The 121,896-nt window shown below is 45.3% G+C and overlaps 7 protein-coding genes across 19 annotated transcripts in view; 4 read left to right on the top strand and 3 right to left on the bottom strand.

Annotated features, from left to right (window-relative positions):
* The window catches only part of gnptab (N-acetylglucosamine-1-phosphate transferase subunits alpha and beta), a 16,035-nt gene extending 9,151 nt beyond the window's left edge, over positions 1-6,884 (top strand). The window contains exons 12-21 of the mRNA XM_036520411.1: positions 606-815; positions 1,035-2,137; positions 2,435-2,634; positions 2,808-3,027; positions 3,521-3,634; positions 3,899-3,984; positions 4,239-4,337; positions 4,472-4,639; positions 4,822-4,912; positions 5,634-6,884. Coding sequence (XP_036376304.1) covers positions 606-815; positions 1,035-2,137; positions 2,435-2,634; positions 2,808-3,027; positions 3,521-3,634; positions 3,899-3,984; positions 4,239-4,337; positions 4,472-4,639; positions 4,822-4,912; positions 5,634-5,705 — 2,363 coding nt within the window. The 3' untranslated portion in view covers positions 5,706-6,884. The remainder of the gene's footprint in view (positions 1-605; positions 816-1,034; positions 2,138-2,434; positions 2,635-2,807; positions 3,028-3,520; positions 3,635-3,898; positions 3,985-4,238; positions 4,338-4,471; positions 4,640-4,821; positions 4,913-5,633) is intronic.
* Positions 6,885-7,476: 592 nt separating this feature from the next.
* Positions 7,477-16,198, bottom strand: chpt1 (choline phosphotransferase 1). 2 transcript variants are annotated; one of them, XM_036520487.1, is made up of 8 exons: positions 15,740-16,198; positions 12,795-12,942; positions 12,479-12,620; positions 11,689-11,773; positions 10,919-11,050; positions 10,595-10,753; positions 9,943-10,068; positions 7,477-9,656 (listed from the first exon to the last, which is right to left on the bottom strand). In XM_036520487.1, the coding sequence occupies exons 1-8, from the start codon at positions 15,977-15,979 to the stop codon at positions 9,540-9,542; spliced, it is 1,149 nt and encodes a 382-aa protein (XP_036376380.1). In that variant the 5' UTR covers positions 15,980-16,198; the 3' UTR covers positions 7,477-9,539. The 2 variants fall into 2 exon arrangements, with proteins under 2 accessions (XP_036376380.1, XP_036376379.1); XM_036520486.1 differs by having other exon boundaries at positions 10,910-11,050.
* An 824-nt stretch (positions 16,199-17,022) lies between these two features.
* Positions 17,023-52,617, bottom strand: mybpc1 (myosin binding protein C1). Of its 6 annotated transcripts, XM_036520234.1 has the most exons (34): positions 52,503-52,617; positions 46,922-46,948; positions 45,824-45,874; positions 42,343-42,411; positions 40,971-41,018; positions 39,255-39,296; positions 37,846-38,001; positions 37,393-37,541; positions 36,883-37,000; positions 36,746-36,797; positions 35,800-35,856; positions 35,039-35,047; positions 32,827-32,993; positions 32,244-32,376; positions 30,841-30,849; positions 29,976-30,100; positions 29,683-29,788; positions 29,363-29,529; positions 29,066-29,231; positions 28,824-28,930; positions 28,503-28,639; positions 27,955-28,114; positions 27,682-27,786; positions 27,138-27,326; positions 26,189-26,323; positions 25,457-25,624; positions 25,200-25,288; positions 24,642-24,837; positions 24,328-24,467; positions 23,700-23,859; positions 22,705-22,841; positions 22,051-22,237; positions 19,540-19,575; positions 17,023-17,958 (listed from the first exon to the last, which is right to left on the bottom strand). In XM_036520234.1, exons 1-33 carry the CDS (start codon positions 52,522-52,524, stop codon positions 19,559-19,561), a joined length of 3,600 nt encoding a protein of 1,199 aa, XP_036376127.1. In that variant the 5' UTR covers positions 52,525-52,617; the 3' UTR covers positions 17,023-17,958; positions 19,540-19,558. The 6 variants fall into 6 exon arrangements, with proteins under 6 accessions (XP_036376127.1, XP_036376125.1, XP_036376128.1 ...); XM_036520232.1 differs by lacking the exons at positions 17,023-17,958; positions 19,540-19,575 and having other exon boundaries at positions 22,013-22,237; XM_036520235.1 differs by lacking the exons at positions 17,023-17,958; positions 19,540-19,575; positions 45,824-45,874 and having other exon boundaries at positions 22,013-22,237.
* Positions 52,618-56,907: 4,290 nt separating this feature from the next.
* LOC118772010 (ADP-ribosylation factor-like protein 1) lies at positions 56,908-61,025 on the top strand. Its single transcript, XM_036520238.1, has 6 exons — positions 56,908-57,143; positions 57,984-58,121; positions 58,740-58,821; positions 59,216-59,327; positions 59,613-59,791; positions 60,032-61,025. Exons 1-6 carry the CDS (start codon positions 57,140-57,142, stop codon positions 60,060-60,062), a joined length of 546 nt encoding a protein of 181 aa, XP_036376131.1. The 5' UTR covers positions 56,908-57,139; the 3' UTR covers positions 60,063-61,025.
* Positions 61,026-61,931: 906 nt separating this feature from the next.
* Positions 61,932-67,486, top strand: si:ch211-59o9.10 (uncharacterized protein LOC561841 homolog). Of its 2 annotated transcripts, none has more exons than XM_036520434.1 (11): positions 61,932-61,994; positions 62,598-62,814; positions 63,378-63,450; positions 63,714-64,236; positions 64,332-64,480; positions 64,573-64,668; positions 65,111-65,228; positions 65,487-65,605; positions 65,698-65,819; positions 65,992-66,091; positions 66,986-67,486. In XM_036520434.1, the coding sequence occupies exons 2-11, from the start codon at positions 62,633-62,635 to the stop codon at positions 67,052-67,054; spliced, it is 1,551 nt and encodes a 516-aa protein (XP_036376327.1). In that variant the 5' UTR covers positions 61,932-61,994; positions 62,598-62,632; the 3' UTR covers positions 67,055-67,486. The 2 variants fall into 2 exon arrangements, with proteins under 2 accessions (XP_036376327.1, XP_036376328.1); XM_036520435.1 differs by having other exon boundaries at positions 61,943-62,006.
* Positions 67,487-68,529: 1,043 nt separating this feature from the next.
* LOC118771697 (inositol 1,4,5-triphosphate receptor associated 2-like) lies at positions 68,530-70,178 on the bottom strand. Its single transcript, XM_036519705.1, has 5 exons — positions 70,107-70,178; positions 69,843-69,901; positions 69,409-69,504; positions 69,113-69,238; positions 68,530-68,770 (listed from the first exon to the last, which is right to left on the bottom strand). Exons 2-5 carry the CDS (start codon positions 69,860-69,862, stop codon positions 68,530-68,532), a joined length of 483 nt encoding a protein of 160 aa, XP_036375598.1. The 5' UTR covers positions 69,863-69,901; positions 70,107-70,178.
* A 7,213-nt stretch (positions 70,179-77,391) lies between these two features.
* Positions 77,392-121,438, top strand: LOC118771989 (transcription factor SOX-5-like). 6 transcript variants are annotated; one of them, XM_036520205.1, is made up of 16 exons: positions 77,392-77,575; positions 77,672-77,807; positions 79,685-79,797; positions 98,386-98,560; positions 103,849-104,065; positions 111,229-111,380; positions 111,637-111,705; positions 113,939-114,065; positions 115,729-115,811; positions 116,376-116,498; positions 116,874-116,961; positions 117,446-117,603; positions 119,431-119,515; positions 119,647-119,820; positions 120,125-120,341; positions 120,906-121,438. In XM_036520205.1, the coding sequence occupies exons 4-16, from the start codon at positions 98,387-98,389 to the stop codon at positions 121,210-121,212; spliced, it is 1,974 nt and encodes a 657-aa protein (XP_036376098.1). In that variant the 5' UTR covers positions 77,392-77,575; positions 77,672-77,807; positions 79,685-79,797; position 98,386; the 3' UTR covers positions 121,213-121,438. The 6 variants fall into 6 exon arrangements, with proteins under 6 accessions (XP_036376098.1, XP_036376097.1, XP_036376093.1 ...); XM_036520203.1 differs by lacking the exons at positions 77,392-77,575; positions 77,672-77,807; positions 79,685-79,797 and adding exons at positions 85,352-85,403; positions 86,057-86,135; positions 89,267-89,320; XM_036520204.1 differs by lacking the exon at positions 79,685-79,797.
* Positions 121,439-121,896: the final 458 nt, after the last annotated feature.

The raw sequence follows: 121,896 nt of genomic DNA on the forward strand, positions 1-121,896 counted from the left end.
TTCTGCTGAACCACCCCCTTTCACACCCCCCCTCTACACCAACTACCCCCTCTCACCCACCCCTTCTACCCAAACCACCCCCTTTCACAACCCCCCCCCCCCCCCCCCCCCCCCGTTTTCTTGAACTACCCCCTTTCACACCCCCCCTTACACTAACTACCCCCTCTCACCACCCCCTTCTACCCAAACCACCCCATTGACACCCACCTTCTAAGTTAACTATCCCCCCCCAAACCCCTCCCTTCTGCCCGAAGCACCCCCTTTCCCATCCCATTCTACCTAAACTGTCCCCTCTTATCCACCCCTATCCTACTCCAACTATCCTCTCTCAGACACCCCTTTTTCTTAGACTACCCCCTCTCACCCATCTCTTCTACCCGTACCACCCTCTCTCACCCGCCTCACACTTGTAATGAACAGTTAAAAGATTGGCGTAGTGTCAAGGTGACCATCTCTGAAATTGGTATAGTATGTTGGTTGATTGGTAGAGCGTATAGGTAGATTGGTGTATCTTGTTGGTATATATGTACTGTGATGGTAGATTGGGATGTTATGGTAGTAGATGTTCTGTTTTTTATTCATTCTCCATCCTCTTCCTCCTGCAGGAGCAGCAGGGGGCAGCCGATTTGGGGCGGTAGGCGGAGCAGGAGTCGCTGGAGGGGGCGTCGGCCAGCCCTGGCAGTTTGGGGCTGGTGGCATAGGGGGCGTGTCCTACTGCAACCAGGGTTGTGCCAACTCCTGGCTGGCAGACAAGTTCTGCGACCAGGCCTGCAACGTGCTGTCCTGCGGGTTCGACGTGGGGGATTGTGGGAAAGGTGAGACAGCAAGTTTGCTTTTTCACCAACATAGAATGTTGGGCTATGAAAAAAAGTATTGTAATATTGGACAGTTTTTCTAAAATTTTTTAATCATTGTAGCACATGGGATTGTGGGATAGGTACAAGATCAAGGGGCCTTGCTGTGACCTCTTGCATGGGGTTTCAGAATCACATGAAGGTGCTTGTTGCTGATTGGTCGTCCCGTGTATCCATCAGATCATTTTGGCCAGCTGTACAAGGTGACCCTGCAGAGGAACCAGACCCATTACTCTCTCCCCCGCGGGGAGACCCGGCCCTACTTCAGCTTCGCGGGGATCGCCCGCAGGGTGTCGGACGCCCAGGTCGGCGACAGCCCCGTGGTTCGCCACACGTCAGTGGCCAACAAGTGGAAGAGCATCCACCTGCTGCTGCACTCCGGCATGAACGCCACGCAGGTGCGCTACAACCTTACCTTCCAGGGCGACGACGACCGCGAGTTCAGCATGGGCCTCACCGTCAACGTGGACACTCGCGAGGTCGTCCGCGCCAATGCCACCCAGGACGGCGCCTCGAGGGAGGCCGAGGGGGACGCCAGGCCCTCTGAGGCGACCCCGGAGCCCGAGGTCTCCTTCAGGGACGTCCCCGAGGAGAAGCGGGGCCCGCGGGTCCAGAAAAGGCCCCCGGGAGCGGTGGAGGCGGCTGTGAAGGTGCCCGCGCTCAACGTCTCTCTGCTCCCGGCCCAAGTTCAGAGCGAGCTGCAGCGGCTGGAGCAGAAGCTACTGGCGGGTGACATCACCCTCAAGGGCTACAACCTCACCAAGGCCACACTGCTGGAGCCATACGACACGCCAGAACTGCGTGAGAAGCACAGAGAGGCCCCAGGGCTGCCCCCTGCTGGTACTAAACAGCACTCCCTCTCCCACAAGCCTTACAAAGACCTGGGAGCAGAGGAGACTGGGAAAGGGGAAGCCCAGCAACAACAGGCATCCCTCAAACCAGGAGGGGTGGGGGGTGGAGAGGTGGGAAAGGTTACACCCTCTCCTGTTCAGGTTCAAATCAACGATTGGCCAGTGAAGGACATGGGGCCAATCCCTGGGCCCGGCAAGCTCGCCACCAAGAGTCCCTTCCCGCCCAAACTGCTGAGCGCGCTGGTAGGGGGCAGCTCCAAAACCAGGGATGGAGAGGGAGGGCCCAAGGAGGCTAACGCCCCCCAGGAGGCGGGCGCCGGGCAGAGGGCGGGGAGCCGGGGCCTCCTCAGCTGGAGCCTCCAACACTACACCTCCTTTGACCGTGGCTTCCTCCCCTGGGAAAGGAGAAAGTACTTCCATGACCTCCTGGAGGTGAGAAGCTCAGAGTGTGTGTGTCTTTGCGTGGCCGTTTGAGAGAGAAGGAGTGAGAAGGGAAGGTTTATCACTGGCTGCTCTTATCTTAGATTAGATTAGATTTAGACTAGATTAATACTTTAATGTCTGTTTGCATAGAAATTTGTTTTGCACCCCCAAGAAAAAGCTTGACAAGCAAGAAAAAGGCTGTTATCATGACCCAGTCCTCTACTTTCTTATGATCTAAGCATGCCTGCATTGTCAGCATGGTGTGGGACACAGTGCTCAGTCTGTGTGCCCTAATGTATTCCACAGGAAGAGGAACGGCTGGAGAGGGAGCTATCGTACCGGTCCAACAGCGCCGCCGCTGGCCGGAGGCTGCACGACACTTTCGCCGACTCCCTGCGCTACGTCAACAAGCTACTGAACGGGCAGTTCGGTTTCACCTCACGCAAAGTCCCCGCCCACATGCCCCACATGATCGACCGGCTCGTTATGCAGGAACTGCAGGACATGTAAGGAGCGCCCCCTAAAAGCTAGCCTTCTACATGTTAATGTAGCATTTTGTTATGTTGCTGTAGTCTAGATGTTTTCCCCATCTTTACCAAGTCCCTCTCAGAAGCACAATCCTTCACCAATTGTGTTTTGATTGATAATCCTCTTATCATTCCCTCTCTCTGTCCCCCAGGTTTCCTGCAGAGTTTGATAAGACATCCTCCCATAAGGTGCGCCACTCAGAGGACATGCAGTTTGCCTTCTCCTACTTCTACTACCTGATGAGCGCCGTCCAGCAGCTCGACGTCTCCCAGGTGTTCGACGAGATTGACACCGACCGCTCAGGGGTTCTGTCCGACCGCGAGATCCGAACGCTGGCCACACGCATCCACGAGCTGCCCCTCAGTCTGCAGGTTCGGGTCCAGAGTCCGGGTGCTGTCCGGATTGGGGAGTGGGGTGGTCCTACTTAGTTTAACTTATCCAAGTTTCAGCTCAGTCAGAACTGATATGGCTGTGACCTGGTGCCCAGTGAGGCTTAACATATCTGAGAATGACACCAGTAAGGGTAAATACATCTGAGATACAGTGCCCAAAGAGTATTAATGCTTCTGTGACTCAGTGGCCAGAGTGCCGTGATGAGTCTGAGACCAGTGAGGTTACATTGCATTATTGTCATTTAGCAGACCCTCTTATCCAGAGCAACTTACTTACAGTATGTTACAATTTTTTTTATTGTTACCCATTTATACAGCTTGATATTTACTGAGGCAATTCTAAATTAAGAACCTTGCCCAAGGGTACAGCAGCAGTGCCCCAGTGGGGATTTGAACCAGCAACCTTTTGGTTTCAGTCCTGCTCCCACTATGCTACACTGCTGCCAGGTTTAACCGGCTCTGCTTCTCACAGGATCTGACAGGCCTGGAGCAGATGCTGATAAACTGCTCAAAGACTCTGCCCAGCAACGTCACCCACCTGCACGCGGTCAGCCCCACCCAGGAGGCCTACTACGACCCCAGCATGGTGAGCCTTGGCCCAGTCTCTCTCAGCAACATGGGGGTCACTGCGGTTCTGCACTGGTTAAATGTCCATATTCCATTCAACATTATAGATTTATGTGACTCCCCATTCTGGCCAGATCTCTAGTGCCAACATTATTGGTGTAAGATAAAGACCTGCATCACAGGTCAGTTTCCATCTCACTGCTGAAGTGGAGGAGAGATTAAATGCATTGTTTCCTCTGGTTGTTGGACGTATATAACAGCTGGCTGTTTTCTTTGTCCTCAGCCACCCGTCACGAAAGGACTGGTCATCAACTGCAAGCCCATCACGGAGCGCATCCACAAGGCCTTCAGAGACCAGAACAAATACAAGTGCGTGCCTCGCTGCACCTGTCGCTGCACGGAGGGGCCAGAGGGGCACTAAAGCTCTCTCCTCTCAGGGTTTTTCCTTTGTTTTCATAACTGCTGTGCTTTGTGTAACAGTCTTGTGAGCTTGGTAATTAGCAGCTGTTTGCTGCTCTGTCCTTCTTTGGACTTGGTCCATGTGCGCTCTCCCCTGACGCATTCATGGTTTAGCATTTTAGCGGCAGCTGACGGCCAACACAAACAGTGTCTTCCATCTGCAGATTTGAAATTATGGGGGAGGAGGAGATCGCTTTTAAGATGGTGCGGACCAACGTGTCACACGTGGTGGGGCAGCTGGATGACATCAGGAAGAACCCCAGGTAGGCAGGGTCCTCAGTGTGCTGCAGGTGTCCAGCCTGGTGCCTGCTTTCCAGCAGAGACAGGAAGTCATCACAATTGCATATCACGCCCCTTTCTTCTCTCTGATCTTGTGACCATATCGTGTCCCTCGCAGGAAGTTCATCTGCCTGAATGACAACATCGACCACAGCCACAAGGACGCGCCCACGGTGAAGGCGGTGCTGAGGGACTTCTACGAGTCCATGTTCCCCGTCCCATCTCAGTTTGAGCTGCCCAGAGAGTACCGCAACCGCTTCCTCCACATGGGGGAGCTGCAGGAATGGTACGGTCCTGCTCGGGAGTGGAGGATTATGGGTACAGAGCACACACAGACAGACGTAAATACAGACATCTGCTGTGTGTGCAAGTAACTGCGTGTGTTTGTAAGCGGGTGTGTATGGTGTGTGTGTGTTTCAGACTTGTTTATAACTAATTTTCCATCCTTGCATGCATGTGTGTTTACAGGCGTGTGTACAGAGACAAGCTGAAGTTCTGGACTCACTGTGTGCTGGTGACACTGGTGGTCTTCACCATCATCTCCTTCTTTGCAGAACAGGTACATCTACTTGTTTCATACCTACAGTAAAGTACCAAAAAATTGGTATTCATGTCAAAATGTTTTATTTCCACATAACAGCAACAATCAACATGAGCTGTTAGGCAAGACTTAAAGAGGCAATGCATCATTTATATCTATAGTAGGCTGTATTTACATCAAAGGTAAATGGGATTTACACCTGTGGTGATGCAGGATGTACTCTGTTGTAAAGCGGGATTAATATCTGTGGTAAACTGTATTTATATCTGTGGCGAACCTGTTTTCTATCTATGGTAAAGCAGAGTTTCTACCTGTGCTGTTATTGTCGGCCCCGAGAATGCAGACAGGACGTGAGGGACTGCAGCGATGCGGGGTATTAGCAGGAACGCGAGCGCTGATGGGGATGGCTGTCACATTCCCGCCATAGGCCAAATCTCAGACATGGCTCAGTGTGGCCCCTGGAGATGCAGGGGGCTCATGTTTATTGGAGGCGCAGCCTTGGTGTTTCAGCCTGCAGAGGGGCTAAGGTTTCTCGCCTGCCGCCTGGGGAAAGGTTAATGGCAGGAATGACCTTTAGGAGCGCCCGTTCTCCTCGGCTGCTCTGTCGGGCAGGGAGGGGCCTGTAGGTCTGATGCCTGCCCTCTGATGCTGACTGGGGGTGTGGCTATTTGTGACAAGCCCCTCCTCCTCTCCTTATGATGCTTTGGTCATGTGACCCGTCTTTCTGTCCTTCTCTCAGCTGATCCTGCTGAAGCGCAGACTGTTCCCCAGGCGGAGGGTCAGCAAGGAGGCCAACCCTCAGCGAGTCTGAAGGGGAGGGGGCCGCATCCTCCTCTTCCTCTCTCCTCCTTCCATCTCCCGCTCCTCCTCCCCCTCCTTCTGGGTGAGTCTGGGTGCAGAACAGAGTGGGAGGCAGGAAAGAGGAGGAAGAGCAGGAAGAAATCTCCTCAAAGGAACTTGGGACATGCTTTGGGAGAGAGAAAAGAAACGTATCACCCGTTGGGATTGAGTTGGCGCCAGGATGACTCCAGTGTGGGTATGAGGCTGGAAACTGGACCCCCCCAAAATCAGGGGGGGCTCACTCTCTCACACTCCCCTGTCCAGCCTGCACAATCTGAGCCTGAGTAACAGTGTTTCTCCAGTGGTGCCTCTGATGTAGGACCTTTGGGCGCTCGGAAACACCATCTCCTTATGCTCCACTAGGGGGCGCTCTCTGTGACGCGCCATTCATCACCTGCCGCAGCAGGAACTCCACCATGTGGGATTTTAAATGCGGGGGCCAGTAAACCAAGGGAAGATGATGTGGTTTCAGTGTGTATGCAAGCATGTCTGTGTGTACGTGTGTGTGTACATACGTGTGTGTGTGTGTCTGTGTGTATGTGCGTGTGATCTGGGCCAGGGTTAATAAAGAAATATGAAACCTGAATGTGCGAGGTGGGGCGAGAGGGAATATTTTGCTCGTTGCGCTTAATTTTTACTCAAGTGCCTTGTTGTGATGTTTAGTGCAAGTCCCCTGGTACAGGGTGGGGAGTCATGTCTGCTTTTCCATGTGGGCCTTGTAAACGTGTCCAGTTAATATAGCACACATGACCTGAATGGAACCAGATTGCCAATGACGGGGACGTGGGAAGGATTTTTACATTTTGGTTGTTTCATACATCAATGCCCACCGTTTTTGGATGACTGTGTCTTTATGCCTGTGTGGGATTTTTGCACTGTTAATGTATGTGTAAACATGTCAGAACTTTGAAGCATGTAACTAGCAATTTGATTGTACGGATCAATCACAGTAGTGAGGAATCACTCAGCGAATACATCCGAACTATTTGAATGCCATGAAACATTGAAGTTGAATGCCATGAAATCCATGATTAATGTATGTCAAATGAATTTTCTGTTACAGTTCCTCTCGCTCCTACAGTAGGGCTGCCAATTTTGCTCTCTCCTGTAAATTGAAATCAATGTATTTTACTGAAGTCAGTATAAAGAAAAGCAGAAGACTTGTGTTCATGTTCTGGTTCTTTGTGTTAGAATACATCCATCTCTATTGCTGTGCACGGCCGTGCGTCGATTCTCATGCCACAAACTGACACTGATCTGTTTAATCTCTTCACACATTATGGCTTGGGCTGGGATTGTGATGGGCTTTGCTGATCCTGGATCAGTGGTCACAGGCAGATTGCATCCAGGGCAAGTGCTCTGGGATTTTCACTAAAACAATCCATTGGATATTTACACCAACACAGAGCTGATAAAGACATTTGGATTTAGTAGTAGTTATAGCAGAATATATCAGTAGAAATGTATCACTATTTAACCATGGCAGTAGAAGCCAAATCAACTTATAGCCAAACTCTCACTTCAGAGAGAGTACATATTTATCCACCCACCCAAAGTGACGGATTACATTACATCAGATATTTGTTGAAGTCACTCTTATTCACAGTGATGTACATAGTTTAGAGAGCTATTGAGTGTTAGCAGTATTTCTACAAAGCTATAAAAATGGCACTGGTTTTCTAAAGGAGCGCTTTTCATTTGAGGAGGATGAGATTCAGTAATCACCTCAGACATTTGTGCGGTCACTGAAAGCACTTCTGTGAAGACAGCTTTGCTTTCATATTCATTTCAGTTTATTCAAAGAACAACAGAGCATTGATCATCAAATAAAATTACTATTATTGAGAAAAATCAAAACACCAAAGTCTAGCCCTTGATTTGACAAGTCATAAACAACCCCCCTGCCAGCCCACATTCCTTATAATACACAAAGTCCCTTTTCCCACCCTGCTATGGTCTGAAGACAACAGATCCTCAGGAAGCAGGTTCGAGCTGTTCCTCTTTTAGGCACTAATCACATAGTGGTCCTCTAAAAGCCTGAGGCCTTTCACACGATCATGAAGAACTGTTCACAGCTGCACACCAATTATCACAAAGCTTTGAGAATCAAGTACTGCTGTACTCACATATACTTTGTACATAACGTGTTTATATGGACTGAAGCTTCCTTGCAGTGAAAAACCACATCCTGAGAGTTAGAAATGTACATTATTTGTAATGTCTTGGAATGGCACTCAAAAGAGAAGGTGGTGGCACGCTTTGCTCTCCGGTTGCTTCACACACCCACATTCATGGATAAAATAAAAGCACATTAAAGTTGAAGACATTAAGGCTGTCACCTAACTTCTGTCCAATCACAGACCTGTTTTATAGACCTCTGAGAGGAGGCTCGTCAAAGCAGGGGGAGTCTCTGTGTTAATGCATCATCAACCAGTGGTAAGGACTCTCAAATGAGACTGGACCCGTCTGCCTGCTTGCAAGCACGTGGCTTAACAGTGGGAAAAGGGGTGGAGCTTTGGTCATTCACATACTTGGACCTGGGAGAGCTGGTTTGGGATGTCAGTAGTCTGAAACAATAACTGGTCTCTGGTTAACACTGAGATATGGTCCCCTTTGCACCTGTTGCCCGTGACAAATTATACAGAACATACCATTCCATTTAGATCCTGCCATTCTACATTTAGAACAAAACATTGCACATTAGGACTTTCATTGTAAAAATAATCTGAGGTTGAGGGTTTTATTTTATGTTTGTATTTCCTTTTAATCATGGCCTGGCTAATTTTTTTAAACCTGTAAATTAAGAGCTGGGATAAATTCATAAATAATTCCATAAATAAATATGATCACTGGACAGTGGGAACTGCTGTGGAATTTCCAGGCAAATATCCGGCGATGTTATCTTTCTGACTGTGATCAGATAGTATATGAACATGTTGATTTCCATTTTTTTAAATAAAAGACATACTTTACTAAAGGCAGTCTTAGTATTGTGAGTCCAAAGTTCAAAAAACAAAGAGGTGACAGTGGGTGTTTCTTATCTGAATGATACTAGCCCACGTGAAACACCAGAAGATGAGTCCATCTCTCAATCTCTACAAATTCACACTCATTTTTATGCAATGGAAATCAACATAAAATATTTTAAGAAAAAATTCTAAGTTAAAGGGCACAGCTTGGACAAATATTTGACACCATGTAAGAGTAACTCTTCAATTTTGATTCAGTTTGTTATTTTAGTTATTTTTCTCCTTTTTAGTGAGCTGGTGATTGGATATCATTAATATACTCACAAAAACACAGACTTAGTTATGCACTTTTTCAGAGGAATATATGTGTCTTTGAACATGGACTGGGAAACCCCGGCTCAGACCTACTGGGGCTTACGAAACAAGACGCCACCAGTGATGCTGTTTTGACTGTTGTAGATGGTGCTTATAGTTCATAATTTGTATGATTCACTCGTTCATTCAGAACCGGTTACAGACTGAGCTTGGCCCAACTACAATGCATATAACTTGTAAGCATTAAAAGGATAAAACCTCCAAAACACAAAGCACTTCCATCATTATATCCAGTCCCTCATCTGCAGTTTCTGTCAAGTAATAAATCCAGTAATAAACCCCACAATGTGTGCTCTCTACTAGTTTGGCTCAGTTGTGGTGAATGGTCTGATCTAATTGTAGGCGTTTACAGTGTCAAGGCTGGTAAGGCTCTGGTATGAGGTGTCCTCCAGAGCTCCAGCCAGTAGCTGGGTAGTACCTTCACCGGACCCTGCCCCAGTCTCCTCCAACTCTGCGGGCAATCAGTCGCGGTGGGAGTGGACCTGCGGAGTGATGCTGAACACCTGAATCTTTAAGTGGGCGGCGATCTGCAGACACACACCCGTGCAGTAGCGAGTCAGGTCCACCAGGGAGAGGATCTGGGCAGGGCCAAGAGGAATGAGAATAAACAGAGGGGAAAAGGGAAAGGATTACAAAACATCTGTGATAATCTGCTGGTGAAGAGGATTGCGGTACTTCAGTGATAATCGACAGGAGAAGAGGATGATGGGACCTCGGCTATACTGTGAAAATGAAGAGGATTGTGGGGTTTCAGTGATAATCTGCAGGTGAAGAGAACTGTGGGACTTCAGTGATAATCTGTAGAAGAGGATTGATTATGGGATCTCAGTGATAATCTGCAGGTGATGGTTCACAAGGACTCACCAGTGCAATCCAAAGAACAAAGTGCTCATCTATGAAGCTATTGAAGTACTGGTTGAGGAAGAGGAGGCCAGGCCCGATGAAGGCTGTGTCCTGGAGATGGAGCTCGCTCTTGGTCATGTGAGCCACCTGGACAGAACATCACGAGTATCATCATGAGCGGCAGGTTTAGGAGAGGGTACTGGCCCTTTCTGTCCTGCCAGAACCTTTTCTATACCACTTAATCTAGACTGAGGTGGTTTATTTAACCATTTAACAGAACTATATTTTGTAAATCTACAATTCACAATTTCATTTTTGTTCACATGTAACTGACTGGCAAGTATACAAAGTAATGATGCAGCCTCAACCTCTGATGCTAAAATGCCATTACCAAACCCCTCTGAAGGAGAGGTAGTCTGGTAGAGCCCTTTGATGTAGACAGACCGTGAGAGGCGCATATAGTAGGGTCAGTGAAAAATATAACCATATTTTTGTAACAGTTAAACATTTATTGTAAAGCTACAATGCATAGTTTGATTTGAATTCACATGAAACTGACTTGGAGGTGTACAGAATAATGTTTATTATCTCAGTAATGCATCAATAAGTGAAGGAGAGAAAGACCAAGACAAAGGGAGAGAGTGAGAGACAGTGGCAGAAAGGGAGCGCTCACGATCAGTTTGATGGCGATCTTGGCGAAGACAAAGCCGAAGGTGAGGATGTAGAGACAGGGGTGTAGCTCAAACAGCTGGCTGGAGGACTTCTTAAAGATGATGAAGGCCAGAGTGAGGACCAGGCCAATGTGCACCCCTGGGGACAGCACGCTAGTGTCCTGCAAGAAAAAAACATTGTAATGCACTATTATCATTAATTAGGAAGCAGTTTCGCTAAAATACTTTTTTAAGATTGTTTCATACAAAAGCTCAGCACTCCCACATGGTAAGTGAATCACTTCCTGGACCCCTTGCTCTGTGATGAGGAAGCTTACTGCACTCACAGCCACAGTGGAGCCGTTCTTGCCCACACCCCCTTTAAGGATGACCTGGAAGTAGTTGAAACAAGACAACAGGAAGCCGCCGATAATCCCCAGTATAGGGAAGGTGTGCAGCTTCACTCCCAGTACAGGCAGCTGTAGAGAAACGCAAAGCCAATGTTACAATGATGTTATACAGATGTAAAAACAATGACAATACTCCTATCTCCAACGGTACCGTTGGCATGATGAGCATGATGGGAAAAAAAGCCAATGGGGAGATTGCCAGCAGGAGGGATGAAGGCCCCCCTATGTAAGTTTTGTCATGCTCATGGGTGTTGTTCATCTGTTGCCATGACAATAGTTACCCATAATTACCTTCTTGTCTTGCCATATGCAGTTAAGTCAAGCTTCCATAGGCAGCACAGAGCAAAAAATGAAACAAAAGTGCTGTTTAAAGAGCAGCAGAAGAGCACTGGGTGAGTGTTACTTTAGTGCTGACATTAAGCTGATACTGCATTAAAACTCAGCTAACATTTAAATGAGACTGACTGAATGACAGTTATTGACATGGAAAATGATACTTTTTAAATTTACATTAATAAAAGGGAGGTAGATTTCTACCACTATGCAACTTGCTTTAAAAAGCTAAACAAAGCTTTAGGCGTGTATCAGTGTGTTTGCATATGTATGTGGTATGGGTGTAAGTGTGCATGTGTTGTGTGCTGTATGTGTGTGTGTGTGTGTGTGTGTGTGTGTGTGTGTGTGTGTGTGTGCATGTGTTGGGGTCATACCCTGGTCTCCCACATGCCCACACCTCCAACAGCAGTCATGAAGTAAATGATAATGATGGCGATTTGGACCTCTGTCACATCCACCCTAGAAGAACAGAACCAAGCTTCACGTCAGAACCCAGCCAGGAGAGCAGGTCCAGTCAACAAGAGAAAGGCCCAAAGAACAGTGGTGAAATGGTAGTAGCCCAAGCAACTTTCATTACTTCTTATTTCAACTGCTAATTATAGAACAGTCATCACATGGAAAAAATGTACATTAGAAAACACAGGCAGTGATTTGGATTACAGATACCCTACTCTTCCTACTGCTCTGAAATGTCTGTGAGCCACTCCCCCGTCTCACTCCCCTCCTCAACTTACTGACCACTCCCCCTCATCTTATTGGCTATGGGTACAGCTGTAGCCTAACCAAAGTTAATCTCACGCATTGAGAGCAGACATGTCACCATGACAACATAAAAAACCACCAAGACATTCCTGTTAATCACTGCGGATGAGACAAGTAAAACACATTAAAGACCAAGGAAGGCATGAACTTAACAAGGCTTTGCCTATGTTTACAAGATGCCTTTGAAGAGGGGTCACTGTCAACCCTGTGGAAAAGGACCACAGACAGGCGCTCAAAGAGGAAATCCTGACAGGGCTCTCCTTAACACCTATCAACCTATACGCGGATAAGGCTGTAGTCACAGACATACAGACTCAGAAATGAAGCTCAGTCTTTCAGACAGCAGCTGCTGGAAATGGCGTTAGCAGCTCTGGAGAGAGGACTGGCGACAGCATTACTTACGCCCCAAAGCGTACCATGCCAGACACATAGGCCTGCCAGTGCACGAGGAAGAACATGAACATGCCCACGAAGCCGCAGAAGAACAGCCAGTTAGGGTACGGCCCCATTCCGCAGGACGCGCACGTTCCCACGGCGATGAACACTGCAGGTGGGAACACGGGAGACAGCATGTCACAGGGCCACCCTGGCCTTTTCCATATATCGGAGCATATTTTTCAAAGGAAAGACCCTTTGAGCTGCGGGTTTGGATTCAAAAGTCCCAGCAGGAAGTGACAGATGGACGTTTCTGACTTCCTGTCAGTGAAGGGGGAGGCACCTGTGGAGACAGCATCGCAGCCGTGGTCGAAGAGCTCGCCGAGTGCTGAGCCGCTGTTGGTCCTCCGCGCCTGTTTCCCATCAATGGCATCCAGAGACTGGTAGATGAAGAGGCCCAGGCCACTGAGGGCAAAGATCCACCCCGGAGCCTGAGACATAGAGAGAGAGGCCATTTCTGAGACTGCCCATACAGCCCAGCCTAATAAACAAACAGTGTTTTTCATTGCCTCCAGGTGCCGTTAGTTCATCTTTTATACCTGTACCTATCTCACGGTGCTAGGCAACCCATCCAGCGTCGCCATGCAACTAAAAACTGGTCACCTTTTCGGCAGCAAGTTGGAGAAATTGGCAAAATTTTTTATATCCTGAATTGCTTGGTCTGTAATATTAGAAAACTGTAAGTAAAGTCAAGACTCCATTGTGATTAAATTAAAAACTGTTCTGTTTACTTAGTGCTGTGTTGGTCCCATGTACCATAAACACGCCTACTTCTGGTCCGAATCATATCTGAAACTGGTCAGATCCCCAGTGCTTACAATGGGCAAGTCCTTCTTTGAGGCTAACAGAGGCTAGCGCCTTAAAGGCCTTTTCCAGGTCTACAGATCCATTTCCCACAGTTTATTTCTACCAGTCACCCAAAGTGCTAGCTTAGCTTGATGAATCAAGAAGTTTAGTTGGCAGACTAGTCCCCTTTTAGAAAACAAATATTTTGAAGACAGAGAGAGCAATAGCGACAGCCAAAGGGAGAAACAGAGAGGCACTGGACCAACGTAGCATTGATCATGGTCACGCTGACCTCACACACAAAACTGACCATATTTTTTTTTTTTACAGGAAGGCAAACACAGGCTATTTTGTTGTGCAACAGGGCCTTCATTCCTGCAGTTTCACTCTAATCCCTTGGTGAGCACATGGCTCTAAAACTGCTGATGTGTGCCTCAGCCAAGGGGCTTCTTAGCTCATAACCCACAGCTGACAGGCCTGCGGCAGCAGAGGCATTTCTACATGGCAGGCGGTTACAGCAGCTGTGGGACTGTGGTTACACTACCGAATGCCATGAAGAAGACAAAGATGGCAGTGCTGATTAAATCTAGTCTTTCTTTTATTTGTCATTTGTAATTGGCTGATTTGCTAAAAAAAAAAAAAATACAGCCTGAGAGATATACACAGAACTACCTCACGTTCGGAAATATACACAGACCCATCTCAAGCGGTCTCGGATGTACACTTACGCACAAGCTCGAGCACGCTCACTCTCACATTCACACACATGTTCAAGCTCACACACGCTCATGTAGGCTGACAATATGCTGACATGTACATCAGTCATACAAATGTACCCTGTGGCGAGAACAGCCAGACAAATGACAACGGCAGAATGACACACCTTTCGGACATTACTGTCCAGCAGCCCTGTTGGGGTGTGCACACAGTGTGGCATTAGTGGTACGTGTAAGCGTGTACTCAGAACTATACATTACAAGGACCTTGCTGATTGGTCTACCTCCCATTTATAGGACCCGTAATCCCAGCTCAGAGCGCATATGACTTTGAGAACGCGGTCAGCTGGGTGGATCTGACAGGTGTATGTTCAACACACAGATTCCGCTCAGGAGTCTGGCTGTGTGTGTGTGTGTGTGTGTGTGTGTGTGTGTGTGGGAGGGGGCATCCATATTACAGTGGGTATTAATGCATGAACTCTTATCTAAGGCACCTTCTCCACCATTTAAATTTCACCCATCTGTAAGACCTGGTGAGGTACCCATGATGCCACAGAGCTGCCCACATCCTTCTCTATATTATGGATAATGTGAAGCTGGCCATGTCTCTCTATGTCTCTTTATGACGGTTGAAGCTGATAACGTCTCAGGAAAAGCAGAGCTGGCGTCTGCAATCAGCACAGCCCGCTAACCACGGTGGTCAGAGGTCACAGGATTTGATGTCGATACTGCCGCTGAAGCAAACGGGAGATGCCGCGGTGAACGCCCGCTGTACTATCTGAAGCAACAGGTTTGGAACCGTGGACTTTGTGTCGGTCGGTCCCCTTTCACCTGTTTTTTTTTTTTTTTTTTTTTTTTTTTTTAGCAAAACACGCACACAGAGTGTCAAATGGCAGGTGGAGTAGGTAGCTGTCCTAGACCATTGTAGCGCAACATGTGACACAGCTTATCTGGCCATCTATCTTCCTATGCATAGTTTGTGTTGAGTGTCTCGGTTTCAGAGAAAACCTTTCGCAACAAATTTAGGCTCAGAAGCTACAGATGACATGTGGCTAAAAGGTCAACACGATTAGCTGGGACAACACTGACAAGTTAGCTAAGTCAACATTCTTCAGTGTCCTTAATAAATCATATTAAAGAAGACGCAGCTTTCGTGTTCGTGGCTAGCTAGCTATTTTGGTAATATGTGATAAATTTTGAAGACAGGAAAACAGGCCTCGAGCTGCGGGGAGATTACATGATTGGCAGTGCATTTCTAGGAAACTACATCTCAGTGTGTTAATCACTCCTGCCTCTAATTACACAGCACAGAGCAACAAGTTAAATCATTAACAGTGAAGTACAAGTTCATTAGCAGTAACATACACTGAGGAAAATACCGGCCTCAAAGAAACAGCTAGTTGAGATATAACAGTTGTACTGCATGTAGTTTATGTCATGTAGTTTTAATAGCCCGCTTAGTAAGACTAACCGAAACCACATTCAAAAACACGATTGAAAGTCACACTAACCACAGTAGTAGACACATGTTGTAGGTTCTCCAAACACAAATATTACCCGAACCATTATAAGCAGTAACGAGCAACTTAACAGTTACCGCGATAGCTGATCTAGCTACATGAAATGGTCCGGTCCGGCTCAAAATAGAACGAGAATGACAATCCTAGCCTGTCTAACATTCTACAAAGAAAGTTTAGTCGGCGATCAAGGTCGCGCTTGGACTTACCTCCTCTGTTGCCGAGGGACAGTACCAGACTAGGATGACTGTCGTGACAATATTAATAACCAGTCCAGTAATGGTAAGGGTGTTGGGTGCGACCCAGGTCGGGATTTGCTGTACCAACCAGTTCCAATATATCTGACACGGCGGTTCGAATAAGGAGCGACCGGCGACGCTATATTTGTGCTCCTCCAGGCGCTTCAGCTGCTGCGCTGACAGCGGCTCCGGCCACAAGCTGTGCGGCATTGTTAGCTGCTGCTGCTGGTGTGTAGCGTGCTAGCGACTGCAGTGCAAGTCAGCGAAGGCTCCGCCACGCTTCGGGATCTCCACGCGTCCTCCCGGTGAAGGGTCATGCATGTAGCCGTGCGAAGGAAGTCATCTTCCAGCGCAAAACCCGAGAGTTTTCCCACGCTCTTTCGGTTCTGAATCGGGGCTGTGTTTAAACTTGGGCAGGAAGCAGGGTCCCGGAAGACAATGAAGCCGGGAAATTGAAATGGGAATATCTGACACTGGGTGCTTGTATCCACACACAAGCAAGCTATACCTAGTTCGATTCAAATAAAAGACAGTAGCTTTGTCCAATCTGCAGTAAAGCAGAAAGCTGAATGTAGGTTATTTTTCCACAAAGTCGCTCTCTCTATTTTCTCATTATCTAGGTAAAATCAGTTACTGAAAGTGACATCAAGTAGAAAAACCGGGTAAAAACACGCCTGGTAATATCTACATTTAGCAGACGCTGTTATTCATAGTGATTCAGATGTATATCCCATCCACGTGCAATCATATGGGCCGTATTCAGTAAGCAAAAGGATGCTGTGATAAGCACCAGGCTGATGATCCTTGATGTGTGCAGAAGTAAAAATCTGAGGAATATTCTGATGGGTCACCATTCCCAACAACCTAAGTATTTGTGTTGCTGTTATTGATACACCCCTAAATCACTTTCAGTGTGCAATCAAGGATTTTTTTTTCCCTTGATAGGCCAGCTCAGGTAGTTATGCCTCTCCTGTTTAATGTTTCCCCAGGCGAGTGGACCCTGAGATGTCCTTATCTGTGAAACTCTCTGATAGCAGTTCCTTTTAGAGAGCTGCCAAGTTCTCTATTGTTTATTGGTCTGTTGTCATGCCACAGAAGAGAATCTCGTCGTCAGTCCCAAAGTTTTAATCAGCTTTAGCTTCCTTGTGTGCGGATAGCCACATCTGGCCACAAAGTTTTACTGTTACAGGTGATACAAAAGTGTTTTGTTGGTGAATTCCACTGATAACAACAATCCACAATGACACATGATCTTTTATAAGATACACATGATATTTTATTAATTAAATGATGAATTGCACAGGGACCCTGAAGATAAGCACACACTTCAATGCCTAAGATGACCTGCTTGTATTATTAAGTCTTAACCCATAAGGGAGACTCGCTTGAAAGAAAATTCACTGAAAGAGAAACCACAAAAAACGCAATGAGTACACACAAAAAGAACATGTGTATACACATAGGTGTATACAGGGAGAACTGCCAAGACAAGAGTCATGCAATAGGAAACAATATGAGAAATAAGAAAAAGAAAAAAGCAACACATTCCCGTTTGTAAGCATTCAGATTTCAGTGCCAAGCATATAAATCTCTTAGAACAGCAATATGAAAATAAAATCAGCAAAATGTCACTGATGACATCTTTCATTAATTACATTTTAAAGGAGTGAATACACTAAAATGTGTCCATTGTTATTCCTGTGATAGAGCCTAGCCTTGAAATCCGCTCTTGAGAAGCTTGAATAAATATTTAATGGATACATTCTTTAAAATATGAGTCTGATTTCTACCTTATTCCACCCTAACATGTCTGTCTCTACACACAAAGCTACTTGCCAAAGTCCACTAACATGCGTCAGAACTGAAATCACTTAATTTCCCACCATATGTGTGCAGGGGATGCAAAAACCAATGATGAACAAACTCTTCTATTGTAACTATGGTAACTAGCTCCATGTCTGCACACAACATGTCTTCTCCATGCCTTGCCTAAGCCCCTCCCCCTTTCCCCACCGGTTCTACGAGAGAGATGGAAACGCAGTGGTGATGTGTTTCTGGAAAGTCCAGCTGTATCAGTGGTCAGTGCAGTCACTTCCTCTCTGGCTCAGGGCTCTTGGTCTCATTCATGTATTTGTCAATCAGATGTAAAGGCACTCCCCGCTTCATTAGCTCAGAAAAGGTAAAGCCCCCTAGGGAGGAGAGGAGACACACAGTAAATCTGTAGGCAGAGGGAATAAAGCCATGGTAAGCTAATGGTCAGAGGTAGAAAATACTTGGTCAGCCTGCGGTCAGGGAGAGATATGCTGTCAGTCTACAGTCAGAGAGAGGAAAGAGGATATGATGCCGCATAGAGAGAGAAGAGATTCAGTAAGTCTGTGGTGTGAGAAAGGAGTAATAGTCAGGTCAAAGAGAGAGGAAACATGTTCAGTTTGTAGTCAGAGGGAGGAGAGGGACAGGATCAGTCTGGACAAAGCTGGGGAGTAAGACTTTTGTTTCTCATCTTTCTTAAAGGGCCAACAGAAGACGGATTAAATAGACAGCCACCTGGGTCAAGGTGAGGGCAATGTGTTCTATGTGTACTGTAAACTGTGGGGTTTGTGTGACACAGCTTTGATTTGCTGTTGAAATTCATAAATTTTGGGAGTTCCTCACAGCCACACAGATTTAAAAAAATCAACTTCTGAGATATGAATCAGTCAATATAATCTAATTCCTAAATTATTAATTTAACAGAAAAATCTGGAACGACTTTAGTGCCAGATTTGCAAAGTTTATGGAGAGCCTATTTGGTTTGTGGATATTTTCTTCAGTTTTGTTTGTGTCTGTAAAATGCAATTAATAAAATTTGCTTTAAGATAGCAGCACCTGTAAAACAATGTGTTATTGCCAACACTTTCAAAGCAGCTGAATAGACATGGCCAGCTGATGCCCATAGCGTATCAGCTTCTGTTATACTAGAGTGTGAAATCTGTGATTGTTTATTCAGGTCTTAGGATAGGGGGTTTATCACGTTTGATGTGATAATGTTTATATAAGACAGAGAATGCCGACAGCAGAGAGACACAGGCGGTTATTGGCACATTTAGCTACAGTTGCAGTTGGCCACCACCTCCCAGCATGGCCACACCTTTTACACCAGGTAGAACACATGCCCATAGCCTGCACAACCATTCTCACAAACATTCACATGCAACACGGCATGATCTATGGGCACAAGTGAAGCTGTAATAATTTATCTTGTTTTAGATCAGTGCTGAGCAGTCCCAGTCTTGGAGGGTCGAAGTCCTGCAGGATGTTGGGTTACCTTTCAATCAGCAACTGATTCACCCCTACATCACCTGGTGAGCTGACATGTTGTGTAAATTATGATTTCCATTGAACCACCTTAGGGTATTATACATCAAGCCTACAAGTGGAATCTTGACAGACCCCCACATCGTCAGGACAAACTAGTAGTTCCACTGTTATATTGACTGGTCAGGCCTTCTGCCATTGAGAATATTCAGCTTGATGTACGAGAGCCCAAAGTGGTGACACAGAACATCTCTCAGCAGAGGCTATGGCCCCTCAGAACTGAATCTGCCCACAGCTGCTGTGAATTGTCAACCCCAAGTCTTCGCTGATTTGATTTCCCTATTCCCCTTTATAAACCCCCACCTGTCCATCTGACACTGCGGGGCCGTTTTCCTCCATGGCAACAGTGGATGTCATGTGATAAGAGCAGAATGAATGTCATAAGCTTCATATGCCATAACCATATGAAAGCTTACCTTGGATGATAACATACACTCACAATTCCTGGGGGACTGGGGGGAGAGAAGAGAAGAGGGGTTAACACATTTTACAGGAACCAGTCACACCTGTTTAAGGGGAACCACAATGAATGTTAAATCCATTTTCAGGGCGGAATAAGTATTCTGAGGGACCTCACTTAAGTAGTGATGATCATACCTGACATGAAGGAGTTTGTTCCACATGTTCCCGGATACATATCATACTGAACAGATCTACACATGTTCAATGTGATTAATGTCCTTGTAAGGATACTGATTTCAAATTTTATACGTGTACAATGTATTAATGCATCTAAGGGAATGCGGTGAATTGTAGGAGGTGGGGTGTGCTGAAAGCAATGGTGCATTGTGGGAGTGTGTTTAAAAAATAGTGATGGATTATGGGAGGGATGGTGTGTTTAAGGAGCACTGGTGCTATCCCATACAGAAATGAAATATATTGTAATTTTGATATATTGAGAAATATGTTGCTCAGCCCAAGAATATATTGCAAGTAAAATTAAAATATAAGAAAGCAAATTAGAAATATATTGCAATATACCAAAATGGCAATAATTTTCATATTTTAAATATATTGATGGAGCTGAAAAATATATTCTCTCAAATATATTCTCAATACATACTGTTTTTTGTATGGGTTGTGGGAGTGTGAGTGTGAGACTGAGTGGTCTGTTTAGGGAGCAGTGGTGCACTGTGGGAGTAAAAATGCGTTGAAAGAACAGCAGTGCATTGTGGGAGTGGGGGGTCTGTTTAAGGAGCAGTGGTGCACTGTGGGACTGACAGTGTTGAAAGAACAGCAGTGCATTGTGGGAGTGGGGGTCTGTTTACGGAGCAGTGGTGTGCTGTGGGACTGACAGTGTTGAAAGAACAGCAGTGCATTGTGGGAGTGGGGGTCTGCTTAAGGAGCAGTGATGCATTGTGGTAGTGTGTTGAAGAGACTGTGGTTGGGTATGGTATGAGGAGGAATGTGGTGGTTAGCGCAAACAGCAGTCATGTGACTATGAAGGACTTAGAGGGAGTATTTATGAATCACTTTGTCTGTATGGATGAGTTTGTATGAATGGTTAATGGTCAGTGCTGACAAAATGGTCAAAATGTTAAAAAGATGGAGAAAGTCTCGTCTAACAAAAGGACAGGCCACTTCATAAGATTTCCATAAAAACATAGTACACACAGCAACAAAGACACCTAAACCAATTGCACATTAAATAGGTAGTTGCAAGATGTCTGTCATCACAGACAGAGAAAGAAAAGCGAACATAAGAGGAGACAGTTAAAAAAAAACAAATAGATATTCATAAAAAAGAAAAACATTAAAGAGAATAAAATAAACAGCAGCTGCAGTGCTCAGTCTGTGGACAGGAGGAGACCCCTGTCACCGCCACGTCTGTCTGCTCTTGCAGCTGATGGAGGAAATTGCCAGCACTTCTTGCCTTCCAAATAACCCAATCAAGAATAAGTATTTCAGCTGAAATATATACAACAGTACCAGTTTTTATTTCTGTATTCTCATCGTCTTTGACAATTGTCTTGTTATAATGTGGTTCATACAAACAGTAACTCAGCTGCTTTATGAAAAGAGTTCTGGTTGTGCATCCACTGTGTTTTGCACAAAGCAGGCTAACTTGCTGACCTCTGTGGTGTCAAGAGGGTATGGTTTTAAATAACTCATATCATTGGAAATAGTGTTTGCCACAGTATTAAACAACAATGGATAACACTGTGCCTTATGAAGCACATAGACTGTTGTGTTTTTTTATTATTACGACACACGCAGATACTTAAATGCACACAATTTGCTGGAGAAATATTCAATAATTTCAGGTAATTCTCAGATTTCAGCTTTATGACTTTGTAATACTATACCTACAAATTGTATATAGAGAAATATTTAGAAAGCTAATCTCATTGTAGCATGTAATAATAATTTTCGCTTAACAGCCCCTCCTGGTGAACTAAACCTGCTGATCAGAGTTAGCTCACCAAAAGGTGCTGTTGAGGTCAAAGCAGGCCAAGATTTTCTCAGGTGGCCCTGAAGGAATGCAGTGTAAAGCCAGCTGGGCCCAGGGCAGAGGATCATGAGGAGGAGCCAGGAGTATCCCAGTGTGTCCTTATTACTTAATCTCATAGGCAGCATGTCAGTGTGCAGTATACAAATCTCAGAGAGAGTACCAAAGCAAGACCTGTGGCAGTGCGGTGTTGTGGTCAGGAGCTTGGCTGGTAACTCAAATGTTGCCAGTTCAATTCCTCAGTGGAGCACTGCTGTTATACCCTTGGGCCAGGTGCTTAACATGAATTGCTTCAGTAAACTATCCAGCTATATAAATGAATAACATGTGTCATTGTAAGCTTTTCAAGTTGCTCTGGATAAGAGCATCTGAATAACAAAAAATGTAACAAATAAAAAAAAAAAATGGAGCTGAGAACACTGTGATTCAGGACCACCAGGTCACTGGCCACGCTGACTCAGTTGACCCCGACACTGACCTTTGACCTCGAGCTTACAGTCCACCTGCGCCTCCCCCAGGTCATTGATGGCCTTGCAGGTGTAGGTGCCCCCGTCGAAGGGGCTGGGCTTGCGGATCTCCAGGGTGCACACCCCTTGGCTGCAGAACATGCGGTAGCGCGGGTCATTGATGATAGTCATCTTGTTCTTCATCCACATCACCTTGGGCTGAAACCAGGGACAAACCAACAAGCAAAACACAGTGAGTTTCTGCCTCACAAGGGACAGGGCAGTGATGTGGCACAGTGGTAAGGAGCAGGACTCGTAACCAAAAGGTTGCCGATTAGATTCCCTGCTGTTGTACCCTTGGGCCAGGTACTTAACCCAGAATTGCCTCAGTAAATATCCAGCATAAATGTATTAATGGGTAATGTATAAATGTATAAATGGGTAACGTAAAAAACTGTAACCTGTGTAAGACACTCTAGATAAGAGCGTCTGCTAAATGCCAATAATATAATGTAAAGTTAGGCTTGTTTATACCAGGCTTTAAGCTTACAGAAAGAAGAAAGTAGTTCTGTGTTTAGGAGCTTTTCATATAGAGAATAAAAATTCCATTTATGGCCGCTATCATTGTTTAGCCTGTCAAACGTGATGTAGGAAGGTGTCCTGTGGGTGTGGGGGGAGGGGCGTACCTTGGGGTTGGCGCGGACGCTGCAGTTGAGTGTGGCGTTGTAGCCAGCGATGGCCAGAATGTTGATGAGGGGCTGGGTGAAGTGAGGCGCCTCTGCGAAGTCGTACTCTGTGTACTCCGGGACCTTCAGATTCATGCCTGAGGCATGAGTGAGAGAGAGAGGGAGGGGCCGAAAGAACGAAAGGGAGGGGCCAAGATAGAGGGAGGAGAGAAATGAGAGACACAAGGACAAATCAGAGAAATGTTTCAGGATAATTTTTAAATGCATCCATCCATTTCCAGATATCCTAGCTTGGTGGGAGATGTATAAGCACAACACCACATTTGTCTAAACAGGGTGCACTCCTCCAAGTTATTTGTTGGTTTATAAAAACTAGAATACAAATTTATCCTTAATTTACTTCATTGTGTAAGCAGGCTCTTTACCCTTACGTTTTTTGTAGTTAAATGTGGCAGTGTGGCATAATGGTAAGGAGCAGGGCTTAACCCACAATTACCTCAATAAATATCCAACTGTATATAAACTGTAACATATGTAAATCACTCTGGATAAGACTGTGAAATGACAATAATGTAATGGAAGAACTAGTAGTTATCTTTCTCCATTTTCTGTTTTTTGTCTTTTTGTGCTGTCGATAACTTAAGTAGTGAATAATTTCCACCCGACATTGTCAAAGTCTTACTCCATAAAGCAATGAATACACTTAACCCCCTGTACATATGATAACAGGTTCTACATAGCCTGTGTGACCCCGCGAAACACCACATCCTGCTCCTCCCAATCTTTACAAACGTTTCTATCTCAGGATGTGGGGGGTGAGGGGAGAGATCATTTATTTAGAACAAGATTTCTTTATTTGATATTCCTCTATATCCCTGGCACTTGACTGTCTCTCATAGCCTTTCTCTTATTTGGTTTATTTATGCTGCAGTAGAATTTCTGAGCCCTCAGACCCTGTCCCCAGCCCCAACACCCCTGAGCAAAGTGGAACATACCGTCTTTGGCGATGAGCGCACTATCTTTGGTGGGTGTGGCGGTCTCGCTCAGACCGCACATGTTCTCTGAGTAGATGCGGAAATAATACTCGTTCCCCACCACCAGGTCATTGAGGGTGATGCAGGTGCGGTGGTAGTGTTCTATAACAGTGAACCACTCCTGTTACAGAGAGAGAGAGAGATACAGAGACATGTGTCCCACTCCTGTTACAAAGAGAGAGAGCGATACATATGAACCATTCCAGTTGCAGAGAAGGTGAGGGAGACATGTGAACCACTCCTGCTACAGAGAGAGATTCATGTGTGCCACTCCTGTTACAGAGAGAGAAACACACATGTGCCACTCTTATTAGAGAGGTAGAGAGAGATGTACCGCTGCTGTTACAGAGAGAGAAACACACACGTGCCACTCTTATCACAGGGGAAGAGAGAGATGTGTACCGCTGCTGTTACAGAGAGAGAAACACACACGTGCCACTCCTATTACAGAGGAAGAGAGAGATGTGTACCGCTGCTGTTACAGAGAAACAGATGCAGAGTGTAGAAAACAGACATCCCAATGTATTGTAGTGAATTATCATACTGAGAGAATGGGCAGCTATGCACACACATTCAAACAAGCACAAACCATAGTTTTCTTGTCTGCCTTCTGGATGGTGTAGCCTGTTATTGCAGCGTTGCCACTGTCCTTCGGGGGGGTCCATTCCAGCGTTACATTTTCACCCCACACTTCTTCGATCTTTACACTCTTCGGTGGTCCAGGGAGGTCTGCAGGGGGGTTGAAAAATCAGCCCCAGATCAGACACAACAGGGCCATATGACTCCTATGTCTACTTCTGTACTTAGGAATAAAATGGCCATGAGTAGACATGAGTATGAGTTAGGTCAAATTTCGGTACAGTCGACCGACACCCACAATCTCTATGTCCAGTATCGACTCACCCACAATCTGTATGTCCAAGATGGCGGTGTCCACGTAGTTCTCCACCTGCACGGTCAGCTCGTACTTGCCGGAGTGCTTCCTCTCGGCCTTGCGGATGAAGATGATGCTGTCACAGTCACTGTTACGGATGTTCACCTGGCTGGGGTCAATGGTCTGCCCATCCTTCAGCCAGCTCACCTTGGGTCTGGGTTTTCCCTGGAGGCCAGACACAAAGAGCAAACGGCCTTTAAAGCAGTATCAGAGCTGAAACCCTCTGGTAACATGAGCGCCTCTGAATCTTTCTATGATTCTTTCCAGATCTCTCTGTGATCTTCTGTGCATCTCTTCTTGTGCCTTGTGTCAGGCACTGAAAACGTTGGTCACTTAGTTGTGACATATGTCTCTTCACCTGTCATTACATTACGTTACCTTACATTATATTCATTTAGCAGACATCCTTATCCAGAGCAACTTCCAGCACAACAGAAGATAAGTGTATCCATTGAGGTTGAATGAGCAACGATGCCAGACCAGGCTAATCTGTGATCTTCATCAGTAATGTAAAGCTTTAGCTTTACCTGGAAGGGCACCACAAGGTTAACGGTCTCTCCGACCTTGCGAGTGTACGTCTGCTTCAGGTGCCTCGGCAGGCGGATCTTAGGAGGCTCTGTGGAAAAGAAGCAATGATGAGGGCTTGCACAGATTTGGACACAAAGATAAGGAAGGCACTGGGTATACATTTGTGCAAGAAAGTTGAACTGGACCAGTTCTTTCGTGAATGCGACTCAGTGACATTGAGTAGTTTTGACCTGGAAGTACTTCTGACATAGCTTACCGACGACCTCTTTGACCAGGATGGAGTGCTGGAGAGCCCTGGATGGGCTCTCCCCCGCAGCATTGATGGCCTTCACCCGCACTAAGATCTTTGACTCAGGAGTCAAGCCTGTGATGGTGTACTTGGTTTTCTCAATTAGCTCCTTGTTGGCTGCAGTCCAGTCATCAGCTGCAGGCAAAACCACACCAAGGGTTATTACCCATAAGCCTATCTGTTCCGCATTTAACCCTATTACGTTTAAAATTATCTGTGCCCTTTTTATCCCGTTTTCCCATAATCCTGTCTGTCCTCTATTTATGCCTAACACCCATAAGCCTATCTGTCCCTCACTCAGTCCTATTAAACATAAACCTATCCATTCTATACTTATGGGTTAAAGTGTCATTTTCGTGTTTCTCATGTTTATAGCTATTACCCATAATCCTATTTGGCCTGTTCTTGTGTCTGAGACCCATAATCCTGTCTGGTTTGCACCCATGTTAGCAGCCAGGGTTATAATCTATAATCCTATAACTTCCTCCCGGACCTCAGATATGGATTTGTAAAATGTTATTAAACTGTTTGAATCTGCCAAGAAGTAGAGGAGTCTGCAGACTGTGAGAGTATGACAGTATTTCTTCACAAGAAATCTACAAACACGGCAAGAGGTTGATGATCACTAATGCCTTATTGAGTGCAAGTATCCTGAGTCATGAGACTGGCCAATCAGAGGTGGAGTGTCAGCTCTCATACTTCCTTCGATGCAGTATTCCACCATGTAGCCATCCAGCCCTGCAGCACCGATGGTGTCTGGGGGGCGCCACTTAATCGTCACCGTGTTGTCAGTGACATCATCCACCACCAGCATGGTAGGCTCACTGGTCACCGCTGAGGGCAAACAAAGGACAGTGTTACCACGGAAACACCCATACCAATCAGAATCTAATGATGTCTCTGTGCAGAATCACCATGGTAAGTCTACTTAAGAATACGACTCTCATGTGGTGTTTAACATGAGGATGATTTCCAGTCTCCTAAAAATGCATAAAAGGTTTTTAGTGTGCTGTGCTGTGGTGTAGTCATGGGCACTTCACTGCATGTGAACTGAGAACTAAGATGCTCGTTTGATGTCAATAAGCCTGGCTCTTTACTTTGATTCTCACAGTCTGGCATGCAGCTTACATCTATTAAGGCCCCTGGTGAGGGTGGCTGTTAGTGCACGACGGGCGACTGATCTCCTAAACCCCTAATCCTCGGGCGATTGGGCAGCCATTTTACAGACATGTTTCAAATCCCCCCCCCTACCCGCATGCCCAACAGTGCACAAAGCCAGAGTCAAAATGCTCTGCGTGCCACGGCCTGGACAGCAGCTGCTGTAGAGCCCCATCCCCCCACCACCACCACCACACAGAAACTCTGACATCACAGGGCAAAGGACAAAGGTCATGCTTCACTTTCACAAGTGGAGTAAAACAGAATTCTTCAGGGTAGTGATGGTGCAGTGATAAGATCAGGATGGGCAAGGGAAAGTGGGCCATCGGGTGCAAGCTGGCATATACTCAGGGACAGTCAGAATATACACAGGGGCCAGTAGTTATACACCTGGGGCAGGAAGCTTATATCCAGTGACAAGTGGTAATATTCAGTTACAGTAGGTATATAACCAGGGTTAATAGGTACACATCCAGGGGGTAGTAGTTACCCAGTGGCACAAAGGATTTGGAGGGCTCGCTGGGTCGGGACACGCCGATGGCATTCACTGCGAACACTCGAACCTCGTAGGGGACACCCTCAATCATCTTTTTGGGCTCAAAGGTGGTCTCCTTGCAAAGGTCAAAGTTTAGCCTCATCCACCTGGAGCTCTGCTTCTTCTTTCTTTCAATGAAGTATCCTGCAATGCAGTCATGACACACACGTGTGCAGTTGTAACACATGTGCACACACGCTTATGAGACACACATGTGGTTATTATATATATATATATATATATATATATATATATACACAAGTTATAACATACACATGGTTTTAATGTACATGCACACACACTTACCCACACATACAATACAAAGATGTATTGAAAGTTGATGTATAGAAAGTTAAAATATACATACACACATTCAGAGAGCAGTAATATTCACACAAGTTACTCAAGTAACACATACACACCCATACGTGCATCCACCCACACATATAGATACTGTAATGCACACAAACATCCTGCCCCTCACACACACATGGTTTACCTAAGATGGGTGAGGCCCCATCGTAGTAGGGAGGATCCCAGGTCATAGTACACCAGTCTCCTCCAACCACACCAATGATGGGGGGTTCAGGGGGGTCAGGGATGTCTGAGAGAGAGGAGAGTCTGTCTGAGTCTTGAATCCACAGCTCTGATCTCAGTACAGTCTAAGGCTTATACCCACAACTCTGATTGTTTTACACTTGGACTCATAACCCTGATCTGAATACAGTCTAAATTCCATACTGATTACCCGGACTTCAGTATAGTGTCATACCTACAACCTTGACTTTGACAGTAGCCTTGTCCTCTCCTGCCTCATTCTGCAGTACAATGTTGTAGTTCCCAGTGTCCTCCCTCTCTGCAACATCGATGGTGAGGCTGGTGTGGTCAGAAAACGTCTCTGCTCGAACCCGGCTCCCAGTGTCCAGGATCACCTTCGGAGGACGCAAACGCACTTTTATTCAAGTGCATGGACACATGCTTGTCCCCCCAGCTAATAGTGACAGTATTCCTCTTCCTTGGCTCTTTCTTTAATGCCTCCCAAATGACCCATTACATTACATTCATGTAGCAGAAGCTCTTATCCAGATCAGCTTCCAGCACAAAAGAACAGAAGTGTGTCCATTCAAGCTAAATGAGCAACAGTGTCAGACCAGACTAACAACACTTCCAGACCAGTGAGTGTGAGCATAACACTATTCAAGCCCTACCACAAGTTAACTTGTGCAACCTAACTAGACAAGGGAAGCCAAGTTTACTACTATACATTAGTCACTAGATCCCTCATAATCTCTTCTTCTACCTGTCCGCAGCCAGACTCACCCTCTCCCCCTTCATCCACACCACTCTGGGGGCCGGCTCCCCACTGGTGGGGATCTCCAGGCGCAGTTTGTTTCCTGCCACGATGGTCACGGTGTTGTCAGGGAAGTTCAGGCTGTCCAGGTGCACCTTTGGGGGGTCTGCAGGAACACAAACGAACATGGTGAACATGAACAAGATTAATCTGAAATCTCACCTTCTGAAGAGGAAATGTTCTTCTGTCAAGTTCATCCTGTCTGTGGGCTTAGCTAATTCATGGGTGCTGTTGTGTCAGTGCTGCATAGTCAGACCAGTTGCGTCAGTGCTCTGGGGTCAAGGTTGTACCTATGATGTGGATTTTGGCAGAGAGGCTTTGGGAGTACCCCTCGGGCACAAAGGTGTAATCCCCTGCATCGTGGAGACTTGCACTTTCGATCTCTAGCCTGTGGTTCCTGTAACATCAAAAAGAGAAGGGGTGTGTTGAGGAAGACAGCAGAGGCAGACCAGGCTTCCACAGAGAGTGAATCATAGCCATACCGGGGACAAGGTGTGGGCCCCAGGTGAGCAGGGCCTCAGCGGGAACTCACCTGGCCCTGTGGTGGATGGTAATGCGCTCATTGGGTTGTATCAGCTGACCATTCCGGTACCAGCGGCCAGGAACGTTCCCAGGGGAAATCTCACAGTGTAGCTTCAGTGGCTGCCCCAGGAGGACTGTCTGGTCTACCAGGTCCTGATAAATTTTCAGAGGCTTCACTGAAGGGGAGGAGGAGGACAGAAAGACATGATGGTCAAACTGTAGCTGGTCTGAGCAGAAGAGGGCAATGTCGGGGGGGGGGGGGGGGGGGGGGTGTTTAGAGATGTAAAAAAAAAAGGGAGACACTTACAGTCAATCTGCACATGGGCCTCAGACGTGCCACCACTGGCCATCAAAGAGTAGGTGCCTGTGTCGTCTTTTGTGGCATCATCAATGACCAGCCAGTGCTTGGTCCCCTCACTTTTGATGCGGTAACGTGAGCGGACTCCAGTAGGGACCTCCACACCATTCTTTAGCCTGAGAGTCAAGACAAAATGGCTGTGCTCTCAGAACCATACAGACAGACAGGAACAAAATGGCCACACTCTCAGAAACCTCAGAGACCAGACCGCTCTCTCAGATGAGCATACACAATAGTGCACAGCAGAGGGAAAAAAGAACAAAGTGTACCATTTGACTTGAGCTCCTTCTTCAGACACTTCACATTCCAACTCAATTCGTTCATTAACTGTCGTCTTCACATCTGCTAGTCCTTTGGTTATAGTCACTGGTAACTCTGTGGGAAGAGTGGACAGTGATGTCAGCAGAGTGATGGAGAGAGGAATGACATCATCAGGATGAGACGGATGGCAACAACTAATCCCAATTAGACAAGAGGCAGCACCTTTACACAGTTTACATTGATTACATGAGACTCAATGCTTTTCACGAACAGTTAACATGGTTAGGACGAAATGTAGTACCTTTCACAAACAACTCGGTGGAGCACTTCTCGTTACCAGCACAGACGGAGTAGGCAGCATCGTCCTGCAAGGAGCAGTTGTTGATGACCATGATCCGCTGGGTGCCTTTGTGCTCAAAGATGTACCTGCGAAGTGAACCCATCTATCAAACCCCTGTGCTGCCTTGGTTAACTTACATCAAAGTTTAGGGTTAGATAGCTGAAGATAAGAGATGAGACCTCTGAGACACCTTGACTCTACGCACTGAGTCAAACAGTATTTCCTAAGATGTGGGCTTGGATTGGTGAAAATCGAAGAGATGAATTTAGACTGGTGAGATTTTTAGGAGTGGAGTTTGACAAGTGAAATACTAAAAGGTGAATTTGGTGAAATTAAACAAGGTAGGGTTTGATTGATGACAGATTGTATCCTTGTACCCAAACAGACTTTGTTTTACAAGAACCCCACTCTTCACTTACCTCAGAACTTTGTAAGAAATGGTCACCTAATCACAGTCCAGAACCCTCTAACATCTATCTCAGCTGCTGTTGAGAAGTCTGACCCCAACCCACCCACAACACAGGAAAACATAAAACAGTACTGTAAAGTTCATAGCAACACTCACAGCATGTACACACAGATTCCCAGAAAGCACAGTGCTCTCAAAGGAGGCCAGTGTGACATGTGTTGAGGGTTTCAGCCACAATAAGCATGTTACTGACTGAAAAGGCAGGACTTCTGCTACAGTTAAGAGGTTACTGACCCCAGTCATGACACAAGTCTCTCTCTTTAGAGCAACGGCAGACCTGGTGCCAGAGCTGTACCCTATATTACCAGTAGTGATCTACACAGGAAATGAAGAAGCAGAGCAGGCTAATGGACTTACTTCCGTTGACTTGGGGTTGGTGGTGGAGCCAGGACAGGGACGCGGCACGGTTGAGGTTTCACCACAGCAATACATAACAGACACATAGGACACAGGGACAGAGCAACATCATGCCTGGAGTGGACTGCAAGAGCCGTTACCACAGAACAACAGAGAAAGCACATAGGAGCTGTAGGAAGAGGGAATTCTGGGATATATATCCCACTAGGGACCAGGGACCAGAAAACTGCAGTAACCTCCCAGATGGCTTTAACCTCATTTCACTCCAAACAACCTCTGAGGGTAAGCATTACAGCACCCCACTCTGTCAGCCAATCAGTGGACTCTGTGCCCACTCTTCCCCTCTATCTGCTAAACAATAAATTATAGTTCTCAATGCTCCACACTGTCAGCAAATCAGAGATACTTCACAGGAATGGGCTGACACTTCAGTAGAGGACTTTAGACTTTATTAGCCATACCTGGCTCCAACAACTGAGGCTGACAGAAGCAAAAGATGGACTTTACTATAAAACAGCAACAAACTGATGGAATGATTGAGATGATAATCATAGAAATAATTTATGAATTATTTATTTGCCCTGCATATTACTATGGGAGGACATTTGATCACCAAATATTACTTGTTGTTTAACCTCTCTTTTTGTTGTAAAACACACCTAGTTACTTGCCCTTAAAAAGGTCATCACTACCACTGTTACTCTGTTATTGTCACTATTAGTCAGTAAGTACTATTATTACTCAGTGATAGTAATAATAATAATTATGATGATAAATTCTTTTACTTTCTCACTCTAGGTTCCAATTCCAAATTCCAAGGAATTGATTTCTTTAGTTTCAATACATCAGTATTAATATACATGAAAAAAATATCATGGCTAAAAACAAAGAATGTACAAAATACAGTAGCTAAAAAGGAACTGGACATTTTTATGAAATGGTCTCTGTTTCATTTATAAAAATAAATGGGGGTTCTTACAGATATATGTTCAGCTTTCAGATATAAGCGGTATCTGAGATCTAAACTCACAGATTAAACTCGGTTGTTTCTGGAGTAAATGCACAAATTCGTAGGTTGTATTGTGAATGTCCACATTTGTGGGATGAGTATGTGTAAAAAGCGCAGTGTCCTGCACTGATCTACGTTGCAGAGCTAGGCTGAATGTGAAAGGGTAAAGGCCTGTGAGGGAGGCACCGCCATTTTCCTGCACAGAGAAGGCTGTTTCCACTGTAAAACATGAAAAACACCAGATTCCTCACAGAGAGGATCAAACCACGAATGAAAGCTTTTATGGGGAGAACCCTTAAAAGCAGTTTTCATCTGTGACAAGCTGGAGGATGGAAACAAAGACAGAAACGAATAAATGATGAGCAGGTGAATTAGAGGGCGGAGCCCGGCCTACTTGGGGGAGGGACGGATCTCCTGGCCGTTCTTGTACCACTTCAACTCCACAGTGGGGTCGGCCAGGTCTACCACAAGCCTGATCTTCCCTCCTTTGTCCACCTGGTATGCTGGCTCTAGCTTCTTAGCAAAAGCTTCAGAAAACACAGAGGATGTTGATCAGGAATGCTGAAGCCTGATCTCAGGATTGGCAGCAGTGTGGTGTAGTGCTAAGGAGCATGACTCACAGCATCACTGCAGTGCCTTTGGGTAAGGTACTTAATCTAACTGCCTCAGTAAATATTTAGCTGTATAACTGGATAATATGAAAATGATATGCTAAGTAAGTTCCTCTCGCTAAGAGCCTCTGCTAAGCAAATTTTAAAGATTCTGCTTTTACATCAGTTGACCTCATCATATATTATTATCATACATCCAGCTGAACATGTCTCTCTGCAGTAACCTTGAAATTCTCTGGAGAAAAGATGAGGCTGATAAACATGAATGAAACATGCAAGGAATATCCAAGTACACTTTCATTAGTTTTTCAAGAGAGGAACCCCAGCTACCCTTTAATGTTGACTATTCACAGTTTACTCATATACCTTCACTCTTCTTCTCCTCCTTCTTGGTCTTCTTCAGCCTCTTCAGCAGGCCCCTCAGATCAGTGATCCCGTACATGAAGGCGATCTTCTCGTACTCGTCCGGGCGGGCGTTCTTCAGGATCTCCCACACGTCGACCTCCGGGGCGGCCTCCTCCTGCTTCGGCTCCCTGGGCACCCGAAACCAGGGGCGGGGCGTTAGGGCGGGGCTCATGATGGTGGGCTCATGACATGTTCTGAGGAACTGCACTGTGAACGGGTTTGGCGCACATCACTGTGGGGCCAAGAACAGGGAACAGATTCCCACACTGTCCCTTGTACTGGCGCTTTAACGGGAGTGGGTTTCTATAAGGACGCTCTTTCTGGAGTTCCTCAGGACGTGTCACACAAAGGGATGGGGGTCACCTGCGCTTTACCTGTCCTCACATGTGAGCATGTAACCTTAATAGATGAAGCGTTACAGGACAGAGGAAGACCATGGAGTTTGTTCGCACTGTGTTGTCGAGTCCCCCATTCTTCTCTAAATGCGATCATGTTCACACACAGTACAGTCACAAATGGGAGCAACAACCATAGCTGTCGTCCCCACCCAAAGCAAGCAGTAAAACAGGTGTTAGTATGGTTTAGTAAGCTAATGAACATTTGCTGTAGGTAATGTGTCTGTCACTAGAAAGCATAGTTAGATGTGTAGGTGATATGAAAAAGACCTATTTTTATAGGTGAAAAGGTATTAGTCGTAAGCTTCAGTTGCTAGCCAAGTGGCAACAAAACATCAGGTTTTTCCCTAACAGACAAGATCAAGATATTGCTTGTTAGCAACAATTTTAGCAATAAAGATGTAACATGCTGTCTGCAATATCTTAGTTACATCAAAAACTGTTTTTGTATGAGTAAATCCATCATGAGTAAGGGTGTAAAGCTTGCAGACACCATGTTTAAACTGTCCATTTTGTTTACCCTTACTCTTGCATTAGGACAACTGTTGCATTGTGTTAGTACACCTCTTCAGTGTTTGAAATGAAAGTGACCTCTGCTCTTTGGGCATGTCAGGAGTGAGGGCCTTTCTCCCAGAGTACATGTGCATGCAAACAAAAAAAAGTCAACAACAATGAACACTGAGTGTGAAAGAACTCTCAAGGTCATGGGATCCTTCAGTTAGGATCCTTCATGGTCATAATATCCTTCAGGTCGGTCATTTTTTTTTTGCTGTGGTTTGGAGTAGAGATTTAGGATTAACCCACTCTGTGGTGTTTTTAATGAGGGAATACTGGAGTCTTGCATGAGGTGCCAAATCAAAAAAAGCAGAAGCATTTCTATTGTGGCTACAGCAATTGATACATTAATTAGGTACATTAGTCATCTAAAGAGTGCAAGTGCGGGTGTGCAGACACACACAGATACAGTGGACAGACACTGGACTCTGAGGCAGGATGTGCTGATCTAGGGTCAGTACAGGTGGGTCTATAGGAGGGATGTGTCTTCTGTTCCTGCTTTCTGTTCCTCTGCTATTTGTCCATCCCTTTGCGTTCTCTGAATGTTTCCCTTTGTATTCTCTCATGCCGGGAGAAATACAATGGGGGCCCATGGGTGCAAGTGCAGAGTTAACGGTCTGTTAGTCAGTGGTATGGAAATCACTCAGTGTGCCCATTTCTTTCTGACATGTTTCCAGGTCTGAAAGCATTTAGGCAAGTGACATGAAATACTTCATCACTTTAATTTCATTGTTCTTCCATACTGGTTTATTTGGTTCAAACAAGCATTAACGAGGTTGGTTTTAGGGAACACTTAAATAAATGCATGTTCTCATAGGGTTTTTTTTTCACAATTCAAATATAATGAAAATGTAGCGGTAACACTATTTTATGGCACAGTTTATAAATGGTTTATTAACAGACTACAAAGGATACTAAAATAGAACTGGTTGTTGCATTAGATTAGTCATTTGAATCATTAAGGCAAACAACCCAGGGGAAAGGCATAAACCCAATCCCCCTGCTAACAGACTCAGAAGGCAAAGTCCTTTGTCATTATGAGTGGCAGTTAATAGAGCATTTATAAATGTTGCCTTTTAATGAAGTGTTACCGGACTACAGTAGGCCAACACTCTTGTTTGGTTCATTTCCTGTAGCTGCAGTCAGTGCTGGAGAGACTACAGGACTATGTTACTTACCCACAGTACCGTCTAATCTTTTAATTACCTATTCCCTTTACTAACCTGTTCATTCTGAATGCAAAAAAAGAAGAGACAAGCGCAAATAAATGTGTCATTTTACTAAAGAAACTGGAATCACTGAGCCAGATTCAGACCAACCACAAAGCTTGTCCTTAATTTTACAACCACAATATAAAGCAAATTTTCCTTCTGCTTGTATTTGTGTCAGTAGCAGACAGGTAACATTTGCTTAATTGTGCTTTTGAAAATAAAGAACAAAATGTATTGTGGTTGGATTAAATCTGAGCAGATGCGCCTGTCTATTGTTCTTATGGTAGAAATCCAATAACGGCTGCTGTTTAATTTTAATCACCAAAATTAAAAGCAAATAGAATAAAAAAGTGAAAATACATTTTAAAATCAGTTTGTAATATAAAAAAGTAAACTTTGAGCTACCCTCAGGAAAATGTGATCCATTGAATAATGCATTGAAAATTAAACTCACAGAAAGGGCATAAAAACTTGTGTACTATAAAACACTGAAATACTGCAAAAGGGCACATACACCTGAAATATATTGCATTTCATTTCAATGTACTATAAAATACACATACAAGAAATAATACTTTAAAAATGTTTTTTTTTCAAAATTGTGCACCATATGAATCACTGGAAAACATAACAAATTGGGAAGAACAAAAGATTCAATCATGAGTTGCAAAAGAGAGGGCAAAAGCAAGAAGTGACTGGCAAAAGCAGGCCAGGTCTGCAGTGTATAAAAGATACAAAAAGTCTCCCTCCGTTAAGGGAATCGTTGTTCTCACCTACGTTTAAGAAGACCACTAAAGTCAAGCTCTCCTGCATCGTCTTGGCCTTCATTGCTGTCGTTAAGAAGAAATTAATAGAAATTAATAAGTGCAAATACAGAAACAGGCACCACAGGAACAGTGCTAAAAGAACAACGCAAATCTAAAGCACTGACTACAATCTATGCATTAGGCCCAGGCTAACGCATGATTGGGGCTTACACAAGAACCCTTCGCCTTGCTCTCCTGACGACAGGCTCTGAACGAACAGCTTTGTGTAAGGGGCATCAGGAGCAATCCTAGCCAACATGTAACGTTCCTGCGGCGCTTGGACAACGTTGCGAGAGGACCTCGAGAGGACAACGTTACGGCCACACCGCAAAGAGCGTTGCGTAAGGGCTGGGAGGTTTGCGTTGCTTTCAGACACATTGTTGGTGAGGAGGTTCTGGATGCAAGTGTTGGCCTTGCGAATGTTTCAACACCTTGGGTTTGGATGGTTTGTTAATATCCCTTATGAAAGTTTAACAGTGTAAATTTGCACACAGTAATGACACAGCTTTGACGAACCATGCCCACGCACTCTCCTCTGCATTCTGCAGTCTTTGCATTCTCAACCACAAGATTACGTCTTTACTGTGGGTGTGTCGTGATTTATCAGAGTAGACTTTTATAAGGGACCTTATTGCAGGCACAGTAAATATTTTGTACCGCATAATATACACATTTAATGAAGCCTTCATACATGTTTATCATGTAAGATGGCACCCTGGTTTGGAGATTGCCCCAGTAACATATCTGCAGAATTCTTTCTGGTTGCTTTAAAGTAACAAGACAGATATACTAAACAAAGCTACATCTACACGAGAAGGAATACCTGAAAGTAATGTGATTCTGTGGACGTCAGATTCTTGGCTGTTTTGAGATGAGAGAAGGGTGCGGATTGTGGTTCAGTGTGCTCCCTTACCTCCTTTTGAAAGCTGATCGAATGTCAACCGTTGAAGAGACTTCCGGCACATCTGAAAGCGAGTGGATTGCGAAATGTATCATCTCATTTTTTTAAATGTCATAATTACACAGCTCTGCGAACAAAGCACAACATACCCTTCACTTCTAAATCAAAGGAGCAGCTGTCAAATTTGTCCTTGTAGGTGACCTCGCATCTGTAGTTCCCAGCATAGTTCTCTTTGGCCTTGATTATGTGCATCTCAAATGTATGAACCTGGAGGTAATACACAGAAATACCAGGGCAGGAGGGGACTATCATTTCACACAAAAAGACACCCAGTTCAAGACATTACATTTTTGTCATTTAGCAGACACGCTTATCCTGACCTACTTGCATAGGTTACAGTTTTACATGTTACCTGTTTATACATCTTAATATTTGGTGAGGCTATTCTGGATTAAGTACCTTACCCAAGGGCACAGCAGCAGTGCCACAGCGGGGAATCAAACCTGTAACCTTTTGGTTATGAGCCCTGCTCCTTACTGCTATACCACATTACTGCCCACAAAATCAAATGGAGGTTTAATGTTGTAGTTTCAGCATTCAGGGTAATAGATACAGTCAGGGAATGGGGTGAATTGTTTGAGGCTTCATGCAGGCCTTGCCTTGGTAATGCGGTCGAAGCTCTCCTTCAGCTGTAGGTGCTTCCCAGTCTTGCTGGCCAGATCCATCCACTTCCCCTTGAACCATTTGATGGTGGGTTTGCGCAGCAGGTCCTTGGCCTCAACCTTGGCGATGAAGGTGATGTCTCCCCCTTGCGAACACAAACAATCACCATTGAAATGGATTCCACAACTGACAGAAACATGACTCCCTTCTCCCACATCTGACGCATACACTCAGGTCTTGTTGCTGTAAAACTGACAGCAGTGTCCCTTTGCAAAGACGGTCCTGAAGCAAGGGTTGGTGGACCAAAGGGGCCCTCTGGTCCTCTCATATCTACTCTTCAACCCAAAGAACTACCTGTCTCTTTTAGGAGGACACTAAACACACCATCCCGCTGTAGAGACAAAGGTCATGTAGAGACAAAGATCCCCACCCCAGAGGCGGAGACTCACCCACAGTGATGGAGCCGCCTTGGGGTTTCTCAATGAGGAGGGTTGAGAGCTGGGCATTGTTATCCTGCTGCTGTTGCTGCTGCTGCTGCTGCTGCTGTTGCTGCTGCTGCTGTTTGTCTACTTCTTCTGGAGGCTGTCCTTCTCCCAGAGACCACACTGCTCATTCAAGACACACACACACACACGCGCCATCAATCACAGGACACACTGCGCATTCAGGTTCACCATAAGTGAGGGGACATACTGCTCACTGAACACACACACACGCTCACGCACACACACACACACGTACACACACACACACATACACACTCACACGCAGACACACACGCACGCATGCGCACACACACACACACACACACACACACACACACACATTTGGCAACATAAAAAGCAAAGATCAAAACAAACCAATAGGAACAGAAATCATATTAGCAACGCCATGTAGACCAGACACTGCACAGAGATATCGCAAATGTAAGCTTGAGGGGCTAAAATACTTTTCTACCAAATTTCCAATTTTCAAAATGCTTTTATATAAAGATATATGCACTCCCTCCCAAAAATGTTTATAGATACTCTTGTTTTCCCTGTGCTCCAGTCTCCTCCCTGGGGTCAGACCGTCTTGTTTATGATGCGAGATTGCTGGGCAGCCAACAGCAAGAACTGGCTGCATTCTGAGAAGCAGGTTTTCCCTCTCTCACACTCCACTTCTCTCAGCAAGAGTCTTCCAGGCCACTCCTCATGCTCTCAGTGCCAGTAATCCAGGTGGCTCTTTTCTCCGTCTCTCTTACCAGGAGTCTTCCCTGCCACCCCTCTCTTAGAACTCCTTTCTTTATATCTCTGTGTGATTTTTCCTGGCCCCTTCTCTCTTTATTTCTTTCAGCATGAGTCTTCCCAGCCACATCTCTTTCTCTCTTGGCGTGAATCTTCCAGGGAAAGCTGTCTGAGGGCCACCAACGTCCCCGGTGGTTTGTGTTGTGTTTTCACTGTTCACTTATTTGCTTATCCAACTTGAAGCACAGCAGTGGCCTCTATTCAATGAAACTACAATGCACCTTATCATTAATTTATAATGAATCACATACTTAAATGTGTTGCTAAAAATTAAGGATAAAGTGCATTGCAATCAGATTCAATTGAGGTCAAGGTCAGACATTTCCAAAAACCTCATAGCCTTACTGCAAGCAACAGAAAGCAGCAGACACAGACCGGACTATGACGTTTTTGGAAGATGTTCTTTTTTGCTGAGATTAACAGCCCTGCCATGATGAATTATTCCCATTTAAGAAGTTTCTAATGGCCCAGTCATGCTGGAAGGATGAAAAGAGGGTGTCTGGAGCAGAGTGGAGGTGGACATCACCAGCACTCCCATAAGAATAGTCATGGTCATTACATTGAGGTATTACCTGAGTCTTTTCTCCCCTTGGCTGAGTTGGAGGTGCTATCGTCTAAACAGAGACAGAGACAAATTTACAGCACATTATGTGAAATGGTACTGTAAAGTCCATAGCAACACGCATCGCACGCACCCATGCAAGCGTGTGACCAGCATCTGAGCGCAGATGTCTGTGCACAAGCTCCGCCTTGTGGAATCTGACATTGAGCAGCCGTCATAGCTTTGCATCTAAACACAGGCGTAGCCCTTGCAGACGAACAGACTTTTATCTGTTTATGATGACCAGTTTGAATTTTGCGGTATTGTTAATGTATCAAATGATTATTATTTGAATGTTTTTCACTTAGTAATATAGATATTCCTTTAAATACTGTACTAAAATTCTGTCTGAATGCTTTGGGGTGGAATATAAAACAAGACATAGCTTTTCTCCAACATATGAAAATGTAATTGATGGATGTTGTTCAGGATGACAAAGGGTAATATTCCCACCTTAGTGTATATTAACATATAAATGTTATAATATAATACATAAATGGAGGGCCAGGGATACCTAGGAAGGAAACACTGTTTTCTTTTTTATTGTGTTAATACCAACACATTTCCATTGAAAAATTCCATTACTCTGAAGTGTGACTTCAGAATTCACATGGAAAAGATTTGGAATGAGCTTTCTGGCAGTGTTATATTTGTTCTTTTACCCCACAGCAGTAACAACCACATTACAATCCACACTCCCACTTCTGTGAGAGCTAGGGCTGTTGGGTTCTCCTGAGGAGGTTGGCTGCTCAATGGACAGTTTCCTGACTGAACGGATCTCTTTTGTGAAAGAAAAGGGTGTGTGAATGAAGAGGTAAAAATTTACCTTTATTATCCCCTGTGGAGTGTTTAGAATGAAGTATAAATAATAAATAATGCTGTATAAAATTATGAAATGGCCAAATAAAATTAAAAAAATGGCCAGGCAGTGTAAAAAGACTTTTGGATGAAAAATTATGGGTACACCTGGGTACACTTTTCAGTCTCCTATTGACATGGGAAAACCATGTAAATCTTTTATATCTCTCAAAACTCATTATTTTAGAATGTGGTTACAGCACTGATAGTCAAATACCAACTACCAAATAATTGGAACCATGAAGCTGACCCAGGACTGTATAAAAAACCCATGCATCACATTTATACACTGTACATGTCATATCTGATGTGTGTCACATACTTGTATATACATACTAGATGTATAATTATCATATTATATAACAACTGTCCCTTTATATGAATTTGACACAATATAAAGGTTTTATGTGCATGAATGAATAAACATTGATTGCACACAGAAAGCAAACACATAAATGGATGCATGTATGTGTACTGTATTCATACACATACATTTAAAAGCCAATCACAGCGTCCTCTGCCTTCCTCTGTGTGTTCTCAGGGAAGAAAAAATGATAAAAGTTTTGAGGACCACCCAAAATCACCATCCGTCATTCCAGGAAGTTCCATTAATTGCCGATGAGACTCTTGACAGTTGAAAACCCTCTGAGAATTTTGAACTGTACGCCATTGTAACCGTCGCCCTCTCAGCCGACGTTACAGTGGCCGAGCATTGCCTTTCTCAAAACACTGATGCATGGTGGTTTCCGTGGCGACGGTGTCTGGGAGCGGGGGGGGGGGGGGGGTGGGGGGGTTAGATGGAGGTGGTTGGGTTGCCACGGTAACCAACCTGTTGGAAGATGCGGTGACGGGGTTCTGGCAGCGTCATCATCTTTATCTGCAATAAAGGCATGATTGACACACAGGCTGACCAGCCGCAGAGCACCACTCCATCAGTGACAAAACAATGGCAATGAAAACAAGGCATGATGGCAAAAAAAACAACAAAAAAAAATTACACGCATGTATGTGACATGGAAGCAAGACGTGCATGATCGCAAGCCTGCACGTGATGCAGTGGCATGTACATGTAACAGCACACGTATGTGGCACGGAGACATGACGGGTAAGACGACCCTGCGGGCGACTGGCAACAGTGGGACATGGACCTGCAGGCTGTTCACAGTGTGATGAAGCCATGGATGAACATCATACATCATGCCATCCACACAGGGCACAACAATGCCCCTCAGCGCTGTGCTTCCTGGAGCAGAGACCGGAGGTGATCATATCAGGATCAGCCGCAGCACTTTACTGAGCAGAGCATTCTGGGAATGTCTGTGTCCAGTCAGCACTGCTGACAAGGAATAGTAGATGAGGAATAACTCAAGCCTGTGTAGGTTCACAATGGTAATATATAGTTTTAATCAGTCTCATCTGAACATTTTAATTTAAATTGAGTTATTACAGCTGAATTACATTATCATGACTCGATAAATCTTTAACTAACATTCAAGATTAATAATGCCATGATTGAATTCAATTCAACAATAACTAGGAGTTTTTTGATAGGAAGTTAGCTAGCTTATTTCAGTGTTGGAGAACCCACTCCTGTAGATGTGGAATAACTTAGGCCTGTAGATGAGGAATAACTCAGGCCTGTAGATGAGGAATAACTCAGGGCTATAGATAGAGATATAGAAAGAGAATAACAGCAGCAGGTCAGTGTGGTTACATTACCACCCGCCTGCCTTAGCTGCAGGTCAGGTCAATCTGAGGTGAGTCTGAGGCAAATGGTCATATTGGGTGGCATTAGAAAAACACACAAACAGGTGGGCTGAGAGGAGCCAGGCTAATGTTTCAACACTCTGTGACATCAGTGCTGCTGAGAAGCTTACTAGGGTGACAACAGGGCTGATCTATTGTTTGTCTGCTCTACACAGAGAGGGGCATTGTACTTGTACATACACACGCACGCATAGACAAAGACACACACCCTCCCTCTCTCACATACACAAACACACACACACACACACACACACACACACATACGCATACACATTCTCTCACTCGCTCTCCCTCTCTCTTTCTCTCTCTCTCACACACAGACACATGTAGACACATATAGACAAAGACACACATTGTCTCTCTCTCTCATTGTCACACACACACACACACACACACACCAGTGCCAGACACAAAGGTTACACCCGATATCAGACCTTCCGGGGATGGGGTGACCACCACAATGATGGCCTCAGCTTTCTCCTTCTCAGAAGTCACGGGCTGCTCTGTTCGGGACAAGGCTCACACACGTTACACACACCTTACGCACACTTTCCGCACACATTGCACACAACATTATACCCGAGTTACACACGTGGCCTACATGAGCAGAATAACCCATCTCATACTTCAGGCCCAAACCCACCTGTCATGTTCCCATTTAAATCTGAATGAAGACAAAGGGGTACTCGAGAGGCAGGGTAGTCTCATTGTCCATGTATAAAATGGACATTTGTTTCAACATCTGAGCATTTTAAAAAATAAAAAAAAAAACTCAAAAGAAACAAACAAAAGGTAAAGAGGATGCCTTTTCGAAATGATCGCTTGGTTTGAAATACCAGTGCACAGCCTGTGAAAGGGAGTCTACCTTCTTCAATTAATCATATGTTATTTTCTGTGACATTGTCGTCTCGCACACTTACCTCTGACTGCCACACTCTAAATCTGAAGTACACAGATACGAATGAGGTCATGTGATCATGGAGCTGGATGGCTGATACAGAATTAAATTTTAGGGGAAGCGTTAAAAAGCACTGATAGCATATTCTTGCATTGCTCAGGAGGCCAAGCGGAAGCTTACACTAGGCTCTGCGCAAATGGGCATTAGAAGCACTGTAATGATTACGCCAGGAATTGAGATGAGGATGTAACAGTTAGATTATCATTCGACAGAAGTCTCTCAGTTCAGCAGTCCATATTTACAAGCTTGGTCTGATCTATAGTCTCTCGTTTCATCACTCTGGCTGAATCCCCATATCGTCTTACTCTTCTATAGGACGACAGTGGATTATCAGAGTATGTTTGTTCTGACCCCTACTGGCCAATAATGGAATTAGAAATATAATTAAGGTGATTCTGCTATACCTAAGCAGGGCTGGAGATCTGGTATCCCTCAGAAGGGTTTGTCCAGAACATGGAGAGGTGAGGTATCTTTTTTCTAGAACATCTCTCAAAGATAAATCAAACCATTGAATGGTGCTACAGGGATCTTATAAGGCTTTGAAAGGTGCTTTGAACTGAACTGAAGAGGCTTTTGATGAATGTGAATAGATAGCTTTCTTTGAGAATATTACCAGCCACCACAGTGGAACTGGCCTCTACTTACCAGACTGAGCAGGTGGGCTCTCGTTCTCCTTCAGATCAGTGTCTATAGACTCCTTCGGATCAGTGTCTATAGACTCCTTGGGATCAGTGTCTATAGACTCCTTCAGATCAGTGGCTACAGACTCCTTCAGATCAGTGTCTATAGACTCCTTTGGATCGTTGTCTATAGGCTCCTTCAGATCAGTGGCTACAGACACCTTCGGATCAGTGTCTATAGACTCCTTCAGATCAGTGGCTACAGACTCCTTGGGATCAGTGGCTACAGACTCCTTGGGATCAGTGTCTATAGACTCCTTTGGATCGTTGTCTATAGACTCCTTCAGATCAGTGGCTACAGACTCCTTGGGATCAGTGGCTACAGACTCCTTCGGATCAGTGTCTATAGACTCCTTTGATTCAGTGTCTATAGACTCCTTGGGATCAGTGGCTACGGATTCCTTCGGATCAGTGTCTATAGACTCCTTTGGGTCAGCTTCTACAGGCTCTTTCAGGTCAGCATCTACAGGCTCTGCATAGTCAGCATAACAGCCAAGCTAAAGCAAAGCAGGCCTCAAACACAGCAACGTCTCTACAGACTTCTCAATCACAGTATGAGGTGCTGGGTGTAGATATAGAGTAACTAGAGGGGGCCCACTAAATGCAGTGCCAGAATTTCCCACAGTACCTGCCCACCAGCTGGGGTCAATTTCCTTTCAAATCAGTAAATTCAAATCAGTTCATTGAAATTCAGTTCATTAATTGAATCCTGGTCATCATTTTCTGTGAAGATATTTCAATTATTTAATTGAACTTGAGTTCATTTCCTGACTGATTTAAAATGGATTCCTCTGCCCACACTATTCAATCCCAAATCATTTTACCTAAGCCTAATCCCAACCATTAAGTTATACACATTAAGTTTTTTCTATACCAGTGTTGTTACACTGTAACTAACAATTACAGTTAAAACTGAAATTGATTCAAGGGCAGTTCATGACGACAGAATTAATACTTATCTGTTGGGCAGTCATATTTAGTAGATTCACATTTCAATCATTGCAGGAACTGAAACTGTAATTTTGTTGCTGTAGCACTGCCACTGTACATTAATGGCAGAAGCTGTTCCAGTCCAAGAAAATCAGGTAGCTGTTCCTCCAGTGTGTTCAATCAGATGTTCATGAGTGTAACACATTTCATTCAGACCACTGAGGCCCATCTAGCAATTCTATATCTATGCTGCTGGGAACCCGCTGAGATGCAGTTTACTGTCCTACTTGATGGATACTCTTTAATGTAATTTTTCATTTCAAAACATAAAATAAGTGCAGTTCCTTTTCAATAAATACATACTTCCTCTTCTCTGCTGTTCATGAAGTACAGGTTACTGCTTAATACCCCATGGCACCTCATACTGCACACAGACCAGCGCCCAGGCCCGGCACCATGAGGGTGCTTTGGGGTGCATTGCACCCCCAGATGGACCTCAGTGCACCCCCAGTTGTCTCCTTATATCCCAATGCCTACATAGCACTTACGACTTTTTGTGCCCCCTGTGGATTGCAGTGGCACCCCTCTGTATTTTCTCCTGGCACCGGGCCTGCCAGTACCAATCAAAAGTTTGGACACACCTGATCAAGATAATGGGAAACAATAGGAAACATGCATTGATCTTTATCTAAATACTTATGCTTAAATGCTTGAAATTCGTTTCTCAAACAAATATAAATAGTGAAGTTGATGCCTATATATGAATTTCTTTCAAAAAAAATTGTAATTTTAAAAAATATTTTTTGGCTGTTTTGAAGAATCTAAAACATGATAGTTTTGATTTGTTTATAACAGTTTTTTTGGTCACTGCATAATTCCACTTGTGTTATTTCACAATTTTGATGTCTTTACTAATATTCAAAAATGTGGAAAATAGGAACAGTAAAGAAAGAAAAGTGTGCCCAAACTCTTGACGGGTACTGTGCACAGTAACTGTTAGGGACAGTCTAAAGATGTGAGGGTGAGTGACAGATTCGCAGCGAGGCAGCGACATGACCGTGAAAACGCGTGCAGTGCGTGTGCGGCTGTCGCCGTGGTGACACATCCATGTGGTGTGGAAACAGCGCCGTGAGAACAGTGACAAAGAGTGACAAACCGTGTGACCTGTAAACGAGCTCAGGAGTGGGCACATGCACGCGTGACGTGGGGGCGGACTCTGGCGGTGCGTTAGGAAGTGACAGGGCCGGGGGAGGAAAGGGGGAGAGAGGGGAGAGAAACGGGGGCGGGGGGGGAGGAAGTGTGCGGGGGAAACGGGGGGGAGAGGGACTGCAGAGCATGCTCGCTCACCTGGAGGAGGGGAGGCCTCGGGTGGAGGTGGAGCCTCGCTAAGCACGCTCTCTGAGCACACAAACAGCGAGGTCACACAGGCGCCGTAGCTTGGCTAGCGTGCAGTCACACAGACACACGCTCGCGCGTAACGGGGCAGGTGTGCTGCGCGCTTCCAAACACAGCTCTCACGGTCCACGCAATGAGAAATACCATCAGCTCGCAGAGCTAGTGACGCATTCACGCTCCTGAACTCCACTACATGGGGAAGCACGTGTGCTCACAAACACACACACACACACACAGACCATGGGCTGCTGGAATTCAATCGTTCAATCATTCGGTTCACCTGATGTGTGAAACGTATCGATTGAGATGCTGCAGCCAAGGTAAACTTTCCTCTCAGTGAATACCCAACAGGATGTTAGTGTCCTTGTCACATGGGAAAAAGGGTCAAATGGCTGAAAAGGCCATGATCATCTGACTGCCAGAGCCACAGCACAGTGTGGTCTCAGTTCCCACTGAGAGAACTTGACACCTTTCTGACTATTGCAATAACGTTCTTTCAATATCTACACCAGTACTACTATTTCAATAATCACGTTTCAACATTTACACCAATACAACTACTGCAATAACCGTGTCATCATGCTGACAAGTGATGGGACTGCTCCAGAGGGAGCTGGGTGTGGAGCAGCACGTGGCAGTTCCCACGCACACATCAGGTGATCAGCAGCTCTTCTTTTTAGCTGCTCCCTAAGACATCAGAATATGGGGAGAAAGTGGCTGCCACTTCCTAAAGTCACTTTCTAAGGCATTCACTCATTCATTTCCTAAAGCGCTCACTCTCTAAAACACAGACATTATTAAAGCACTCACTCGTTCACTCCCAAAACCACTCACTCACTCCCTGGGGCACTCACTCACCCCCTAAAGTGTTTACTCACTGACTCCCGAACTCACTCACTCACTCCCTAAAACACTCACTAAAACACTGATAGCTTCCTAAAGCACTCCTTCATTCACTCCTTAAAGCACTCTCTCACTCACACTTTTTCCCTCTTTGCCATATCCTGTGTAAAGTATATAAACAGAGGATTGTGGGCCATCATCACTCACCTTCTGGTGGTGCATTGGGTGCTTCATCTAGAAGAAGAAAAAAAGAAGGAGAAAGAATTTTTTACTGTCTGTCCATGAAATATCATTCATTTGAAACCCACAAATGACTCTCGATTCATCACAGAAAGTCTAAAGCAGTTACAATAGCATCAGCAGCAGCAGCAGGTGCTGTTATACTGAACAGGACTCATTTGGGCATGTGGTTTGAGTGATCCGGGTTCCTTTACTTGATGGAACATGTTCACTCAGGAGAAGACAGACTCTCTGCTAAGAGCCAATACATGACAGACACACAGAGCTACAGTGATCATTTATATTTACATTTTGTCAGTTTGCAGATGCTCTTATCCAGAACATCTTACAAGATCAATATATTTAATGTTATGTTCACATTTTGACATTGGAAAGAATGTCAGTGTTTTGTGTTCTTTATTCTACACTCAGCTTTATTCTTCACAGCTTGTGGAGAAACCGGCACAAGAATATTAAAGAAACAAAAATAGCATATTTCAAGACATTAAATGTGTATTTATTGCCTTAAATAGCACACAACAGATTGAACGTGCAATCAACGGAAAACACTTTCACATTGACATGACCCCACCCGTTTTGAATTTCATGCGGTATTTATGATTCACTTTTAGTGTGGACATCTATATTAATTACCTTGGGTTACATTACAGAAACATCCTGACTGCCAAATCATATCCCATATGCCAGTAAGGACACTACTGTAATTACTTACAATAACAACACAAATATTCCTAACATCTTTACCAAGAGTTGGTTGAATCCTAACTTTTAATCGCAATGCTTGGTGGTTGAACCACTGTAAATGTGGAGGGTATGTGGCTCACTGTCAGTTTCGTAAAGCTGAATGCATACCACATGTAATGCGGTTAGCGAGCTAATGTTAGCCACTAGTTAAATAATTATAGGGATATTAATTCTGGATTTTAGCTACAAATATCAGACATCTGCATTCAGACACAATTGCATGAGATACTCAATGTAATGGCAGTCTCTGCCATTAATGGTGCCTGACTGCCCCCGGTGGAAGATCAGAGAAGTGCAGGCTCGTTTTGTCAGCCTTGAGCCGGCGGGTGGCTGGAGCCTGTGAGATGAAGCCTCTGTCGGGTGTCCTTGCCATCTTTCCCTTTTCCTCGCACCCCCGCCCCGGGGCGCTGGCACCGCCCTCTGTGAATTCTGCGGGGATGCCAGCATGGCAGGTGCCAGGCATGGCGGGCTCTTTGTTAACAGCCCAGGGGAAAATGCCATTCTTGATGGCGCTATTCCTGGGCAAAATCTCACCCCTTTGTAAGGTCTTTGCCCAAGATGGTACCCTACTCATCTTCCAGCTTCTTCTGCATGTGAGATAACGCTCTCCCAATATGAGATATTAATAGGGCGATTACACCATCCCAGATTCAGCTGTACTTCATTGCTGCTGTAGTTTAAATCACGTTTACATCATATATAAACCTGATGAACCTGGGCCTGGACCAGGACTGATTTCTCTTTGCTCACTTTCTGATATGATAAGCGTTTGCTATTTGTAACTTTGCATTCAGAAGAATCAGGATGTTTTCCTCAACACCTGTTGCTCATAAGGAGTACAGCACGGAACAATCATTATGTTTGTTTTAATTGTATTAATGGACAGGGGGGGAAAGCTGCAAAAATTCATTTGGTAACTGCTAATTTTTTAGCTTTCCATGGCAGTATTGATGCACCTCTGACCCTTCAGCGAGCCTGCTGCATGTGGTGCAGATGCTAATGAATATACATGTTTTGTCGGTATGCTGTTACAGGGTCTGCAGACTGAGAACTAGACAGAGAGCAGGATACACTTGCTTGAAATAATGGTGCAGAGGAGCAGAAGTCTTTCCTGTCCTGCAGTTTCAATTGTTTTTCAATCAACGTGGGTAATTGCAAAACTATATATGGATTAAAAAACACTGGAATTCACAACCACTACACTGTCATTCGGTACCAGCTGTCATTAAGAGTTGGAGTGAGGGACGGCCGACCTCTGAAACTGCTGGAAGGGCTCTGAGATCAGGTATATCTGTGGAACCTCAGCAAAAATGTAAACGACCATTTTGAATGACCAGCAGACATGGCAAAGGACTAGGTGCTATTGCTAATTAGAACACTGCATGACAATGTTATGTATCTCTCTTCAGTGTGATGTAACCGTGTTCCCAATCTCTCTCTCTCTCTTTCTCTCTCTCCCTCTGCTGAGTGATGTAACAATGTCCCTGATCTCGCTCTCTGGGGTGTGATATAACTATCTTTCTGATGTCTCTGCTGTGTAATACATCTCAACTCGTGTCCATCTGAAACGCGCTGGAGCCCATCCGCGGGGCTTTGCATTACAGAGGCAGCTGGGGGGCACAAAGACAGCTTTCCGCTGTGTTTTTCCTGCACCGACCCTGAGAGAGTGGCAGGTGTTCTCTGCTCTGGCACAGACACTGTCTGTGAGTCCTACTTCTGCCACCGGCTTTTTATAGACCCTCCTCGACGACCACGGCGCCCGTCTTTGTGTCACACACTGGCCAATCAGGGCTCGACAGCTGGAGCAGAGGTTTGGAGCGCCGTCTCTCCCGGGCGGCGTTTGAAACCGGACTGAAGTCCCCAGAGCCGTTAATCTACAGGAAGATTTATGGGCCTCGAGGTGGAATGTAAAGATGATGATGTCTGAAACGCTGGAAGTGAGCAGAGTGGTGACACACAGGGGTCATAAATATACCAGGATGCGGGCACGAGTGGCCATCCCCCCCCCCCCCCCCCCCCCCACACCCAAAATCAACACCTCCAGAGAAAGCATGGTCAGGGAGGCTTGGGGGGGGCGACATGACCGCTACGTCCTCTGTCCCAGGGGGGGCTGAGGTGTCACCTGCTAACAGAAGGAGGGAGAAACCACACAGTTGCACTCGTCCTGAGCTATTCCACCGATCCTGACCTCCACTCACCTCAGCTGTCCTTTACGTCATAATGAGACTCATTTGTTTCCTCTTTTGCATCTATCTGAAGCGGAGCGAGCCTTCGCCGCTCCCGGAGGGGCCAGCGCTCCTGTTATTGTGTCATAAACTGATCATGACAGTTCAGCTGTCAGCGCGCGTATCGAATGTCAGGCGTGCGTCTCACGGTGATATTCAACTCCTCACCTCGAGAGCTCCGGGAGGCCGGGCTCCGTTTCAACATTGCGTCTTGATGACCGAACGAGATGCTTTTATGACAGGCAAATTGCTGTTCGTACGCAACCTCTGTGAAATGACCTCTGCATCCCTGGCCGTGAGGAACACCCTCAGCGGGACTCCAGTAGGCACGTTCAGGGTATCTGTCATCACTGGCCGGCTGTGCTCTCTTCTAGGAGTGACACAGACCTTGTAGTAAAGTCTGAAAGGAAGAGGAAGTGTGGTGCGCCCAGTATAACCATGGGAGAAGTTTGCTTGGTCACCTATCCTGGAGAGCGCCATCAGAAACCAGGCTTCACGACATCACAGTGACAGACATGTGTTAGACAGCAGTGAGCAGAGACAGGCTCCAGCTCTGCCACTCAATCCAGGAGTTGGCTCAGCGCACCCACAAGTGCTGAGAAGGTCGACTGCTGCATGTCTTGTTACTGGAGGCGACATTTACCGGAATCAGTTAAAATAACCGCCATCGAGCAAATCCCTAGAGCTCCTCTTGTGCCAACGGCAGGAGGGGTGAGGCCTGGCATGTGCATGTAATTCCGGACAGAGGGCCTTGGGAGGGGCAGATTGTATCTCGGGCGAAGTGTTTCTATGAATAAAATGTGATCTCGATGGTCCTCTCTGAGTGTCCCTCACTAAGCCATCTGTCCCAGGGTGAACGCAGAGGGGAAGGAGTTGAAAGACTGCATGCTGTCATCACGCTATGCTAAACCCACACCGCCTGCTGAAGAGCAGATGACACCGGAGACCCCAGAATGCACTGTGGAAAAGATGGAAGGGACATCGGAGACCCCCAGCATGCACCATGGAAAGGACACAAGGATTTGTTATGTGTGACTCAGGGGGCAGACAGAAGCCACTGGGGAAAGGTACCAAAAATCCACAGGTGGGGAGGAGGGGGGGGGTGTTGTGTTGATTGGGGATGGGGTGTTGCACCATCGCATAGTAAAGTGATACATCATTGTCCCAAACACATCAATCAACTAGAGATCTCCCACCACACTGTAACATTAAACAAAGCACAACACTGCAACAACAGCACACAAACACGCCGCTCATAAACAATGCCCTCACAGAACACATCCACACTGCTCTTAAACACTGAACTCACAGAACACATCCACACTGCTCTTAAACACTGAACTCACAGAACACATCCACACTGCTCTTAAACACTGAACTCACAGAACCCATCCACAGTGCTCTTAAACACTGAACTCACAGAACCCATCCACACTGCTCTTAAACACTGAATTCACAGAACACATCCACACTCCTCTTGAACACTTCATAAACAAAATACAATGATTCTGCTTTTGAGCATGGCACTCACAGAATAAAAACACTCCGCTCTGAAACACAACAGTCAGAATGCTACCACATTGCTGTGAAATATACTGAGCTCGCATAACACATTCACATTGCACTTAAACATACTGTGCTCACAGAACTCATCCACTCAACTCTTTAAAACTGCAATCACAGAATATGACCACACTGCTCTTAATACATTCACAGAGCATGTGTCATGCTCTTCTGAAACTCTGCTTTCACAGAGCACATTCATGCTGGTCTTCAACACTGCTCATCACCACACAGGCAACTCCATCCATGTATTAACCTGCACTACAAAAGAAGGAATTATAATTGTGATACAAACACAACTACATGCTTGCCATTGTGACAGCAGCAATTGCATCTTTATATATATATATATATATATATATATATATATATATATATATCTCCTGCATCTGCTGATCTTCACTGATGAGCCAGTATCATGCCAGCAGTAACACAATGCCATGAGTAGCAGTAATACAATACTACGACCAAAGTCACATTCTGGATTCCACAGAGCCGACTAAAGCAGACAAATACTCGCCTGGAAATCAGCGGTCTCCACAGATAGATCTGTACTCCTTGCCAGTTTTGTAGAACTGATGTTCAAAACCTAAGCTGTCATTAAGATTCCCTAAAACCGTGGCATGCAGTTTTGACACACTCCTGCCACATAAGATAAGCAGGGTAAAGCTTTGCTGGCCTGTCTTATAACAAACAACGGTTTCAACGGTTACAACAGCAACAGAGAGAAAGTTATTTCCACCTCTCCAAACACAGAAAACGAAGAGCATCAGATGCTGCTTGGATCTCACGTAAAACATAGACTTTCACCTATAACATGAAGATATTCTACTGCTGTTGATGTTTCCATCAGCTCAGCTAGGCAGGATCATGTTTGTTTGCCTAAAGCACACTGCTTTAAGATGCCTCTTGATCAGGTTGCCATGAGTGGATTTCTCTTCTTGCTGGTGGGTCATTTCATTCTCTTTCCCAGAATCCTGTTCTACCGGGATGAAGCGAAGAGGTGTGATACTCACCTTTCTTGGTGGGCTCAGGCATTCTGAGCGCTGTCCTCAGACCAGTGGGACCAGCGGCGTAGGGGGGACACGAGACAGGGGGTGCAGGTATGACAGACTGGGACCCTCAGGCTGGGAGTGCAGCAATAGATTTGAGGGGGCCCTCCCTGTCTTTATAAGAGGAGCCTCTTGGCCCCTCCCCCCTGCCTGACAATGCAGCCTCATTCTGCCCACAGCCGCACCCCCTCCTCCTCTCCATCTCTTTTGACCGACCCATCAGACCAAAGGATTTAATCGGCACGGGCACCAGAGGGGCGGAGGAGGAACCTCCTGCAAAACCATTGATGGCAAGCACGGGTGTCAGGACTGGATCATGTGTCCCTCCTGTTATCCACCGGATTAGTAAAAAACTTGATGGAAAGGCTGGGAGAGGCCAGGGCTTTGGCTGAAGAGCAAGAGCGTCTGCCACATACCAAAGGGAAATGATTTATCCCTCAGGATTCTGTTTCTTCACAGAGAGATAACAATGCTGTCAGCAGTGTTGCTTCACTGGAGGCTGCGGAGTGAGCAGGGTGTAAATGATGATGTCATCAGTGTGCCTTCAGTGAAGGCTGCAGAGTGAGCAGGGTGTAAATGATGATGCGTGCAGAAGAATGGGCAGGGTGTAAATGATGATGTCATCAGTGTGCCTTCAGTGAAGGCTGCAGAATGAGCAGGGTGTAAATGATGATGCGTGCAGAAGAATGGGCAGGGTGTAAATGATGATGTCATCAGTGTGCCTTCAGTGAAGGCTGCAGAGTGATCAGGGTGTAAATTATGATGTTATCGGATGTTGCTTCACAGGAGGTTGCGGAGTGAGCAGGGTGTACATAGTACATTACATTACAGCCCTGCTCCAATGAAGGCCAGGCCAAGAGTGACCGCGGTGGAAATAATGATGTCATTACAGTGCTGCTCCACAGAAGGCCAAGTGTGAGCAGGGTTATAGTGATGATGTCATGATAGTGCTGCCCCAATAAAATGTCACAGGTACTTCTTTTTTTCCACTGTACAGGTAGAATCAGTTTGATCAGGTCACATTCCCTAACCTTTTTTATTCTTGTTACTTCTACTGCCACTGGACTACATGCTGGAGAACTGTGGGTTTATTCTGTGAATTGTGTAATAATGTGTCTTCTGTCATTGGAATCGATACTTAAAATGAAGGACATGGAGGAAGGAATGAGCCACTGTTACTAATCAGAGGAAACAGCCAGACAGCGTTAGTCTTGGCCTGCAGATGAAGTCCGTGGAAGTGGTCTCAGCTGACTTGATGACAGCATTCAATGTAAGGTGCCAAAGCCCTGGTTGCGGGTAATGCAGTGGAAAAGCAGTCATGCTGTACCAGGTTTGCCAGCTTTGGGCTGCAGCTCTACAGTACTGAGTGATGAGAACATGTATCAGTGGTATGACCTTAACTTCTGGGGCTGATGGTAGGAACTACTTCTATAACTATTCTTAGCTTAGTTGGGGTGTAAGTAGCTCACATGACTGAATTTCCATGATTTGCACCACAATATTTATAAAGTGCAAATCCATACTAAAATGTACATTGTGTAGGAGCAGTTAACACATGACAAAACAACTGGTGTGATATGAACAGCTGTTTGAGAAGGACACTGAGCAGTTTTACTCAGAATCATGTCCTTGGAAACAGGTTTCATCCTTTTTTAAATTTTTCACTTGACTGCAGTTTACAGCATGAACAAAAATTCACTGTGGAAGTGTCAATAAATCAAAATAGTTTCCACCAAAGGACCACAGTGATGAATTTTATATAAAACATTTCACCTTAAACTTCAAGGGATAAAAAAAGCTATGTTAGTATTGTGCCCTTTGAAATCTTCTTCAATTTTTCACAATAATGTCTTATTACCTTACCACCCCTGAGACTTGATGAGAAAAACACCTGGATATCTGTATTAATCACCACACTCCCTGCCCAGCTGTTGTGGTCAGAGCTCAGAACGAAAGGGGAGGAGGGCTCAGAAGGCAGGGTGTCGTTGTGGGCGGGCTCTGAATATTAAGTTATGCAGGCGTGGCTCGAAGGTGAAGAGGGCTCTTGTGGGAGGGACTCTGAAGGAAGTACGCCCTGAACTTCCTGCCAAATGTCAGCGATCCGTTTAATCCAGCAGGGATGCAGCCTCGGCACAGCCGGGGTAGAGCGGCCAAGCCACAACATACTCAAGAGATCCCTGGTCACTGGATATTCCCACTATACTTAGAAAGTCATTGTAAACTTTGACATTTGACACACTCAACATGGAAAGAGGGGTTTATGGTGAGTTTGGAGACTGATGTTGTTGTTGAGTTCCAAATTAACTGTTTAGCACTTGATGAGTGCTAAAGCACCCCTGGTCTTAGGTGAGAGGCGGTGGGCTCGCTAACCAAGACGAAACACCATGGGATTTAAAGGAAGCGGTTTGATTAGTGCTGTCTATCGCCTAATTTTAGCAATGTCGGTCGGAAGGCTGGCAAGCACTTCAAAACACCTCAGGTCTCTGCAGTTACGATCCTTGAGTATGCAGGGTAGGCAAAATAGTCAGGGCTTTAGAAAACTGGGTCTGGATAATTTTATATTCACACAACCGAATTCTGCTGCCAATTCATAAAAATACCAATGGCAAAAGGTTAAGAATACTCATCAGGACATACTGTACACATACATAATAACACAGCAAAATAGTGAAAGTTGAATATTTATTGAAAACTAAAATGTTTACAACAAAGAAGTTAATTACACTTCTGACACTGCTCAGAAATTTGGTATGAGTTCCAGGTTTTTGATTTATGTCTATATTTATGTATATTTATGTCTGTGATGGAAAAAAAATTCTGAAAATCAGAATTGTCATCATGAAATGGCCTCTAGTTTCCAATGCTGGAAAAAGGAGAGAATGCGACCCCCCCCCCCCCCCCCCCCCAAAAAAAAAAACAAAGCTAAAAACCTTTATTAATCAGAACAGTGACTACCCCCTCCCCCATCTCCTTTTTTTCTGTTACTGTGCAAGATACCATACCTCTAAAGCTACAGAAGCAATGTAGCAATTCTACATCTATAATATCAGTGGCTACTACATACATATCTCTCATCTCTCTCTGCTGTTTATATGAGGATTCGATAATATTCACTGAATCACTGCTAACAGTTTTCATTAGGATGAAAGCGGCCACATGCTGGTCCCGCAAAGCCAACCTCTCCAACAGGTTCTGCACTGGGGAAAGAAGTATGTGGCCTTTACTGGTAGCAGGCCCAAAGCGCTCTGTCAGCCCATATATAACCCAGCCAGGGCTGCAGTAATAACGGAAGGGCTTAGTCAGGATCATGTGGGCCTTCCACAAAGCCACACAAAACCATTGGGGAGTGCTTGTGCTGGTCAAGGTCTCGCATCACACGGCGGGTTTAGCCATGAGGTCACTGCCTAGAGCTGGGAGAGAGGTAAGGGGCCATCTGAAGACATGCAGCACCCCCTGCTGGTAAGGACACAAACACCAAGAGATACACATTTACAGTACATATACACATACACATCTGATGCACATTGAATGGACCTGGATGCGCATTTTCTCATTGCTGGCCCTTCTGGTTTCTATCAGAAGGGGAATTATTAATATTTTGAAGTACGTTGCTACAATGTTGGGTGGCATTCCTGCAATTTTTCCTCGACAATAATGCTTGAAATGCATAATAGAAAAAAAGGTTGTTAAGAAAATAATGTTTTCCAAAATAATTTGATACAAGTTGTCCTAAAAATTCTCATCTTCCAAAACCAGACAGCAGTACATAGAAAAACAGACAGAGAAGCTAACTCCTTGCCATGTTAGAATACTAAACTACCTCTGCACCATGCTTCCATGCTTTACCCATGGATTACCCAGGTTTCCACCCGCTGTTTCTCATGGTTGATTTTAATTGTTGAATTGAAACTTAAAATTCATGTAAATTGATGCCATTTGGGAAAATACGCAAAAGGCCAAAGTACCAGCTGTCTTTTCAATTCCACAAGTCAGTCTGAAATCAATGTCATTTCAGCCAGTTAGGCCGAAAAGACAAACCTGCCAGCCTGGTGTATGGTGGTGCTTCTCCTGAACATGGCAGTTATGTAAAATCACATATATGGGGAAGGAAAGCAGTGCTTGTGACTTGTTTAGAACAGAAAATGCCGATGTTTGGGGAATCAGTTTTGTTTATGGAATAAAATGGTCTCTGAGTATCCAAAATATATGCAAGAACTGCCACCATACAGTAGTATTCAAGTGCGCCCTTATTCGAAGATCTACGTGCTAGTTGTATTACGGTAATTAGCAGGCGCCAATTTCGTCATATCTCGTTGCGTGTACGGAAATAAATATTTACTTGAAATGAGAAGCACATTCCTTCACATATTTCAAAGTTGTACTTGATGTTTTTAAATATTGGGGTGAATAAAACGTAGAGAACACAAAATTGTAATCGTATATATATGAGAGACATTGGATGCCTTTTAGCGTCTTCAGAATTACTCTGGAATCTGAACATCGTAAATCAAAAGATAACTTTCCTCAGTGACACGTCACTCTGGCCCAGAACTGCAAGGCAGAAACAGCTGAAAGGATCCGAAGCAGGAACCTGAACAGACATGGGTAAGACTTAAAACACTATAAATACGCATTTGCGTTGTTGTTGCAACATAATTTTTTCGACCATAAGTATGTTTAGTTACCAAGGCTTTGTGCTGAGGTATCTAACTTAATTAACTAATTAGGAATTTCGTGGGTGCGAGTTAACGTATCACGCTAGCTACCTCAGCTAATCAAGGTAGCTAGCTAGCTGACTGTCAATCGATAAAAGTTGTCAAGTTATCTATAAAGACCCTGTTGCCACGTTAAATGTATTAGTTAGCAATGGCACCTTTATGTGGATAGCTACACATTATTGATATTTCTTGTTACGTTATTAAGATCAACGAAACAAATTCCTTTCCGCATGTTGTGATTGAACTATATTCCGATTCCAACCACTAGGAAAGAAGCTAAGTTAAATAGCCAACGACTTAATTGTGTTACCAGTTGTGTAGAATTGTCACATCGATAATATTATTGTCGTGTTTTACTGTATGAACGAAACTGGAATATGTATACATTATGCATTTAGTCATATAGTTTGGTTCCTGGTTGGATGTCATCAGTGTAGTCCTGTGAATCTTTAGCAGTGATCAGGATACGGAAGGAGACAAACATCCTGTGTCCGAAATTTTGGGGAATAATCTCCGGGAAAGAAATCCCTACCGGGTGTTGTTAGCAGCTAATATTTAGTGTCAAAGGTAAAGTGCCTTATGTGAGACTGATTGTTTGTCTTACGCCAAACAGATAAATTCCCAGTCTTGAGCAATGTAAGCGTCGACTCTTCAGTTTCTCTCCCATTGCAGCCGATGTAAATATGTTTCTGCGCAGGCGCCCTTTGACTATCCTCTCTCCCTTCAGGTGGGTTTTTCTCCAGTCTCTTCTCCAGCCTGTTCGGCACCAGAGAGATGAGGATCTTGATTCTGGGTCTGGATGGCGCAGGAAAGACCACTATTCTTTACAGACTGCAGGTCGGGGAGGTTGTCACCACCATCCCGAGTATGTAATGTTAGCCACCAGTCCCTCTCTTTAACACTGCTCCCAGTTAGGTCAACATCATTACATTCCATTCACTTATAAGGTACACATGCTTCTGATTGGTTGTGAGTGGCTGTTATGTGAACCGTTCCTAAGTTTATCTTACAAATATTTTTGAAAATATGACCAAAAGTGAGTTTCACTCAGTCACTGTACAAATTGTAATACAAGCAAAAAGACAAGTGAGACTTTTTTTTTTACTTGTGCGGTCAAATAGCACAGTCACTCCACACATCTGATTGACTGAAATACACCATATGACTCAACATTGCTGTCAAATCAATGTGCAAGGTGTAATTAAATATCTGTCACATCCGACTGGTATGCATAGGCCCTGCTGCAACATGCTAATGCTGTATCCCTCTCAGCTGTCTGAGTGTGTGTGAGTGTTATATTTTTGAAGTGTGTCTGAGTGTTATATTTTTGGCTTGGACAGCCATGTCTATAGAATAGGGTACATATTTGTTATTGCTATCCTCCTATACTGTATAATGCTGAGTTAAATGATGAATACTTCTCTGTATTTATGTTTTGTCGTGTGTTTTCTTTTGCATGTAATCCTGCCACATCTGTCTCCAGCGATTGGTTTCAATGTGGAAACGGTGACGTATAAGAATTTGAAATTCCAAGTGTGGGACCTGGGAGGACAGACCAGCATCAGGTACAGATGTGTCCATACCAGTGACGGTTCAAAAATGTGCATTAAATCATAATCTATTATGCAGTCATAAGACTTAGAGTAATTCCAAGCAACAAGGCAGATAATGCATTTGAAGTCTGTATAAATGATTCGTACTGATTCTTCAGTTAAAATTTTGCTCACTGGCTACATTTACCTTCATTATTATATGAATAGCTGTGGAAGCTTTTCCTCAGGGGCCACATTACACTACTGTCATAGTTTCATCTCACACAACAGTATGATGTTTTGTTTCTTGGGGATTTGGCATGCCCACTTTTCATCTTAGCTTAGGGGCAAGGTGAGGGGCCTGTGAGCTGTATACCTCTCCCTGACTCTCTCTGCCTCTCCCTTTCTCTCTTTCCCTCCTTCTCAGGCCATACTGGCGATGTTACTACTCCAACACGGATGCAGTCATCTATGTGGTGGACAGCAGCGACAGGGACAGGATGGGAATCTCCAAGTCTGAGCTGGTGGCCATGCTGGAGGTGGGGCTAGTAGAGATGGGGGTGGGACCAATGTACCTAGGGGTGGGGTGAGTGGAGATGTGACTGAAGCTGGTGCAGGTGGGGATGGGGCAAGTAGACACGGCTGGGGCTAGTAGAGTTGACAGTAGGGCTAGGGCAACTGGGGATGGGGCTTGTAGATCTGAAGGTGGCATATGTATATGGATTTATGGTCTCTGAAGTGCGGGAGGGATTAGTGGAGCTGGATGAGTGGCTTGTGGAACTGTAGATGGGGTTTCTGGATTGACTCTGCCTTGCTGTTCGCAGGAGGAGGAGCTGAAGAAGGCCATTCTTGTCGTGTTCGCCAACAAGCAAGACATGGAGCAGGCCATGACACCCACCGAGGTGGCCAACTGCCTGGGTCTGCCCGCCCTCAAGGACAGGAAGTGGCAGATCTTCAAGACATCAGCAACCAAAGGCACAGGGCTGGACGAGGCCATGGAATGGTGAGAGAAACAAACTACCTGTGGCAGCTGACCGACTTCAATTTCCTGTTCCTGTCTATGGCCCTAAAATAAACTGAACTATAGGTGGTATCTTAACATCATTTTTAAACAATCCTATCCAAACAACGTCTGTGCCTTTAAAGTCAAGCCAGTGATGTAAACTGTGGTCCTTGTACATGGTAGACATGTATAAGATGTCATTAGTGTGTTAAATGTCTCTGGTTCTCTTTCTTCTTGCAGGCTTGTGGAAGCCCTAAAGAGTAGACAGTAATCACTCCTGTGACCCTGAGCCTTTGATTCCCTGTGTATATATTCCTGATTGAGCCCCCAGTCAGGCCCCGGACTGTGCCCCCTCCCCCTGTTGGTGGCAGCTCCCCTCCCCCATGCTCCCCCAGGTCAGGAGAGAGGCTGCAGGAGGAGGACACCAGCAATGAAGGACTCTTATATTCAGAGGGCTGTCTGCTGAAGACGATTGGTTGCCCAGTGGATTGGATGCTCTGATTGGTGGCCAGTGGATAGGACACTCTGGTTCCTGGCCCAGCGTGGCGGACATACTGCAGATGGCATTCCTGGTCAAACTGCTGTTGCTACAGGCCTTACTCTGGTCTTTTGTATTCAGAATGTGTTATTTTCTACTCACACTCTAAAGATGGGTTGGGGATTACTTTGTGTTTTTGGTATGTTTGCCTTTGAGTCCTCAAACAGACTGCAAATCTTTGGTATGTTTTAGTCTTTAGTAACTGACACTAATGTTTCTGATCGTTTGTGATTCCTGATTGCTTATTTATTTATGAGCTTCAAGAGTTCAAAACTATCTGTTTAAAGAAGATGTAATCACACTGAGTTAATAAATCATCTACAGTATCAATATGCTGAGGCTCAGCTCATAAATATGGCACTCTTTGGAAACATATGTGGATTATGTGTCAGCTTGGGGCTTCAGCTCCATGCTACTCTGAGGTGCAGTCAGTGCATGCCATTATTTCTGGTTCCCCAAGATTTTTTTTACTTGCTAGTAAAGCTCTTGAAGACTTGGTATGGCCTGCTTTTATTAACATGACATTTAAATAGCCATTGTATGTCAGACTGTGTCTCCACCCTAAATTTCAAAACCTTTAGAACATCTCAAACTCGAGAGGTGATGACCCATACAGCTGATTAATTTTAGCCTAAAGGATCTTTGTTTCAATGATGGCTACCAAATCCAGGAGAATGTATGGTGTGACCCAGGAGCTCACGGCCATTTTCAATATGAAGAGGTAATGAAAGGTTTTTTAAAAACCTCTGAAGCAATTGTTTTACACATGCTGTTCAGAGAATCTTTATAATAGCACTATTTTGTATTGCATTGTGGCAATGTGGTAAGGTCCTGTATTTTCACACTGACAGGGGACATCTGCAGAATATTTTGCTTCTGTCTCCTGGAATAACAAGGAATGGAATGTTCTGTACGTGTGATGTTGGTAAAGCCACCTTTTTCTTGGAAAAGCCTTTTCAGTGCACTACTTTGCAACGCATACCCTTTCCTCTCAGTTCCCTGTAAAGATTTAACTGACCACTTTTCCATTGTCAAAATAGAAAAAGAGATGTTGATGATGTCTATATGTCTATAACAAAAAAGACCTTAACTCTACATTGTCACGTTTTGTGTATCCATATGCAGTTTTGCCATTGTCTTCCTTTTGTCTGCTAAAGGCAGGCCTGGCACTGACACACCCAGTTGTCTCCTGATATCCCGATGTCTACATAGTACTTATTACGTTTGCTAAAGATAGGACTTTTTGATGACCCCCGTGGATTGCAATTGCACCCCTCTATTTTCTCCTGGACACGGGCTTGGCTACAGGACCACATACAGCAAATCTGAATGTAATGCGGTAGTAAGCAGAAGTTAACACGCTTTGAAAGATACTTATTTTGGTAATCAAGTCTTTTTAAGTATCTCACAGGTATCTACAAATTATAAATACGAGTTATCGCTTATTGCATAGCGCAGTTAGCCACTATTTTGAAGCGCTGTCTTCCAGCCCGATTTGTCTGTCCGTAGTTAGCTGCGCTACTAGCGCTATTGACGCGCACTCCTTTTGGAATCCAACCACGTGTTTGGCAAAGCGGAAGCCGCGGCCAGAAACGGGAAGTTGTAGTACTACCCGGCGAAAATTTTATGCAGAGAGCGGGTCCACGAATTTCAACGGAGGTCTTCGTAGGTTTCTCGGTACTTTATAGAATGTCGTTGGTATCGTTTATAGTGATGTTAATATTTTCGTGCTCTTGCGATAGCTCCTCTGTTTAGATCGTTGTGTTATATTTCGTGTCTGTTCATGGTGTGAGTCGGATTTCGATACTTAGCCAGCTAGTTAGCCAGCTAGCGTGCTACGTTTGCCAGTGTTTCATATCTAAGGTACAGTGGTGTCAGTACAATGGCATTCTTAGTATCTAATGTTAATCAATCACTTCTGCGCATTGCATGGCTGTAGCTAGGTAACTAGCTAGTTGATTACCAGTAATTCGCAAATTTGAAAGCTAGCTAGTCTAGCTACCCTGAGAATGCACACCAGGTCTGGGAACTTGTAACGTAACTTGCGACGTAAATGATTGGAAAGAAATGAAGTCACAAAGCGTGGATGCATGGGGACAGTGCTGACACGACTTTCATTGCTCTGTGCTAAAGGCATCTGTCATTTTTCTGTAGACCATCGATGGTTTATGATGTTGTACGCACGTAGGCGCTAGGGATGGTGATTAACGGTGAATGATAATTTATACGCCGATTTGTTCTGACTGTGTGCGTGCATGTCCCCTCCAGCTGTGCAGCAGTTAGAATGAGAGCTCTGTAGGGTGATGGCCAGTGATGGTGATGCAGAGAGGGATGAGAGTCGGATGCTCTGGGTTGGGGGAGAGCCCAACACGCCGGGATCCTTGGACCGTGCCTGCCTTTTGAGCGAGACGGACCTGCTCTTCAGCCAGTCCAGCGACAGCAGCAGTTTCAGCTCGCCCGAAACCATCGTCCCCGAGACGCCCAGGTACTGCCCCGCTGACACCACTGCACCCGTATATGAGTTTAATTCCACCACGTTGCCTCTCTGATCCTGAGCCCCCAAAAGCATTAATGCAGTGGCATAGTACTCAGGAGCAGGGCTTGCAACCAAAAGGCTGCCGGTTCGATTCCCCACTGGGGCACTGCTGATGTACCCTTGGGCAAGGTACTTAGTCCAGAATTATCTCAGTAAATATCTAGCTGTATAAATGGATAACCTGTAAAAATGGTAACCTACATAAGTAGTTCTGGGTAATAGCATCTGTTAAATGGCAATAATGTAATGTAAAGCTAATATTTGGACACTAACAGCTGTGCTGTTCAGAATGATTGCCGCGGGGTTTCATTCAAGCATTTGTGTTGTAAATTGTACAGCTTCTGAAGTTGATAGCTGTTTAACTTTTGCCCAGTCTTGATTAGGCCGAGAATATATCTGGTGGTAAAACCTTGCTGCATGCTTGCTAATGTTGCGCGGTGAGGGCTGTAGGCAGTCTGAAGAGGGTGCTGTTGTCACGGCTGTGTGGTCATTGCTGCTTGTTGCCTTTGCAGCCCAGCATGCTACAGAAGGAGACGGCGACGGCGCATGGTGCAGCAGGCCAGTGGAGCCGAAGGCCCAGAGCTGGTGAGTTCTTCCAATCGCATGCCTACTTATAGATGCCATTCGCCTGCTCCTCTGGAGCTCGTAAGAGACGCTTGTAACTGACTGTCCCGTCCTGACGAGGTTGCTTCTCTCAGGCACGATGCCTGTCTGTACTTGTCCCTCAATGGTGGAGCGAGCTTCCCGTGGGGGTCAGGACAGCGGAACCACTGGCCGTCTTCTGATGCAGACTGAAGGCTCACCTCTTTCAGACTGCATCTCAGTTCTCCTGTGTGCCCTGGTTTCAGGAGGAGGCCACCAGTCTGGCGGTGAGGGGGTCTGCTGTGCGGGACGGGCTCCCCAGTGACACGAGCACAACCCCATCGCACCAGAGGCCCAAACGACGGAAGCTGTCCCCGCCGGCTCTCGGCTTGAGGGACGGGGCTGAGGCCAGCAGCAACAGGGGAGCCGGCCGCCTACGGTTCCCGTCAAACGGGTTTGTCCCTGCTTCATCTCTGATGGCAGCAGAGTCCTCTACCTCAGCTCAGTGGCGGGGCGAGCCCTCCTCGTCTTCCTCTTCCTCGTCTTCTCGCTCTCTCGGGGCTGCACAAATCTCAGGGAAAGCAGGCAGTGAGGGTTCCAGCAAAAGTGGGCCGGGTCGGACGATAAGAGAACCCAGGACCGGCAGCCACAGCGGTGAGAGCAGGCAGAACTCCAGAGGGACCGTTCCGTCCAAGAGCAGGTCAAAAACCGCCAAATGGGCCCTGCAGCGCAGTGATTCAGAGGAGACACACCGGCACCAGTCTGGCCAGGACAGACACCTCTCCAGTGGTAAGGGAAGGGTGTGAGGATCACTGTTTAGTTATTAGGCAAGGAGGGTCAGGGGTGGTTGCATCTGTCCTAATCTCTGATTGTGACTTTCACAGCTGTGAGGGAGAAGTCAAGAGGTCCGCCCCCGCAGTCTCTGAAGCACGAAGAGATCGTCATCAGTGACGAGGACGATGACGTCATCGTCCAGGCCATGGTTCGCTCAGCTCAGGTGGAGGAAGATGAAGCCTTTGCCAGAAGCTTACAGGTGAGAGCTGGCTTGCCCTCTCTGAGGTGTGTCACTGCTTGCAGACACCTGTTGTAATGCCTGTGTATGTAATGGCGTTTCTCTGCTCTCAGGCACAATTTGACCGAGAGGAGCAGCAGCAGCAGGAGGAGCAGAGAAGGCAGCAGAGCAGACCCCCCAACATACCCTTCCACCCAAATACCCATCCTGTAAGTATCCTAGTGTCACTGCCACGCTGCGATACTTTTACTCTGTATTTCTCCTTTTTGCAGTTTGATGACTCTGCATCTCCCCAGGATCATTACTCCGTTTGTCTCCTCACTTTAATATCATTACCATGTGCTTGTCTTTACTGCAGTGTCATTACTCTTTGTGTCTCCTGCATTAGTATCATTACTCCGCATGTCTCTTCACCACAGTGCCATTACTCTGTGTGCCTTTGCTGCAGTATAGTATCTGATTTTCCCCTGCAGTATCGTTGCTGTGAGTGCCTCCTGCAGCAGTGAAATTACTCTGTGTATCTCCTTACTATCGTATCGTTACGCCGTGTTTCTCCTGTAGGAGTGTCATTACACTGTGTTTGCCTTACTATAGTATTGCTACACTGTGTTTCTCCTGTAGCAGTGTCATTACTCTGTGTGTCTTCTGTAGCCGCATGATTACTATGGAGAGTGGAGCTGGATGTCCCCTCTCTCCTCCGTGATGGACCCCAGTTTAGCGTTCCTATACAGCTTTCCTCAGGCCTCAGCAGCAGTGGAGGGTATGGCAGGTATGTCAGAGCTTTGAGTTCTGCCTGAAATCTGTGGTTACTTCATTCGTGAGTCGGGAATGTGCGTGTGTGCGTGTGTGTGTGTGTGTGTGTGTGTGTGTGCGTGCGTGCGTGTGTGTGCGTGTGTGTGTGTGTGTATGTGTGAGTGTGAGAGAGTACTCATGTGTGTGTATTCTGGCAAGAGTATATATTTTATGAATGTGTGTTCAGACTGGTGTGTGTGTGTGTGTGTGTGTGTGTGTGTGTGTGTATGTTCAGGCAGGTCAGGCAGACGCACAGTTCGCTCCCGAGGTCACAGGTCCCGCGGCTCCTCTCACAGACACGCCCACACGTATGCCGTCTCCTTGCTCGACGACAGCCAGGGAAACAACTATGAGGTGCGTGTGTGTGCCATTTCCCCCGGCAGCCATGTCTGTTCAAGTGTTGAAGGGTCTGACAGCTGCCTTCATGCTTCACCGCCTCTCCACAGGCCCTGCTGGCCTTCGAGGAGAGCCAGGGCACAGCCATCGCCAAGAACTGCCTGAGCCAGAGGGAGATCCAAAGGCTGCCAACCAAGGCTTTCAACCCTGCCTACAGTGCAGGAAAAACAGAGTGAGTGAACTGACCCCTCCACTCCCCAAACTGGACACTGTACAGATGCCTGACAGAGTCGTCTCAGTATCCCCCATCAGGACTCTGCATTGGTATAAGACAGGCAGGTGTATCGTGCTACTATGGAACAGATGTGGTTGTGGAAGTGATGTCATGTCTCCCTCGCTCTCAGGTGTCAGATCTGCTTCTCCAACTACACGGAAGGGGAGGAGCTGAGGATGCTCCCCTGTCTCCATGACTACCACGTGCAGTGTATCGATCGCTGGCTGAAGGTGAGCATGGCAGGGCTGACCCATTGCTGCACTGTCTCATATATGTTCCCATGTCATTAACTCCAGTGAAAGCCTGTGTTAAGCACCAGCACTGCTTCACTCGTTTAAATCTGAATACGTTTGAGCCCCACTTGTAGGATTTAATTTGAAAATGCAAAACCATTACAAAAGGAAATTCACCCTGTCATTCGAGGGATGCAGAGCTCAACTCTGAACACTGTGCAAAGGGGGTGATCATGTCAACCTCGATATATATTGTGATGGTGGCCTTACTATGTACACACATTCAGGACAATTTAAAAATGCATTAATGGTAATTTAAGACAGCTTGCCAGATAATCTTTGACTATAATCACAAGGCAGACAGTGGCTTGTTAGAATTTATTCAGAATATAATTAACATGCTAGCTAGCTACCTTATCTAAATATCTAATTTTATAAGGTAACTGGCTTGTTGGCTGTGTAATGATAGTGAAATATGAAGATAAAATAACCTTGCCAACCTTCACACAAATTGTCACTGCACAAATGTCTGTGCATGCATGCTTCCAGATTTCACCAGTAGAAGGTACTGTTTATTGAAGAGTTTAATTTGAAATATGAAAAAAATTTGAGACATGAAAAAAATCTCATACAATTGGTAAACATTAAAATTCTGCTTTTAAACAATCTAGGATCTTTCCAGTGAAAATTTATTTATATTGAAAATGGCAACGCTACATATGGTCGGCTCTGGTTAAACCCTGATTAAACTCCAAATACCATGCTGCATGTGGTGCAATTCTCAGTTACACACAGAGCCCTCCTTCAAGTTTTGAAAACACAGGAGAGGTTCGGAGGGTGCCCCTTTACCCAGGGACACTTTATTTAAGTCACTGTTTTATTTCCTCGTAGGAGAACGCCACCTGTCCCATCTGCAGAGTGGATGTGTCCGAAAGTGGCTGTCTTAAAGACCCAGTGTGAGCCCATGATGGCCCGCCCCCAACCTCACAGCACAGTCATGTGACTCCTGAGTCCAGCACTGGAGCGTGGCATGTCACTAGGGAACAGGAACAGTGCAATCACATGACATGACTGGCCGCTGCTGATTGGCTGTGACAGAACAGCCCAAGAAATGGTAGTCTCTTCCACTGACTGGCTCACTGTGCCACTCATCCATAGTGATGGCAGTATCTTCGTATCACTGCTAGATGGTGAAAAGGCTCTGATAGGGGGATCCACCAAAATAGTCTTGGCCCCTGAGCAGTGTCTCTTCAGCATGTTTTACTTAGGACCTTAAACAAGGCTGTTAAAACAAGATGTTCACCCCTCATGGACTGGCTATCTGTATTGTTTTTAAACATTGCTTGGATATATTTTGATAGTCAGTATTTTATTTCGTTCTGAAGCGTAGAGCTTTCCCCATTTTTTTTATAAAATAATAAAAGTATATTTCAGGAATTTTTTTTATCTTCTCTGCATTGGATCTGACTTGTTTCCCTGTTGATGTGATTAGTGTACAGCTATGTCCTTGACTCTGAAAGTGAAGTAAGTGATGCATACTAACTGATTTCTTGTTTGCATTAGTTTATACCGAAAGAAGATAATCTTGGTAGTGCAGAGTTAACTAATGGCCTAACTTTGTGGGTTTTCACTGTTCTCTTTCACAATTCTCTGTCTGTGTTCCCTGTCTATGGTGTTCTCTGTTAATGACCCCATGTGACATCAGGCCTATGTCACTGGAGTGTAGAGACCCACTCGAGACCACAGAGATTTTGCCATAATTAGTCACTTTATTGTGCAAATCCCTCTTTCCCTCGCTGGAATTTAATAATGCGCATGAATTCACTAAAATAAGCAACACAGCAGAATTTAATAAAGGGAAAGAACTGCTGTGTCTGATAATAACAAATAAACTAACTGCATACCTAAACCAGTTTAAAGATATTCACAAATGAAATCGACACAATCTAATGCATTAAAATATAAAATAAGTTAAAGCTGAAAGCAAACCTAATATATTTTATAATGGTTTATTTACTTTAGCATATGATAAAATCTTTGGTGAGTTTTTGTATGAGTGTAATGAAAAATGTAAAAGGCTACCCCATCTTGCAACATAATGCAGTCTGACTCATATGACACAAACAATAACAGTGTTAAGAGCTACCTACAGCGCCACTTTGCTAAGAGCCTGGACAGTTCGACACTGTGTGGATGGCTGTGCTGTGACTGGAGAGCACCGGTGAAGGCTGCGACGTGATTGGTTAGAGCATTCCAATTCATTCCAGTGATGCTGTAGTGAGCTGTGCAGAATCCCAGCAACAGTAGAACTCGCAGGGTGCGGTCAGAATATCGAAACGTTCACCCTCCACACTTCATAAGCAGGTGTGGCCACTCCCCCCTTCCTCACTCCCCCGGCACAGAGATGACCGCCACCTGAGTGCGGTCACCGGCCCTCACGCAGGCCGCTGACAGTTTTGCGACCCCAGATCGTTGCGGGACCATAGCCGCTGGGGGATGGATTCCCAGGAGTCTCCGGTGCCCACAGGAGCCGCGTCTGCACCCTGCATCAACGCCAGGCTGCCCAGGAGAGCGAGGAGAGCCGCCAGCAGCACCACCAGCACCACCAGCGCCACCGGCAGCCACGAGGGGAGGGCTGTGGACGCCCCCTCCGGCTGGGGGGCAGGGTGATCAAGTCTAGGGGGAGAGATAGACAGCGGTGAGCACATACAAATCAGGCCCTCAGCTCTGGTCTAAACAGAAGAAAAGGAGATGTTCAGAGGACAGCTGTTGAGGTCAGAGAGAGATGAGCAAAGCAGAGTCATTCCTACTCATAGCATGATCACGGGCTACTCCAGCAAGGGGAACTGCAGCTCAAAGGTGGAGACCAAGGCGGAGATTCTCCAAAGAGTGAGTGAGCAGAGGGAGGTAACAGGACAGCCCAGCAACCTGCCCACCGGCAGTGGAGCCCAAAGCAAAGCTGCTGGAACAGGTTTTTCAGAAGTTTGAAGTTTGGAAGTTTAGAAGTGTTGAACTGACGTCTTAGCAGGCATGATGAGCGATGTGAGTTTATTCCCCAGCTCTGTTAGGCTGGACTTCCTCCTCACAACTTCCTCCTGCTTCTTTTCCTCCCAGGGTGAGTCTGTCTCCTCGTTCCTGCAGAAACTTACATTACACAGGCAGGTTCATCATTAGCGGACACACTGATGTCATTCACTAATATAAATGTATCCATTTCTTCAGACGGCGGAGCCACTGTGTGGGCTCGTAGCCATGTGGCCTGTTTAGTGACTCAGTGGGTGGGAGGGCAGTGCAGTTTCCATGGTGATCCTCACCCTTTCAGCAGAGAGGGCTCGTCATTCTCCACCCAGGCGCAGGTGCTGATGAAGCGCTTTAAGGACGGCCGCAGGCTGTTCCTCCCCGCCCCTTTCCTGTAACAGTTATGATGTCATTCTCTATACAAGAGTGTGATGTCATTGTTTACAAAGATGCATGACACCATGTTTTTACCCCATGTCATGAGGTGTACAAAGATGCAATATCATGGTTCATAGAGACGTATATGTATATGAATTGCAGTAAAAAGATCCACAAATCTTAGTGTTCTTGTAGTAAATGCTAATCTGAAGACCCAGCGATTATCACTGTATTCCTTTGAAAGGGGACCTCATCGCATGAGATTAAGAGAGGAACTTGTGGGAGCTCCTCGGCGCCTCCATAACAGGACCCGCAGTGAGGAGACCCGCACGCTTCTCTCTGTGATACGTACCAGGAGCTCCTCCTGGCCATCCTGTCTGCGTCGACCTCCACGGCCCCCTGAGACCTGAGCTGCAGGATAACAGGGAGGCAGGGTGACTCACAGGCAGAGAGAGAAGCTAAGAGATCGGTAACAATAGCGCCTCTTCAGAGCTGAAACTCTCAAAACTGAACAGGAGTAAGCCTCCTTTACTTTATCCAGGCAGGCACAGACTGAAGAACTAATGGCTTGAGCATGACGTTATATGTGACCTTATGGCACCGAGATTTAACTTACGGGGTAAGACTGAGATCCTGGTGCTTTCTTGTTCCTGAAATCGTCTGGAGAGAAAGCAACAACGTCAAGTGCTCCTTCTGCTAATGTCAGAGAGTATGTGCTCTGTGGCAGGCATTTGCTCAGGGTTACCGGGGGAGCAGTGGAGTCGGAGAAAGACTGAATTACCTTTTTATGTGGCACATTCTCTAATTTCAATAATGTTCATGGTAAGTGTTGTTCTCGGAGTGTAGATGTATTGAGTGTTACCTCTGTCGGTGATGGGGCTGAAGGACCTCTCACTCTGTACCAGTGTTTCTCTGAGCTCCAACAGCTCTGCATGCTCTGTGGTGTACATCTTCTTCAGGTTCTCCACATGCTGGATCATCACCTCCACTGACTGGCTCACCTTATTCTCCTGAAGAGCACATGGAGAGTGACATCACACACACACACATTGGCAATGTGAGAATGTGCTCTCCAATGTCCTGAGTCGGGGCTTACGTGGTTTATGGCCCCCAGCATCTCGGCGCGGATGGACATTCGAGTCACGGACTGGGGCAGGATGTCCAGGTTCTTCTGCAGCTTGTGGATGATCTCCATGCACTGGTGACTGCTCCTACACAGGGGCGCCAGTTTCTGGAACAGCACAGTTTGAGACCTGAGCTTAGAGCCCTTTCCCGGATGGGCTGTCTGGGGGAGCATTGCTCTAATGAGGTCCTCCTCCCAGATGCCTCAATCACACACAGCAACCAGGAGCTCCATTTTATCTTGCCCTGAAGTCACAATGGAAGGTCTCCTGTGCCCTGTCCCACTGCCACACCTGGAGCAGCCCCTCCCACTGCCTCACCTGGAGTAGCCCCTCCCACTGCCTCACCTGGAGTAGCCCCTCCCACTGCCTCACCTGGAGTAGCCCCTCCCACTGCCTCACCTGGAGTAGCTCCTGGCAGCTGGATACCTCCTTTTTGACATTGTCCTCAGCCAGGTCACGTGATCGCTCCTCCAACTGCAGCCTCTTCTCCAGGGTGAACATGTCGCATTTAAAACCCAGAGAGAGGAGGTGGAACTCAGACTGACAGGAAGATAAAATGTGTGGTCAAACCATGGTCAAACCACAGACAACGAATCAATCCTCAGGACTTTAGAACCATGCAACCTGCCTCTCTCCATTCTCCCAACAGTTGCTCTTGTACAAACTGTCACTGGACATGATAGGAGCCTCAGCTCAGAACTGATAAGTCCTTTGAGCTCACCTTGAGTTAGTCAGAGTGTTGCTGAATGATTTAAATGGATGACCACAGCAAACACAAAGCAAATGGGAAGCTAGCCAGCCCACAGAGGTCACGCTGACCTGCGATTATTTCACCACAAGATACTAACATTGAATCATATAGGGCATTGCTCTGAGCTGCACTTACTATACACTGAACAACACTTAGGTGAGCTGCAGTGAGATCGATTACACACAGATCAATTGAGCACAGAAGCACTGGACAAAGAAACAAAAGAGACCCTCAACTCTCACCTCAATCTCTGTACCATTTGGAGAAGAGCTGGAAAGAGGATAAAAAAACAATGATTTTAATACCTAAGCAGACCCCGTATGTCCTAAGGATGGGACTGGGAGGTATATGTGAGGCCTACTCACCTGTTTCTGTCCTCCCTGGAGAATTCCACTTTTGCATCTTCAGAATTGACGGGAGAGGTACCTGGGGAGACACGAGGGTTCAGACATCACTCTATAGAAGTGTCCCATAGCAATCAGAAATCTCTCAGAAAAGGGGTAAGAAGAAAGACACCTTTCAATGAGGGACTAGGTGAAATTTACAGATGTCTCTCAATACGCAAGAAAGTGGTCGCCTCAGAAAGTGAGGGGACATCACAAATCTCTTGCTGAGTGGTTAAGTGGACACTGCTGAACTCTACCATTCCACCTACTCTGTGTGAATCTACTCTATCGTGATTGGACTCGGACGCCTCAGAAATCTCTGTGAGACGTATGTGAACACTGCAGAATTGTCCCTCAGTGAGGGGTAAGTGGATGCTACAGAAATCATGAGCGTGAGTGACCTTTCCTCTGAGTCACGTCGCTGAGCTCCTCCTGTGCTTTGTGCTCTTTAATGACCTCCATGCTGCGAGAGAGTCCCTGAAAAGAAAACGCAATGTCTCCATTTTGCACTCACAGAAACTGTATGGTTGTTGGCTCTTCATTCACTGCTAATCTCCATCCTCAGCTGTGTGTGTGTGTGTGTGTGTGGGTGTGTGTGGGTGTGTGGGTGCGCATGTGGGCTATTGAGAATACACTATATTCAAGTCATAACCTAACTCCTTTAAAGTATGATTCTGAATAAATTGGTCTTGCTGAGTAGAACATATGGCTCAACAACACGGTGAAAATTAATCTAGGCCATACGAAACACCTCCTTAATATACAGATTAAAGTATCTTTGCATTAGGCATTTTTCTGAATGATCACAATGTTTGCGAAATTAACTGCATATCTCACCATTTCTGTCTTAAATTGTCTCCTTAAAGTCTGGGCATCTTTCTTGGGTCCTTGAGAGCTTTGATTTCTCACTGCTTGTGACAGATCTCCATCTACAGTGGCATGGACAGCAGTGAGAAAAACTATCTACAGGGTGAAGCTGGCTATGGACATGTCTGCATGTTGCCAAATTTCCTAATGAATGGAGAAGGAAAACTTCTACAAGTCAATTAAGAGAAAGGGAATTATTTAACCAGGAAGGTCATTTGAGAACCCTTTCTCATTTGTAATGACTTCCTGCCCAAGAGGCGTAAAAGCACAGCAGTATAGTTATGCAGGAAGTAAAGAAATGAGAGTGGTTAAATTACACACATAAACAAACATGCAAATGACCAGAGGACTAGTACATGAACTTCATGGACACAACACACAGACAGGATATTAGTAAGTGCAAATAGGTACTAGGAAAAGGCTAGTCAATTTAAGACTTTTCTAATTTGTAATGAATAACTAATTTGCCATGCTTGTCAATCAAGCAAAACAAACTAAAACAGGTTGAGTGAAATAGTTTGTTTAAAGGCAAGACTTCTGCCTCTAGATGCCTCACAAGTTGTCACAAACACACACACACACACACACAGTGCAACATGCTCAGTGACAATCCCACACAGATATACACACACAGCACTTCTCTGTGATATTTGCACACAGATGCACAGTGAAATCCCTTTCAGTGACCCCAGCTGCTTTCAGTACGCCACTGACACAGCCACACGGCCAATCCCTGTGTGGGAGGGGAGGAGGGAGAGTAACAGCTGAACCACACACCTGCCGCTAACCTCAGCACAGGCACAAAGCCACATTGTGTCACTTCCTCTTACCTGTCACACCCGGCTCCTCAGGACAGCCCTTCGCCTCCCCTGGTGCAGACACCGGCTGCAGGCTGGCACACAGACACAGACCACATGCTACACAGCACATCTGCATACCGCTGTGACCATAACATCTGCACCAATCTCGCAGACACTCATTATAATTACTAATGCATCACTGCACCGCTCCGGATAGCATTGCAGGCAATAATGATTGTTCTATCTGTCCCATCTGTAAATCGTACCATGTGAGTGTATTACTGTGTGTCACCACACAGCACTGTGACAGCAAAGGGACAGGGGACATTCTTACCGGGGACATTTTAGACACCCACCTGTCTGCTGGGGCAGGTAGCTGGGCCTTCAACGGGTCCTGAGTCATGAGAGAGAGAGAAGTACACAACACAGATATGTCATTTCCAGTGATACTGTTATGGCACCATAATGAGAGGGAGCTCGACTTGGTCCGTAAATTATTAGTTTTCTGTTTTTTCGAAATCTTTGCAATATCGACAATATGCTCAAATTTGTACAATTCAGCAGCTATACAATGCATAGAATTACACCAGACTAATGTTTTTCATCCTGAGTAATTGTGGTCCCCAGACCCCCCCCCCCCCCCCTTACAAAACTATCCTCTAAATCAATTCTCCAAAATACAAAAAGGGGCAGGTGTGAGAGGGTGTGGCCTGCGAGAGGGAGGCCCGAGAGGGTGGGGCATGTTTTTTTGGAGCAGAAGAACAGAGAGAGAGTGCATGCGTGTTTGTGATGGAGAGGCAGCTGGGGAATTCAAGAAGGGAGCAGCGAAAATTAAGGGAATCTATCTCCTCACTGACCTGGGCGTGACTCATAGTGGTGTCCTGGACTCCTCCTGTTCTCCTCTCCTGAGTGGCCACAACAGAGCTGTCCTGATCCATAAGGGCCGGTGACACTGGCTCAGTCTGCGCTTTTGGGCAAGCGGCGTATCCTTGCAGACGGCGGGGCTCAGGCGGCCTCTGGGCTCGGCAGCACGGCGCATCTGGGCACAGTCAGTGCAAGCCGTGTGAGACTCAGCCCAGCCCTGGCCTCTAGGTGCATTGTGGGTATGCAAAGCGCAGCTGGAGAGATGCCGATAACCTGCAGTGGACGGTCACAAAGGGCCCTCACATACCCCATCAGCCTGCCCCCCCCCACCCCCCTACCCCCCCTCGGAGGAAACGGATTTGCATTGCAAACGCGGATGTCCCGTTCCCTTAGCCGGACATACAGAGACAGAGAGAGAGAGCACTTATTACCATATCTGCAAATTTCTGGATATCAACACACCTGTTCAAGCAGAATGAGATAAAGAATTGCACTCCAATAGCATGTGTGAGCTCCCCTCTGGTTCTCTGTCTGTGTACAGCACTCCGTCTAGGCTGGTGTGGCTGCAGGGGTGGAGCCCAGGGAATGGCAGGGCCGAGTCAGACTCTTGTCCCCTCCTTTACTGAGCCACCTGGTCACCCAGGTAGTATCATCTCTGAGTCACCCCCATGTATCCCCAAGCAGGGGTCGAGAACTTGACCTCCATCTGCCGAGAGACCTCAGCATAAACACAAGTACACAACCAACACGCACTAGTTTGGGCAGACAGGCAGTCAGACTAACATGGTGAGGTAAGTTTCACGATTACCAAGTATTCACACTGAAACCAAGAGAGCACCAACTCATCATCCTTAAACCAAGAGAGGACCAAACCATTGGGCTAGAGATTCCAGGTTAGGTATTTGTGTGAGAAAATAGAATATGAAACATATGACCGTCAAGGAGCCCTTCTGTTTGCTTTGGGAATACATTGCTGTAACACGTCTTTTTATCAATGTTTAGAGGACTCATTCCAAGCAGACCAAGCCTATGCACACTCCTCGTTCTGTGAACAGCACAAAACATTTGCAACTCTCTCTCCTTTTCAATCTTCTCCTGATGGAGCTCGGCACAGCTGGGCTGTAATTGAATAACACAGCACAGCGTTTCTGCTGATTCTGTACTTGAAGAGGTTGGCAGTGTTGAGACCACACTTCTCTGAGGCACAGCTGTAACTCACAATGTCATTATTTCTACTATAAAGACACACTCCAACAGCACGAGCAGGGTAACATTCATAGGAATTCCATCGGGAGAAAGCTCTTTTTGAAAGAAAGAAATGCTCCTTCAGTGGCAAGAGAGATCAAAATAGCCACCTCTTGCTATTACTGCTATTATATCCTTTCTGGAGCACTTTAAAGGATGTAATCATCTGGGGAAATTCAGAGAGACTTGTACTGAAGTGACTTTACAATTCCTCCAATGTCATTGTGAAAGCTGTATTCTGTCCTCAAACTGCCCACATGGAAGAACCTGGAAGAAATCACCACAGTTGTAATTCGTCTATTGTGTTGGGCAGCCCCTCAAATGTAGAGTTTTCGCACACATATGTGCACAATATAAAAATAACAACAACAAAAAAATGTAGATTGCTTTATAAGACAGCAGCACCTTCACCTCTGCGAAGCTCCTGTTCTGTTCTCTTATGGCAATGCCAGCTCTTCTGTCTTCCCCTCGTGATCTACCCTTTCGCTCCACAGGTGGCGTTATAGGTCCAATTGCGGCTGTGCACCTGGGATTGCATGTCTTGGACACCTGCGTGCATGATGTGAAGTGTATGCAATAGATGAATGCTCTCATTTCGTTCCGAAAACGGAAAAGTGGAAGTTCGTTATCTGCATTATCACCGCTCCTGGGTGTCCGGGTGAACTGCTGTGTAAACATAGTTTATGGATTTCTTTATCTCGTTTGTGTTTGTTTGTGCCGGATCGTTCCTCCCACGCCATATCTGTGATGGAGCATGGAATATTGTTCTCATTCACGGAACTACAAGTAGGTACTGAGTATGAATAAGCTCCGTCACAAGCAGGAAAATAGGGGTGGAACCTATTTTCCTACTACTAATTCACGGTCAATAGATACAGAAATGTCGCCTGATTGTGGTTGGCATTATTCACACGTGAAATACAGCCTAACAGGTTGAAAGGTCATGAGGTGCGTGCTTCAGACACTCTCTTTCCTGTTCATGGTAGGCAGCTTTGCCCCTTAAGCATTTGATGTTTTTGTTTTCGATCCCTCTAAAGGTGCTCAAAATCTTAACGACGGGATCGATTGGAACTGTCTCTGTGACTTGCTTTTGCAACCGCCTTGTGCGGTTCATGTCTGTGGCCGCTAGAGGGCAGACAACGCTGAATTTTCATTGACGGGACACATGGAGCAGATACTTTTTAATGCTTCTTTCAAAATGACATGACAAACTTGATACAACATCACCCAATAAAATCGAAAAAGTTAGCAATTTAAGAGAACTTGTTACAATTTCTAAAGTAATTTCATTTTTATCGTACATCTGAATCCAGTTTTGTCATATTTATATCCTGTAAGATCTTTCAAATGAACATTTAAAAAAATATACAGTTAATTCGGACATCCATCGGTAGACAGTTTTACTGACCAGGCGGAATGAGATAGAATAGGCTTGCATAAAATTACTGACACGCAAATATAAATAGTGCCATCCTTATAGTCTTATATACTTTAGACATATTTTACAAACGTAGAATACCGTAACCTGCGCATCGCACAGAATCAGGGAGTAATGGACTTAAATGGTGAAAGGAATTGGGATGACATTATTGGATTGGAGTTGTTGCGCTTTTGGAGGCGCACCTGGGGGAGATTGACCCTTCGGACAGCACCTTGATTGGGTGGAAATTCAGAGCAGCGGAAGGCAGAGACGAGTGAATAATTAAGACTGTAACACTTCACTTCTGCCTTTGCCCACCGGTTTAAATGACACTTTCCTCTCCCTCTTTCGAAGCTCTTGCTGGAGTCGCGCAGAGCTCCCGCAGTTCTTACAGCGCCGCTGAGGATTTCGCTTTCTGTGCTGCGAAAGCGAGTCACATATGGGCATGCCATGTCGCTGTGAATTTTATTACACATCCCTTCCTGCGCCCTGTTAGCATCCCTTCGTGTCATTTACAAGCGAGATGGAGAACAGATTACTGTCAACCAGGAACACACGCTCCGGTCGCAGAGGGGGTTCAGTGTACAATAAGAGACTATTTGATTTATCCTGAAAAGTCTTAGACAAGGTAACAAATCTTACTTTTAGACAACAAGCAAAAATAATTCCCCCACCCTCTGGTCTTCGTCTTTTATAATTTGCCGTTTCGTTGTTCTGTCTGAAGCCACCCGATGACCAGCGCAGGGATTTCATCTTGTCCGTGAGAGCAACTCATAATCAGCATCAAAAGGAGCTCCCTGCGTCCACTCCCTGTTAGGTGGTGGTTATTTTCTGATGAGGAGGGTCTTCAAAAAGGTCTGGTAAGTGCCGAAAATTATTTTTGATTTTAAACGTTTGTGCGTGACCAGAGAGCTTGTGCATAAAGGTGTCGTTGGCTCGCATGCCTCTCACTGCGTGCGCTTGGTTGCTGGCTGTCCGCGCTAAATGAACCGTTCACTGCGATTTGATTTTTTATGGCCGTAATTCCTGGAATTATAACACAGCTAGGCTACTCTATCATGTGCAACTGAGTTTTGTGCTTCTTGGGTAGTTTTTAGTCAAGCGTGCGGTCCACTTTTGCGTGCGCCAGTTTGCACTTACTGGAGACGTAAAATTAACAAACACGGATTAATGCCCGTGACTTTCTGGTTGCCTTTTTGTTCTTCCGTGGCCAAATGGTTTTACTTACAAGCCACTCAGTGAATCAGTTCATAACAATTAAAATATTAGCATTGACTTTTAACCAAATTTACTAGGACTGTTGGTTAGCAATGTACCCAAAATGAATTGAACTGTTGTGGTCAAACTGAATTAAAATACGGGTAGTCTAAATGGTTTCCACCTTTACTTTAGTCCGCAAGCAAATATTGAAACTTCACATACTGGCAGCAGTTTTGCCGGGTGACTTTACATTAATAAAATGTAAAATATCGTTGGAAGGAGAGAGCAATTGATGAGTCGCAGTGTACATTTGGCAAATCATCTGGACTGAACACAGGCACAACTCTCTTCCTCGTTAGCCATTTGTTTGCAGTTCCCTGACTACTACTGCAGTTTACAATACATCAGTTGTTTCACTCGAAGCAGTCGAAGGCTTTGGCTCCTCTTGTGAGTAAAAGTCAGGAACCCCTCAGTATTACAAGACACAGCATAGGACCTTCAACAGCAATATCACACTCGCTGTGCATACTATACACTTGAACACCCAAACACATTGACATACGGTAATTATAACAGGACTGAATTCATGCCAGTGGCCAAATGATCATTCCTGTCAAGATTTAGTCTGTTTGTATGTGCGTGTGCATTTGCATATGAGTGCTTGTGTGTGTGCGTGTGTGTGAAATTGTCTGATATGTAATAAGATTCTTACTGAGGACCTGTGTCTGATCCTTCCTTTCAACATCCCCCCTTTATTATGGAAAAGAGGCAATTAGAGTTGTGTCTGTTTGCTTAAAAAACAAAATAGCCTATAATTGGTTTGATCAAAACCTCCTTCATTAGCCTCAGGAATGCCCTCTGCAGTTCCCTGCTGACTGCAGATGTGCGGGCCCTGGGTTATCAGACAGGAGCTCTAGTAAGATATCCTAAGAATGGCCAGTTCTGACTGGTCTAGGGTCATCATCAGGTGGTTAAGGGCTTGAAGCTATGGTTTGGTAGAATACGTCAGGAAGTGATTCAGTAGGATATGTCCACAGATGATCCGCAATCACTTCCAAAAGAAGCACACTCCACACCCCATCCATACCTTTCGGTCACCCAGCCTACTCAGACTTCAGGGATTGAGTCTAAATATCGTTATACCATTTCATTACCTCGTGCAGTTTTTGATAGAAGAGATGACATTCGGAACACAGAGCTGTGGACCAAGAAGAAATCTTTAACGAAACGGAGAGGAGAGCGTGGTGTGCATTTTGGTGTGGCATCCTGATCAAAAGTGGGGAGATGTGAGGGGATGTGAGCACACACGCTTTACCTCTACTCCACTGTGAAACAGGGGGCACTGAGTGGCTCTGGAAACCTGCACCCTCGGGTGCTTCCCTGAGTTAGTTTTTTTGAGGTGTCAGAACTGCACCTCTGCATTGATGTAAATATGTAATTTCCTTGCTTTCTTGTCCATTCTAATTACCCTGCTCAGTAAAGGCAGAGGGTAATGCAAAGTGATAGAAACATTTGTTCAATATCCCATTCTTAACAGTGCCATTTAGCGTAAATACCACCTGCAGGAAGGACCCTCCCCTCCCAGAGCAGTATACCAGAGAACTGACCTCCCCAGGACCCAGACCTGCTCAATCTGTCTTCCCCAGGAGGGTGAGTGCAGATTTTCACTCTCTGACTTTCTTCTTTACTTGAAACCGCCAGAATAACAAGACAAGAGATGTTTACTAACGGGCGGTTTTCCATGTATTTTTTGCTCCAGGAGGTTTGTCTCTGGTCCAGGATGCTAACCTGTGTGCTAGACTGGGGCGAAAGTGATATGCGATCTGATTTCATTTGAAGAACAAAAGCAAATGGCCTTTCCTGCTAATTATGGAGATGGAGTTTGATTGCTTCTTTGTGAAGGGCTCTGAGAGCCGTGGTGATGATGGCTTGCTGCTGCATTTTTGCAGCGGACAGAGGGATGCACTCTGAAGTGTTGGCACATGGTGGGAGTGGTGTGAGGTCTCTGGCATTTGTCGCAGAGATAAATCCACAAGACGACGGAATACTCACTGAGTGGTGTGTGTGTGTGTGTGTTTGTTTTGGCTGTGCTGACATGTTGTACCTCTGGGAGGAAAGTTGGGGATCAGTACACTTGTTATTGTTTGAGAACCAAAATATATTTTATCATGGTTTTAGCTGTATTTACTGTATTCATGTAGTGGCAGAATCTAAAGTATTAAGTCTAAAGCGCTTCCAGAAAGGTTGTTGTGGTCGCTCGCAATCCCAGGCTGATTGGCTCAGTGCTAGTGAGTAGCTCAAGCTGAGGGAGAGTGATGAAGACAGTCATTCCACATCCAGGAAGGGGCTTGTGGTGATGTCCCAGTCCTTGGTTTTTAGGCAGGGCTATGCTGGGACTCTCCTGTTCAGTTCACTACCTTCCAGGACTTCCCCCTTTCAGGTTGTCTCTATATCTGTGCTGAAATGGTACCTTTGCTCTGCATCAGTACTTTTGTGTGAACTGAAGACAGATGGCATCTAATGTTGAATATGACAAGCCATGGATGTGTTAGACGTTTTTGTAATTGTGAATTAGAAGCTTATTTTACGTTTTGCAATTGTACAAACCAATGGTCGTTTAGTTGCCGTGACTAAAGAGATTTGCAAAATAACCACAGTAATGTGACCACCTCACCTTTTGACAGGTTTGGATATGTCTCATGACTGGACCAGGTATCAATAGATCAGCCTGTGTCACATGACCAAGGAAGGGCTGTGTGTTGAGTGAGTGGTGCATAGATCTCCGTCTTGCAGAGTGATCCTGCACATCACTTCTTCTCTGTCCGACAGGCACAGGATTCAGTGTTTGCTTTTATCTGGAGCAGGACCAGGGCTATTTTTAGGGAACTGAAGCCCTTTTGTTACAGAAACTGTAGCACGTCTGTGTCCGTACGGAGCAATCCCTGCACGTCAGTCCGGCGCAGTAATTATTTTGTGTTTTGATTTTTGTTTTTCAAAAAAGTCATTTGCAGCCCTTTATCTCGTTAAGACATTAGCAGAACCATCTGACCCCCTTGCTCTCCCACAAACGCCATCTTTGTCCAGTTTCACACCGAGAGGAAAACACTCAGATTCCAGGAATGTTTCTGCTGTCAGATCCTGCCTGACTGAAACACTGTCCCTGTATTGTATGCAACAAGGAGTGACTGGGGCAGTGTTCCTGCATTTTATACTGCTGTGTTTCTCAGGAATACATAGACAGTTGTTTACTGCATTGTTGCTTTAGCAGGAAAAACTCCTTTGGCACCCATCTATTAGTGATACAACACAGTATGTTTTGTTGCTTGCAGACACGCTTAACCAGGGTGATTTATGAAGAGTGGAACTGTGCTCCTAAAAAAAGTCACAGGAACGGCAGTATGTACAGAACACAGCATTTGCAGTGATTTCAAGATTGTGTGTGCTGTAAATAAATAACCTGTCTCCTGCACAACTATTGCATACTGAAGCAGTGTCCCCGCATTAAAGCTGGTGACAGCTGGTGACATAGGATGGTGTATGGGGAGTGGGTGGAGGTTATATGGAGGAGGTGCAGGGTGGTGTATGTGGAGTGCGTGTGGTCGGGGTGGAGGGCTGTAGTTCCCAGCAGCGCTAATCTTGCATGCGTTTGGCAGAGCGTGAGATGGGGGAAATTATTAATCGCTAATACATATTTATGTGGCACAAATTTGCCATTTGTTTGTGCATAAAATGATAAATAGTGTGGAGTGCCAACCCGGGAAAAATGGTGACCTTTTAGACGATGATAAATGGAGTTGTGTGTTTGCATGGGGGAGGGTGAGAATGGATCGAGAAAGATGGTTTGTGTGTGTGTGTGTGTTTGTGAGAAAGGTCAGGGGCCACTGTTACTCTCTGTATGTGACTCCACTCATTCACTGCTCTGCTGTGAGTCCACTCATAAACTACTCTGCCTCATTCCCCTTGGCACACTCTCATACTGCACTCAATGACAAATTAATAAGCCCTGATCAAATGTCACTGCCCACATTTGGAAACGCATAGGACATTTTTGTCCTGACCGGATCTCTCAAACCAGCAGTCAAGTGGGCTGGCAGTGTCTCCATGGCGATTGTACAGGTGCTCTTAACCTGTCTGTTTGTCTCTGCTGTGATCAGACAGGAGCTCTTCACTAGCAGCTTGTCTCTCCAGTGATCACATAGGAACCCCTTAATGATTGTGTGTCTCTGTGGTGATCAGACAGGAGCTGTATGTGTGTGTGGCTATTTAATTTCCACTTTTTTAATACATTTGATGCATTTTACTTCTCCCTTCATAGGCTGTGCTTGTCGGTGGAAACTGTGGAAAAAGTTGCAAATCCGCCGTGAAGGTTTAAATAGGGCTCGCTACCGACAGCTCACTAACATCAGTTGTTTTTTTTTTTTCTTGCGCGGTACCGCTAGGCTGTGCTGAACACATGAGCATGTAAAGCTGATTCAGTGCGTGGAGATAAGACTGGTCCTTACTGAGTGAGCAGAGACAGGACTAATTCAGTGTGGATAGGACTGCGCTGATCCTGGGTCAGTGGAACAATGGGAACAGCAGGACCATGCTGTCAGATTACCCTCAAACAGGAATGCTGAAGAGGAGGTAATGACAGCTGACAGGGGCGATTAAAGATTAAAGCACGGCCGTGAGTTCCACAGGGAGCATGTTGCCATAGCAGGGTCAGTGGTGATGGCATCTCTCCCTCCCTCTCATTCTCTCCCCCACTCTCTCCCTCTCTCTCTCTCTCTCTCTCTCCGTTCAGTTCAATTCAGTTCAGTGCATTTCAGTGTTACATACATATATAATTTACATGCGCACACATACATGCCAGAAAAAATTACAAATTCATAAGCAATTGATAAGCAGCACTGATTGAACTGTTATCAATCATTAAATGTTCCAAAATAAGGTCCTATTGCATGCCACCATAACAGTATATTTAATTAAATTATTAAAAATATATTCAAATATATGTCATTTTGTCACTATTTGTCCCAGTGGCCGGGACATGGGGCCACATTGGGCTGCTGTTAGGGCTGTAGGACCGACTCCTAGCATGACGTATCTTTTGCTTCATTCTTTTTTGGAAAGGTGGATGACAGGTATAATCCTTTGTGAATATTTAGCTTGCTGTGGAGTATCTATTACATTGTAAAAGAAGGTGTATCTTGTCCTCTCATGTTTTGCAGTGATCACAGAGCCTGTCTTCCCTCCACGCCTTGCCAGGCTTGCCTGTGTCGCCCTATTTCCATGATAGCACTCTGTTTTATTTTTATGTTTTAGTGTGTGCATCTCAGTTGTCCAGATAAGAGTATTTGAGACGTTTTGTCTCACTCTGTCGCACTCTTGCTGTCTCTCTCTCTCTCTCTTTCTCTCTCTCTCTCTCTCTCTCTCTCTCTCTCTCTCTCTCTCTCTTTCTCTCTCTCTCTCTCTCTCTCTCTCTCTCTCTTTCTCTCTCTCTCTCTCTCTCTCTCTCTCTCCCTCTCTCTCCCTCTCTCTTTAGCTGTGATCCGCACGCCCTCCTGCACCATGCTGGCACTGCATCTGTAACACCAATACCCCCCACCCCCCTTGGTCTTTCCTATGTTGGTACACCCTTCATCATTGAAAAGATCTTTCAGTGTGAGGTAATGACAGGACTGTATAGAATTTTCACAAGAGAAGACTGAAAGGTGGCAAAGGGCGAAGGACTAGTGCCGGAAGATCATTTTCATATGAAAGATTCAAAGACTCAGCTTTCAGTCTTACCCATAATTATGCTGCCTGAATCATTGGAAGGATTTTAACCAGGAAAACAGCAAAAACGACTTGGCCTGGGCTTTCAGGTTGGGTCAATAGAGCTCATCTTTTTAATTATAGCTTTGATGCTGTCCTTGGCTGCTTCTGTGTCTGACGTGAGAGGAAATTGAGCAGAAGGGTCTCAATCTTGCCCTAACGGCATAATGAGGCCTGCTGTGAATGGGACTGTCATTGTCCTCCTGGCTCCACCCCCTCTTCCCCATTGGCTGCATGGAGAATGTTCATTTCCATTTTTTTTCCCCATTTGTAGATGCTCTTATCCAAAAGGAATTTCAAGTTGGAGAACATTCATTGCATGTCATAAGGAGCACTGAAATTAACATTATAACGGGAATAAGCGACACATCCAAACAGCAGACTGCATAGGGAGGGTTGTCCTGGAGGCCTGGAGTGTGTGTGTGCATGATGCTATGTTTTTTTCTGTAAGTTATGCTGAAGATCCAAACAGCACTGCAGAGTTTGAGCTGTGGGTCGTAGATTTAGACTGAGACGGAGCTGTAGTACAGTTGACATCAAGACTGAGCTGCAGGAGAGTTAGACTGAGACTGAGCTGCAGGAGAGTTAGACTGAGACTGACCCGCAGTGGAAGACTGAGACTGAGTGCAGAAGAGTTAGACTGAGACTGACCCGCAGTGGAAGACTGAGACTGACCCGCAGTGGAAGACTGAGACTGAGTGTGGAAGAGTTAGACTCACACTGAGCTGCAGTGGGGTTGAAGAGGGCAGGATGCTGTGGTGGGAGGCGGAGTCTGCAGGTCATCTGCGAGCACTGAGAATCAGCTTATTAGTAAACACTGTGAGGAAGAACAGTCATGCTCCCACAGCACTGTTTAACAACACTTCATAGACAGCTAGCGACGGCCTCCACACAGCGTATGTGCAACATCTCCACAGGGCAAACGTGCAACAGCGAGGTTTCACCAAGCGCCCCAAACCTGACTCTACAGCAAGACTACAAGGAAAGAGGATTTTGTCTGTAGCAAATGCTGGATCATTACATGGATTGTTACATTTACAAATTGTGCTTCTGCACGCTCCTGTTGTACCTTTTGGGAAGAAGGTTGTATTTATTCCACGGGTAATTGTTAACCGTAATTACCAACAAGTGCATGTGTGGAATTCACTGCTTCAGACAATTCACTTAAAACATCACAATACGCAATCCTGTATTTGGCAGTATAGCAACAGCTTACTTTATAGACACGGTGACATTGAAAAGATTGTAGCCTAGCAGGCTCAACTGAAGAGTGGTAGTAGGGAAGTATTCAGAAAATTGGCTTTATCACTCAGAAGAATTTTTCTCTCCTTTTGGCAGTGTGAGATCCTGGTGTCGACGCCTCGGCAGAAGCCTCGTATGCTGTCAGCGCCTTGTTCTCACGGGCGAGGAGCAGGAGGAGGGTGTGAATTGATGGAAGAGATGACACCAGAGAGCAAGTCTGTGTCCTCTCCTTGTGCGTGTGTGTGTTTGTGTGTGTGTGTGTGTGTGTATGGAGGTGTGGAGGTGTGGGTGGGTATGTGCACACAAACGTGCTGTCTAGAAGTGTGTATTGTGTATGTGTTTGTGTGGAGTCAGTTGTGTGGGGTGTATGTGTGTGTGTGTGTGTGTGTGTGTGTACATGCATATATGTGCATGCCTGTGTATGCCAGCATGGAGAATTGGTCGGGTCATTGTAGGAGTGGAGACTCAGTGTTAGGTGTGCGACATCAAGACAGATGGTACAGGCATGTACCCTAATGGCCCACACAATCCTTCTGCTCGCCTCTGTCCCTTGTTAAAGCTGCTGAAGAGGAACTTCCTGGGCACAACAGCAGAGAGTAGAATGCAACGTCAGAGGAGTTATTACCAAAGAGTGGGTGGGGAAAGCTGAGAATGAAACAGCTGTAGTGAAAGAATAACAGGAAATATTAGATGAAACTCAACAGAAACTGTCATGGTGAAGTCCTGTTTCGCTGTGAGTAAGGAATAAATGCACATGGTGAGGGCCTGTAGCTCTATGTGTTGGGGTTAACCACTTATGGTGAAGGTCTGCTTCTCTGTGGGTTGGGACTGAGTGCTCGCAGTGATAGCCGGTTTCTCGTTCTGTTAGGTGGCAGAGTGTCTAGACTTAAGAACAGAACTGACCTCCCTCTAAGCTGGGAGAACTGATCTACACTTAGACTGACCAGGTAAGAGGGCTTCACTCCATGTAGTCTGTAGTATTTTCTTATAAAGTGTGTGAGCTTAGAATATATATATATATATATATGTATATATAACTGTCCTAGTCTCCTGTCACATCCACGTCTAACCCTCTTTACTAAGAAGGAAAGTTGGCTGGACTAGTCTTCTAAGAGAGCTGGACGAGTAATCTTGTTCTGTTTTGACCATATGCTTCCTAACCAATGTCTTAAATCTTGTTTATTGACTTCATGTGCAAGAGGAATTCAGAATTATATTTAATAAGTGCCACTAGAGAGTGTCTCTGTATAATAGCACAACTTTATGAGAAATTAGTAAAAAATAATTCACCCTGGAACAGAATTACAGAAGCTGGAACAGTTATGGCTGAGTAAGAGTGTGAACACACACGCACACGCGCGCACACACACACACACACAGACAAATAATCACTACTTAAAAGTAATTGTACACTGTGATTACCATATCCCTCATTTAAACCGATGTGTAGGATATTATTTCTTTATATTCAGTTAATATCAGTTTGGTCTTTGTTGCTGTGATATAAAACAGCAGACAACACAGCTTTGTTTCCCCATAATCCTCCTCTCCTCCTTACCCTGAACAACTATTCATATCTATCTGACAATCCTCTGTTCCCAGACCCCAGGTGGTGTGGTCTACTTCAAGGGAGGACAGGGCAGGACAGCACAAAATCTGGAGGAGGACAGGGAGGGACTACACAGTGTGTGTGGGATTCGGTCTGCGGTGTCTTCTGGCAGCAAATCAGATCTAACTGCACGATTAGCCTGCGACATGCTAGCAAAGGACAAGTGTCAATTTCGATGAAAGGGCAGACCCAGCACGCACAACTGTGGGGATGGGCGTTTGTCCTAAGATGTGTATGCAGATGCTGTGTGGCAGAGCTGGTACTGGAGTTTGTCAGCGTGTCAGAGTCGCTAATGAAGTTCCTCAGCACATCTGAAGTACGGGGAGTTGGGCGCAATGCTGCTGTGGAGAGGGAGAAGCAGGCCTTTGTGACGGTTTCTCTAGTGTCAAGGTGGCAGCGGTTGCCATGGCACCGTCCAAGAAGGCAGCGCTTGCTCAGCCTGTCTCTTTACAAAGGCGACTGCCTCGTGAGGGCATGTATCGATTGAGAATCGACATCCCCCCGCCCCCCAACGTTAGTGCGAACGCACTGCCTGCCGATCCTAAATACAAAGAACCTATAAAACAGCCACGTGCTGCTCTGCTGTAGCACAGACATAAAATCTGCAGAGTAAAAAAAAAAAAATTCAAGTAGTGGAACTCTGTGAAGGTATACAGGCAGGACATATGGTCCAAAGAGAATGAGCAAGTAGGAGCCGTGAGGTAAACATTTAACGGTATGCAGATACAGCTGTTAGTGCTAAAGGAAGCTGCCAGTAAACTGAACAAAAATGATGACAGACGTATCAAAGTGGCTTGATCACTACTGTCTTAGTTTACATGTGAGTAAAACTGAAGCAGTGTGTTTCTCTATCAGACACCATGTGGCACCAAATCAATTTGATTTTGCTGCAAAAGACAAAAAAAGACGTCGTTTTAGAATGTACGTGCTTGGGCGTAATAATGGATTCTCGTGTTTGCTTTTAAGAAACGTGATGGTTGAGAATGTGAACTTTAATCTGTTGAATTTTAGATTTGTGAGGAATAATTTGCCTGTAACAGCTTGGATATAAATATGTGAACATCATGATCTCTTACAGTATATCATTTTGTTTAACTATCTGGCTGCAGCTGGATCTCCTGTATCTAAACCCCTTTACTCTCTCTCTACAATCCAAGTTTGAAAGTTCCAGATAAAAACCCAATAAAATGTCATCACTGTTATGTCCCTAAGACACAATCTATTTCAATTCATTACATTTTTGTACAGGCTGCTTTTCAAATGCATTTTTGCGTGTTTTATTTTAATATCTGAATTATCACCTCTTCCCCGCAGGGAATTTGTAGAGCTCAGTTCAGGAACAAAAATTAACAGATCGAGTCACAAGGACAAACGAAAGACTGAACTGTGTGGTGTCACGGTGGCATTCTAAGTCTACACAGGCAGCTTTTGCATTAAAAGATACAAAGTCCTGGAATTCCTTACAAGAGGAATTTAAAAGAATGTGTAATTACCAAATATTTTCATTCAGACTCAAGTGGCTGAAACTCGTAGAAATCTGCCACCAAACAAACAGTTTTATAGTAATGGTTTTTAATTTAGGTAGATTGTTTTACCATTGCATATGTGCAATTTTGGTATTGTATGCAATACCAGAAATAATAACATCATAATCATTTAATAATTCAGATTATAATTATTTAACATTAACTATTAAATTATTCTGCGTACTATTTGTCACTGTATACTATATACCTATATACCTTCTCATGAATAGTTGATACCCAATTGATGAACTTGATTTTTTTTCTCTGCTCCTTCTTTGTTTTTTTTTTTGTTTTGTTTTTTCACTTTTAATTATTCTTTTCATATAATGTTTTTGCTTTATGTATATAAGGTACCTACTTTTGGACTACCACTGAAAAGTTGCTTGCGGCTAACGTGGATACAGTGCATTGCATGATATGTCATGGTCCTTTTAATAGTACACTGTCCATGACAAATAAATTAAGTATAAGCAGTATTACTAATACACCATCCAATCAATGCAGTGTCAACTGGAAATCCATTACATTTGTCTTCTGTTTAAAACCAGCCCTTTCCCTATGCTAGGGGAAAAATGGCAGATGTAATTGTGCTAATTAGTGCTGACTTCAAGTCCCACTGAAACATAGCACTTGGTGTCAGATGATGCCTCCTGTCTTTGAGGTCACTGGTGAATATCCACTAATCACATTTGGGAGATTTTTGCACAGTGACAGGGATCAATGTGTGGACCTTGACTGCCGTGTGGCTGGACATGAATCCTGCACCCCTCCCATTGTAGAGTGTTATCTCATACACTGGTGTTCACACTGACGGTGTTAAATATAACTCGCTGCTAGAGTTTATTGAAGCTGTTGTTGCTGGAGTTTGACATGTGTCTCATTTGTCTCTGAAAATACAGAGCTGGTGTAATCATTTAACTGGCCTCTGGTGTTGTGTTTGCAGTGGTTCATGGAAGCAGAAGACTAGAGAAATGAAGACATGCAAGTCTGAAGACCAGTAAGTGCGCAGACATCCTGCCTTGTTCTAGCATGCTCCAAACTGCAGACAGCGCCAGGCCGTTATGCAGAGATATAGGGGTACACTGGTACTGCGTGTGACGTTGGAAGGCGGGGTTTGCCATGTGTGTGTGTTTGTAATGCTGCTTCACTGCAGGTTGATCATCACATGGCCCCTGTGTCTGGGTCTAGGACACTGGCCAGCTCATTGAGGGGAAACAGCAGGGAGATGAGTGCTTTTTGAGGGTCAGGACAGCTGCACTGTGCCAGAGCCCAGTACTCTAGACCTGCGAGGAACACGTATTCGCTCTAGAGGAGGAGCGTCCTGCCCGATTGTATCGTTTTGAAAATTTTCTGTTGTCTCCTCCTATAACCTTCATTGTAATTTCCGATAATTAGGCAGGCTAGAGCCTGGCGCTTAGACTAGCTCCTCCCAGACAGGAGGCATTGATTCACTCCTCGCAAGAGGATGCAGAGAATGGGGAGATTAATCCGGTTACCTTGGTGACACTTGTTTCCGTCTGCGGAGGGCAATGTGTTTTTTTTTTCTCTCTTGGATCACCTCAGATCAGCAGAATATGGTCCTCGTCCATAACAGCGTGGGGTAGTTTCTCACTTCCCTGTCCTGTTCACTGTCTCTCACGCCTCTCTCCCTCTCTCTCGCAGACTTCTCTCCGTCTTTCTCACCCCCGTCTATTCTTTTCACCCTCTGTGGACTTGCCGTTTCACATGTTCGGCAGATGACCTAGCAATGGCTTAGAGGTTTTAAAAGACATCGCCGACCTGTGAGTCCTCTACAGTGAAGGGAAAGCATTAAGTGACTCCTCTTTAGGAAAGTACAGCATTAAGTTGTTACTCTTTCTATACCTGTGGTGTCATAACACCTGTTTTTATCCTAGTTCACACTGCCAGGAGCACAGAATTAAAAGAAAAAGAGAGATCCATGGATCCATTATCACTTTTCTATTTATGAATCTATGTACATATATTTAAAGCACCTGCACCCTTCTGGTCTTTCATACTTGGTTGGATAATGTAGCATGAAATGTTCTGCCCTAAACTGTTTATGTTTGGCCTGTAATAATATGTCTGAAAAACTGCCACACATTTCACTGAAATACAAATCCAGCTGTGTATAAAGGTGAGCAGTACTGTCTGGGATTTAAAACCCAGCTGTGTCAGAACATGAACACGTTGCACATACTGCACAGTGTCAGAGTCAGTCCTCATCTGTACAGGAAAAGATGAGTGCCTGTTGGAATGTGCCGTAGAGTGTTATGAATGAATATGAATTACCTTTCATATTTCCCTAGCCTTTTGCATACTGATCTATCACATCGGTAATCACATTGATAAAAAGCTATCGTGTCCTATGTCCTAGAGATGGTATGCACAATATATTTTTCCCACTATTACAGCAGAATTTGTCCTGAACATATGCAGAGTTACCAGATGTAGGCAGCTCATCATTATTGTTGTTTTGTCCTTAATGCCATTATTTTGCACCTGCTGGGCTCCAGATCTCTGGTGTAACCCCTGCCTGAAGAAAATCACTAAAAAGTGTTTTTAGGACTGATGTCATGGTTTCATTCTGTGCTTCTCCTTTTGTATGTAGTCTGTAATAGTCTGTAAATGTCCACAGCGCTCTGTCACTAGTTTTTCTTTTTTTTAAACTTAATTACTGCCATTCGATACAGCATTTCAGTAGTGAATATTTGCATATCACATATCACATAAATATGCCATTGCCAGTGGGCCTGGGACCCAAACCTCAAGAATCTCATTATAGCTACTGTTTAAGCCAGTGAACTAGCATTCATCTTTCATGTGTAACAGCTGTTTCTACACACCAATACATGGGAGCAGATAGTGGCCACAAGGTAGATGCATGTGTGCATGTGGAAACAATGAAGTGTGCACATCTGTGGAACCATGGATGACCAAGGCGAAGGATGGTGGAACCAAATACAGTTCATTAATGGTGTAAAGTCAAATCAGTTGCGAGGTTGGCTGGAGATTACACACATGGAAGCTGCCTGTGGCTGTGCTGTTGTGGTTGTGGCAGAGCCATGCTGGGGGAGGTTGCCATATCAGGCTGATCCGTCAGCACTGTCTGCAGAGACATGAAGCCAGATGTAGAGAAAAAGCACGGTGGTAAGGAGCTGGGCTTGTAACCAAATGGTTGCTGGTTCGATTCCCCACGGGGGGTACTGCTGCTGTACTGTTGGGCAAGGTACTTAACCAAGCCAAGAATTTCCTCAATAAATATCCAGGATAACATGTAAAAATTGTAACCACTCTGGAAAATTTGTAAGTCTCTTTAGCGTCTGCTAAATGACAGTAGTGTAGAGTGTGAAAGAAGGGGAATTACTCCTGAATCCTCTCTTCAATTTTAACCAGATACACATACACTCACATTTAGAAACACATGTACACACACACACACACACACACACACACACACACACCCCTCCTACATTGTACTGGGGGATTAATTATCTGATACTTGCACACAAACACACACAGATGAGTTGCAGAAGGCATTTTGGCAGCTCAAGGTAAACAGAGAAAGACATGACTTTGCAGAAAGTGTCCGGTCTTTGGGTGGTTGTTGTGACTCACACAGAACTTCTCTCCATGATTTCCTGGCTGTGGATTGAGGGGAGATGTTCTGACAGCCTCCGTATGTCCCCGTATCTGACTGACTGCAGCTGACGGAGAAAGTCACTTTCAGTCGTGTTCCATTTAATGCGGTGCAAGGTAGATCTTAACTGGCCGGTCGAGTGCAACCTTAGGGCTGATATCAATGGCATATGCTGAATTTGAATCAGGCTGGATTTCAAAGATGGCATTTGCGCTTGTGTTTAAATGCAGAAGGCTTCAGCAGCACTCAGTCTCTCCTTGAAGTCCTAACAGAGGCTCATCTTAAGAATCCTTATCTGCAGCTGGAGGCAGCTGAGCACCTCTCTTCTCAGAAAAGCAATGTGGACCAATTAGAATTTAGCTTCAGGGTTGCAGGTGTGTGGGCTTCTGACAGAAATAAACAACACCACCATATTTAACACTTTTAACCTTATGGATTCTATAGGTGCACCTACATCAGTGATATCAGGCGGATCACAGGAAATAGCACATTTAAGTTTCGTTGACAGACTTTTTCTGTTGAAACTATTCCTGTAACTGTTCTCTTGTTGGGAAGAGACATGGAGGATTCTAGTGTCTGCTGTTGACCAGCAATCAACCTCCATTGTGTTCCTTAAAAGCAAAACAGTAGCATGTTTCTTTCACACAGCACATGCTGCTCAGTGTTTGGGGTTCAAATGACCCCGTGATAATATCTGCTTGTCTCAGCACAGATCCCAGATGGGCTGAAAGCTCCATGCGATGAACAGAGCTGGCCCAGTTGTGCAGGGAAGACTGATATCTGTGCCGCAGGTAGATTGCAGCCATGTATGTGACTGGAAGTGTGGTGAGCGAGAGTCTGTGCAGTCTCTCCGTTGCACAGACTCGCCCCACTCCCAACACCGAGTGAAAGTGCTAAGAGCTTTCAGCCGCTAACACAATGCACAGCTCGTTCAGACTTCCTCTCTTACATCTGAGTGGTCTGAGCATTGAGTGTGCTGGTTTTACACTGTGCTGGCCCTTTAACAGCCGCTCTGAGAATGGACAGCTTAGAGCAGGACAGAGAAGGAGTGTGTGTGTGTGAGAGAGAGAGAGAGAGAGGAGACAGAGTCACAGTTGTTTCAGTGGTTAGAGGATCAATAGACTGGGCTGTTGAGAGGATCTGTGGCACTTCCTACACTGCATGTTGCACAGAGTTAGACCTCTGACTTAGACCATCCCCTGCAGCATGCTGGCAGATCTCTCTGAGGTCACCAGGTGAGCGGAGGACAGAGCTGAGGAGGGAGGGTGTGAGGGGAGAGAGGTGACGGAAGGGCAGAGGAGAAAGATGGAGAGAGGAAGGAATAGAGAGAAAGAGAGAGAGAGAGAAAAGGGGACTGAGAAAATAGAGACAGAGTGAGTGCATGAGTGTATGAAATCCAGCTTCCAGTTTCTAGAATGACAGTTATCGAGGTGGTCACTTTTTGGAGGTAAATAATAATCAAAAGCACTGGGCGTTTTTTTATGTGTGTCTGTTAGAACAGCAACAAAGAGAAGAGTGTATGTTCATGACTCATATCTGGCTGCTTTAAACACGGTGACCATGACTCTGGTTATCTGTGTTCAAGGTCTGGACTCGAGCTGTTCAGTCATGCCTGCATTCTGGGTTTATAAAGACCAAAATATGCAGTCTGGTCCTGTTTGTGTTTGGGGCTAATAGTGACCATAAGGAGCAATCCCATCCTGTTTGTATTTAGCTGCATTTGGGTGTGTCCACTTGTGTGTATGCATGTTTAAAGGCTGGTGTGTGTGTGCGCGTGTGTGTGTGTGTGTGTGTGTGTGTGTGTGTGTGTGTGTGTTCATGTTCATCCATGTTTAACAGGTGCTATGACTGTGTATCTATAGGAATAGGAGCCTCATGTGAATTTTGTTCTCTATAAGCCTCCAGCTCAGTCTGCAGGTCAGAATTATTACATTTTTTTGAGAATCGAGCAAACCATTCACAAAAAAGTCACCACGAACAATAGCAGTCATCCGAAAAGGTTAAAAGGAATAGAACTCAGTGCAGAATTCCACTGAGTCTTACTCAGCGGTGCGACATTCATTTTTGTCCTTCTATGCAGATGTCACTTTGGCCACATGGTTTGCCTGTGTTTTCGCGGGTTGTGGAAAAGTGCCCTCACTCCGATTGTACAGGTACGAAGTACGAAGTACGAAGTACGAAGTACGTTGTACGAAGTACAACCGGCCTTTTGTTCAGAGATTTCTCTCTCAGAGATTCTCCTCAATCACACAGGGGGGAAGATAGCAAAAGGTCTAGAAGGCTGTCAACATTCTAAGCTTTTCTCCACTGTCTGTAGTGTCATGTAGTTCATTTGTGTTTTACTTTTCAGCTCTTTTTTTCAACATTGTGTTCCTTCAGAAACAGATAATGACATCTTCCGTGGGCAGGTGTGAATTAAAATAAACGATCTTTAACATGTGATAAATGAATGAACAAAAGATTAAATTAGGTAAACTGTATAAAATGGCTTTAATATTTGCTCTGCACTGTGTTATCTTGGCTAGGCTTGCATTCTAAGTACATATTCCCTCCTGCTCATTTAAGAAATTGAAAAAATAAATAGCAATTCCTTATGCATTTTGTTGTTATCTTTGGTTAATAAATGTATGCTTCTGCTGGATTTCTAATATCTTATATTTTGAGTTGTTATTCAGTATGGTCTAAGAAGCATTTAACACCATACAATTACTTGAAATCTGAGCTGATTCATAAATAGATTAATTTAAGTCACTTTAATTTAATAAGCACAATTTACACATGCATCATGCATAATAATTTTTATAATTTCGGCATGTTCTGTTTGAGTGGTATATCTTGTAATATGATGTGAAAGGGAGAGAAAAACAGACAGGATATTTTTAAGTATTTTGCTAAAAATGCATATTAACTCAGTCAGTGGTCAGAGCCAGCATAGCTTGATAATAATGGTAATAACAGTGATGTAATATATAACCTAATCATTAAAAGCGTTCCTGGAATCACTCTGAGGATCTCCCTCATGCGGTCTGTTCTCTGGTTGAAATGAGATTACAGCCATACTGGCCGCTGAGACAATGCTGAATTTGTGGCGTTACAGCTGAAACCAGCTTCAGGAGCTGTCCAGGTTACAGACAGCCAACTGACACGTTGTTTTTGGGTCAGCGAGCGCTGAGGAAATGCTACGTTCTGCCATGTGTCTCCGTGGATTAGTCTGGTAGAGTGGCAGGCGCTCTCATGGCTCATTGAGCTGAAGGAGAGAGGGCCCTCTCAGTTTCCTCTGTCACAGTGTCCGTTCACGGCAGACGGCTCTGTTGTCCTGCCTGTATTGGTAGTCGCAAGTATGAGCTAATAACCATATCTCCTCAATAAAAAAAAGAAAAAGTAGGAGAACAGAAAAAGAATACCCCTTCCCTCCAACCCCCCAATGTAGAAATCCCCAAGGTTATCACATGATCATGTTGGCCAATAAGGCGGCAGTACATTTGTTTCTTTGGAGTCTTTTTTTTTTTTTTTTGTTGGCTGCATTGCCAGAAGGCTGAAGTTGAAATAAGAGGTCCTTTTCTTCCCCGGGGGTCACCCAGGGTCTTGCCTGAGCATTGCAGATGTCTTTCAACAAATGTCCTTTTTCTGTCAGCCTGGTGTCCGCTGAGACTGATATGAGGCTGAATGTGGAGGTCACATGACAGCTGGATGGGGGTCAGGGTGAATTTCTGCATTCTCACTAAGAAAGTAGAAACTGTGGATGTTATAAAAAGGAGACAGAGGCTTAGTTTTATCCCTGCGTTTGGTTACAGGCGACAGAGGTTTGAATGTGTTAGCCCATTTCAACCAAGTAGTAGGAGATCGGGTTTAATATTTTAATAAGGTGGCCAATGAGACGCATTTTGGCGCATTTGTGTGCATGGAGGGTTTGTATTCCCTCCGAGATTCACTCACATGCTCACTCCTGTGTCACAGGGATGTGCTGGCAGGAAGAGCTAGCCAGGGTCAGGTGGTGTGTGTGTGCGCGTGTGTGTGTGTGTGAGCGTGCATGTTTGTGCATACGTGTGAGGGCGGGGGAATATCACTGCAGGGAATTTGCAGGTCCTGTTGTACCTTGGCGTGAGTCAGTGTGACACTTATGGAGCATAAAACGGTGCTGTCTGTAGAGGTGGGGAAGGGATAAGAGCTCCGGTTTTATGGATTGCAGACGGAGAATAAATGCGGGCACCGCAGAGAAAGCCGTTTCTGTGTGACTTTATAAGTGGGTCTGTGAAGGAGAAGACGTGTGGCGTTAGAGAATCTCTCTGCCTCCTACCGAGGGAGTGTTGCCCTCTCTTTCTCTTCCCTCCCTTCGAAAGTCTCCCAGTGAGAACCACCGTTCTGCACCTCTGTGTAAAGACGGAAGCTAACGGCACAATAAGGGCAGAGAGAGCTGCAAACTGCATGTAAAATGGGGAGTGAAACGGCCAAGCGCTGAAGGATAGAGCGAGGAAATAGATGGAGTACATGGAGAGGTGGAGGGAGGATGGAGTGGTGGAAGGAGCAGTAGATGGGCAGACAGAGGGATGGGGAGACGAGCTCTCCCTGCGTGTGTGTATATGTGTGTGCGTGTATGCGTGCGTGTGCGCTTTTGTGTGTGTGCCTGCGTGCATGCATGTGTGCGTGTGTGTATATGTGAATTGACTAGCGGGTTGGCTGTCTTCTTGTCCTTTTCACTCTTGTTGATGGGCTTTATTAGATTGCTGTGAAGCAGTTTATTTGACCCCTGTAGACTCAGAATGTCTAATGCGTAATACCACCCCCCCAACATGAAGCCTGTTCCTTTAAATGTGAACAGAGACAGACAGATTGCCTGAAAGAGATACAGACTAGGAAACGGAGAGAGAAACTGAGAAAGCATTAAACAATACAGCCATGGTTTGGGGGGGGATATTTGCCTATATGATTTCTCTGTTGGTCATGTTGATGCAAATACCGAAGCAGGGGTTTTTTTGGCACTGGACCTGAAACTTTCAGTGGACGGGTGAGCTCTGTTGAACTCTGTCAGCTGTGAAGATAAAGGTTTAGAAGAGATAACAAGGTGATAAAACTGTACAGTATTGCTCTTTAGATACCTAGTCAAAAGATGTGGGTGAGTGTAAACTCTGTGAGCACAGCGGTGAGAAGTGATGGAAAGATCGCTGTGTGTTTCCTTCATTCTCAGCCCAAGGAGATTTTAAAAGGTTTCATTTGGCGGTTCCCTGCTGTGATGTTGATGTCACGGAAACGTGTCGGTTTCTTTCGCATTATGTGAACACTATGGGCGGTTTGGATCCCCTGTGAGAACGTGAGAGGGTTACAGCAAGATGTAAATTTTATCTTCTATGCTACATCTGTGTGTAACCTGTGTTTCTTTAAATGTGTCTGTCAATGTGTAACCTCTGTTTCTGTGTCTGCCAGTATGTAAAATGCAATTCAGTTAGTGTCTCTCTCAATACACATTGTTTTTCTGTGTGTGTATTCATGTGTAATGTACATTCCTGTAAGTATATTTCCATCATAGTTCAGTGCATGTTTCTATCTGAGTTCTCTGACAGTTCTTACTGTGTGTGTGTGTGTGTGTGTGTGTGTGTGTGTGTGTGTGTGTGTGTGTGTGTGTGTGTGTGTGTGTGTGTGTGTGTGTGGTGTGTGTGTGTTGTGTGTTTAATGCTGGATGATGGCATTTGGAAATATCTTGTTCTCATTCTGATTCTGATAAAATTTAACAGACATAATTTCTGGGGAACATGTACATATCAAACATCATTAATCATCATGAGGACAAGGACATGAGGTAAAACTTGTATTCCACTTTGGGAGTTCGGACAACAATTGTATTCTGGGAATTTAGAGCTCTATTGTGCTCTGGGGTATGGTAATATGGTTGAGGAAGGGTTGCCTTGCAGGGCCAGTGATATGGTAATTTTGACCTTGGAGGCAGTCGATGCTGCCGGTTTATTTGCTTAATAAAGGCTCTCTTTTATTAGTATGTGACAGGCATTGGCCTTTCTAAATTAATTATCTGCTATAACCAGTTCTTCAAGGGTGTAAAATTGTGTAGTAATTAAAGTCATATAGCAGGGAGCTGGAGGCGGGGTAAAGGAGCAAGGAAGTAATTATGCGCAGGATCAAGGGGCAAGGGGTGTGGTCAGGAGATAGGGGGTGGGATCAGGGAAGATATCAAATGTAAATAAACATTCTCACTGGCCCTGCTGTATAGACAGATGTGGATTGGAGCGAATGCTTCTGCAAATCACAAGCATTACACTGATGGAAACGCACAGGAACAAGTAAATGACAAAATGTAATGTAATACTCCTAATCTCTCCTGTTATTCAGCTCTCCCTCTATTGCTGTTTTTTTCCAGAATGTCTCATTTGCTCTCTCTCTCTCTTTCTCTCTCTCTCCTCTCTTTCTTTCAGGATGTCTTCCAAGCGACCCATCTCTCCATATGGGGTAGCAGATGGAGAGGTAGCCATGGTGACGAGCGGCAGACAGAGACTGGAGGATGAGGGGAGAGATGGACACCCTGTCATTCCCTTCCCCCTGAGTTCCGCCAGCCAGCCCTCCCCCGCCCCTGTGGACAGCCCCCCCATGGTAGGACAGCCCTCCGCACCCTGACACAGGCTCCTCTTCCCTCTGACTGTGGGCGCATTGCGGACCAGTGCACGAAGTCAGCACAACCCCTGGAAGGAGCTCTCCTGTGTTTGGCTGAACAGTGAGCTCTGACACAGGTGCAGTCATGGTCTGGGTGTTTGCAGAAGCAGATGCATTGATGCATCGAACAATGACCTGCACAAGAGCTGCTGCTTCTCTAAGGGGGGGTTGGGTCAGCACCACCCCCTCTGATAATCGTGCTGTCACAGTGACTCCAGGCCACAGGGCAGTGCTGCAGAGCTATGTGTTGACACCTTAAGCGTCTCAATCGCAAGTTTATTATGTGCAGCTGGCAAGGAGGTGTCACTCACCATGAGGGAAGGGACTCTTTTTCTCCCCTCACCTTTCTCCCTTGTAATTTCCAAGGTGTTTTTTTTCTGCCATGGAGCAGAGAGTATTGAGATTGCAGTTCACTTTAGAACAGCCAAGGAAGGAGCATAATATTAATAGTGTTCTCTTTCAGCTGGGAGTTCCGAACAACATTTTTGGCAGCAGTCTGAGTTTCATTTCAGAAAAATAGGAAGTTATTTTTGCTGTGTTAAGAAGTCACTTGTGGCCAAAATGGAACTATTTCCCGCAAACGGGTTTGTGCATGATTGTCTGTGATATATTCAGATTTCTTATTTGCATGAAGACATAGTATGATACATTTCCTGGCATAGCAGACCATAATGCCTCTCTTATATTGAACTTACTGTAGGTCTGCCATCCTACTGTAGAGTTTCTATATCAGCAGTTTTGTAATGCTACCGTTATTGTAAATTAATTGGTGAGTAAAACCAATTAATGTCTTGATATTGTTGTTACAATACTTCATTATGCTGCAAGGACAAATGTGCAGTATTATGGGATGCAGACAGAGGAAGTGTAGTACAAATGGCAGCATCCAGTCTTCACTCTTGTATTGGACCCGCCTGTTACCAGTTGCATTGAACGTGTTTTGTGTAGTGAATTGAATTTGTATATTTCCTGTGTCAAGGAATATTGCACATTCCTGCTGAAACTCTTGATACTGTTGAGAGGATTGAACTGATTTGTTTCATATAGTGTTGAACTTTTTGAACTAGTGTTGAACTGTTTTTGTAGTATCAGTAGTTTTGTGTTTCTTGTTATGTTGAACTTCAGTGTTTGCTGTAGTTCTGAAGGTATGCATTTACTGTACCATTGAACACGTGCTCATCGTGTCCATAGGCATCATGTTGATGCCATTCAAAAAGTCCTGGCACAAGAAGATGCTAATAACGAGTGGCAGATAAATGAATGATGACATAATCTGTTATCAGTAATTTATGATCATTATCTGTAGGTGTTGAAGTAGCAGTGATTATGTTCCAGGTCACAGACCTTTCAACATAAGATGCAACTAAACCCGTTTAGCTGACAACTTAAACAGAAAACAGGAAAATCAAATATTGACAAGGACTCCTCAAGACTGAGGCGTGTGGTGGGAGGGTGGATTTTCAGCAGGCTGGTATGTTTAAAATATGAAGCTTGCCCAAAGCTGCGCAGTCAGTCACATGAGCGGGAGAGATTGACACGGGGGCTGCAAGGGCCGTGATAGACTTTCGTCACGCGAATTCTTCGGAGTGAGGCGCAGTGTAATTCATCTCGGCGTGCCGCGGCGTAGTAACTGCATATCGTCGCGAGTGAGACCGGATTACTGCTTTGTCCTGTCATTGTAAATTAAGAGGTTAGCGAGCGCATTGCGCGGGGCGGACTTTGCGATATGCCCACACTGCGGAGCGGGGAGATTTAAATGGCGTGTTCATGCCAAGCGGAGCGTGTTTCTCTCCCAGTTATACTGCAAATTTTACTGCATTTTACAGATCAAAGGGGAAGATAATAATAAGTAGGTGATAATTAATCCCTTTTGTCTGTTTAAACATGCCAGAGAGAACACATTGTTCTGCCAACAGTGGAGTACATCCGTAATAGATCCAACTACATAATAGTAGGATTGCAAGAAGGGCCAGTTAACCCAGGAACAAACTGGTGGGCTACACCAGCAACTCATGACAGTATTTACGGAAATATCTTATTCAATTATCCAAGAAACCCCTCGTGAAAATGTGGCTGGCAGCTCACATAATCAGTTCACAATTTCTCCGATTGTTGTATAAACATGTAGGTAATTAACAGGAGTGGTGAGAAGTGGCAATCAATACTCCAAGCCTCAAAGCATATGGTTTTACAGATAGGGATGGAAATTATGGCAGGGCACACACCATATGTATACAGGAGAGAGAGAGTAGCTCAGAGTTTCCTACAATAATAACCACGCTGACCCCAATTTCTGAGTCCAAACCAACAGGTAATTCTGTTCCAACTGACCTCATTCCAACATGTAGATTTAGCCCCATACGGCCTCATACTTTTTCTTTTTTTCTGCTCCTTCTCCATATTAATTTTGTTTCTCTACAAGGAGTCCAGCTTGAGTTTCCCTCTGTGGTGATTCTTGGGGTTTTGTAGTGTCAGCACCTCCTGGTGACTCTCCAGCATCCTGTAGCTTACTGATTGTTGTCAGTGAGACGTGCTGATCCTCGGTGCCAACTCTCCTGTAGGGCACCAAGTGTGAAGAACAGCCATTGGTGTTGTGGGTGAGTGTATCTAAAGAAGTACATGCACCTTTCAATCATATCTAATTTCAGACTCCAAACTCCAAATTTCAGACTCCAAAGTAGTGATTTTTTTTACAGTTGTTGTTAACATCTGTTTGGAAATATTCAGGCTAGCTAAGTCCTGTGAGGTGCTGCTTCAGACTGAATGTAAAAGTATGTACACCCAGGGGTAAAATCACCCCCAGGGGTATTGTAGGGGGCTGTAGCAGGCATCCTATGAGGGTAATTGAGTTCAATCCTTTGGCTGCAAAGGGTTCAGTAGAGATGCTAGATTTGTGTGTGCAGTTGAAAAGTCTAGCTTTAAATAATGGAGCCAGGGTAGTCTCTGTAAGTTTAGAAGTGTGTCTTGGCTTATAGAATGATATGAAACGGATAGAAGAAGAGAGATATCCTGTTTGCAGAATATGTGCGTATTTTCCTGCATTCATGGAAAAGCACAAGGGTGATGTCTTTGGCTGAGGGCAGAAAAAAAGTATTGAGATATGACTAGATCTGCTTGTGACTGTGAAGTGTGTTTAAATATAACTGTAACAGATGAGCTTAAAAGACAAGACTTGCATGAGCCTGCCCCATGTGTAAGTAGCAGAGGCATGAAGGAAGACACTGGAAGAGCAGTCTGTCACAGTCGCCTGGAGAATTGACATCTGCAAGCTAACCCACCCACACAAGCCAGATCACAGATCCAATGCATATAAATAAATACATGCACTCACACACATACACATACGCACAGTTCCAAACAAGCACAAAAAACATACACATGTACACAACCTCAGATGAGTGCACACATGCACTCATAAACACGCAGACACACACGTATCAGGCTGTTTGGTCATTACAAACAGCCTGTGCTTTGAGTGTTACATCCTTTTTCTCTCCATTTCACCATATAAATTATATATATGTATATATATATATTTTTCCTTGATTTATCTATCTTTATGTCTCCAATACTCTTTATCTTTCTGTGAACAATGGCCCTCTGTCTGTCAAAAACGCAAAAGTCATTTTCAAATCCGGGGATGTTGTCACAGTGACCTGAGAAAGCTCATCATTCACCGAAGGCTCCATTCTCAAGCCGCCGCGCTGCTTCCTATTGGATGGAGGAGGGTCATCGGCGTGTGGCCTCTGCCAAGGGCGTCCCTGTAGGCCGAGAGTGTGGCGCATGGCATCTCCAGCGTTCTGCGTTCTGTTGGGGGTGTTTTCAGACTTTTCTTCTGAGAAATAAAGAGTGCTGCTTTTTTAAGTAGGCCACGGATTGAATAGATTGGATGTGACAAGTGTGACTTGGTGTTTAAAATGCATGGCAGGCTAATGTTGAGGGAGTCAGAGCAGGAGACACAGTTCCTCTCTCCTTGCCCCTCTGACAGACTAATGCATCATTCCCTCTGTTTAGTAATACTTATTATCGCCATTTATTTTACTCTTCATTAGCCATGAGGTGTTCCCACCTGGTGTTACTCTTATAATTCTTTCTAAATTATACACTATAAGTGAGTTAACAAACAGAAGGGTCTCCTGACTAGAGATAAGAGCCAACATATCTGACATCTTTAGGGTAGAAAGGAATGATTGGAAAAATCCATCACTTGTTGAGGTCAGCCGCTGTTTTAATACAGTGGGGAGTGGGACTCATAGGTGTAAAACAGTATAAACTCTTAAAGGAGGGCACTCGCAGTGGGGAGGACATGACGAATAACACTCATTAGCACTCTCATCTCTCATCCTAGTTGATGGTAGTATTGAATTAGAGAGATGCGTGTTGGTGCTGTCATTGGTGAATAAAAGAGGTGAGTGTAAGTGATATTAGTATTGAATTAGGTATGTGGGTAGGTGCTGTCGGTGTTGAATAAAAGAGGTGTGTGTAGGAGCTATACGTGCTGATCTGGATTTTTCATAAATTGTCATAAATTATGTTATTAGCGTTTATTTTTCAGAGATATTGCTTGTGATATGAGTTAAACATCAGTCTCATTAACCGATTTTTAGCAGTAATGAATTATATTTCAGAATTGCACTAAAGGCAAAATTGAACTAAGGAGGAAAAATGAAATAGTCTGAAATAGTCACCAACACTCTATAGACAAACACTGTCCTCAAGCTCCAGACATACTAGGGATCTGCTTCTTGCTGTAGAAGCAAAGATGGTTCAGCGAAGGTGGTCTGCCCGTTTATGTAGCAGTAATGATGTTCCACCTAATTTGCCATTTAATTAATGCATGCAGGTGAAAAGTGGGAAGACTGGATAACTTTAGCTAGCTAGAATAGTGAGCATGAAATGAAACCAACACTCAGCTGTCACCTGTTCGCTCTGAACTTTTAGTTGCTCTGCAGTGTGCGTGTATGTATGTATTTCTGGTCTCCGAATGGAGAAGTGGGTTTGAATCCCACCTCTGACATAACATTGCACAAGTTAACTTGTGGTAGAGCTTGAATATGCTCACACTCACTGATCTGGGAGTGTTGTTAACCTGGTCTGACGCTGTTGCTCGTTTAACTTGAATGGATACACTTCTGTTATGTTGTGCTGGAAGTCGCTCTGGATATGAATGTACTGTAATGTATATGGCGACGTGAAAGAGACTCTCGCCTCTCTCACCTCTTCCCCAGGAGCGGGAGGGCAGTATGGGTGCCGCTCCGGGCCCCTGCACTCCACACAGTACCTCTATCTCACCTTCCAAGATGGAGGACGGGGGGCGAGCGGGGAGCGAGCCCGGTTCGGCCGCGGCGCTCGGCACCCCGGAGCGGCGCAGGGGCTGCCTGGCCAACGTGGTGGACACGCTGAAGCAGCGCAAGATGGAGGAGCTGATCAAGAACGAGCCAGAGGGTGAGTCATGTCACGCGTTTCCTGTCCACGGTATCGCTTTGTCACGTGTGTGTGTGAGTGTGTGTGTGTGTTGGGGGGGGGGGGGGGGGGTCTGCTGTTACACTGTGTTCTCCTAGCGTTGTAGACTTTCTGTAATGGTAGCGGTCTCCCAGTAGTATTTGTAATTGCAGGATTTGCGCAGTAGTGTCTGTAATGGCAGTAGTTTCACAGTAGTCTGTATAGTAGCTCTAGTTTGTAAGCAGGATCTTTAATGGCATTAGTTCCTCAGTAGTTTTTGTAATGACAGTGGGTACCCAGTAGTATCAGTAATGGCAGTAGTTTTTCAATAAGCACTGTAATGGCAATGGTTTCCCAGTAGTATCTGTAATGGTGGTAGTTTTGTTGTCATTATGCATTATGGGCCACACATTCTCTCTCAGATCAAAGGAGCCCTCTGCCTCAGGATAGACAGATTGAGAAAGACAATGAGATGAAGGGGTGATAGAGTGTGGAGAGATACAGACTGAGTGAGAGAGAGAGTGAGAAAAGAGACGAAGGGGGATGTACCTTGTGACATGGCAGAGACAGAAGTGTTTGGGTTTGAGTGCACTTGCAACTTGATCTAAATTCTCTCCCTTCTCCTTCTGCCATTTTGTGGATATAGACTGAAATGCCATTAGGACCAAACTGCAGGATGGGATAAAAGAATCATTAAGGCTTTAATCTTCACAAAAGGGACCTGCTATTGTGTTTGATCAATTTTTTTTTCTCTCTTTTAACACATCTCTAAGTGCTCACAAAGACAGTCACACACTGTAAAAAGGTTCGCAGTGTGAAGAACATATGCAGTCAGAACGGCAAAAAACAACCGTTCTGAGTAGGTTTATGTTACGTGCTTTAATATACTGTTGGTATGATGTCCATCTATTGCTACCACAGACCATCAGCCTGACTCAGACAAGACAATTAATATGCTCTGTGATAAAGTTGGTCAGCATCTCCTACCCTCAATCAATGGAGGTCCAGGCAGGGCTCCACCCATGTGAAATGAAAGCTGAACATTGAGGGACAGATACAGTCAGTACTTTCCATAAATAATATCTCGACTTGCACATACACTCTGTATGTAATTTATGTATAGACAGTATCAGTATTTTACACACAGGGGGTCAGTACTTGGTATGTAGTTAGCTATTGCTCTACATACAATCTGCTGTGCCCTCATGGCCTAATTTTCCTGCTCCCATTAGCAGACCCAGGTGAGTGCTGCTCTATGTAGTTCAGAGAAATGAGTAACATCCTCTCATTTGGTTCAAAAGGGAGTCGTTCATTAAACTGACAGTCAGTGAAAATACTAGGTCATCCTGGCTTGTCTGTTCCCATGTGTATGTAGCATGACTGTCTGAGGCACTGCCAAACCCCAGTCCGAACCAGTACACACAGTCTGGGATAAATGACTGCCACGCTACCATTACTCGGCCCTGGAGCTGTTCAGACTGTAACTGGCTGCTCGCTAACAAATGCTAATGCATTCTTTTTTGGGTGACAAATGCTACCTTTGTTCACACTGGAACAAGTTGTATGCAGGTAACTCATCTGTTTCATTGTTTGTGGTTGTACGTTTAGCAGCCTGACTCGTGGTTGATGCTATACTACCTGTTATAGTCGGTTCAGAGAACATCAGCTGACAGTTTATTTCTGTTTTCTGTCCTCACAAGATTAATTTGTGAAAATATACACTCAGACATTGCTGTGCTATGTGGCAGCGCTAAGGTCTGTGAAAAATGAGCTGTCCCTGATTTTAAACTCGTAACTGGCTTTATAAAGTGTGTTTAATGTTGGTAACAGGTTTCATTTGTGTATTAAACTGTGTGGTAGCGAACACTTGTTTAAATGTGCATTCTGGTGATCCTTAGTCTCCACTTCCCATCCTTACAGAAACAGATATCTGTCCATCAGCTTCACTTCAAACCAGATCACTTTCTTTGTGTGTGTATTACAAATATGTTTGTAAAGTAAGCCAATCATTGGCTAATTACATTATCTTAGCAGACCCTCTTATCCAGAGGAACCCGTATAGCTCCCACTGTTTACATATCATCCATGCCACCTTTGGTTAATAAAGCCTACCTCCTACCACTACACCATACTAATGTCTGCTGCTAACGAGCCACCTTATATCATATATGGGCTTTGTGTATATCTTTGGGATGATCATGGTGTAGTTGGTGATGTGGGATCTCACCAGACATAGACTCCTGGGAGGTGGTGGGTCCTTAAATTGTGTTCTGATTGGCTGGCCAAAGATCAGACAGTGAGTGGCAGCTGTAAAGCCCAGTGGGGAGGTAATATTGGATGGTGGGGAAGGGCACTTAAGGCCATCCACCAGGCATTTTCACCCACATACAGCAGAAATGCTGAGAACAGATTAAACTGCATGGAAAAAGCCGAACTGAAAGACAGCCGCTGTGAAAAAAACAGTAAGATTTAACATGTGTTCTGGCATTTACAAAGCTTGAAAATTTAATTTGCTTTTTTTATTTACAGTGTCATGGCCCCTCCTCAGTTCCCCCGATCTGCCAGTTTCATTTTGGCTTGGATTTTGGATGAAATATAATTGGACATACTCACCCACAATGCCATCTGTCACTAGAGAGAGGAAGTGAAAATTGTGAAGGGCATAGTTGTGTTTCAGATTTCCTGATAAGCCACCTTATTGTCAATTGTGCAGTCTCCAGTAAACTTTTACATTACATTGCATTGCTGTGTTGTCATGTGGCAGACGCTGTAATCCAGAGCAATTTACATAGTGACGTGAAAAGTTGCACAAACAGGACACCACTAACCACACATAAACAAGCGTTACGTCAGTCCTCAGATCAGAAATGTGTGCCTAGACTGACATGTACGTACAAAGCAATATGTACAATTTAAAGATTATACATTTTTTACAGCTGTAAGCGCTGTAAATTAATCTCAAATTAATCTCATACTGTGCAACTGTTTGTCAAATGGTGTATTATTGTTGCTACAATATTGTCATCTCACAAAGTTAATCTTATAGTATTGCTTAAACCAGTTTGGCTTATCTAATTACTTAGTTGATGCAGGTTGGCAGATTTCTGACTGGATACTGATCCCCCCCACCCCCCAATAATGGCCATTCAGCCATTTTTTTTGTTGGTGATGGAGTAATGGTGCTGTTCACATGGCAACAGGTGCAGACGCACTGAACAGTGCAGACCTTGTAAACGGGCACACACAGAGCACAGAAGAGTCCTGTCCGAGCTGAGGTTTTTATTCTTCCTCCTGTAGGCATGTGGTGGTTACTGCACTTCAGTCTGTGTTTCTGATTTCTTTGCCCCGTTTTGTATTTTGTGTAAACGTGTTCTCAGGCTCTCGTGTGTGTCTGCTGGGAGATCTAATGAGTTTCAGCGGGTTTTGATGTTATTCTGTGAGTGTTGCTAATGCGCATTGGATAGCCCTAAATATACAACTGGTGTGGGTGGGGTGGGGCGTGGCCCAGCAGGATGGGCAGGGCTGCTCCGGTATTGGCTAGGGCAAGGGCATTTCCTGTTTTTGTTTTTTTTCTTTTTAATCTCAGCTGGAGATGGAGCTGGCACTGAGACACTTTTTTTTTTATAGGAGGTTGACCTATCCCACCCTAATTTAAGTACAGTTAGGATAAGGTTGTTGCATGGGTTCCCCTTACAATATTTTCTCCATTTCCCTGTTTAGTCTCTGCATTTTACTCTTTAAACTTTTTTTTTAAATGCAGCACTTTTGTGTTCTGTTACTGCCGAGGGAGAGGAGTTAGTTTGTGGGGGCACTAATGGATAAGTAAATGCATCATAATTGATTTAATGTAGTCCAATGCCAGCGCTGCCTACAGAAGGCTTAACAGCCCTAAGGGAGTGGAGGCGTAGCTCGGCGTCAGCGATCCAATCCCCAAGGAGAGTCTGAGTGTGCCTCTCCATCTGCTCTGTGGAGAACAAGGGGCCTGTACCTTACTGTCTGCTCTGTAGAGAAGCAGGAATCTCTGCCATTCTGTCTGCACTGTGGAGAACCAGGATCCATACATTACTGTACACACTGTAGGGAACCAGGAATCTGTACCATACTGTCTGCTCCATAGAGAGGTAGGAATCTGTACCATACTGTCTGCACCGTGGTGAACTATCGATCTGTACTGTACTGTCTGCACTGTGTAGAGATGGGCTGGGTGCTCTAAAGGCAGAGGAAAATGCTTTCTAAGGAGAGACATATGAGACCCCTGTCCTCTTTCCCATTATATTCATCTCTGTCCTGCATCACTTCCCCTAAAACATAGCAGGATGGCCACACATTCAACTGGTGGGCAGACCCTCAATGCTAAGCTTACAGTCCAATCATATCTTTCAGCTGAAATGCTAAAAGGTCTAGATAGATTAGAAAGCTGTGAGTATTTCTGTTGTCTTGTCCTGTGGTCAGACAGAGGGATTTTTGCTGCATCTTCAGCACCTTTGTTCGCTCTCCTCATTATCTGGTGTGTAATGGACTGGCTTTCATTACCGCTGCTCTGTGCCAAAACACACAGAAAAGCCCCTGCGTCTTTATTAATAGTTAAAGTGCCCTGTGTGGCAGCCGTGCTAATAAGTGAATCTATATTATGGCTGTGTCTGTGTGCGGCTGCAAGCCCCAGGAGAGCAGTGTCGTTTGTTGCTCCATCTCACTTATCAAAGCTCTTTGGCTTAAAAGCCTGTCATTTTCCCTTTGTGTGTGTGTGTGTGTGTGTGTGTGTGTGTTTTGTGGGTGGATTTAAAAGTATGTGATGGAGTGATAATAAGACAGCTGTCAGGAGTGCTGATGCTGTCCCCTCTACTAAACACTGTCACCTCTCTAAAACACTCTCCCTTTTCCAAAAGACTGTTCCCTCTCCAATTAATACCCTTTCCAGTAAACACTGTCCCCTCTCCAAAATGCTATTCCTTTTGCTAAATGTTTTTCCCTATTGTCCTAAAGACTTTATCTTCTGTGAAATGCTGTCCCCTGTTCAAAATACTCTCTTGGCAAAAACAGGCATCAGAATTCATTTAATTTAAATCTTTGTTTGATGTGAGTGGCTCTGTCTGTTGTGAACAATGGAGATGTGTGTGATATCTTTAGCAGCTTGTTCTAGGCTTAAGCTCTATGTGCTGATCATCAGGTTGTCTTTGCCTCAGATCCATGCAATGCCTCAAACATAGAGGTTTAAGCTCTTTCCTGCCCGAGGTCATTCACTCTCCTGTAAAGTGATGCCATTCAGTCTGTGGCAAGTCTCTTCACGGCTGCTGCCACTCTTGCCTGAACTGTGAACTGTGACATATAAATGATTGCGATTCTGAAACGCAGGTCATTTTTAGGAAGAAGCAGCGGTTGACCACGGGTTTTGGCTGTAATTTGCGGCCATCGGTGGGTCTCTGACCAAGTTCATCTCCGTTGCCGCTTCTGAAAGCAGCTCCTCAGAGCCAGCAGATGGATGTAGGCTGACGTTTCTGGCACAATCTTTGTCGCGTTCCCTTTAAGTCCTGCGGAAATGCTGTCCTTGGAATGTTAGCACCTAGAGGGAGGTTCAGGCTCGCTTCTGAGACTGAAAAAAACAGCACCCCTGCTTTATAATGGGCCCATTGTAACTGTGCGTTAAGGGGCTCTTTGTTTCGTGAGGGAAAGGGCTGTTGATTAACTAAGAGCAGGTGAGGAGGCAGCCTTCTTCTCCAGCTCTTATCTGCCGTCAGGGAGGAGAAAGCAGGGTCAGGCAGCCTCGTTAACCCAAATGGACAATGAATAAGTTTGGTTGTGAAGCTCTTTGTGTTCATTTCTCTGGCGTTCCTGGACCAGAGCGCTGTTGTCAAAAGACTGGTGGGGACAAACACCTGGCTTCGAGATACAGGAAGTAGGTCAGTTTTGACACTCAGTCCCATCCTCGACATAGTAGAATCAGCTCCACACTGCCCTCGCTATGATTCTGCCCATCTGTCTGTGTGTTTGCCTGTCTGCTTATTCATGTGTTTTTTTTTCTATGTCCACCTGTGTTTCTGTGCATGTGTCTGTCTGTCCATCTGTCTGTGTGTATGTCTGGATTGTGTTTGAGTTTGTGTGTGTTCAGCTCGATTGCTGTGCGCCGTTGTGAAAAGTGTCATAGAAACAGAAGCACCGGGCCAGTAACCGTAGACAGCCTCTTGCTGGGGGAATGAAAATGGTCAAATAAAGTGCACTATACGGTGACTCTATCACCAGAGTGGACGGCTAGCATGCATTAGCAAATGTGACATTCCTGATGTGACAGATGATTGCTGAGTGGACAGATTACATTGTTCAAGCGGAGATCTGCGTGACAGATCCACTCTCTCTCGATGTAGAAAGACGGGGAGGGGAACAAAAACCAGAGAGCCCCTCCTCTGCTATGTTTTGTTCAGACACAGCGTTTCAAAAGGGGAGTTATCTCCTCAGCCTGGTCATTAATTAAATTGGAAGGCATCTTGACGAGTATTACTTTGTTACAAATGGGTTAATTACTGTGTGTGTGGTGCATGCTTTGTCAGGGAATCTTTTTAAGGGTGTTTCTAAGAGCAGGAAACCAAGTATTAATCTACTGTTGAGATTTCAGGAGCTAAACAGATATATGCCTTACTTTAAAGAGCAACTGGGTTGTTTTCCTTGTCTGAGGACTTGGAGCAGGGAGAGCTGAAAACAGCTGCACGGTTTGAGTTTCTGGAACGGTTACAGTTCTTTTCCTTTGTCGACGTGTGTGTGTATGTGCATGTGCGTGTGCCTTGGAGGGGGTGGGGAACATTTTGGGGCAGACTCTAAAGGATAAATGGACCTTAGTGTCATGTTCCTGTGAGGTCAGAGGTCAGGTGACTCACAGCCTCTCTGGCTCCTTTGCCATCTTCCTTTATTTTACTTCAGTGAAATGCGGTTCAGAGGGGAATATTCAAGAAGGGACAAAACTGCAGGGGAGGGACCGGCACCCTCACATCAAACACATGTACCTGCACTCACTCACTGACGCAAGCTCATATCTGGTATCTGAATATCTGGTCTATACACACAATGTCTGTGACACCTATGTTCTCCGACCCGCACCCCCTGACCTGTGCTCTCTGACCCGCGCCCTCTGACCTGTGCTCTCTGACCCGCGCCCTCTGACCTGTGCTCTTCCTCAGGGCCTGGAGACACCCTGGCGGAGAAAGAGCATCAGCTGATGGTCATGATCGCCCAGCTGACCGGCCTGCGGGAGCAGCTCCTGGCTGCCAATGAGGAGCAGAAGAAGCTGGCGGCCTCCCAGAGAGAGCTGGTGAAGCAGCAGCAGGAGCAGGTGGGTCTGTCGCACACATCCTCCCTCACAGAGCAAGGAGCTGAGCTAATAACCCACCAGGTTGCCATTTCAATTCAGCCCACTGCTGTTGTACCCTTGGGCAAGATACTTATCCCAGATTGCTTGGGTTAATATGTATCTGTGAAAATGGATAACATGTAAACACTGTAAGTTATATAAGTCGCGCTGCGAAAATGGCAAAAAAAAAGAGAGAGTGTGTATACGTGTGTCACGTTTTCTTCTGGCTTTCCGACAGATTACTCGGCAACAACAGCAGCTCCTCCAGCAACAACAGAAAATCAACCTTCTGCAACAACAGGTCCAGGTGAGTCTTACCTGGACATGTGTGTGTGCGTGAGACTTTGTGTGTGTGCAGAAATTTCATTTGTTGCTGTTTAATGTTTTTTAGATATAGATGTAGTCTAAACCTACACATTTGGGTGACTCATGCATGACTCATATTGGATTCCTGACCCAAACTGAGAAACACTATTTTAGAGAACATTCAGAGCTCCCTGTGTGATCCTCCTTGCACAGAGACTGATTTAGTCCTCTTACCTATGCACAGAATTCTTCTTGTAGTTTCCTCAGAATCGTCACCATCACGGTCGTGATGCCTCCTACTGAGAGATTTATTGAGATGTGTTTTATAAAACGCTCGGTGGGTGTGAGCAAGTTAGGTTGCTGTAGTTCTGTACATTCACATGAATCTATCTGACTGTGCATAATTGCATGATTAGGAGTGAGACCCTTTGAAGGAATTGGCCTGATAGAGGCCCCTGGCAGTAATTTCACATCTGGAAAGGGTGATCTCATTGGCCAGCAGCTGGTCTGTCGCAGGAACTAAGCCATTTACGTCTATGGCGTGTACACACTATTAAATGAAACAAGGCTCTAAAGGGCTTAACCATCCTGATGCGGTGGTTCGTTTGTAGCAGGAGTCAGGATGGCTGCACGTGGTAACCATGTTCTAGAGAGTGAACACGTGTCATGCTACTGTACATGCCCACTATAGTAGCCAAAAACAAAGCCTGTTTTGTTGACTGTCTTCAGCATCTTGGGATGACAAACTTTTTTTTACTTTTTTTTTTTTTTTATAAAAACGTGACACTGCCACGGTGCCTGCAGGAGCCCGTGGCTAGAGTGGTGGCAAACAACCCCTCTAACCCAGTTGTCTATTAAATAGCCTAATTTGGCCCCTGTTAAAAAGACGTGATTTGAGGTTGTTTTCTCTTTGTATGTGGATCTCCTGGATCTGCACAGTGTGGGGGGGAATAAGCACCACCATTCCTGGTTGAGGGATAGCTGTATGCTCCACATTTCGAGCATTCAGTTTGTTCCACTTCGGGAATGTTCTGTCTGTTTTTCACTGTGCACTTGTGGTGATTATATATTTGGCGTTCTGCAGAAAATAACTATGTATATATAGCATTCTCCAGTACAGACAGCTCTGCCTGCCTGCAGCATTCTGCAGTAGAGAGAGAGCTCCATATATATGCAGCACTGTGTGTTACACATAGCTCTGTGCATATACAACAGTAGCCAGCCCAGATTACTTGTGGCTATGTAAGTTAGAGAGGTTCTGTAATAATAATTTGAGCATATGGTTCTGAACAGATTCTGTCTGTGGGACCCATACTTTCCCTTGGTGTTTTTCATCAGATCAGATTGTTGCCATATTGCCAATGGTGGCAGCTGTTATTCCCCTCACCTACTTCACAGAGCTAATTACTCCCTAATAATAACTTTACCTTAGAGTTTTCGCTGGCCTGCGCCGGCAGACCTTTTCACACTACATATTTTAATTATCAGAACATCTTCATTACATAAAAAAAAAATTTAGTTCAAGCTGTGCCGTCTGGCGAACAGCGCTCACGCAGCTCACTGCCAGCTTTCTGCTTGTTTTTATTCTCTTTTCTTTTCCTCTTTGAATGAAAGGCGGTTTTTCCTCCTGGTGTTTGGGTGAGTGCCAGTTGCACCTGAGCTTTCTTGTTATCTTCGGGTTTGCTCTGCAGAAACACCAGATACATTCTGTCCCTGATCTCTCTGTCATGCTTTGCTCGTAGCTTCACTGAAAGGTCCATTCTGAACTGCAGTGATCTGTCGATAGAGGTGGAGCCAAGATACATGTGTATGAGTTGGAGTCAGTGTGGATTGAACAGCAGGGCTCAGCTGTTTTAGGTGAAATTAGCTGGCTTTAATTGAGCTGACTGACAGAGCTGATGCTATTGTCCTGACTATTCCAAAGCGTATGTGTGAATGAAGCGGTGGACTTGGGTCTTCTAGTGGAATTTCTCTGTCTATCACTGCATAGTGACAAGCTTATTCACAACCCATTCTCTTCCTGTACACACACACACACACATACATCTACAGCTCCGTCACCACAGGGTATGTCAGTCATACGTTAGGGACTCCCCAGTAATGTCACTGTCTCTGTCATTTTGAATGTTACCAGATGAATTCTCTTTCTCTCTCTCTCTCTCTCTCTCTCTCTCCCTCTTTCTTTCTCTCTCTCTCTCTTTCGCTCTCTCATTCCCTCCCGCTCTGGTTTTCAGCAGGTCCAGGGTCAGTTGCCCCCGCTGATGATCCCAGTTTTTCCTCCAGACCAGAGGACTCTGGCTGCAGCTGCCTCCCAGCAGGGCTTTCTCCTGCCTCCAGGATTCAGCTACAAACCGGGCTGCAGTGAGTGTGATGCCGGTAGAGCTGATGTGGCTGTGGGTTTCACAGGGAGGGTTAGCAAAGACACAGGGTTCACAGAAGTGACAAACACTACACAATGTGAGAGGGGGAAATGATGATGATGATAAATAATGGCAATAATAATAATAATAATGATAACACCAGTAATATTAATGATAATAATGATAATAATGCTAATCATGATACTCATCATCATGATAATTGCAGGGATAATAACTAATGTCTCACACTAGATTCCTATTCATTTTCCCTCAGCTATACGCAGTGACATACATAGCAGCCATTAATGATGCATCTCTTCCCCTCAAGCAAGATTGACATATTCATTGCCAGTAGTTGTTTTTGTTATAACTATGGGGAGGGATCACTGAAATGTATCAAAAGTGATTATTTGTTAAGGTGGGACCTTAGATTATTTATCATAATGTAGGAGAAAGTGCATCTCTGCCTCCTTGTCTGTGAGAGGGGTGTGTTGGGTGTGGGGTTTGGGTGTGGACAAGAGGTGTGTCGAGTGTGAGGTGAAGGTTATGAAATGATAGGGGTGTAAGTTTTTCTAGGTGGCAGGCACATTATGAAGTCCTGAAAACAGCGGAATATTCCATCATTAAGACTCAGTTTTGTGTAGGTAGGTAGTGCTTCATCTTGTCTCCGATTAGTTTTGATATTTGGAAAAAAAAGCATCCTTTTGGATTGTCTTTTTGGCTTGAGAAGTGCCAACTGTGAGGCAATGTGTTGTTTACAGTGAGAACAGGCCTGTTCCAGGATTCGCCTGGGTAACTCAAACACACAGAGGTACACGGTGGGGGACCCTAACCGGTACGCAGGGGCGGCAGGTACTCCAATCCACCCCGGGGGGGTTCTTCAAATTAACCCTGGCCCCTGCCAAAATGTGGCTCCAATGCATGTCCACCGTGCTCCATTGTCCCACCCCGCCGATATCACTTCACAGTTTCTTAAACAAGTCCGCCCACTTCCTTTATTAAATTAAGGCCTCTACTGCTTCTCCTCCTCCCACTGCACCATTTTTAATTGTCACTGACCGTGTTTGGAGCCAAGCCGTATTCCAAATGCTTTAGCATGACTGTTAGCATTTATGCTGTTAGCATTTACATGCACCCAAAGGTTAATGGTGCATTCTTAAATAGGCGTTAGCAGGCGTTAGCTGTTGTGACCTAGCAACCACATCTATCAGATAGTGTAACAATCAGATAACAGTGTTGCCTTCGTGTTCAGATATCAGTCATACATGTTGCACTAACAACATGTTTGAGGGAAAAAAAAAACAGAATGAACAGCATGAATCAGCACACCCATACATCCAACGCTGCAGTATGTAGTTTTAAGTCCAGTAATTTGCACCAGTAATTACACACTAACTCAGTTAATTTGAATGGACTTAGCATTCAAAACATGAGGTTACACTCCTAATAATTGGTCATTGGTACACAAGGTAACTGGTGTCTACTGTCGCTAAGTCCTCTTAACCAGAAACCAGTTTAATGAATGAGAGCACAGCTCCCAGTACTGCTAAACAGTTAAACCAGTTCGAACTGAACTCCCAGTAATATTAATCATTTACACCTGTGAGAACTCTGCTCCCAGTGCTGTTAACATGTTGAAAGCATTGAGAACTCGTCCTCTGTAGGTGATCCTTGCTCTCTTCAGCTGGTCCCCTCTACGCTGCCAGCGGCCTCAGCGACCCCTGGGCGGGGCCCAACGCTGATCCAGGTGAGAGTAACACTGCGCTTCTGTTCTTATGGTTCATTGGCTAGAAGAGAAACGCAGTGCCACTGCTGTTAATGTTCATGGGTGAGGTCCCCCCAGATGTGGGACTCCTCTGCGTCTGCTCACTGTGCATACATTTTTTTAGATGTAATCAGACAACTGCAATGAACAGCCTTACCAAGCCAATTCAAAAACTCCTTTGTGGTCTGAAGCTTTGAATGATTAATACGGGGTACCCACTGCCTGACCCTGCAGCCTGCTGCCCATCCCCTGGGCTGTGAGTGCTGACACAACGCTGTTGCTTTGCAGAATACTCGTTCTCGTAAGAGATCCTCTTTTTGACCCCTGTTTAGCTGGGAGTGGAAATTCACCACTTTCCTGTCTTTTGAAGCACAGCTCAGCTGCTTTTTCACCTTTTGGAGTTTGAGACTGTTTCCCAGAATGCACGTGGGTAAGGCGGGGGGCGGTGGCATGAGAAAAGACCAGCGTCCCAGCCGATGAGCTTTAGTCAGGGCTACGTTTATGGGGTGTCTTCATTCCCCCTTCTCCCTGTGTCTGTTTGTGCAGAACCTCTATGCATCCCAGCTGAACACCACGCAGGTGTCTCCTGGGGCCAGCCGAGCCGGGACGCACTCGCCCTCTAGTGGCCTGATGGAGAAGTGCAGGAGAACCCCCCCGACAAGACACCAGGTACTGCCCCAAACTTGCTCTTGTCCCTCTAGGCACATGAGTGTGCATTTGTGTATGTGCGTGGGTGTGGAGTAACGTTTGAGTGGCTATTGACATACATGTTCATGCATATATGTGTGTACTTGGTGGAAATCTCTGCTTATAGTCTCACATTGTGCAGAGCCGTAGAGAGGGTCAGCAGTCTCTTGGAGTGATTGTCCTCGTGTGCCTTTCTCAAGTATCAGCAGATACAGTCCACACAGCCAGCAGAGTCCTCATCAGACAGCTGATGGAAGTTGCCTCTTTAAGGTGGATCAGGGTGAGGCTCAGAGTTTTGGTTGGCCCCTGAACCAGTCATTTAACCCCAAAACACCCACCTCCCCCACTCCCCCACAGGTTTGTGCACAGAAACCAGGCCCCGGCTCCCTGAAGCACAGCGGCCTTGCTCACATCCGCAGCCCGCCCTCCCGAGCCAGCTCCACAGGTACCACACCTGCGTATCACGCTACACCACACCCCCTTATCTCTCACACCGATCATGTCATTCCACACCACCAACACGTTTCCCAACAACCAAGCCACACACACTTGTGTATAAATAATAGCTGTATTGACTGACAGTTCATATGATCACATGAGAGTAGATAAACTTTATCCTCTGAATACACCCCTCCCACACATTAACTGCCAATTCTCTGGCCGCCCCTGCTCTGCTGCAGGTATTTCAGGCTGTAGTGTTTGTTTTTTCAAGCTTCAGTGGATGAGGGAATACTGGTCTGGGAGTGTTGTTACCCTGGTTACCCTTGTTACCCTAATTTAATGTAATGTAATGCACGGGTATAGACCTGCCTGGAAAGACGCAGGTGACCAGTGTGTTTGTGTGTTTACCTTCATCTGTATGTGTCCCTCTCAAAAATCTAATCTCTAATACACCCTCTGTTACCCTCTCACCCCCCCCCCCCCCGCAGAACCTCACTCCTCTCTGTCCTCCAGCGGGATCTTAGGGGATCAGGAGACAGAGGCCAAGGCTGTCCTGGAGGAACAGGAGAGGAAGGAGCAGCAGGTGCTGGATATGAAGGCAGCCACTGTCAGCAGCCTTGGCCTCATCAACGGCCATTCAGAGAAGGTCAGAGATGGCAGTGCTGTCAATCAGCTCTCTGATCACGCAGGTTCTGTGTGTGTGTATGTGTGTGTGTATATCACGCTACTTTGTCAGTCAACAGCATAGCCTGGTTTATCTCCTAGTTTATGCATGTATAGTTTGCTGAGAGACAGAAGAGTTATGAGGCAGATTATCATCAAGCCATATACTGTCATCTCTAAATGACATGAAGAAAACAAAGGGTAAAAATAGAACAGCGCTCACTTCAAAGAGTTCGCTCCCACAACCTGTGTGCAGCAGCTGCTGACACTCCGCCAGATGCTAATGCCAAGGGACTGCAGCGACCGCGCGTCAGCGTGGCTAAATGCCGCTTATTTATTAAACACGCTGTCAGCAGGTACGCACTGTAGTTTCACCATCACCGTCTGTCCCTCTCACACTCCAGTACGCTTCTCTGCTCCTCTGCTCCACACACACAGACACGCATGCATGCACGCGCGCGCACGCGCACACACACACACACACACACGCGCGCGCACCCACACCTACTGTACACATGTGAACCTCCACATGCACACGCATACACATATGGGGCAGTAGTATAGCATAGCGGTAAGGAGGGCTTGTAACTGAAAGGTTACTAGTTCGATTCCCTGTTGGGGCACTGCTGCTGCCCCTTGGGCAAGTTACTTCAACCAGAATTAAATGGATAACATGTAAAAAAAAAAACTGTAACCTATGTAAATTGCTCTGGATAAGACTGTCTGCTAAATGAAAATGATGTAATGTAATGTACGTGCACATACGCACACACCCGAGCACACAGACACACACACAATGCAGGAGAGGTCTGTGGCCTTTATCTGGGGAGCATTTTGGTATATGTACAATATTAATAGCATACAGCATATAAATAAAAAAAATTCAAGCTAACTGAATGTCTTCACATTGCATTAAAAGGCAGAAAGCACATTGTCTGTAAATGAGAAATCACTCTGCTTTCAGGAGCACTTTCTAGCTCTTTTAACTGAGACATGAGGATGTTCCGTAGTTATCATTATCATTCACTCACACGGAGTGTCTCAGTGGAGCAGTGTGATTGTGTCTGTGAGAACAGAGGAAAGCCGTTCATTACAGCATCCTAATTAGCCCGTAATGGAGGCTGTGCTGGGTGCTATGGTCAGGGATATAATTGTATAATTAGGCTGTACATTCATCTCCTGGCCTTGGAGATGTGAGTGTTTATGGACAGGGAGGCCTGGAAACGAGCAAGACGCATTAGCCATGTAATTTAGCAGGTCTTTATGGTGTATGATAATCGCACGGGGTTGGGGGAGGTGAGGCTCTCCCACACATGTGGCCACGTGGAAACATCCGGAAATTGAGGTGGAGGGAGGTCTCCTCTACTGCACCCAAGCCATAGATTGCAGCCAGGGCTGTCTCAGTTCCTGTGTTTGATAAAGAAGAGCTGCATTCTATGTGAGTGATAGAGAGAGCTCTGATAAGAGGACATCCGCCATCCAGCTGTGTGATTGAAACTTAAGATGCCTACTAAACAGGTGATTCCAAATCCGCTATTCGCTGCACTAGAGGCACGGTCTCTGATTCACTGTGTGTTACTGAGACAGGAGGAAATGGCCTCTGGTTTACTGTGCAGCACTGGGGCTTGTAAGACGCTGCCATGAATCGAAGGTATTGCAGTATGTTCTGCGTGAACGTTTTCACGCCTGCAAACTCTGAATGAAGTAAAGATAAAGTTTGAAATAAAGACTGACTTGTCCGCATTGGATCGCGTAATTAACGGTTTGAGTGAATAGTTGATTCCTTGGTGGGTGTGTCTGTTCTGTACAGGAGAAGGCCCTGACACAGCAGCTGAAGCAGTCAGAGGAGAGAAACCATGCCCTGATGGACTTCAACATGAGTGGAGATTCGGACTGTACGTATCTCTGACCCTGATAACATTATGAGTTAGTGTGAGCATGTGTGTGCATGTGTGTGCACAGGCTGTATATTTGTGAGAGAGGGAGGTGCTGATTGGCTGGTGTGTCTCTGTCTGCCCACCCACAGGCAGCCCCAGTGTGACTGATTGGCAGATATTTCGGGAGGCGCGAGGCCGGGGGAATAGTGAGCCGCACATAAAGCGTCCCATGAACGCCTTCATGGTCTGGGCCAAGGATGAGAGGAGGAAGATCCTGCAGACTTTCCCCGACATGCACAACTCCAACATCAGCAAGATCCTGGGTAAGACAGCCTCCAAAGAGCGGGAACAGGCACCTCTAACACATCATACATCATCAACTGCACAAGAGGTCACATCTCAACTCCTTACCACCGACACACAACACACACACACACACACAGAGGTCTTTGTGTCCCCCGCTACACACATACACATACTGCATACACTGCTACCTTTCTGTAACACACATACTGGTTATTATACTTATTTATTTGTTATTATTAGTAGTAGTAGTCGTAGTAGTAGTAATAGTAGTAATAATAGTATTAGTGTTAGTGTTAATGATACCCCCTCCATTGTCATCAGGTTCCCGTTGGAAGGCCATGACCAACCAGGAGAAGCAGCCGTACTACGAGGAGCAGGCCCGCCTCAGCAAGCAGCACCTGGAGAAGTACCCCGACTACAAGTACAAGCCCCGCCCCAAGCGCACCTGCCTGGTGGGCGGCAAAAAGCTGCGCATCAGCGAGTACAAGGCCATGATGCGTAGCCACAGGGAGGACATGTGCCAGTACTACAGCGCGGGGTAGGCATCGCTGCAGCTCGGCAGAGCCGTGCATGTCCGCATTCACCCAATGCTTCAGTTCTGTTGCGTCGTGCAGTGAAGGTTGGAGGAGAAGGAAAACTCTTTCCAGCTGAATATGTTGCAGAGATCTGGCCCATAAACACACAGAGGAGCCCCATATCAGCATAACCTGCCAGCTTCAGCCTCACTCATGTGGCACTGAACACAAGCAGGAAGCGTGGTCCCCTGAGAACAGAAAGCAGCTCATTCGTATCAGACACTAGCACTGGGTTTTCCTTATTTTTGCGGAAAAATGTGAACCATTTTCACGAAAATGTGAAGCCTGATGATACTTCATCTCTCGGCATTCTCTATAGTTAATGGGCTTTTTTCTTCCTTTTATGAAATGTCAGATTATTTATTTATCTTTTATGTGGAGGTGTATTGAACCATATTACACGTCCTAGTCTCTATATCTGTCTGATTAGTTATAGCGGGGTCTCTGCATGAATTGCTTTATGTCTTTTTATAGTAATCAACATATCTGTATATATGTAACATGGTCTCTCTCCTGGCTGGTTACAGACAGCAGGGCCCTCTGTCTCTGGTTCCCATGGGGGAGGGGTACCTTGGAGCCCCCTCCATACTGGGCACTCTATCTCCCCAAGTGCCCTCAGAACATTCCAGCACGCCCAGCAGCCCTGATCTGGCCACGCCCGTCATCCGGAGCACACAGTTGGGCGACTGGAAAGAGGAGGGGCCACACATCAAGGAGGAGGAGCAACAGTTCGATGACAGCAATGGCAAAGTTGATGATGGCTTTGACTACAAGGACGGGGACGGTGACGATGGCAGCGACCGCGAGGACCACCCCCCTACTCAGCCACACTGATCCGGGACAGGTTGGAGGGGACAAGCCCCACCCAAATCCCACCCAAGTTGCACCCACCCCACACTAGCTGAAACTATGACAGAGCACAGACAAGCACCTCACACCAGCCCCAGTACAAGTACAGAATTGTCCCACTCTTGACTGTTATACAAAGGGAAGAATCACCAAACAGTCAAATTCCCGGACTTTTGTTAAAGTTTATATCCCAGATATGAACGTTACACTACAGGACACATAAAAACAATGCACCTGTTTGTTATACACTTTCAACTGTTTTTGTTCTTTTTTTTGCTTCTGTAATAGTCTCACTCAGGTACATGGTGCCAATAAGTGGCTTGTGAATGTGATTTGATGTTTTTGTCTTACACTTTGAAAAGGAAAATAAAAGTTATATGCTTTCTTTCTTTTTCAAGAAAAAAGCATGTGATATGGGTACTTTTTATAGTTCAGCTCAAAGTGTTTGACAGATACTGCAGCTGACAGGAAGTGCCATAATCTTTACAGTGTGTGTTGAAGGTGGCCTGCATTTTCAGACAGTAAGCATGAGACAGGAGGGACAGTGTCCCATCTTAGACAATCTTCAGCGAACCCCAGACCACCAGCAGCAGGTGTCCTTTCATTTGTGATTTTGCTTCTCTTGTTTTTATTGTGGTCATGGTAACAGACGGTGTTGTCAGGCGAAGA

The sequence above is a fragment of the Megalops cyprinoides genome, chromosome 25 (genome assembly GCF_013368585.1).
Source record: "Megalops cyprinoides isolate fMegCyp1 chromosome 25, fMegCyp1.pri, whole genome shotgun sequence".
Classification (NCBI taxonomy): Eukaryota; Metazoa; Chordata; class Actinopteri; order Elopiformes; family Megalopidae; genus Megalops; species Megalops cyprinoides.

Bases quoted from the DNA above. Each gene is read 5' to 3' on its own strand.
- LOC118771697 (XM_036519705.1), bottom strand. From the start codon at position 69,862: ATGGCCAGGAGGAGCTCCTG. The intron at 69,505-69,842 runs GTACGTATCACA...TAACTGTTACAG, and splicing joins ATGGCCAGGAGGAGCTCCTG to GAAAGGGGCGGGGAGGAACA. The intron at 68,771-69,112 runs GTCAGTTCAACA...CTCTCCCCCTAG, and splicing joins CTCATCATGCCTGCTAAGAC to ACTTGATCACCCTGCCCCCC.
- chpt1 (XM_036520486.1), bottom strand. From the start codon at position 15,979: ATGCCGCACAGCTTGTGGCCGGAGCCGCTGTCAGCGCAGCAGCTGAAG. The intron at 11,051-11,688 runs GTATGACCCCAA...GTTTCTCTACAG, and splicing joins TGGGCATGTGGGAGACCAGG to CTGCCTGTACTGGGAGTGAA. The intron at 10,754-10,909 runs GTAAGCTTCCTC...TTTTTCTTGCAG, and splicing joins CCACTGTGGCTGTGAGTGCA to GACACTAGCGTGCTGTCCCC.
- si:ch211-59o9.10 (XM_036520434.1), top strand. From the start codon at position 62,633: ATGGCCAGTGATGGTGATGCAGAGAGGGATGAGAGTCGGATGCTCTGG. The intron at 62,815-63,377 runs GTACTGCCCCGC...TTGCCTTTGCAG, and splicing joins ATCGTCCCCGAGACGCCCAG to CCCAGCATGCTACAGAAGGA. The intron at 63,451-63,713 runs GTGAGTTCTTCC...CCCTGGTTTCAG, and splicing joins GAGCCGAAGGCCCAGAGCTG to GAGGAGGCCACCAGTCTGGC.
- mybpc1 (XM_036520232.1), bottom strand. From the start codon at position 52,524: ATGCCTGAGCCCACCAAGAAAG. The intron at 28,115-28,502 runs GTGAGTCTGGCT...CGTCCTCCGAAG, and splicing joins TGTGGATGAAGGGGGAGAGG to GTGATCCTGGACACTGGGAG. The intron at 24,468-24,641 runs GTGAGTCGATAC...ACCCCCCTGCAG, and splicing joins CTTGGACATACAGATTGTGG to ACCTCCCTGGACCACCGAAG.
- LOC118771989 (XM_036520200.1), top strand. From the start codon at position 85,378: ATGGAAGAGATGACACCAGAGAGCAA. The intron at 104,066-111,228 runs GTGAGTCATGTC...GCTCTTCCTCAG, and splicing joins GATCAAGAACGAGCCAGAGG to GGCCTGGAGACACCCTGGCG. The intron at 111,706-113,938 runs GTGAGTCTTACC...TCTGGTTTTCAG, and splicing joins TTCTGCAACAACAGGTCCAG to CAGGTCCAGGGTCAGTTGCC.
- LOC118772010 (XM_036520238.1), top strand. The intron at 58,122-58,739 runs GTATGTAATGTT...ATCTGTCTCCAG, and splicing joins GGTTGTCACCACCATCCCGA to CGATTGGTTTCAATGTGGAA. The intron at 59,792-60,031 runs GTGAGAGAAACA...TTCTTCTTGCAG, and splicing joins CTGGACGAGGCCATGGAATG to GCTTGTGGAAGCCCTAAAGA.